We start from the raw sequence: 144,179 nt of genomic DNA, 5'->3' as shown, positions 1-144,179 counted from the left end.
AACTGGCTGCTCTTGCAGAGGACCTGGATTCAATTCCCAACACCCACATGGTGGCTCACAATCATATGTATCTTGAATTCCAAGGAATTTGACATGGTCTTCTTGCCTCTGCAGGCAGCAGGCCTTCACAGGATGCACAAAGATCTATGCAAGCCAAACACTTATACACATAAAAGATAAATAAATCTAAAACAAAAATTTTAAATATAGAAATTGAAAGCTTAGAATAAAAAACAGTATTGAAAGAAAAAGAAAATAATATCATATAAATCAATGACAGAATACTTTAAAAAGAAAAGGGGCAACTGTTTAACACGTTTTTTGAAATATTTGAATTTTGTTTATAAAGCAGGAAGTCTCTTTGTATTTGTGAATTTTATAACATGAAAGTTCCTGGTGACATTTAGGGGGAAAAAAATCTTAAGCTTCTTGTTGGAGGAAAATAATGAGTTACCAAACAACACTAGGAAACACATGTTAAATAAGTAGACATTTCTTTACAGAAATTCCACTTAAAAATAAGCAGAGAGGAAGAAACCACAAAGAGAACATCCGGTTCAATACAAAAGGAAGGAGCTATGTGGAGTGTTGCATTCTAGAGGGTTTAGACAGCAGCATGTCCTCAGTAGTGTTGCAAAGGACTGAGGAGAGAATGGAGCTTATGATAAAGACAAAGTGGGCATAGCTGAGGGAAACCCCAGAAAGGAGCACAAGATGAAGTGGTGAGCATTTCTACGTGTGCAAGCAGAGAAGGGCTGTTTACCATAATTGAAATGCAGGTAGGTTTGCCTGGTAGGATCCTGCCCTCACTCTGGCACATGCTCAGCTTGGGTTCTTGCCTCTTATGTCATCAGTGGACTGCGTACCCGCCTTAAAAACACAGACGTGGACTCCCCACCGTCTCTGTGTTCTCTCTCTGCTCTCTGCTCTGCTCCCTCTCCCCTCTTCCTTCCCGGACCAGGCCTGGCTTCCCCTCTCTCCCCTCCCCCCTCTCCCCCCCCCCCCCCCCCCCCCCCCCCAGTCTTTCCCTCCTAATAAATCTCTAAAAGTACCACTGGGTTATGTCATGACTGTGACCTTTCTACTATGTAGTAACCAGCGCCCCAGCGCCGATTAATACCATTGCCTTTGAGTGGAAAACAAAAAACAAAAACAAAAAAAACCTTCTCACATAATATTTGTATGATAGCTGGAGTCAAAATTGAATTTTGCTGCATTGAATGTCTCCTTCCATACGATAATAACACACATAAATAATAAAGAATACAAGTAACAAATAACCTACTGGATATAATATAAGCTTCAGGGAGAAAGACATATTCAAGCAAATACTATATTCTTTGTGGCATTTTTAATTACCTTTTTTTAGAATTCCATACAATGGACTTTGATTGTATTCACACCACCTCCGCCTACTCCTCTTAGATGCAACCCCACTCCCACCCTCCAACCCAAACAAATTTGTGTCCTCTTCTATTTTCAAATTCAGGTCCATGTTGCACTGCCCATATTTTGGGTGTGTGGCTTTCCCCTAGGGCATAGTAGACCCACCAGGGGCCACACCCTTAAAAATTGTCTCTTTCTCTGCTGTTTGCTCCTCAGTTGAGGATGGAACTTTGTTCCCATTTCCCCTCTCTGGCTTGAGCTTCAACATGTTGTCAAAGCTGCTGCAAGTTCATATTGGCAGCTGCCTTTTCATGTGCAGAAAATGCTGTTTTCTTGTAGTCACCTATTGTCTCTGACTCTTCCAGGCCGTCTGGCCTCTCTAAATGAAACATCTGTGTCACACCTGCTTCTCCAAAGATTCAGGGATCAATGCTATATTTTATGAAGAATTTAATAGAAATTTGAATTAAATGCTTAAAGGGACATGAAAATTGAAATCATAAACATAAGTGAGGGATCAAAAGACAGTCCATCAGATACAGAATAACAGAATAACACTATCACCATGTTATAAACAGCAAACAGATTAAAATGAAAGAAAGGTTTATCTATTATAGCTGAAAGCTGAAACTTGAATTTCTTACATGGAAATACATTGTGGTCATAATCTTATGTATTAGTTACATTTTCTCATTTTTGGACCAAAACATCTGACAAAGGCATTTTAAGAAATGAAAGGATTCTATGAGCAAGGGGCATCAAGATCATGGTGTGGAAACCTACAGAGACAACCAAACCAGTGGGAACTCATGAACTTTAGATCAACAGCTCTGGAGCCTTCATGGGACTGGACTAGGCCTTCTGCATAGCGAGACAGTTGTGTAACTTGATCTGCTTAATGGGCTCCTGGGCAGTAGGATCAGAATCCATCCTTGGTGCATGAGCAGTCCTTTTGGAGCCCACTTCTATGATGGGACAACTGGCACAGCCTTGAGGCAAGGGGAGGGACTTGGACATGCCTCTACTAAATGTATCTCCCCATGGGAGGCCTTACCTTCTTGTAGGAGGGAATGGAGGGGTGGTTTGGGAGGAGAAGGGTAGAGGGGCATGAGGAGGGAAGAGGGGCATCTTTGGTATGTAAAATGAATTTAAAAATTTAAAATATAAAATAAAAAATTTTTCTTAGTAAAAAAAAAAATCCAAAACCATATAAAAATAAAAAGAAATGAAGGTTCATTTTGGTGCATGGTTGAAATTCTGTCATGTGGAGGAGGCATGGTGGTAGGATGCTGGAGTAGCTGGTTCAGGAAGTAGAGAGGGGTGAATCCAGAAAGAAATCACTTTCTCCATTTTTCATTGTGATTCAGCCTAACACACGGTCTAACTGATGGCACTGCCCACATTTAGGATATGTCTTTCCATCTTAGTTAAATCTTTCTGGAATACTCAGAGGCATGTCTCCTAGGTGACTGTAAATCTAGTCAGCAATGGAGATTAACCATCACATAGCCCCATTGTATTAATAAGCATAGTATTACGATAAATGGCATGAAAGATTGCATTATTATATATAATCCAGCCATTGAAAAGCAAGTGCATCTAGATTAATTATCAAATAGGTGTCATTTCAAAACTGTTCACGGGTAGTAGAAGACAAAACAAAAATCTTTGAAGATGAAGGCTGAGGAAAGGGCTCAGTGGGTGAAGCACGTACCATACAGCATGAGGAATTGAGACTGGATTTCCAAAGCGGCCATAGAAGCTGGATACAAAAACACCTGTCTGTAATCCCAGCTCTCCTACAGAGAGATGGGAGACAGAGACAGAGACAGGAGAATCACTAGAATTTCAAAGATGGGTTGGCCTAGAATTCGCAGAGGTAAACAATAGACCAGGTTTTAAACAAGGGGGTAGGCAAGGATTGGCACCTGAGGTTGTTCTCTGACCTCCACATGTGTACAGTGAAATAGTGAAATGTGTCATATGTCCACAGTCACAAATATCAACACCTAGGACACACACAAGGATTTAAAAAAAAAGGGGGGGAATAAAAATAAAAAAGCTCATGGTGTTTAAAAAACAATAAACAACAATTAAACACCTAGGTTCAACTAAATTAAGGCCTCCAAATATCAGAACACATACAGATCAAATTTCACAGGTAAATAATCTAGTTAATGCATGAGAGTAAAAAAAAAAAAAGTTTGAGACAGCTAGGCAAAAAGCAAGCCATTACCCAGGAAAAATAATTGGGTCACTGACATTTTCAGAGCAATTCGTGAGCCAGAGAAAAATGCACCAGAAAGTGTAAAGTGCTGATGGGAAGAAAATGTGAGCAAGAATGTTATACTAGCCAAGTTTTTTTCCCACTTAAACTTTAAAAAAGAGACATATTTTTAAAAGTGAGGAAATAAAGCATTCATGTCAATAAAACACTCATTAACTAAACTGAGTAAGGGAATTTGAAGTAGAAAAAAACAAGAGTCAAAGATGAATGACAGATGGTCTGTCTATGAAGATCCAGTAAAGAGTCTGTGCTTGTACTTCCTGTGTTCAGGAAGAAGACACGGGATCTTTTTCTAGTTTCTTCTCTGTTGCTGCGACAAAACTCTCTGACCAAAAGCAACTTAAGAGAGGAAAGGGCTTATCATCTTATATGGCACAGTCCTTCATTGAGAAGAGTCAGGACATGAACTTGAGGACTTTGAAGCAAAAACCACAGAAGGACTCTGCTTGCTTGCTTGGTTCACAGGCTCAAACTTAGCAAGATTTCTTATATATCCCAAGACCACCTGCTCAGGGAATGGTGTCACCCACGGTAGGCTGGGCTCTCCTGTATCCATTAATAATCAAGATAATCCCTCACAGATGTGCCCACAGGTCAATCAGATCCATCATTGCCTTAATTGAGAATCCATTCTCAGGTGACTCTGAACTGTCAAGATGACAGTTAAAGTTAACTAGGACAGACATGTAGCATTTGACAATTAAAAAGATTTATGAACTGCAATCCCTTTTAAAGTATAACAATGAGACACAGTCAATAAATGCATCAAAACTTGAGGTAATCAACTTGGGAAGAAAGAAATCAGCAAAAGCTGGCTTAAAAGACTGGATGTACTTAAAAAGAAAATAGCTAAGTATCTGTCTTGGTTAGGTTCACACAGTAATACACAAAGGGTGTAAACTTCAATAAACATGAATGATAGTTCCAAAGTGGGTCCCAAGTGAGAAGAGCAGGTAGACTATGAGAAAATTCTTTCTGTCATTACACCATGTTGAGGACTTCTGTAAATGTACAATGTGAAGCTAAATGAGGATAGCCAACCCATATCATATAAGTAGTCATGTATAGTTTTATAATATTATAGGAATGTTTTAATAAGTTTTTCATCTTCAAAGTGTAATGTACACGAGTATTTGAACATATACAAATATATTATATGTTTGTAGGTATATGCATAGAGGTGATATAAATGCAAAGGGCGGGGGGAGTTACTGGGGACAGACATGGTATCAGTGATGGAAGGAGGGGATTTGGTAGGGTCAGGGGCCATGAATAGGAACAAGCAATGTTATAATGAAATCCATTATTTTCTGATCTAACTAAAATGAACATTAATTGACAAAAAATATATACATGCAAATTCACTTGTATAATGTGTATTCAGATTTCATCAATCATAGTCATAGAGAGCATCACATTAAAGCAGAGAGTCTGGGTTAGGGTTACAGCTCAGCGGCTGAGGCACTTTCCGGGCAAGGCTGAAGATCAGAGGTGAGATCCCTGCAATCACATAAATGCCAGGTAGACTACGCCTGGGAAAAGACTCATCTCTACTGTTCAAATTCTTCGTATCTCATTAAGTTCTACATGCACACTACACCTATATTTTCTACTAAAAATAGATACCTAGAACTTCACTTACCTAATGTTAAAATTTTCTCTTCCAAAGGGGAAGAATATTGATGAAAAAAATTTTTGTTTATTCTTGTATGTATTAATTAGACTTTTAAATATGCATACAGTTAACATTCTTTATATATCTCTTTGATAGAAGCTTATTATTTTAAATATAAAATTTAATTTCAAACCTCTTTTGATTAAATAATATCAAACCAAATATCTATTAATCTAAAGAAAATTTTATAATAAAATAAGGCAAATCTAATATTTGTAAAATCAAGATGCACATGAATAGACACAGAACACATTTTCTGATGTAGGATTTAGAATCTATTCTAATTTATGTGTCCTGATTGCAGAAACAGAACAATCATTCTTGTTAATTCTGAATCAGTCAGGATAGGTGCTCTTCCTTCCTTTTTTCCAAACCCCCTGGCCTTCCTGCTTCTGCCTCACTCTTGGCTGTTATGTATCAGGCTGGTCCCATTGCAGGAAGATAGTGACCACCAGTACCATCTTAAGACATCCTGATTTCCACGTTACTTGTCAACCTCTTCTTATACTTCCATCATTTTCCTGTCATTATATGGTTGGATGGTACTCAGTAACTGATACATTATAGGCATGTAGTCTCAAATTAAGCCACACTTCCAGCCTCTTCCATTAGTTTGCACCTGTGGTTTTTTATTAATTTTTGTTTGTTTATTTGTTTTGCATTGTTTTAATGAGATAGGGTCTTGCTATGCTGACATTAACAGACTTGTTTTATTCTAGTAATTTTATATTATAAACAAAAATTATAAATAATACGTCATATAGAGAAGGATGTTTTCTTTATGGAAAATGAATAACTAACACCATCTAGTTTCTTCAACTATCCCTACCAATGTATTTTTATAAGCCTATCTACTTTATCTACATGATAAATTCTAGATGTGAAATTTCATGAAAGTTTGGTTACTTTCTCACTATACATTGACGATGAATCACTTTTATTTGTAATTTATGCTTTTTAAATTTTTTTCTAAAGAGAATATATGACATAATTTTAGGAAAATAACGACTTGATTTTTCATACATAATTAAAGAACATGTGCTTTACTTCTGCTTAGGTTCTTTATTTTAGAAGGGTACAAGGTAGGTACTCTTTTAGAGTAAGTTTTCTTGTTTTATTTTCTCTTTTTGTTGTTGTTGTTGTTGATCTTATTTTTTCATTCATTTATTTATACTACAAAGTTTACTTTAATGTGGCAAGATACAATATAGTTATTTACATAATAGTGATGTAAGTTGTGACAAGTGCTGAAAGCTGAGATCAGGCCCTCTGAATAGGTGAGACAGTTGATTGGCTTGATCTGTTTGGGAGGCATCTAGGCAGTGGGACCAGGTCCTGTGCTCATTGCTTGAGTTGGCTGTTTGAAACCTGGGACTTATGCAGGGACGCTTGGCTCAATCTGGGAGGAGGGGACTGGACCTGCCTGGACTGAGTTTATTTTCTCTTTATAAATTGAGAATCTTTGCCAGAATTCCCACTCTGATGAAATGGTGCCAATACTGCATTGAAAATGACTCTATTTCAGGCAATTTTCTAACCTCATCACTGCTTTGTTGACTGTCTTTTTCTTTTGACAACATCACAACGCCTATCATTCACTTGCTCCTTCAGTTGTGAGAGCTGACTTGTGACTCCACATATGACACTTCATAGCACACTTGCAGGTATCTGTGTGTCCCTTCTGTCTCCTTCTACTACAAGGCATCTGTGATGGTTTATCAAACCACAGTAAAGGTCTTTGAAACTCCACCCTTAATGGAACCCATTGCATCTATAACTCTTTTAGTCTGTCTTGGCAACCACAACTTGTAGCCAACATTAAAGACTTGACCTTTAAAAGATTTGGAAAGGATCAAAATGACAACATAATAAATAATAAATAAATACAGGACTGGAGAGATTTTTCCATGATCAAGAGCATTTGGTGCCCTTCCAGAGGACTTGAGTTTGGTTCCCAGAATCTAAGAAAGGCAGCTTATAACTGCCTGTTAACTCCAGCTCAAATAAATAAATAAATAAATAAATAAAAAATAAATAAAAATATAAAATCTTTAAAGAGGTAAGCTAATAAATAAAATAAACATGCAAATCATTTGAAAGAAAGATAGAATGAAAGAGAGAGGAGGAGACTTAAAGAATTTCAACATTCACTGGATCCTTGGAGTGAAAAATGCCCAGTGAAAAATGCCTTGAATTGATTACCTTTGGTTATTTTTAGTGTTGATGACACTTAGGGAAAAATAGTTATACATACCTTCTAAAAAGGGTATTAAGTCATATATTCCTTTATGATTTTTTATGTTATAATTTAATGTGCATGAGTGCTTTGCTTACTTATTTGTATGTGAACCACATCGATGTTTGGTTTCCTTGAAGTTAAAAAGAGAATGCCAGATCTCATTAACGAGACTTGACTGCAGCTGAAATGTGTTCAGTAAACAACACTGAATGTCAATGACTGCTGAAAAGTGATATTTTGTCTTCACAGTGTGAGAGTTCAAAGTCAGGCACAGAACGTATCCTCTTGACTCTATGACTCTTACATACTTCTAGCATCCAGGAAGACAGCAGTAACTTTTTGGATGAAAGTGGCACTTGTGCACTTCCTGTTACAAAATTGTGTCATTTGCTCCCTTAATCTTGCTCTCAGCTCTGACACTATCTTATACAAAAGTTCTTTGTGGTATATACACCAGGCAGGCCTTTCTTTTCTTTTCTTTTTTATTAATTGTGTTCTTTGACAATTTAATATATTATGCCATGTATTCAATGTAATCGAACATTTCCTTCATTCCTTTCCTACCAGTCTCTACTAGATTCATGACTTTCGGCTTGGTTCTGTGACCTATTTAGGGACCACATGTGTGATGAGAATAAGACTATCCTTTAGAGCTTGATGAGGTCACTAGTGGGTACATAATAAAGGCAAAGGCTCCCCTATCATTGAGTCCATCAGTAGTAAGTAGTTCATCCATGATGAACCTTCTCCATCCATGCCTAGCTGTTGACTGCAACATTCCTGTGCAGACCCAGGTCAGGCATCCTCACCTGCTGTGAGTTGTGCTTAGGAAAGCTACATCTTGCCCCAAAGATGACATTTCACAGTCATTCTCTCTATTCTCAGTCTCTTTTTCTGCCCACACTGGGCAATGTTCCCTACATCTTACAGGTAGTTCTTCAAATATCCTTTTTGGGGCTGAGCACACATCTGTCACTTATTCTTAGCACTTTGAACAGCAATGAGTTTGTATTTTCTTTGCATTCACTACCATTCCCCAGAAAGAAAAGCTTCTTTGATTAAGGCTGAAAGCAATATTACATAGGCCTTTCTTGATCCTCTTGATAGAATGTTTTCCCTACTCCTGAACAGATGTATCAGCACTCAAGTCTCTGGAAACCGTGCTTGTGGTCTGATATGTAGAAAGACCCTCTACAGATGTAATTAAGTATTACAGCGATCACACAAGAAGACTGAAATCAACTGCTAAGTGTCTTTTATGAGGCAGAAGATGGGGTATGGGAGACAGAAAGAGCAAGAATAAATGGAGATAAAGTGATGCTGTGTATCTAGGAGACATCAGCTGCTAAAAGAGGCGAATTCAACAGCCTTACAAGAAGACACAGCCCTGCTGACCGGATTTGGGAATTCTGGCTTCCAGAACCATGTCAGAGAGCAAGTTCAAGGTAGTTCTCTGTAGCCATGCTGGAACACAGACACAGTTGTCCTGCCTGAAGCCGTACTATCTTCTCTCCTGCTTAGTATTTTTGCCCTCTGTTTATCAAGGCAGTCCACATCCTTTTGTTTGCACATTATTTCTGCTCAGAAGCTTCAGGTGGGCAAGAGAGTGACTTCTGTTCTTCCTATCTTTACAACTGCTTTGTTTTCTCCTACTGGACACCATGGCTGCTGACCAAGCACTTCATCACTGGGCTAAAATCCCTAGACGTTTCTAAAATTTTATGCTAGCATACAAAGTGATGTTTCAGTATACATGTTTGTCATTACATTGTGTTCTTACTCATCCTCCTCTCTACCCCCTCCATGATCCCTACCTCATCCAAATAGTCCTTCTTTCTGCTTTCATGTAACATGTATATTACACTCTTCTTCTGAGGCAGTATCTCACTATGTGGCTCAGGTAGGTTTTGAACTTAGATATTCCAGCCTTCACCCTCCAAATGCTTGGATTATGGGTATATGTGACCATATCCAGCAAAACATTAGTTCTTTGATAGTGTCTTGTACACTCATTTAATCATTTGAATGCAGGATGGACAAAAGTAGGAAGAGGGAATCCTATTGGATACAAAAGGAAAGAAGAAAGAAAAGAAGGAAGGAAAGAGAGAGAGAAAGAGAAATGAAGAAAGAAAAAAGGAATACAAGAGAAAAATAAAAAATAAAGAGCAAGGTAAAGGTGCTCATACTCCTGTAAATAACCTTAAGAAAAATCACATAGGACACACCCACACATGTGTGCACACATATACACACAGGAACACAAGTATGCATGCACACATGAACAAAAACACACATGTAAACAGGAGTACTAATTGAGAAAGGGAAAGGGATTAATGAAAATGGGAGGGGACACGAGAGGGTATCAAAGGGGGAGGGTATAACCAAAATACATGGAATATAGGTAAAAAATGTACTCATGAAACTCATTATTATGCAAAATGGCTACGTGGTAATAAAAACATCAAGTAAGCAAATAAATGGAGCCCAAAGAGCTAGTTCAGTTGACAAAGTACTGGACGGCCTAGTGTGAGGACTTCAGTTTGATGCCCAGAACTCATGTAAAACTTGAGTGTGATGTCCTTTTTTACAATCCCAGCATCCACCAGTCAGAGGCAAGTGGGTCCCTGAGGCTAGACTAGCCCACACGGCGGGTTCCAAGCCAATGACAGACCCTGGCTCAAAAAGCTATACAGATGCACCAGAGGACTGGCACCAGAAGTTAACCTCTAGCCTCCATACTCATTTGCAGACAAGTATACACATACACACTCACAAATACATGCACACACATGCACACACACACACAGACACACACCACACACAAGTGGGTGCCAAATAAAATGAATAAATGGATAGAAAGTTAAAGCTATCATTTAGTCTTTACATATAAACTGGTGGAAAGCTGCAAGAAATGGGAAGCATTTCGTCTTGCCCTTACCCACTGTATCACATGTTGACTTGGCTGGGAAGCAGGCAGGAACCTCAGTACTGTAACCATTCCCTAGGTGAAGAAGGACAGTCACCCTCCAAGATCAAACCCAATGATCAGCCCACACTCCTGCTCTCCTTGTTTTCCTCCCAGATTTCCAAATCACGAAGCAAAGACAGTACAGCAACATCTGGTTGCTCAGTGGCTCTTCATTATCTTTGTCACTTCCATTGCCACGGTGACAGCATCAACACTCAGGAGCAAGGCTCCAGTGGACTCTTTCCTAGCAGGGCCAGCTGTGAATAATCTACACCAGAGACATCATTTCTCAAACTCAGCTCCTCTGCAATATAGAAGGACCAGTTGTTGCTCAGATGATCCCCTGGAGATACAATGTGTTACAGATTGTCCAGTGCTCCTAATGCTCAACATCCTGGACTCAAAATTTTGCACTCCAGAGAGTACCTTAGCTCAGTTCTGGCTATAGGTTTTAAGTGACTTAAGGCCAAAAGTTTTTATTACCTTTCTAAATCTAAAAGGTTTCTTTATGACTGATAGGATTCTAATGGAGATGAATATGATTATTTAAAAATTTAAAATTTACAAGTCATTAAACCCAGGATACATTCCTAATACCCTTGATGATTTTTTAATTTTTTATTCATTTTACATACCAACCACAGATCCCCCTCTCATTCCTCCTCCCAGTCCCCCCTGCCTTCCCCTCCCCTACCTACCCCTCCTTCCCTCCTCCAACAGGGTAAGTTCTCTCATGGGGGGTACAGCTAAGCCTGGTACATTCAATTGAGGCAGAACCAAGCCCTTCGACTGCATCAAGGGTGAGCAAGGTGTCTGACTGTAGATAATGGGATCCAGAAAGCCAGCTCATGCACCAGGGATAGATCCTGATCACACCGCCAGGAGCCCCTCAAACAAAGCCAGCTACATAAATGTCTCCCATATGTAGAGGGTCTAGTTCGGTCCCATGCAGATTCCACACCTGATTTTTTCTTTTAGTAATTAATCTTAAAAATTTAGTCATGACACATTGAGACTATTTATAGTTGCCCTAAACTATACAAGCTTCCTGTTTTTTCTTTCTACTGGCTGAGTTTTCCTTTATTATTCTTTCTTTGTTACCAGCTTTATCCTACATATTATATTTTAAGTTAAAACTGTTTTAAAATTACAAAATATCTAATTTGTTATAGAAATATCTAATAATTGTGTATTTTGTAACAAAGATTGGCAAAGGCCTGGTGATTTCAATTTCCTCTATTAAACGTTAAAGGAAAACTTTGTAAAGAAAAAGTGTGTGAGAAAGCTGTTTATACTGTGCAGCTGACTAGATAACACGCATAGCATGTACTTACTGTTTAGGTGATATATATGGAAATAAAAGAAAAATTTCCAGAAATTTGTGTCCCCTCCTTGCTATGTGTGGAAAAGGATTAAGACCTACCAAAACTCTAGGCTAAAGAGATTGATCAGTGTTTAAGAGTGCTTGCTGCCCTTCCAGCAGAGCAGAGTTCAGTTCCTGACACTCACACAGGGTAGCTTACAACCAGATATAACTTCACTTACAGGGAATCCAGTGCCCTCTTCTGACCTCTACAAGACTGCATATACATCACACACACACACACACACACACACACACACACACACACACACACAGATGCATACACAAACACACATACACACACAGGCAAACACTACTAAAAATGAAGTCTTTTTTAAAAAAATGAGCAAAAACTGTTCATATCTTTTCACTGCATAAATAAATCTACTCTTATATGACCTATAGATGAAACAGATACCACTGGTGTATACCCTGAGGTTGATTTAGTATATGTCTAATACATACATCTCTGGATTCACAAATTGTATTTGCTTTACCAAGATATTCTCCACTTCTTAATTCAGTATACACACAGCCACAGAGTAACTGAATCATAGTGGCTTAAAAATTTCCAAATGTTTTGGTTTTGTTCTTATTTTAATTTTTAAAAATTTCCCCAAATCTTATGTTGATGGACCAAGCTACAGTCTCACATAATTATATGCAAGATTTGTGCCAAATTATAGCACCTGGAGTTTTATTGATTGCCTATATTCACAATTGGCTCAATCAAAGGGATGCAGCGGGTGAAAAATGACAAAAGGAGGGGTAAACAATCAAACAGCCAGGAGCCATCATTAGCCCATCTTCCCGTTGACTGAAGATCTTACTGTAGTTAACGAGGATGCAGATTAATGATATACAAACAGCTCATCCTTTGTCATTTTTCCAGCGAGGCTTAGAGGGGAAAGGAGCCAACCTAATTATACAAACTGATGGAAACACAGAAGGGTTTGGCCAATTATTCTAAGCAACTTTAAAACACCTCAGATGTCTTCAGCTCTGATAAAATGGAAGCTGGAACAAAATAGTACATCATAAAACCACAGTGAGCAGCCCCAGTTTTAATGAGGACTTAAAACATCTAGTGTCTTTGATAAACCCAACATATAAGGCACAGAACAGAAAACGGGTCTGCTGTTGGTATGCAGACCGAGTAGTCTAATATGAGTTCTCCAAGCACTTCAAGGTCCTTAGAGCTGCAGTGCTTTGTGTACAGTCACGAACTCCCTTAACAGTCCTGCTCTAAACTCACCTGCTCCCTTCGTCCTAATATTGAAAGTTTCCTTCCTGATCATCTACTTTCTTTGCTAGTAAAATCTTTTTGTTTTTCTTCTTGTTTCTAAGTTAAACTTTTTGTTAGTTTCACACATGCCTGCGGATGACTCTAACTGCTTACCCACTCCTATCCCGTTGTACCTCCCTCCTTCTCTTAAACACATTCATGTTCATGTCTGTGCCTTTAATGATGTGTTTAAACAGAGGTGTCTGTATGCCCATGGTAAAACCTTTTCTTTCATATGCATAGTAAATGCTTTTAGGAAATATTCTGAAGAGTTATTTTTAAACCCTACATTTCTGGCTAAGGATAACTCTCGGTGGTGGAGTCCTTATTTGGTTTGCCCAAACTGAGTTTGATCTCCATCACCAAAAGGGAAAAAAATAGCAAGAAAAAACAAGAAGCAAAATCTGCCATACTAAAGCTAATCTTATTTTTTTTATTTTAGGCTTTTTAAACTTCTCTCTCTCTCTTCTCTCTCTCTCTCTCTCTCTCTCTCTCTCTCTCTCTCTCTCTCTCTCTCTCGTGCCATATGAGTGAATAACAGTACTTGTGGGGACCAAATGAGGGCGTCAAATCTCATGTAGCTGGAGTTACAGGTGATTGTATGTAGCTGGAGTTTTCCTGCCTTGCCCACAGTCAGGACAAATCTCTGTCACCCGCCAATCCCACAGCCGCTCAGACCCAACCAAGTAAACACGGAGACTTATATTGCATACAAACTGTATGGCCGTGGCAGGCCTCTTGCTAACTGTTCCCTTATCTTAAATTAACCCATTTCCACAAATCTACACCCTGCCACGTGGCTGGTGGCTCACCGGCATCTTCACATACTGCTGGTCATGGCGGCGGCTGGCGGTGTCTCTGCCTCCCCAGCCTTCTGCCTTCCTGTTCTTTTATTTCTCCTCTCTGTTAGTCCCGCCTATACATCCTGCCTAGCCACGACCAATCAGGTTTTATTTATTGACCAATCAGAGCAACTTGACATACAGACCATCCCCCAGCACAGCCAAGTGCAGACCATCTCAGACACCTGCACTCAGGCCCATGGTCCTAATCATCCTCTATGCGGACCTGCTGGGTAAAGCCACGAGGAACCCAAGAAGGGCTCCCACAGGACATACAGAACATCCCACAGCAATTGTACCTGCCCAATTTGGTTCTTAGAGAAGCAGCAGGAGCCACTCTTAATGGCTGAGCCGTTTCTGCAGTCCCTGCATCTGTCTTCTTGTGACAGTATGTTCATGTTACTGTTCATGCTTTTCAGAAACTACTTTAATCATCTCTCTGTATATTTATCCTCCTTATGAGGCCTTATTTTCTTCATTGCTGATGTAAACTTTAAATCATTATGTACATTTCAGAACATATGCAGTACTAGAGCAGTAACTGTGTACTACAAAAACAAAGGAAGGAAGGAACAAATGATTGAAGGAAGGAACAAATTTAGATCTCCAGTGCTTCCTAGCTCAAACCTTAAGCCACATTGTAAGTCTTTTTTATCCAACAGTATTGCTCAGTTTAAAGTAATAGAGCCACTATGCCACACACATGAGAATAATGCAGAGGAAACCAGCTTGATTCCTGTATCTGCCACCATTAAAATAGGAATCCATGCCCCAAGAATCCAGGAAAAACTTACAGAAGAAAGAAATCATGTCCTATATAAAATACAGTGGATTTGTCCTGAGCTATGTTCCAGACAACTCCAGAATAATTAAAATGTTTCTTCCATGTGTTGCCTTCAAAGCAAAACAAATCACAGGAACATTTGCATTGCTAATGGGTCACCAACAGGATAAATTACCTGTAAATGAAGTAGTAGACAAAAGTTTAACATCTGTAAGAGTTCTAAGATGGCTCTGTAGGTAAAGTGCCTGCCATGCAAGCATGAGACCTCAATTGAGATCTCTAATACTCACATAAAGCCAGAAGTGGTAGTGTATGTCACAGTGTAGTCACAGTGACCCTGTAAGGTGTAGAGGAGACAGGAGAATCTGTAGAATCTTGTGGGCCAGTCATATTTGGTTTACTAAGTGGTGAACAGGAGATGCCATCTCAAACAAAATATAGATGAGGAAAGGCACCTGAGAATTTCCTCTGACCTCTGCATGTGTGCCGTGCCATGTTCATGTTCATACCTACACATACAACTATAAAAGGGCATGAGTGCACACACAAACACACACTCAATCTTATAAAAATTCTTCATTGTGGAAAAAATTTAGTTCTGGAAAAGTTACAAAGTTAGTAAGGGAAAACCATCCTACACCCATATCTACATCTTATTTGGTTACCATTTTATAATCTCAGAGATAATTTAACTTTATTGTGATATTTTTAGCTGCATTTGAGTACTTTTCATTCTGTTTTGATTTGCCTGAAAGCATATTTTAATACTATGATTTTGGTCATTAGGTTTTGTTTGTAAGATTTTAATATCTTATGATGCATAGTCAATTTATTATTATTTAATATTTTTGGCTTGGCTGTTCTCTACAGCATGTGTATTCTTCCAAATAGAATTCAAAATTATGTGATATTGAAAGAGTGTAGTTTTTCTAGTTAAATAGTTAGAGCTTGTATTTAGAGCTTGGTAGAATATTCTCCCTTTTCCTTTCACAGATTTAAAGGAAGGTTTCTTTCTTTCTTTCTTTCTTTCTTTCTTTCTTTGATGGAGTCTAGATATTTTACCTATTATTTTGAACATTTTCATACATGTGGATATTGTATTTCAATCATATTCATTTCCAATTACCCTTCCTACTTCTCTTCCAGCTCCCATGGATTCCTTCTCTATTACCAATGGCATACATTTTACATAATTATGAGAAATTTCACTTGGTAGGAAATACTAAGAAAATAAATGATAAATGTTCAATGGGAGACAAAGTAAGCATCTGCTTTTTCTGCAGACAAAAGAAAATGTAACAGGCCCTGATATCACTGAAATATAATGTGGTTGCTAATCTCAGTGGATTACTAGGCATTAGCAGATACCCCTGCCATTGCTCCTCCCACGAGCGTTTATATTGTTGCTTTACATCTAGAATATACACCCTCAAACAGTCCCAGGGTCTCCTCCCCGCCTTGCCAACACCAGACTAGAGAAGTGAGTTCTCTGAGGCTGAGGTAGCAATCAATTACCTCCAAGGAAACCTAAGAAAGAAGAAAGAAAGAAAGAAAGAAAGAAAGAAAGAGAGAGAGAGAGAGAGAGAGAGAGAGAGAGAGAGAGAGAGAAAGAAAGAAAGAAAGAAAGAAAGAAAGAAAGAAAGAAAGAAAGAAAGAAAAGAAAGAAAGAAAGAAAGAAAGGAAAGAAGGAAAAAGGTGGTTTTCTCAGGAAGCTGCTTGTCTCCTGTTCCACTTAGAGCAGTCACAAGGGTCTGGTTCAATGTTTGTTCCATGATGAAAAGATTTCACATTTGAAGAGCTTAAAAACAATCTATGTGTAATCGTTAATATGTTATAGTATGTAGTTATTATAATGTTATAATATGTAGTAGTTAGTATTCAATCACCATAGCTGGTCAAAGGGCTGATAATAAATAGTTGTGGGTACTCAACTATAGATGGGTGTTCTATGTTAACCTTCTCCTAGGCAAGTCCCAGGGGACATAGAAGAATGGGCAGAAAAATAGCCAGAGGATGGGAAGGAAAGTCATGAAGTACTGCCTTCTGAGCATGATATGGCTGAAAAATACATGTAGCCTTTTCTCTGGAGATGTGACTGATATAGTGAATATGGCAGATGCCCATGCCCTGTGATGGCCTCACAGTCATGGTTTTTGGATACTAGTCAATAGAGTAAATAGTAAAATAATATTAATAAAAAAGATATTGTCAGGAGAGAGACCTGTTGGTGGATCTCACAGGGAGTTTTAGGAAAATAATAAGTCGGTAAGATCAAAATCATTGCATACAAGTAAGAATTTGTCAAAGGTTAAATACAATACTATTTTTTAAAATCTCTACTGTAGCAGATAGCCTATTTTCTTACTGTTTCTTTGACTGCATGCTTTGTTGGGATTTAACCAACTGGTGAGGGAATGAGATCAGTGGCTCACAAAGACGCAGGCCTAACTCTACAATGTAAATATGACAAGGGGAAGTAGATACATAGATAAGCAGTGCTTTTTCTGCTTAGGTAGTGTCAAACTTAATACGAACTATAAAATAAGCTCTATCCTTTTCCATAGAAGCTTATTGATTAACTGGGGAATTAAATGTGTAAGAGGTTATGGGTTTGAATTAGTAAGAGAAGGAGTAGCCACTGGGCCATAGTTATGCAACTGTATTTCTATTAAATAATTTTGTTAAGGTCATTTCATTAAGAGCCTGAATATTGTTAATTCTAAATAGATGTTACATTTTAATCAAACTACCTGCTTCCCACTACTTACTAAGAAATTTATATTCTGACGATGTTTCGAGGGCCGTTAGGACCCAACTAAGCTCTCAAATGTAATAAGCACTAGGAAATTATCCTGAATAATTCTTGTTAATTATGCCAGACCAAACACTGTAGATTGGAAAACGTAACTTCCACTAAAACATGTTTGCCTTACAGAGATTTCCAAATTGCTTGCAGTCTTCCCTTTTTATCATAAGACCACTGATCCCCAGGGATGATCACAAGCACAAGTCACAGCTGCATTCGAAGATGTCCGATTTCCATCAGCATTCTCAGCACCAGCACAGCAGCAGTAGCCAAGACAGCGATGCATTCTTCCCAATTTCCTCAATAGTCACAACAGAACCTACTTCAAACCCACCAACAACCATTGTCTGATACATCTACCCAAGGTCAGACAAAGAAAGAATGTTGTTGGGTTACATCTGAATTTTGCACATAGCTTCTGCCCAATACAAAACTCTTACTATAGTAGTATTTACATGTTCTTTGTTCTTCTGTCCCTAACTCACAAGTTCATCCGCTGGTCCATTGTTCTGCAAGAACACAAGGGATAGTTACTGTGTCAGACACAGTCCTACATTTGCCCTCACTTTTTGTTTTCACTTACAGGCTTTCTCTGTAACCCTCATTGGCCTTGAACTCCTGACAATCCCCCTGTTTCTGCCTCCCAAACGCTAGGATTAAAGGTGTGAGCCACCACACCCTGTTTGCCCTTTCTTTCAGATTATCTCTAGCAATTTGCCTTTTGTGGTTTCTTCTCTATGGTACAATGGGGACTAAGAATTCTGATTAGTCATCAACCTGACTTGATAGTTCACTATTATTTTCTTATCAAATTCTTTCATCCATCCCATATCTGCAACCCGTTTTCTAACATAATGATGTTTTTACACAGGTATACTCCTTGAACACACAGATTTGAATCTGGGAAATATTTTTTAAAAGATTTATGTTTAGTATTTTTGAATTATGTATGTGTGCCTGTTTGTGTGTGGGGACGTATACATTAGTTCCCATCAGATTCTCCTTAGCTGAAGATATAAGAGTTTGTGGGTCACACAAGGTGAGTTCTCAAACCTATGCGTGGGTCCTCTGTTAGAGTAACAAACATCCATAACAGCAGAGCCACCTCTCCAGTTCCAGATATTGATTTTAGCACTCTGTATTTTAGTACATAAATACAGAGTCTTGCATGAAAGCATAGAGATACTACTATGTTACATGTCTTATTCTACTACTTACTTTTTTCTCTTTTTCTTCATTTTCTTTTCTTCCTTTCTTTTTTCTTCTTTCCTCATAATCAATTTTTTATTTGTTTCTGAAAACTGTCTTACCAAGGACATGCACATTGCAAAGCTGACTTCAAATGTATAGGACAAACACACACTTGACTACCACTCCTGCAAAAGTATACAACATTGCTTGGTTAGTACATACAAAACAGAGTTAATCCATTGAATTTTCCTGTCTAGAATGTGCCAGACTGTTTACAAATTGACCACATTCATTAACAATCTGACCAACAGTACAAAGAACATTTCTTTGTCTCTGTTCCTTCCCTTGTGGTATCCATATGTTTTTATCCTAATCTAAATTTGAAGTAGTGTCTCGGGTTAATGAGTTTGTAGTTCTCTGATTACAAATGAGCCTTTTGAATTTATTTTAGCCCATTTTGCATTTTCTTGAAGACAAATTATTCATAGTCTTTGAGACTCAATACTTTTAGACGTTTTGTGTTCTCACTGGTGATTTCTTCATTCCTCTTTCTGATATACACCTAGGCTGTGGGCAGCTTGATTAATTTCTTGGTGAGACTTAAAGAATTCGAAAAGTCTGCCCTGGCTCACAACTCTGGCAGCATGGAACTGTGGAGGGCACATAGAATCACAGACTTCACATGAATCTTCCTGCCTTTAAACACACATTTGTTGCCATTTTCAATGGTATCTATTTCTTCCAAATGATGACATTTTCAAGGCTAATCCTGCCTAAGGAAACTATGCTGCTCAGTAACTTTCCCCACTGCAAGCTGCTTTCAGTTTTCTCTAGTTACCATGTCACCACCCCTACGTGTCTATTTTTTAGTTTTTAAATGCTGTCATTAGTTTATCTTCTCTCTTCTTGCCTCTAAAAGCATATGCCTTTGGAATGTCTGCATGCATTTAGTAAGTGCAAGAGTTAAACACATATGAGCAAGCAAGCAACTTTATTGAGAATTCTAATCCTATTTAGCAGTTTTTAAAAATCTGTGTTGCTTGCCAGAACATTCTTACCAGCTTATCATCTGTTGATAGGTTTATTAACACCATGATATTCCTCAGAAACCAACTCCAGAGCAAAATCTCTCTTTTAAAAAATGCAAAGTATCATGAGCTAATCCTTCCCCCACCAAGTTTAGACATATCTTCATATATTAAGCCCTTCTTAAAGAATTCTAATAGACATAAATAATATAATGAAGAGAAATAGCTTATGTAACTCTGGAAAAATATATAGAATGTACACAGACACTTAGATACAAAAGAGAGTACTACAGAAACTAGGAGATATTGAAGTTATTTATTCTTCCCCATATCAATCAAAGGAATAAGTTAATTAGATAATCATAAATATTTTTCAGGTATAAAAAAGGTTTAAATATTTTTGTCATTAACGTGTAATATTTGGATTATATAGATGTGCCAGCTGTTAACATACTCTCTTACAGAGGATATAAATTAATTTCCCAACATTCATGTTGGGCTGCTCAAAACAGCTTGGTACTCTACCTTCAGGGGATATAATGCCTTCTTTAGGCCTATACAAACATACATTTATTCTCTCTCTCTCTCTCTCTCTCTCTCTCTCTCTCTCTCTCTCTCTCTCTTTGTGTATGTATGTGTCCCTCTGTCTCCCCCTCTCTCTCTTTTTTCTCATACACATACACACACTCATATAGAAACAATTAAAAATAAAGTAAATCTTTTTGAAAACATAAAATATATGGTGTGTCATTTGAATGTAATTACCTCCATAAGCTCACAGGGAGTGGCACGATTAGGAGGTGTGGCTTTGTTGGAGTAGGTGTGACATTGTTGGAGGAAGTATGTCACTGTGGAGGCAAGCTTTGAGGTCTCATATATATTCAAGCCATGCACAGTGTCAGATCAAGATGTAGTACTCTCAGCTTCTTCTCCAGCACCATGTCTGTCTGCATGCCACCATGTCCCACCATGATGATAATGGACTAAACCTCTAAAACTGTAGCTATCCCAATTAATTGTTTTGTTTCATGAGAGTTGTTGTGGTCATGGTGGTTCTTCACAGTGATAAAAACCCTAACTATAACATATGAATATAAAAATATTTATAAAAATGAAATCATCTACAAATGCTTTCTAATTCTTCAACACACATGTACTTCATGCTACTTTTCCTTATTGAATCAGAACTTTGCCAGTACTGACATGCCTGATAAAACATCTGGTTTTACTTTATAAAAAGTTCTAAAATTCAAGATACAATTAACACCCAAGTATAATTTCAGTAATAAAATGCAGAAGTAGGTCCTGGGGCCAAATATTATTCAATGCACCCTAGTTCACTCATGACAAGGACTTGGATCCAAATGGGTGCTACTAAAAATAACTGAATCATATAGAGCCAGCCTCCTTCAAGACAAGAGAGAGTAAGGAAATGAACCTTCCTAGTAACCTACTTCCCCAAGCCCTACCATTTCCTCCTTTATGTCAATCCATCAGCATTTGATCAGTTGAAGATGATACCCTGGCTTAGATAATGTCCACTATTCATTTCCCATTTTGCCCTATGGAATCCCAATCACTCACTAGAATCCAGTTATAACCCTATCCTTGAGATAGCCTGACATAAAAGCCAATTACTACCACTGTATGAAGGTAACTACTGCCAAATTTATAGTTCTGCAGAAAGCCCTGTCATTTTGATGTATTTGGAATTTCTGTCACTACAGCAGATTGATATCATGAGAAATCATAACCCAAGCGAATACCAGAATATCAATTAAAATGTTAAATCCCTATTTCCAGTCTCAAAGTTGCTGTTGTTGCTTGCTATCTGAAAACTGCTTTGGGTAAATTTGCTCTCTTCTAGTCTCCTTTCCAAAATTAACTGTTTGTTTGTATCATGATGGATATTCATGTCTCTAAAATAGACATAAAGTATCAATGGTGTCATTTATTACTAAGTGTTAAAGATATTTCTCATTAACTGAGTCTTCTGTAGAAGAATATTGAGAAATAGCTTTCAGATTTTTTAAGAAGGGATCCAATATTTGAGTTAAGACAAAGGCTAAAAAGACATGTATATTACTGAATTAAGACATGAAGAATATAATGCTTTGAGCTTAAAAATATGCTAAGGCTTTTCTTTTCTGAGGTTCCACTGTCCACCTCTACTTCCAAAATAAAAAATAAACAATGGCTATTTTGATCACACTCTGTGAGCTGCTAATGCAAATAATACAGTACAGATCTTTCTCTGGTTATAAGGGTGGCATTTTTGAAAGCCTTTCTAATTTTTGCACTTAGATATGGGATTAAATAGTGCTAATAATATTTTAATTAGGATTTTTGTCCTTGTGTAGATGAGAAAGTTCAAGAGAGTAGCACATCTGGTTGTCCACTCTTGGAAGACTACAAATTGCATTATGAGAGCTGAGTTCTGAAACACATAACCAACTCTGATGGCCTGGCCACTGACCACAGGAGGTCAGGGTAACAGTTGGCCATAAGGCGCCATTCTCACCGGATCTTCCCTACAGCTGATAAACAGATGAGGATGTACCAGGCAGAAGGAAGGGCTCTAACAAAGTTTGACCACTGGAGCCTTGCAGGGCAGATAACAGCATCAAGTTTCTCCAGTGATGTGCCAACATTATCTGTATGGAAAATGGTGACATGGATATAAATAAGTGCATCCCAACAACAAAATCATGTTCTCAAAAGTACAGCAAAAAGTTTTCCAGAAGAAGGGACTAGCAGATTGCCAAGCAACCAGTTTTCACCCACTTGTCACAGAGCAGAACTTTCTTAAGAGCACCTGATTCTGATGCACCATTTTTATTTTTTTTCCTCTTAAACAGAAGCCAGGAAAGTTAAATAAAATGATATCTTAGTATTGTATTAATGAATCCACATATTTAGTCAATCAAAATAATAAAGATGTATGAAGCACAAGTCATCAAACACTGAAGTGAACAGTGCAAATAAGACTAAAATAAACAACTTGTCCTAAAGTAACACAATTTTCTTGGAGATATTTTATGGAATATGCAAGACAATAGACTATAAAAATAATTAAAATATAATACAGTAGAAAAGTTGAAATTTCAATCTCAAATGTTAAATTTAGGGCGATCTGCAAAGGGATAATATGAAAATGGAACATGAAGGAAAATGCTTAATGGGCAGTAGATGAATTAGCATTTATTTTTTCATAGAAATCTATGGACTAAATGTACAAACCCAGTCGAGGCATTGATAAGCCCATTTCACTTACTTTTGAATAGAGTAAAAGTAGACACATTCACTTTAAGCTATGTAAATAGTTTTTGAAACTATATACAATAATGAATATCAGTATATTCTGTTATATTCCATTCATTCTATCATTATTCTGTATCCTATCTTACTAGATAAGATACTTTTTATTTGGTTGTATTCTGTTCATCACAGAATCATTTACATGATTTAACGAGTTAAAATTTACACTGCATTTGATCTTATTGTCCACACATTCACTTGAAAACATACAGCTCTCCTGTCACAGGGTCATTCAAACAATTCCAAAGATAAGAATCTAAGGAATGCCAAAATCCTGCATACAGAACTCTTATTAGTCAAGATTCAGTAAGGTAACATTTGCTAGGTGTGGTAGGGACATGTTCAACTAGAGAGGATGTTTGGGCTTCCACAATAATCCAATATAAACACATCATTGCAAGTTATATCATTGTGATGGTTGGCTTTAATTGACACAACCTGAAATCACCTGGAAAGAGAATCTCCATGCAGAATTATCTAGATCAGACTGTCTTTTAAGCATGTCTATGGAGGATTCTCTTCATTAATATGTAAAGACCCAGCCTAAAAGTTGGTGGCACTACTCCCTGAGTTTGGGTCCTGAATTACGTAAAAGTGGAGAAAACAATGAAACAAGTATGCATATATGCATTTGCTTCCCCCTGCTGTTGACTGTGGATGTGGCGTGATTAGCTGCTTCAAATATCTGCTGCTGTATGTCCCAAAATGATGGGCTATACCTGAAAGAAATCTTTTACCCCCAAAGCTGCTATTATGTCTAGATATTTTCTCACAGCAACAAAAATGAAGGCAGGAAAAGCATGGCATGGAAGAAGTCATCTAAATGTCATTTAGTTATCACTAGAAGAGCTTCCTTTCTACCATGTCATCTCCTCATCACTGAACATCCTTGTCCCCTGTAGCACAGCAGTATCTGTGGATGACTGATTGGAACATGGAATCTGACATGTGTCAATTGACAAAATGAGTTCAACTTCTTGTCTTCTTGTCATAACTATAACTCAGCTATGCAATTAATATGCCTTTTTGATGTTTAAAAATTGTCCTAATTTTTTTAACAAAATGCATCCTTCTCCACTCTAACTAATCACCTATTTTATTTTCTAACCTCAGAAAAGAGACCTGTAATACATGCACTTATACAAACAAACAGGAAAGCTAGGATCTGTACTGCTTCTTCTCTTCCTCTTATCCCTCTTTCCCAGGTCATCACCTGCTTCTCTAATTTACTTTATAATGTATCAACTCTTCAGTCATCTACTTCTTCCATTTTTTCTCAACATCATTCTGATTCCAGCTATTGTTACTTCCTGCCTGAAGTTCTTTAAGCATCAAACTTGTCTACTCACCTCCAGCTCCCCTCTGCTCTCTCCTATTCCAGATGTATTGGTATTATAAAATCTAACCTGACTGTGATTATTTGGTGCTTCAAATCCTTTCCATTATTGTTTTAAACTAAACACTCTTTAATGTGCGCTGTATGGTTGTTTTGAAGCATGGCCACTGCGTCCTCCCTTTGAATTTGGATGGGCTGTAACAAACAGACAATAGCAGAAATGACACTGTGGCTTTCAAGGATAGTTTGCATAAGGCTACCCATCTTTCTTCTTGGTGATACACTTACTCCTCGGTGTTAGGCTGCCATGTAAGAAGTTGGATAACCATGAAGCTGATATTCCAGACCCCCCCCTCCAGGTAGATGTTTTGCTTGGTATCTCTAGTTAAGGTATCGTTTTGCCTTCCAAGTTCAGTCACTTGTCATTAGAATAATGAAATAGTCTCTTTGAAGTAGGCCTTTCAGGATCATTTATCTATTTCTTCTATCCATGTGGTTCATTACGGCTGAAGTTGTAGAAATGGTGCATGGGTAGAGGGCCATCATCACTGTTCCATTTCAGAATTCCTTGTATACAATATCTACAACCAAAATATTTTTTTTCTGAATTAGGTTACTAAGTGATGGTATAATTTTACTCAGAAAAAAATAATAGAAATAAACCAAAAATCCTGTCAAGGTACAGCCACTATCCACCTCCACATTGTTATGAGCATGCTGCAATCACTACTCGTTCATGTAAATTAGCTAATATTTCTCAACATCCAATCTCATGTCAAAAAAATCATCACAAAAATTCTCCTAGTCTCATTAACTATTCATGTTCTCAAATGATTGTGTGTGTATGTGTGTGTGTGTGTGTGTGTGTGTGTGTGTGTGTGTGTGTGTATGCATATGTAGCATGTGTATGTGTGTGGAGACCAAAGGTCAACCTCAGATCTCAGATGTCTTTTCTCAGGGCCTGCTCATGTTTGTTGTTATCTTTCGTAGACAGTTTCTATTATTGATCTGATACTTGCTGGTCAAGCTAGGTTGGCTAGACAGTAAGCTCCAAGGACCAGCTTTTATTTACCTCCCTAGTTGTAAGATACATGTGTGCCACCACTACTAGGTTTTATGTGGATGGGTGCTGAGGCTCTAACTCAAGTCCTCTTGTTGTCATAGCAACACCAGGCTTCAGAGACTCATCATCTCCCTGATCCTCCCAAATGATTGTCTTCAATATGCCACAAATCTCCTCTCAGCAGTTGCAAAGGCTACAATTTTATATTTGTCTGTATAATTTTGGTATTAATGACTATTTTAACACTCAATATTTGATTCAAGGATGGAAAGCTTACATCCACTTACCTCAAGTATCAAATATTCACAGTTCAAAATTGTAGCCACTGCTACTATTACAGACCCAGACTTATATCAGATGATCTATAATATTTCATGAGTGGGTTCTGATTTATTATTATTATTATTATTATTATTATTATTATTATTATTATTATTATTTGATACTAGGGATCAAGCTCAGAGCCTTGCATCTCTAGCAGGTGTGTTGAACAATACATTAGGTGAGGAAAAAGTAATAATACTAAGTATACTGGATTGTAACAGCTAGTCCAAATTACTAATTGTTTTATCCTGGCAAGATTCCAGAGCCATAGTTGGTCTGTTTATCTTTCAGTGCTCAATAAGAGGTTTTGCCACTGGACAGGGAACATTCTTATGCAAATATGTGCAATACTCAAATTTCATTTGCTACAATGGATTTCAGAGACTCCTTAAAAAATTGTGGCAAGGGAAGTATACAGTAGATCTCCAAGGGAATTATGTGTTTACTAGTTCTAGAAGAGAAATTTGAAAAGAAATCGTTGGTTGGAATAGGCAGGTATACAACTGCAGGGGAGAATAGCAAAAACTACCCACAATTTTACATATGCAAGTGGTCACTTACATTTAACAGATTTATTCTGCCAATCTCTGTGGGAAGAAAACCATCCCAAGATGGGAGAATAAGTGAACATTTGTCATTGTCCTTTTACTTCTTCTCTTTTCTAGGACAATAAATTCTTCCAGATATAAGGGGATCTAAAGTAAAACTTATATTCATCAAATAGTTCTTATGTCAATGAAAGCTTTCATGAGAGCACTCCCAAGGGATTAACCCTATCCAGATAAATACAAAGACTGAGAAAAGATGGGCAGTCTAAAGATGAAGAAAATAACAACATTTATTTTCAAAAAGTTCTGTTATTTTAATTCTGCTACAAATGAAGGGGTAAAAGAAAGAGAGAATATTTATGCACCTAGAAGTAGATTCATGGAGATTCCTCCAGGATTAGGGTGTCTCTGTATTCCCTTTATTCCCTTGTAATGATATAACACAGTAAGAAAGAATTTGTGGAGGGGAACCAGACATGAAATTAACTACAGCATTCAGCAGGAATGTAAAGTGAACAAGAATCAAATAGAAATTTGGCATTTTCACAATGCCAAGTACATTACATTCTTATATAAATATAAGGCATCCTCGTTTCTTGAACCAAGCTGTATTAGAGGAGCCAAGCTCTGCTATTTGATTGTTGTTTAATGGAAATTAGTGTCCTCATTCATATATGTCAAATTAAAAATCAGATATTATTTGAAAGGTGATTCAAATTGAAATGTATTAAAAAAACAAAAATCAATAACAAATCAGGCAAATAATAGTCAATTTACTGAAGAAAACAATAGATGAAACTTCCTTGTAAGCACCAGCTTGAAATCTAAACATCCAGCAGAAGTGTAAAGAAACCAAAAAAAAAAAAAAAGAAAAGAAAAGAAAAATGCATACACACATCTCTATTACAGTATTAAAAATATAAAGTGGAAATAACAGAGACACATCTGTCAGTGTCCCATAAATCTCCATTAACTTCAAGGCAATGAGAAGAGTTGTGATGTGTACTGTGGCCTCTTTGTCTTAATGAAAGTCAGAGACTAGAAGAAACACAATGGGAATTATAAGAATCCCTCATAGATGTGAACTCTGGTCCACACTCATGGCTCTCTAGAAACATAGCTGTAAACATTTACCTGCCTCTCACTGGGTTGCTATGGGTGATCGAGGCATAGTCACCCCCTAACTCCACCCATATCTCTTTCTGAAATATATGAATAGGAAAAGAAGAAACTGGCTAGCAATAAAGAATCTTAGTGATTAAATAGAGTCTTGGTAGCTGAGTTACAGCAACACTAAGTTTGAAGAAGAGCACTTACATTTATTCTTTTAGTTTCATTACTAAGAATACTAAAGTTTAAGAAGAGAAGAAATAAAGGAGGTGCCACCTTGAGTCACTAAGGCTAAATTAGAGAAAAGTCTATGAGATGCTTTTTCCAAGAAACTAGAAACTGGTGAGAGATGTGCACACAGCTAGCTGTCTTACAGCTTTAATCCTAAGAAGGTCAGAATCTCACAGACATCAACAGTAAGTGAGAATATTTTTTCTGGTCATTTTTATGTCTGAGAAAGAGGCTTTTGGTTGTTGGTTTTCTATTCTCTCTCTCTCTCTCTCTCTCTCTCTCTCTCTCTCTCTCTCTCTCTGAGGATGAGCAAACAGGAAAAGTCAGCATGCACAAGAGCTATTACATGGTAAAGCAAAAGTAATTCTAAAGATTTAGAGATGGGGCTGTTGTAAATATGATGGTAGAGTGTCTAGATACTTGTATACAGTGTCTGAAGAAGGTAAGGACCCAGGCCTCAGTGATAAAAGAGTTAAAGAGAAAAATCTAGAAATAAAACAGAGGCAGAAAAAACAATAAGAAGGCTAGTAATGGCTTCTTTATTTATTGACCATTTATATTTATTTTCTATATATTGATAAACCAAAATAAGTCTAATAATTTTCTATAAGGAATGTTTTAATGGTTAATAATATCTATCCATTGTTTTCTTTATTCTAACACAAGTAATAAATGCAAATGTAAAGTGATACTATACCAGACAGCTGTTCCATAAAGCACACCACTGCAAACCTCACAGGAGTTCTTTAGAAGAAGCATAGATATGATGTATGTGGTAGAAGATGGTGTATGATGTATGATGGTGAGTGAGATGGCAGTTGTCCTCTGACCTCTACATGCATGCTAGATCACACATGTGCACACAAGTTAAATATATGTAATCAAGGTTTTTTTTGATATTGTAACTTAATTGCAACCTTTCTCCCTTTCCTTTCCTTCCTCTAAACTCTCTCCTGTACCCTTCCCTGTTCTCCAAATTCATGGTCTCTTTTTTCAATAATTGTTATTGCATGCATATATGTATTTCTATATACATATTCCTACATATAACCAGTTGAGTCCATACATTATTGTTTGTATTTATATTTTCAGAGCTGACTCTTTGGCACTGGACGACAACCAATTAGTGTGGTGTTCACTGGGGAAGATGACTTCTCCAATTCCCATTTTTTTTGCCTGTAGTTCTTTGTGAAGAGCTGAGACCTAATGGGCTCTTCCTCATCCACTATGACATATTCATTGGCATATACCTTGATCATCTCACATTGAATGGACATATTGGTGAGATTTTACAAATATAGCTTCTGATGTTGCTAGAAGACACAACCTCACAGAAAATTCTCTGACTATTACATTCTTTGCATCTACTCTTCCTCAGTGTTCCCTAAGAATTCAGTGCATGAGTATTGTGTAGATGTGCTGTGGATGATAGATTGATAAATAAAGTGCTGATTGGCCAGTAGCCAGGCAGGAAGTATAGGTGGGGCAAGGAGAGAGGAGAATTCTGGGAAGTGGGAGGTGGAGGCAGAGAAACGCTGCACCCAATGAGAAGCAGATGTTAAGATACTTGTAAGCACCGGGCAGTGGTGGCACACACCTTTAACCCCAGCACTTGGGAGGCAGAGGCAGGGAGATCTCTGTGAGTTCAAGGCCAGCCTGGGAGAGTGAATTCTAGGACAGGCTCCAAAGCTACACAGAGAAACCCTGTCTTGAAAAACAAACAAACAAACAAAAAAAGGTACTGGTAAGCCACGAGCCAGGTAACAACTTATAGATTAATAAAAGTGGGTTAATTTAAAATGTAAGAACAGTTAGCAAGAAGTCTGCCATGGCCATACAGTTTATAAGTAATATAATTCTTTGTGTGTTTACATGGTTGGGTCTGAGCGGCTATGGGACTGGCAGGTGAGAGAGATTTGTCCTGACTGGGGGCCAGGCAGGACCAGGAAAACTCTAGCTACAGTAGGTGTATTCCTGGGACTGGGCTCCAGAACACTGCATTTTGATTGGTTGTGGTTTCTGTAGTGGTCTCTGTCTGTTGTAAAGACAAGTTTTCTTGATGAGGGTGAAAACTATACTTATATGTGGATGTACAGTTAAATGTCTATATATAGTTACTAGAAGATTATATGGGTTTAGTAAATTAGTGGTTATAGATAATCATTCAATAACTATGATTTCACTAGCAGTGAATAGTTAGATATTTATAGTTTAAGTTATGATATCTTTCTTGTCCAAGTAGAGAGCTGTTGGTTAGTGCCAAGTTATGTGTGCTGCTGTTGTGCCCATGTAGTCAGAAGTTTTCTCCAGTCCAGCCCAGCCCCATGGTCCCATAGCTGCTTATAGAATAATCATTCAGAGGCTTAATATTATTTACAAACTGTATGGCCTGTGGCTGGCTCTTTGTTAGCTAGCTCTTTCATATTAAATTAACCCATTTCTATTAATCTATAAGTCACCACATGGCCACGGTGGTACTGGTCTCCTGGCATCTTGCTGTTCCTTTGGCAGCCTGGCATCTCTGCCAAATTAACCTTTTTCTTTCCTGTCTCTCTCCTTGGATTTCACACCTGGCTTTGAGCTGCCTTGCCATAGGCCAAAGCAGCTTATGTATTAACCAATGGGAACAACATATTCACAATGTACAGAAAGACATCCCCCATCACTTCCCCTTTTCTATCTAATAAAAAAGGAAGTTTTTAGCTTTAATATAGTAAAGTTATATATATATATGTATATATATACATATATATATATATAAAAAACAGTTATCAAGGAAGAAAGATAGGTACAACATCTAGTCTATTTGTATTTGACAAAATTAAAGAAAATATTTCATCATCTAACCTATATTTGTGAGTCTAAAGTTTTATATCTAATTTATCTTTTTAATAACCAAGGAAAATTATAATCACAACTATCTATATTACACCCATAAACTTATTGTGCCATACTGATCATTGATATGTTTCATAGACATTATTGTAGACATTATTTGGTGGCATTGTTGGTTGCTTCCATCCTTTGCAAGCTCTCTTGGTGCATTCTGGCAACATAAGAGCTAATCGTCAGAGAGGGGAAATTCAGGTCAGTTACAGCTCAGGGGTCTCTGTTCCCTGTGTCTGAAGTACACTGTATCTTCAGCAATAAAGACTTACCTTCCACTTCTGGGGGATAACAAATATCAACAGCAATACTTGGAAGTCTTTTAGATACCTCTAACTAGCAACTCAAAAGAGGATTTCACATGCCTGGCACTGTGGTATTTGTTAGGTGGTCTTTGGCTTTTAGAGGGAGCACTGTTAGCCCAGATAAGAAAAGTTCATGAAAACTGTATATGTACAGTTATAGACTGCTTTAGAGGATTATAGATTTTGTGTGATTTGTTTGTTTGTTTTAGGTAAATAGTAGTATGATTTCTTGTGTTTTTTTTCCCCAATCATCTGTATTGTTATTTTACCTTGCTCCCTCCTTCTCTTGTACTTACCTACCTCCTTGCCGCTTATGTAAGGAGCCCTCATTTTACTATCTCCCCTAGGAGGTGAGATTGCAGCCTACCCTTCCCTTTTACCCTCTGTCTACCTTCTTCTGTATTTACCCCCTTCCTCCTCCCTAAGGAGTAACTCTCTTTCCATTTTCCTGATCTGACCAGTGAAATTTTTATTTTTTAGAATAAGATAGAGAATATTAAAATTTGTTGTAAGTGTTTAGTGGGCTAACACAAGCATTTTTTGAAGGATGGGAAGATTTAAACAGTAGCAGCTATTGCACTGGTGTAACATTTTCTGCACAGGTTTTATCTTACTTCAATGCTCATCTGTAGTTTTTTTATTGGTAGTTTTTGAAACACGCATGAGCTTGTGGTATCAACCTGGCCTCACACTCCCTATGTTGCCAAGTATGTCCTTGAACTCCAGAGTCCCTGCCTCCTATACCTATGAGCTGGGATTGTAGATGTGCACATGCCTGCAGTTTTCCTGTTTTCACGTTAGCACTTTGTTGTGATTGTTTTCTTGATTCAGTATCAGTTCTTCCGGCTGAGATTTCCTAACCCAACAGGACATGTACATTTTTTATTAAGACAACATGTACATTGCTGATTCAGTTCATTCAAGAAATTTTTATTGGCAGACTACTATCATGTAGGGAAGATGTCAGAAAGATATGGAAATTGAAGGAATAGACAAGTCTGTCTTCATAGAACTGAACAAAATCTGTCCTCAAATAAAGAGCAACAAACAAAATATAAATTAGTTACAAGTTGTAATAGTGATGTGCTATGGAGAAAAATGAAGTAAGAAAATTTATAATTATTGAAAACTGCAGAATTCATATTGTATAGGGAACACCTCATTGACATGATCATGATAAGAACTCACAAAAATGATGTAATAAATAAATAATATTGAAGATAATGGATTTGCACATTACCTTGAGTTCATCAGTATATACATGAATCAATTAAACATCACATTGTTCCTCATAAATGTGTAAACTGTATGCCAATCCAAAGGAAACATTAATTAGTTTAATTAAATCTAAACAAATTATTAAAATAAGGAAAGTGAAAAAAATGAGTCCATGTGGATACCTTGGATGAAGCACTTTTAAGTGAATCTAATCTCCTGAGCTCGTGATGCTCTGAGCTATTTGGCTAAATCACTGGTGAAGGATAGGAAAGAGGAAGAGTGATGTGTCCTCACTGAGAGAAGTAGAGCAGGTGGCACAGGCTCCTGTCAGGCTGTGTCCTTCACTTGCTAGTCAGGTAGAACCGGTGGGAGGGAGTTTAGCAGAAAGGTAACAGGAGTAGACTTATCTCAGCAGTACTCCCCAGCTCCTAGAGAAGACTAGATTTGGAAAAGACAACAACATAAAATGAAGACCAGTTATAGACAGCTATACTCATTCAGGTGGAGAATATAATGGATTAGAGAAGAGCTAATTAATGGGCTAAAGTAGTTGGAAGGAGCCTGGAACTGGCTAGGTGCTAGTCTAAAAGCTGTGCTCAGAAAGATCCCAGCTCTCAGTCTTTAATGTTCGAGATGGGTAAGATGAACAGTAACCACAACCAACAAAGAGTTCCAGAACAAAACTATGCATTTCATCATAGTGTAAATAATGCTATCGAGAAAACTAAAGTTGAAAAAGGGGTCCTGGGTTGAGAAGTCATCAGGCAAGTGCAGAAAATCTGTGAAAGGAAAGTAGATTTGACTATTGGATATAAGGCAGAGCGGGGAGAATGACATATTAGGTATTGATTGATAGATGTGTGGATGGATGTTGGCTACAGCCCAAGCTTTGGGAATCCCCATCATTCGTTTTTTGGGATCCAGAGGCAATGGAGAACTGTCTCTTTCTACTGTGGGAAAATTAAAGTCTCAGTGCTTTCAATTATACTGACCCAGGTTTCTCTGACAAGTTTGGTTTCATGGTTGCTTGGGATAATCTGCCTCTAAATTACAGATATTTTGACTGATGTCAGAAAATTAATCATGTCTGGAATTTTCCTACTCCATATTTTAACAATTCCCTCATCATTTTTATTGCTAGTACTGTTTCAATGAATAAATAATGATGTATTTATGGGGTAAAACATGATAGTTTGATTTATGCATGAAACATGGAATAGCTGAATCAAGATAATGAATGTACCTATCATCTCAGTTACTATTTGTTGTTGAAACCTATGAAATTTACTTGTTCTAAAATACAGAATATACTGACCATGATTATCCTGCTATTCAGTTGATCTTAAAACCATATTTTTCCTGCATAACTGAAATGTTATATCTTTCATCCAACAATTTCACATCTCCATCCACTAGCTCCTGGTAGTTTCCATTCAAATTTTATTTGTTTGTTTGTTTGTTTTAGTGCAGCGTGTATGTGTATATAAGTTTATACATGGGGTAAAGACATTGAAGTCAAGGAAAATTTAAAAGATCTCTTTCTATATTGGTCTCAGGGATTCAACTCAGGTCCCTGGGCATGGGAGCATGTGCTTTTTTATCCACTTTTAAATTTTATGAGTACAAATTTCTAGATGTTTACATAAGTGAGATCAAATAGCTTTTGTCAGTTTGTACTTAATTTACTTCACTTAGAATAATGCCCTCCAGACTTATCCATGTCATTGAAAGTGACACAATTTCCTTCAGTTTTAGGCTGAGTAGAATTCAAGCACTATGTTGTGTCTAAATATTCATCTGCTGGTGATCACTTTGGTTGATTCTACCTCTTCACTGATGTGACTGATGCCACAAGAAGCACAAACCCTTGGAGACCCCTTCAGTACCTTGACTCTAGTTCTCCAGCTGTTAAATGAGATTAGGACTATGGCATCATGTGATAGTTAAATTGTAAATCTTTTGAGGCCTCTCCATGCTGCTTTCTTTGATGAAAATTCTAACTTGAGTACTTATATATAGTGAGTATGATGGCTTGACTGAGAATGTGTCCCATAGACTCATATATTTTCATGTTTGGTCCCATTTGATGAATTGCTTGGAAGGATTAGAAGGGACTGTATTATTGGAGTAGATGTGTACTTGTTGGCGAAGGTATGTCAGTGTGGGGTGGGTTTTGAGGTTTCAAACCCTCTCTGCCTGCTGCCTATGGAGAAGGACATAGCTCTCAGCTACTGCATCAGCGCCATGCCATAATGCAAACTGCCATGCTTCCCACCATGATAAAAATGAACTCTCTGAAATTTTAGCCAAGTCCTCAATTAAGTGCTTCATTTTGTGAGATGCTTTGGCCATGGTATACCTTCACAGCAACAGAGCAGTGACTAAGAAAGTGAGCAAGGGCTTTTTTCACTCCAGATTTATACATATACTGGTTATCTTTAATCATTTATATGGTAATCATGGGATATGAGCTGACATCCCATTGAGATCATTTTCGAGCAACTAGTAATGTTAAACATTTTGTTCAGACTATCTTTGATATTCTTTTTCTTCCTTCTCTTCCTCTTTCTATTTTTGAGTAATGTCTATTGCAGTCCAATGTCCACTGTTTTCATCTTAACAACTGTTTTCTTATTACTGAGTTTATTGTGATTCTTTTATATATTTGGAAACTAACCACTTACCAAAAATGTGGTTTGCAAGTATCTTCTATTCTCTACCCTGTCATCCATTGTATTTTATCTACTACATTTATCTATCTGTCTGTGTGTCTGTCTAATCTATTTATTTGTATATGTGAAGGGATATGTATATACCAGAGCCCAATGAAGATGTATAATGAAAAGTAGCAAGCTGAGCAGGATAAATTACAAAATGTAAATTGTGTGGAGAAAAGGAGCCCTGGGAAGTGGAATAGACCTAAGTGCTGTGTTCAAGGAGATTTAAACAGATTAATGAATGGAATAAAGAGAGTGGTGACCTCAGGGCAAGATCCCAACCAGCTAAGTTTCCAACTTGTGAAAAGGAACTATAGAAAAGCTTACTGGTGTTGTGGTGCTTTCATTTAATCCTAGTATTCAGAAGGCAGAGGCTGATAGGTCCCTGAATTTGAGGCCAGCCTGATCTACAGAGCAAATTTCAGGACAGGCAAGCTTAGGCAGTGAAAGACAAGAAGCTGGTGAAGATATAATAGAATGATGAGACTATGTTCCAGTGTCAAGAAACAGCAGAACTTGGTAGTTTTGGCCAAGTAGTACTGGCTTTAGAATTAATGATAAAAGTAACAGGTTATGGAATTTGTTTCTGTGCCTGAGTAAAGCTGCTGAGGCCAGTCATGTGTCAGGGGTGTCCCCGAATGGAGGCACAGAGAGGCCGTTTTGTGAAGCTCTAAAATTGAAGCCTGGATTGCCTTGGTGACACCAAGATGTTAAAGATGCCAGAGTTGTGGGATACTTGTAGAGGAGAGCTGCTAACAGGGAGTGGAAATAGTCCAAGAGAAGGAAGTGTGTTGCAGTCAACAGAGCTGAATGGATTTGGAAATCTGAAAAGCTCTTTGACATCAGACATGAAGATGCAATGTTTGGATTTTGACCAACTGGTTTTCAGTCTTGCTTTTGTCCAGTTTTTCCTCACTATGCTCCCCCTCTCTACATTTTGGAGGAGTAATGAGTAATGTATAGCCTGTGCCATTGTATGATGGAAGTATGTGATCTGTATCTTGATTTTGATTTTATAAGCGATTACAGTTAAGTGATTACATGAATCTCAGAGGAGACTTTAAACTTTGGACTTTTAAATGTTATTGAGACTGTGATAGACTATGAGGACTTTTGAAGTTGGACTAAATGCATTTTACGTTATGATATTGTTAAAAACTTATAGGGTTCAGGGAGTGGAATGTGGTAGTTTGAATGTAATTGGCCCCCATATGGAGTGGCACTATTAGGAGATGTGGCTTTGTTGCAGTATGTATGGCCTTGTTGGAGGAAATGTATCATTGTGGGGGTGGGCTTTGAGATCTCTTTTGCTTAAGCTTTGTGCAGTATCACAATCCATTTTCCCTTTTGCCTGTAAGATATAGGACTCTCAGCTACTTCTCCAGCACCATGTTTTCCTGTAGACCACCATGCTATGATGATAATGGACTAAACCTCTGAACTGTAAGCCAGCCCCAATTAAATATTTGCCTTTATAAGAGTTGCCATGGTCATGGTGTCTCTTCATAGCAGCAGAAACCTAAACTAAGACAGTGTTGAGAATGACTTACAGAACTTACATGAACTTACTTCTCTCGTTTCAACATGTAGTTCCTGGAAATCAAACTCAGATCATCAGACTTGGCATTAAGCAGCCCTGGCTGAAGCACCATTCTGTCAGTTCACATTCACTTTGTTAAACTATTTTCTCTGACACATTATTTTCCTTTTATTGTGCATATTACTAGAGTCATTTGTTACATAATAGACTTAGCCTTGTGTTTTCTTATTTGCAAGGATAGATTATGACCTACCTAAGGAGCAAATCTCATTCCATTATTTACCTTCACAGAATCTAAGAGAATGGAAAAGTTATGAATAGATTGGCACTTTTCTTAATAAGATCATAATAATAGATCACATATCCCAAAATTGTATCCATCATGTCTCCACATTCTAGTCCAGCAATTTCTCCCACCCATGCACTTTGTTATGGGCTAGCTGTACCTAATAGAAAAACTATGGATGTTTTACACAGAAGAAACGTAAGTATTTGATGAAATATGTCTTTACACATAGAGATAACAGTCCCATAATACAGTATTTAGTACTTTATATTAGCCTGTGCTTCCAATTAATGTGATATCAGGTCCATAGCAAATCTGATTGATATCTATCAAAAGTGATACTCCAAATTGATGATCTTTTTTGCCACTTGGGGAGAGAAATTGAACTTGGAGATTCTATTCTGAGGTTCTGCTCTCTCTAGCTAGTTATTTTTTTTTTTACTGTGATAGAAAATTGATTTATTTAGTACTATTTCCATTCCATATCACCAGGAGGGTTGATTTCAACTTTTCTTTTACCTACATCAGACTAGTTGGTACTCAAGATTGTACTACCAGACTCCATAAATGATTTGTTCATGGCCCATTTCACTTCACTGGAACCATCTGAGTAGATCTGCTGAAATAACTTGTTTAAAGCTGCATCATCCTCCAGCTTCTCATTCTTCTCTTCCTCTTTGATCTCACAAACCAGCTTATTCCAGTTCCTGGTATAATGAGATGACGGTGGATGCATGTTCTTCACATCGGCTGTGAACTGTTTTGGTGTTGTCTCATCTCCTTGCCCTTGTCTAGCTTTTCCCATCTCACAGCCTCTGGCTTTTTCATTTTGAATTCAATCTTTGTTGAAAGAACTTTAAACGTGCTCTGCTCTGGTACTACAGGGTGAAGCAACCTCAGCCTCAAATTTTAATCTTCGCCAGAAGAGAGTTTCACCAAAGCAGACAATACTTTTTTCTGAAAATTCCACATTTACATCATTCTTCTGAATATTCTTGATCATAAGTGTAATGGTTACTTGAGATTCCATTTGATTCCAGTTAGACTTGATTTTTGACTGAATTCTCTGAGATGCAGACACTTCAGATTCTGATCTATTTATTCTGAGTCTCCTGGCACTTTTTAATCCAGATTGCAAAGTTTGCATCTGCACTATCTAATTTCTGTCCTTCTGCAAAAGTGTCTAAAAGCAGAAGCATAGTCTTTTTCATGGAATTCACACATCCCTTTCCTCAGGAAAGCAGTAGGATTATTTGGATTGAGTTCAAGAGACTTCTTTACATCAGCAATAACATCATGATATTTCCCAAGAAGAATGTGACAATAAACTCTCTGACAGTAATACTGTGCATCATCTGGATTCTGTTCCAAAGCCTTAGTCAGCTCCTCTAATGCCACCTGGGGGTCTTCGTCTATCAGAGCATCTGAGAAGTTCTGGAAAAACCACTGAGATGTTGTAGGTCCTGCTGCAGCTGCCACAATCCCTAAGAACCACTAAAGGCATTTTGCTGAACTTTGAGACAGTGCATCCTATCACCCTCCTGCTTGAATGAAGAATCACTTCCTACTAGAAGACAAGGCAGGAACTAAATACAATGACACCTAACGTTGAACAAGATTTAGTGTGCTCCCAGCTTGTGGCCGCCTTGCCTTTACTTCATTTTTAGTATATAAACAGTTCTAGAAAACAAATGTGGAATAAAACTTTCCCTATCTCTGTCCTACTGTCTCTGAATTACTCTCCCTGACACCAAGCATTGAGAGCAATGGGTTTTTAATGAGTTTTATCTACAGCATGGGCTTGTTGTTGTTTAGAACTTGAAGCATCTCAATAAGCAGGCAGCAGAATATAGACTCCTACATGGGATGCTTTAATCAAAATCACAGCATAGCAAAACATAATGCAACATTTAAATGTCAAGCTCTAAACTGAAATAAGTTTTGACATTAAAATCATGCAGATGTATATTTTCTATTACAACAGAGGGGCAAGGAGCAGCTGTTTCCTTCTATTTTGCTATAATTAAGAAGGACTCAAGTTCATAGTGGGAGAAGAAAAAAAAGACATAGTATTTGGATGGCAAACTGTATGCCAGATGCAATTCAAGCACATGGATTGTACATAAATTCCCCAAGATTTGTGAGTTGTTTGAGAGTCCAGGAAGATAGATATGATTTTTTTTCCACAGACTGGAAAACACATCTTAATCCTTAAGAGGAGTGTGATATTCTCTACTTTGTTACATGAGAAACTAACTTCTTGATCACCCAGGCGATCCACATAGTCCCCTCTATACCTAGAAATTTTTGCTTTATCATTGTGTACTGTGTAAGACACAGCTGTCGTTTCATTAATGAGTCAGTCAATCTTTTTTTTTTTTTTTTTTAAATTTTACTTTTGTAGCTGCATAGAGAGTAAGTAACTCCTCCTCTGGCTAAATCTCTGCCGTCCCACATCTATTTTTGTTTTCCTTGGAGGAAATTTTGGTAGTTGTGCCGAAGGACCAGAGACTTTTTAAACTATTGAATCAGAATAGAAAACAACCAAGTGAAATTTCTAATCCTTGTTTATAATACAGGGCACATTGCCTGATTAGATCAGAATCTTGACATAACATACTTTGCTGTTTATAGTCTTCAGTAGTAAGAGATTGTGTTTGGTTTTAGGAAGCCAACTCTTTCAACATCAGCGAGAAGCTTTATTCACATGACTTATGGTTAGCAGAGGAAATAAAACTAGGCTTTTAAGAATTCCCATGGGTGCACAGGACTCTTGAATAGTCAAGTTCTATAGTTGCACTCATCATGGTGGCCCACATCTTTGAAGAGGCAGAGGCAAAAAGACAATGAGTATGAAGGTAACATATGAAGTAAATTCTACTTCAACATGGACTACCCAATGACAACCTGTCTAAAAACAGACAAACAACAAATAAAAGTTAGCAAATACATGGTTCTAAAAGAGTAGCCAAAGACTTAAAGCCCCCAAATCTACAGACTCTATGAAAGGGACATTGTCATTCCCACAACTGCATTATGTGGTATGGTTAACTTTAAAAGGGGCTGATAATCTAGGCAGTTAACTTTTAAAGAGGGAATATAATCCAGATGGTTAACTTTTAAAGTAAGTATATTATCCAGGATGCCTAATTTAACCTTGGGTGTTTGAAAAATTAACTTTCTCCCAATCTTTGAAAGAAAGATAGGAGAGAAGAATCAAAGGCATTTAAGTATGGGAAGGACTCATTGAGCCATCCATGAGTTGAAGATGGACAGAACCTCATGAGGAGCAGAGTAATACAGGAGATTCTGGAAAATGAGACTCGCTAGGCACAATCCCAGCCAGGAATTGAGGACCTCAGACCTACAGTCACACTGAAGTGGATTCTGTCAACAACTTAAATAAGATTGGAAGCAAATTCTTGCAGTGTCTGCAGACATAAAACTAGTCATCCAACACCTTCATTAAATATGTGTGCCACTTAAACAGAGACCCTGGCTGAACCTGCCAGATGTCTGACCAACAGTATTGCAATTAATTAATTAACTGGCATTTTTTTCAAGCCACCCAGTTTGTGCTAATTTGTGAGGCATCAATAGAAAGCTCTTGCAAATTCTTTTCCTCCAACTCTTTTGATAACTACACTAGTGTCATGCAAATTCCTGACCTTGAAACTCAAAGAACTCCTACCAGTTGCTCTCTCTTATAATACTGCTCATTTTTAGCATGGTCTGTCAGTTTGTAATAATTTGAATTATTGTTGTTGTTGTCTGAGTAAACTGTACAATCTACAGAGGCATGCTCTCTTTTGTTATTATTTTCTATTTCCCCAAGTCTAGAAGGTTACTTCATTAACCAAATTGAGGGAATAAACCCTGATCAGTAACAAAAATCTACCTTAATTAACCATCAAAATATTTTCATATATACTGGAATAAATAGTCTACTGCCCTAAATGGTAAAGTACATATTTTAGCTATTCATTAATTAATTTTTTTTCTTCTCTCTTTTTCTTTTCTCTTCTTTTCTTTTCTACCTTCTTCCTTTCTTTTTCTTTCTGAGACAAGATCTCATTGTGCAGTTCTTTCTAGCCTGAAACTTGCTACATTTCCTGTGTAAACCAGACTGTCCTTGAACTCACAGAACTCCCCTTCCTCTGCCTCTCTAATGCTGGGAGTAAAGGTAAACCTAATATTTCCCAGCCCTATTTAAACTTCCTAATCTATCATCATCATCGTCATCATCATCATCATCTTTTCTTGAATTCCTTAGGTTAATTAATCTTACCACTATCTAATATTTACTTATGTTTGTGTATAAAGATTCATTTTTCTTCTTGCCATTCTATTTGAGTACATGGAGCACACATGAAGCACATATTGTAAATCAAGGACATCCAAAAAAAAATTTGTCTCAGGAATAGACCAATATGCATCATTTAGCTTTGCACTTAGAAAGAAATAATTACATGACTAATTGACCTCAAAACATATAAATTTACATACACTTAGGTTTCTATAGAGGTGAAAAAGTTCTAGTTGAACAAGTGTCTTGTAGACTGTAAAAACACAGAACTTTACCAAGTTATCTTATTAATTTAACAAATGGTGGGACTGAGAAGATACAGATCAAAGATTGACTGTCAAAGCCTTGTACATACCCAATGATCAGGAATCATACAGAGTCAAAAAAAAATCCAGGAGAATATTTCCATGTAATGTCTCAGAAGTAGAAATTTGGAGTTTCTAGTTTTGCTTTCCATATGCCATGTGCACTTTGGGACAATGACACTCCTCAATGGATAATCAATACATCACAAGCTAGGGGACAATCTGAGCCACATGATGAACATTACTGAAATAAACTTATTATTGTGGCACTTAGAACACTTCTTTGGAAATGTTCCCAAAAACCTCAAATCATATTAAAAATAACACAGCAAGCCAGGCAAGAAGTAGTAATTAAACAGAGTGGCAAACCCAACTCTGAACATTTTCAACATTATGTAGAAGTGTATCCTTATGTAGTCACATTCTCCTTTCCTCATTCAACTTCCCAGTTCCTGGGCCTCAATGTTTACACTTGAGATTCTACTCCATCTTCATACAGTAGCTCACTTTTCTCCACGAAGTCTTTGCCAAAACTTGAGCCATGATAAAAGTTTTTTTTTTTTTTTTTTCTTAGCCCTGTCATTTTCTTCCTTTACTGATTGCTCCACCTATTGGGAATATTACATTCCCTCTTCTAATATTTCGGAGAGAAATCTATGTTGCCATTGGAAAAATCCCCATCTAATGTCCACTTAATCGTGTATCAATGGTAGAACTATAAAACAACACTTTGTTTCAGTGTGTGTTTCTCCATCTACAAGATTCATGATTCATGACCAGTTTGTTAAAGTTGCCTTAATTACCAGAAATATGTTGTGTCTGAGTTCTGGATACTAGAAGTTCAAAATCAAGTTGTGAACCAGGTGACTCCCTTGCAAGAACTGTGAAGCAAAATCTGATGTACTCCTCCATTCTAACTTCTGATGGTTTGTAGAACTCTTTGAGAGCAATGACCTGTGGTAGTAGGATTGTTTTTTTTTTTTTTTTTTTTTTTTTTTTTAGTTTTCTTTTTATTTTTTGAGAACCACATCCAGGAATATAATGTGCTTTGATAAAGTTCACCCCCATTCTCCTCCCCAGGTCCTCCCCATATCTCTCTCCACTTTCCCCCCAATTTCATGTCCTCCTTTTTTAATCAAAGTCTACTTGGTTCTAAACATATAATCATGGGTGTAGGGGCACCTACTGGAGCATGGTATCCTCTCAGAGGACATATCTCTGAAGAAAATAGACTTTCCCACCTCCAGTAGCCACCAACTGTCAATAATTCATCAGCTAGGAGTGAGACTTCATGACTCCCTCCTCCACTCATGCTGGGACTGTTTTATTCTGTTCTTGACCACGTATAGTGGTCAAGGCCACTATGAGCTTATGTATGTGAGTGCAGTGCCATGTTTGGATAATATGTTTTGCTTCAATCATGCACTAGCTGTCTTCTTACAGTCTTGCCAACCCCTCTTCCATGATGACCCCTGACCCTTGGAAGGAGGAGTGTGTTATAGCTGCCTCATTTAGTCTTGAGCATTCCACAGTCTCTTATGTTTTACAAGTTGAACAGTTGTTAAGTCTCTGGGTTAATCAACATCTCCTGCAAAAAGTCACTTCTCTGGTGAGAGTTTAAAGATATACTTATCTTAGTGCATAAAGTGGGAACTTAGGAACATTTATTGCCATGTCCATTCATGTATAATTAACATGTTTTTTTTTTAACTTACTTTCTTCTCCCTAGGGATGAGTTTTTCTTTATGTAAGGACTTGACTTTTAGTTAGGAAACTATTTCTTTTAGTTATTTTCTGGTTGCTGCTACCATGATACAGAGAAGAACATCTTAAAGAAGAAAAGAATTATTGCCACTCATCATTTCAGAAGGTCATCATGGTAGGGCAGACATGGTGAAGTACTTCATTTTGAATTCAAGAATATGTGGTAGGGACTGTTCATATCATGACAGATCAGGACAAGGACAGCAAAGCTAGATCCACGAGCAGGATTCAAAGTCCAACTGTTATGATCTCCTTCTGTCAAAGAGCTTCTTCCGCTTGTAAATGTTCCTCAGTCTCCTGATATAATAGCTGAAGAGAGGCATTCAAAACCATGAGCCTATGGGAAATATTTCAGATTCAATCAACAATGCACCCTTCTCCAAGAAAACTGTCTCGTGACACCTTAACTCTTAATCAATCTTCTATGACGTTATGACCAAATAAAATAATATTTCAATACTCTGTGGGTTATAATTTCAGCAAATAGATTTGGGGTGGAGATATAATACAACCTACAGTATCTACTTCACAGGGCTGTTGTGAGGAGAGTAAAGTACCACATGCAATGTTCTTAGCTCAGCTTGGTAATCAGTGTATAGTAAATATGAAATAAATTAGCTGTCATTAAAAGACATGCAACAATTCATTACAAATGTTATTCACATATACTTATGTTTATGTTTATTGTTGGCATTCTCTCTCTTTCTCTGTATTTGTATCAATGTCTCTCTTTTATTTTGCTTACACATACACACACACAATTTCATTATTCTTCAACTATAAAAGGATCCATAGTAGTTGGATTTTAATAATAAAAACAAAATCTTGGACATTCATAAGCCTTAGAAGTGCAACATGAATGCCCCCAAATTTTTGTTTGTTTGTTTTTACCGATAGACAAAGTTAGATTTCTCTAAGTGATATTATGCTGGGTCTGTGTGAGGAGGCAAAGGTATACCTGTCATACCAGTTTCTCTTTTATTTCATATTGAAAAAAATCTGTGACAAGGAAATCACTGGCACAGACTAAGGCTTACAAGTGACAGAACTTGGTTACTTTGTTTTTCCTGTAGCATCCTTACTCTCTCAACCTCAGAAGGATATTTTGAAAGCTAAACTCACTGTTCCAAGAACCTAGCAGATTTATAAAAGGGATCATTTGCTAGACAACAGCCCTGGTCAATCACACAGTGGTATTCTGCACAGAGAAATCAAGCATCAGCCACATCAAAAGTTCCCCCAAACTTTCCACTTAGCAAGGACTTGTTCATCATAGTCTCAGAAGAAATTGCTTTTGGTAGAGAATTCACTGTAGGCTGTCAAAACGAATGTGAGACTCTGGTTTGAAAGTCATGGTTAATACACATCTTGCTGCTATAGTGACAGCCAGAGCAAGAGCAGGCAGAGATGTCCATTATAAAAGGATCCCCACTGGATGGATTTTAATAATAATAAGAAAATCTTGGACTTTCATGAGCAGTCAAAGTGCTGCCAAAGCATCCCAAATAAATGAAAATAACGATAAAAATGGAAAAGGATGATAAATACTTAAATATAAGTCAACTATATAATTATGTGCTTTGTTCCCCATCACCTCCCCCCCCGTGTGTGTGTGTGTGTGTGTGTGTGTGTGTGTGTGTGTGTGTGTGATGCAAGAGTTGCATTCTTGTAAGTAAATGGGTGGCTTGTGCCCATGGCCACAGATGCAGAGGCAAGAACAGGCCATTAGGTGTCTTCTTCTATTACTCTACATCATATTGCTTGCAATAGGGTCTCTCACTGAACCAGAAGTTTACTGTTCTAGCTAAAATGGCCCATGAGTGAGGTCTCAGGGTCTGCCTGCCACTAATCCTCAAAACTGTGGCACAGGCACTCCTATCGATGCCTCGCTTCTTATGTGTGTGCTGCTAATGTGAACCTGGGTCTTCATATTTGCAGAGGAAGCCCTCATACACTGAGTCATTATGCCATCCCATCTTTTGTTACTCTACTAGAGATCTTATTCCCACATAAGTGCACGAAGACTGTAACGTATTTAGCAAATTATGTTTTATAGTACTAGATCACAGGAAGTCAAAAATCATGGTAAGTTTAAAATACTTGCTTTGGTACATCAAAGAAGCAGGTTACAGCAAGGCCAATAGGCTTCAGATCTTATTGTATAGCATTCTTAGCCATAAATACATCCCAAAAGTTTTTATCTGTGTGTCAGAATGTTAAGTGTGACACAGAGTTGAGCAAATCACGGCTCTTCAAGAGGCTGAAAATAGCTCAAAAGAAATTGTAATTAGGCTTTTGGATCTTTTGGATTATCAACATTCCAAACTATCCATCCTTACCGAGCCAGTCAGCCTGTTCAGACAGCTTATTTCTAGGAATGTGTGCTTACATTGTGATTTTTACAGTGTCAAGCACTTATCACGTGATGAATAGTTTGGAAAGGGGTGTTCACTTGGGGGTTTCGTGGTCTTATTAAAAAAATAATTTAGAAGTACACTGAGATGAAATCCCAAAGAAATCGTATTAGAATTTAGAGGAAAAACAAGGTAGGTGAGATATAAACCTCAACGGCTGACAGAAGGAAGAAAGAAAACAAGAGAAAGACTGCACCATTTGCCACATGACAACAAGAGAGGGGCTTCAGAGAAACCCCAGGAAAGCCGTGAGTGCCAGAAAAGGTCTGCTTAGGCTTTGGTTAGAATCCCAGATAAGGGAGAAAGAAAAGTGAAAGGGTAGACCACAAGGCAAGGGCCACACGGTGTTTCCTGAGGGCAGCAGCAGCAGCAGGGAGCTGCACTAAGAGGTCTCTAGGAAGGGCAAGTGCACTGTCTCATTAGGGAAATAATAATGTTCCATCTCTTTTAGATAGCTTGAAATGCCAGGTCTCCACTCCAACCCAGAGGAACCTGTTTTTATGGTAGTTCATAGATTGGCTAAACTGATGTTAACATTATAATCTGACCATGTTCATAGGAGGAGAAATCCAAAGTTTCAGTAGCCTGAGTATGTAGTAGTAGGGGTACCACATAAAAGCCAATGCATTAAAAGGGAGTTCTCAGAATTAAAAATAATGCTTACTCAAAACTCCTGGCCACAGTCAAGCATTGGCCATGTGAAAGGATAATCCCATCTCTTGAAAGACAGGACAGTGAAGAGTTCAAGACCAGATTGGGCTATGTAATTAGAACCTGCCTCAAAACAGAAACAAAATCCATTGGCTATATGTACATAAACATGAGTCTGATTACCAGTAAATGTACTGAAAGCACAAGTTTTGAATAAATAATTTTTTTTCATTTTTCTTTATTAAGAAATTTTCTACTAACTCCACATACTATCCACAGATCCTCCCTCCTCCCTCCTCCCACCCCCAATCCTCTTTCCCAAGCCAATCTGCATCCCCACATCCGCCAAATCAAGGTCTCCCATGGGGAGTCAGCAGAGCCCAGAACACTGAGTCTAGACAGGTCCAAGCCCCTTTCCACTGCACCAAGGCTGTGCAAGGCATCACACCACAGGCACCGGGTTCCAGAAGCCTGCCCATAGACCAGGGACAGATCCCGATCCCCCTGCCTGGGTGCCCCCCAAACAGATCAAACCAAACAACCGTCTTCCATATCCAGAGGGCTTAGTCCAGTCCCATGGGGGCTCCACAGCCACCAGTCCACAGTTCATGGGATTCCACTAGTGTGGCCGGTCATCTCTTCACGTCCTCCCATCATGATCTCGACGTCTCTCACTTGCAGTATCTCTCCTCTCTCTCATCAGTTGGATTCCTGGAGCTCAGCCTGGTGCCTGGCTGTGGATCTCTGTATCTGCCTCCATCACTCACTGGACAAAGGCTCTATGATGACAGCTAGGTTATTTGCTAGGCTGGTCACCAGAGTAGACTGGTCCAGGCACCCTCTGGACCACTGCCAGCAGACCAAGGTAGGGTCAACCTTGTGGATTCCTGAGAGCCTTCCCAGCACCGTGCTTCCTATTCCCATGATGTCCTCATTTATCATGGTATCTTCCTCCCTGCCCTCCCACTCTGTCCCTGTTCCAGCTTGACCCTCCCATTTTTCTATGTTCTCATCCCCAACTCCTCGCCCTCTGCCACCCCCCCACACACACCCCCACACACATACCCAGTCCACTCATGTAGATCTCATCCACTTCTCCTTCACAGGGTCATCCATGTGTTCCTCCTAGGTTCTTTACCTGTTAGCTAGCCTCTCTGGGGTTGTGGGTTGCAGTCTGGCCATCCCTTCCTTTCCATTTAATATCCACTTATGAATGAGTACATACTATATTTGTCCTTCTTGAATAAATAGTTTAAAAAGACTTATTTTATTTAGAAGTATACAGATATGTCTCTGTATATGTATGCACACATATATGCAGGTGCCTGCAGAGGCTTGAAAGGGCATCAGATCTCCTTGAGCTGAAGATACAGGTAGTTTTGAGCTGTGGGAGATGTGTGTAGGGAACTGAACTTAGTCCTGTGTAAGTGTAGCAAATGTTCTTAGCTGCTGAGCCACCTGCCCAATTTCAATAAGTACTAATTTTAAAGGGCTCGTGAAGCCATGTTTATAATAGCCTTTTGCTGTCAAATACAAAACAGTCCCAGGCTTGAAAATGTATATCAACAGTGATATATCCCCTGAGGCTACACACTCCCCAGAGCTCTCTGTCTCTCTATGGCCTTTGCCAGGACTGAGGGAGAAAAGAGAGAGGTGTGTTCTTCAGATGGAAGAGCTCAGAGATGAGGAGGGAATGGGAGGCCAAAGCAAGTGTTCCCTACTGGGCTAATCATGAAGTATGATTTATAGCTAAGTGAAGAGGTCCCTCACTTGCTTTCTCCCAATCAGGGTCGAGTAATTGCTCTGACACACTGGTGATTGATTCATCTTTCTCATTTTTTTCCTTCTATTTTCCAAAGGCTAATTGCTCCAAGCAGTTTTTATTGCTGTTATTTATTTTCATTTAAAACATTTTCCCTCTGTTATTACATATCCCCAAGTGGAGGAAGAGTACAGAGATGTTCTTAATATCCAATTGGAGAGGCCACCAAAGCCACACTGAGACTGATGAAGATGGTTGCATATTACCTATACTCTGGATTGCAATAGGCAGACACTACCTGTGTGCCAGAGGAAGGGGTAATAAGATTATTTTATATACACAAAGGGGACTTGTTAAGACATGGGCAACTAAGGACTATCACAGCAAGAGTATCTACTACCAAATATCCTGTTTCACTTTTCTTCTTGAAACAATTTTAAATTTTGCTTTTTTTTCTGACTGTGTTCACAGATGCCAGCATGCCATTTCCCATCTTTTTTTTTTTTTTTCTAGAGGTTGCATGTCAAGAGATGTTGGTATGTAAAAGGAAAGAAAAAATTTTAAAGAAAAAAAAAAAGAGGTGCTGGGTGGGACTTCCGGGGATTCTCCTTAAGACAGCTGATACAGCCATGAAACCTGCTTTGCTGCCTGTTGTCTATTCCTCTCCTCCTGGGATATAAGCATTGTAACTGGAGTCCTTCAGCCCTCTTGCGGTTCTGCAAATGGAAGCAATGCCCTAAAGAAAAGTTGACAAGAAGAGGAAGATTCTAATGCTCTTGATATTCCTGTCATGTTAATTAAATTTTGGAAAAATTTCATCCTGACCACAGGTTTCGTGATGTAGACAGATTTAGCTCTTCTCTGGAACAACAGAATAAAGAATACAGGTGGCTTGTGGAATGTCTGCTTTATTCTTTTCAAAATGCTCCTGGCTTCTGAAATGTAGTCTCTGAACTCGATCTGTATTCTCTCCCCAACTGCTAGCAAACTGTCATTAAGAGATCAGTGTTTCCTCTTCCTGTTAATTGATGTTTTTCTTCTCTCTCTCTCTCTCTCTCTCTCTCTCTCTCTCTCTCTCTCTCTCTCTCTCTCTCTCTCTGTAGATGTTGGTACATATGTGTACATGTCTTTGGAAGGCAGGAGCCAACCTTAGATAGCTTGCCTTAGGAGCCATTTGCCTTGTTTTATGAGATAGGGCCCCTCATTTTTTATTTGGATCATGCCAGAAAATTCCTGGGACTCATTTCTTTGCATCTTCCCAGCTCTAGAATTCCTAGTGTGCACTACCATGCCCAGATTTTCCTATGAGCCTTAGGATCAAGTTTAGTTCCCCATGCTTGTGCAGAAAGCACTGTACTGTCTTTTTCACCATCTGTGGTGATAATTTATCTGTGTCCCCCAATAAAATGTATGTGGGGATCAGAGAATAAAGGTCAGCCACTGTTAGTTAGGACAGAAGTCATGCAATGTTAGCACACACCCTTAATCCAATCCATCTGTATCTCTGTGAGTTCAAAGTCACACCAGGGAACAGAGCCTAGCGTGGTGACACACGCCTTTAATCGCAGCACCAACCATAGAGACCTAGAGGTCTGTACAGACAGGCAGTGACAAGGAAGTGAGGTATCTGGGCTAAGAGCAAATGAGATGGCAGAACAGCAAGGAAATAAAAGCATGGGTAGACAGAAAGTAGCTCACTTTGGAAGCTGTGGTGTGGTGAGGTAAGGTTAGCTGTTGGCTATTCCTATTTCCCTGATCTTTAAGACTTTCACTGCTGTATTTGGCTCTGTGTTTTTTATTTAATCAGACTACTTAGACATTCATCTACAACCATCTGTGGATTTTCTTCCATAATCTTCAGTGACTTTGTGTGCCCTCAGGCCCATCTCTGTGCTTTCCCTATACTTGTTTGAAATGATAAAATACACAAGTATGTCTTTTCCTAGCCAAGCCACTTTGATCATGTCATTTTCTGAGCTGTATGATGCAACTGAGTAAAGAAACTGGCACAGAGAAAAGTCCACTAGATTCTACAGACTAAAAGCTAGAGGGGATTGATCAGAGTTAAACTTTTCTCATCTTAATGTCTTCAGGGAGGATAGGGAGAATACATTGGATTGAATTTTTATGAATATAGCTATGAATGCTATCATTTAAAAAGTAAAAACTAAGTTTAAATAATGACATATAATTCCATTAAATCTGTAGAAGTAAAATTTATAATATGAAAAGAGGAATTTGATCCTATAGAGAAGGACATATAAATAAATATGAAATATTATAAAAAGTGGGAGATGCCAGGTTTGTAATTATAGTTCTGAGGAGACAGACTCAGGGGGATTGCAGGTTGGAGGCAAGCCTGGGGTACAGTGCAAATACTTGTCTTAAAGAACCAAAGACAATTAAATGAAAGGCTTATTTTGCTTAGCGTTATCTCCATTTTCTTCCATTTCCTTGCAAATGACATGATTTTCTTCATCTTTGTATTTGAGTAGAACTGCATTTTGAACATATGCTACATTTTCATTACCCAGTCTTCTAGTGATAGGCATGTTGGCTCATGTTGTAAGTTGGCTGTTGTGCCACTTTAAACACAGGTAGTGTGGATGGATGTCACTGTGGAATGTAGACTAAGAATCCTTCACCTGCATACCCAGGAGCTGTATAGCTGAATCATACAGAAATACTGGCTGTACTTTTTCGAAGTCTGTGTTCAAATTCACTTAATTGCTGGAGTAGTTTACTCTCTGTTAATAGAACATTAGTGTGGCATCTTCTTGTCAGCCTCACAAACATTTGCTATTCTCTCTCTCCTTTCTTTCTTTCTTTCTTTCTTTCCTTTCTTTCTTTCTTTCTTTCTTTCTTTCTTTCTTTCTTTCTTTCTTTCTTCTTTCTCTCTCTCTCTCTCTCTCTCTCTCTCTCTCTCTCTCTCTCTCTCTCTCTCTCTCCCTCCCTCCTTCCTCCTTCCCTCCCTCCCTTTCTTTCTTTCTTTCTTTTTTTTTTTATTTTTTGAGACAGGGTTTCTCTGTGTAGCTTTGTGCCTTTCCTGGAACTCACTTGGTAGCCCAGGCTGGCCTCAAACTCACAGAGATCCCCCTGGCTCTGCCTCCCAAGTGCTGGGATTAAAGGCATGCGCCACCACCACCTGGCACTTTCTTTCTTTCTTTCTTTTTCCTTAGTGACAGCCATTCTGGAAAATGTATAAAAATTTACAAAAAGGTAAAATTTTAATGTAGTTTGACTTACAGTTTCTTGGTGGCTTGACAGATGTTGATTTTTGTTCATTTTCCTAGTTACTGACTGGATAATTGGTTGACTGGTATTTATTGCTTTGTGTTCTTTGTAAACTCAGGATATTAATCCCATGCCTAGTGAATAGCTCCAGAGGCTTACCTCCTGTCTGTATGCTGTCCCTTCACCCTGGTGATTAGCTACTTTGTTGTTTAGAAGCCTTTTAAATTGATGAAGTCTCATTTGTCACTTTTCATCCTAGATCTCTAGGTAGATAAATCCATTCCTACTTTCCAGAGGTGTGCCTTGGTTGTGTACACTGATCCAGTAATATCTTCCAGGGCCTTGATTAATATAGCTTATAACATCCTAGAACATCGTGCCTGACAGGAAGTGTGTCATGAATTATTCTTCTTTGAATTTTCATATTCATTTGCAAGTCAGATTCCTAAGCTCTTCTTGATTGTTAACTTGACTACATCTGGAATAAACTAAAACCCAAGCGTCAGGTTGTTCCTATAAAGTATTTTTCTTAACTAAATAATTTGAAGTGGAAAGAGCAAACATTAATCCTGATTTTTTTTTTGAGGTGGGAAGATCCACCATAATCAGGAACACACCTTCTGCTGGCAGTCTATATAAAGGACGTGGAAGAAGAAAGCTTCCTTGTTTTGTTTGCTTCTTGCTCTCACTCTTGATGGCAAGTCCATTCCTTCAGTGGCATTGCAGTCCACTTTTTTGGATTCTGGCAAATACTGAAGATAAGCTGAGACATCCAGCTTCATGAATTGAACAACTACAAGATTCTTGGACTTCCTTTTGTTAAACATGACTACTGTGGCATAGACCCACTGATAAGTACAGTATTAATAACCTTTTACATTTTTTTTTTTTTTTGTTGTTTTTTTTGTTTTTTCGAGACAGGGTTTCTCTGTGTAGCTTTGCGCCTTTCCTGGAGCTCACTTGGTAGCCCAGGCTGGCCTCGAACTCACAGAGATCCGCCTGGCTCTGCCTCCCAAGTGCTGGGATTAAAGGCGTGCGCCACCAACGCCCGGCCCCTTTTACATTTTTAAATGTATCCAGGCAGTCATATTTGTGAAACACAGGTGATGATTCCCAACTACCACAAAACTCAACATTGGATTTCACTTTTAACTTTTGCATTCTCAAGTGACTATTTATTGCAACTAAATTATAGATAGATAAGGCAGAATCTCAAAGATTCCAGTTACACATTATTTATAATGGCTTTGCCCCAAGTTCTGCATCTTGTTCACCTGCTATGATCCAGCTGTCACATTCCCTGTGGAGATTGCAAGCTTTGATGGCTAAAGCATGGGTTTTTTTCCTGGGTGGCTGCTGCTGCAGAGTCCCATTATGACTGCTTTGGACCAAAGGCACGAAGTGGAACCAAATGAAATCAGCTTGTGAGTCTCAGGTTTGGGTAAACCAAGCAAAACAGATGCACTCAGAGAAGATTTAGGCCCATCTGATACAGACTGAAAAAATATGCACCAAAGGGAAATGAAACAACACAAAATACCTTTGTAGGGAACTCTAAGGTCTTAGATGCTAATATTAATTGATCTGTAATCTAATTCTGTGAAAATACAAAGTGGAATTTGATCTTGATTTTAGTGACTTGTGAAATATTGAGAACAAGTAGAAAAAAGATATACTTAATTTTTGCCAGTGTTTTATAAAGATGATCAATATAATATGTGCATGTGTGTACATATGTGTCTATGTGTCCATATGGGGCAGCTCACAACAATCTGCAGCTCCAGCTCTAATAGACCCAATACCCTTTTCTGGCCTCTGAAAGCACTTCCATGCACATGTACATACAATACACACACACACTCACACAAACGTCAAATAAATATAAAACAAAAAATAACAGAAGACTAGTTAGTCACTTTCTTTTTAAAATAACTTGTAGGGATTAGTACAATAAGAGGGAGAAAAGTCACCAGAAATCAGAAACCTCAGAAAAACCAACTGCCTCCCTCAATTAGACAATTTAATTTATTTTAATGAAATAAAAGTAAATGAAAAACACATAAGCATCCAGACAAATGTAAAGGCCAGGACTTTGGGAAGTACATTGCTCAGAATTGAGTGGACACCACAGAAACAGAATAGTGCCTTCCTGCCAAAGAGGACCATTCACACAAGCAGTGTCATACTCTGTGTCCACAGTTCCTCTCCTGTAAAAGGCGAAAGCACAGATGCTGTTATAGGGATGAAACACCCGTGGCTGGTGTGCAAGTGAACCATAATTGGACCACAAATCATAAAAGCATTTTGTCACCTTATTCTTCAGGGTAATTTTACTGAATTCGTGAAAATCATTAGCCTTTAAATATTTTAATTTCATTTTTTTTTCTATTTTTTTATATTACTCTCTGAGTTCCAATGTTTTTTGTTCAGCCCAGACTAATTGTACATGATGAGATTTTCCTATGTAAATAAGGTCTTTTGATTAAGTGGGAATGATGACGGCTCTTTCTAAATATGTTAGTATTTTTGCACTGCCATGGCAAAATATCTGAAGTAACAACATAATAAGAATGGGAACCTTCATTTTGTCTCACAGTTTCATAGGGGTCACTTTGTGAGTAGCTGGCCCCAAAGCTTTGGGCCTAAGGCAATCATGGTAGCTGGAGTATGTAAAGAAGAAGTCTCGTTATCTCATGATGGACGGAGCAGAAGATATCAGAGACTCCTGTTACAGCAATATACTTCTTCTAATTATGCCCAAACTCTTTTCTTTTATTGAAATAGATTCTTTTCTCACATAATATATTCTGATTATGGTTTCTCCTCCCTCTACTCCTCCCACCTACACTCCCATCTGGATGAACTCCCTTTCTGTCTCTAATTAGAAAATAAACAGAGTTCTACAGGATTATAATATAATATAATATAGTTAATAAAAGACAAAATAAAAACTAACACATCAAAATTAGATAAAATAAACAGAATGAAAAGAACCCAGAGAAGACATAAGAATCCAGGACTCACACATTCACACACTTAGAAATCCCATGAATCTCTGAATCAGATTGAGGGTCTATATATTTATTCCCATCTACTGCAGGAAGAAGCTTCTCTGATGATGGCTGAGCAAGGCACTCATCTATGAGTATAACAAAATGCCATCAGGAGTCATTTTATTGCTACTTTTTTATAATGGTAATAATTGGTTAGACCTTAGGTCCCTGGGCTAACTATCTCGTGTTCTTGGCACAAGCATGTTGGATATGGGTTCTAACTTGTATGGTGGGCCTTAAATCAAATCAGATATTGTGTCACAATTGCCCTAACATATCTTGCAGGCAGGACACAAAAACACAACCTTTTAAGTTTTCAGGGTTCTTAAAACATCATCACCAGTTGAAGGTTCGAGTGTTCAACACCTGAACCTTTAGGGGATATTTTATAATCAAGCGACAACATTGGAAATCCCAGAATCCCCAAACAATGCCAATAACCCATTGTCCAATTTTCTATATTTTTTTTCTTGTTTCTATAATAGACTTGGTTCTGTCCTATATACTCTCTGGAACAAAGGCAGCCCAAATGTGGGACACATCCATGGATCCTTGACAGTGACAATGTATTCATACAAATGAGCTTCATTCTCACAGAACAGAGTAAGGCGTCATGTCTTGAAAGCTACAGAAGGGACTTGTTCCATCCAAAGCTATCTCTTGTAATGTTCCATTCTTCCTGTCAGGCAAATGAGTGATGATATCACCCTGTACACTGCATAAGACGTGTTGATAGGGTTGGATTCCTTCTTATCTATGTAGCTGCCAAGCCTACCATCCCTGTGAAAAATGATTTCTTCATAGCAGAGGATCTAAGATCAGCATTGATACCAAGTTAGGAGCTCCACATCCTTCATAACTTCACACTTTCTTGTACTTATATTGGTCCTGTTCTTGGTTTGTTTTTCAGCTCTTAGTATCTTGAATCTTTCCTTTCTGGAGGACAGGTGGATTTTTTTTAAAGATAGGTTCTCATTTTGCCCATGTTGTCTTCAAACTACCAATATAGCCCAGAACAACTTTGAACATATAATATTCCTATCCCTACCTCCCAAATTCTGAAATTATAGATACGTGACACTACATCTGGCATTTGAATGTTATTAAAATTTGAACAAAAGCTGTGCATTTCCATTTACACTACTACCAAAATTCAAATGTTCGGTGTTACTATATTTTATTTTTTAGCATGCGGTGGTACCAGAGTCACACTATTGGAGAATTTTTATTGTTCTTGAAAAGCAATTTCCCAAGACCTTATGAATTACTATCCTATACTTATTCTATACCGTTAGAGATGTTCATTTTATCCCAATTATTACCCATGTATTCTCTATAATGGATCAGCTGGTATGCTGTACAGATAGGCAGTCTCACAGGACTGCTCATTTTTGCTAGGAGTATTTCCCCATTTGAGTCACAGGTCTTTAGGGATAAAATCCATGCTCATGGATAGGCAGGACCAACATAGTAAAAATGGCAATTTTACCAAAAGCAATCTACAGATTCAATGCAATCCCCATCAAAATACCAACACAATTCTTCACAGACCTAGAAAGAATAATACTCAGCTTCATATGGAAAAACAAAAAGCCCAGGAGAGCCAAAAGAATCCTGTACAATAAAACAACCTCTGGAGGCATCACAATCCCTGACTTCAAGCTCTACTATAGAGCTACAGTAATAAAAAACAGCTTGGTATTGGCATAAAAACCAACATGTGGACCAATGGAATCGAATTGAAGACCCTGACATTAACCCACACACCTATGAACATATAATTTTTGACAAAGAAGCCAAAAGTGTACAATGGAAAAAGGAAAGCATCTTCAACAAATGGTGCTGGCATAACTGGATATCAATGTGTAGAAGGCTGCAAATAGATCCATATCTGTCATCCTGCACAAAACTTAAGTCCAAGTGGATCAAGGACCTCAACATAAATCCAGCTACTCTGAACGGGCTAGAAGAGAAAGTAGGAAGTAGTCTTGAACGCATTGGCATAGGAGATCACTTCCTAAATATAACACCAGTAGTGCAGACACTGAGACAAACAATCAATCAATGGGACCTCTTGAAACTGAGAAGCTTTTGTAAAGCAAAGGATACGGTCAACAAGGCAAAGCAACAGCCTACAGAATGGGAAAAGGTCTTCACCAACCCCACATCTGACAGAGGACTGATTGTGGTGGTAATCTAATTGTACTGAAATGTGATTTTGATTGTATGTTAATAAATAAAGTTGTCCGGGGGTCAGAGCTATTAGAGCCATAGACATAGTGTGGCGGTGGTGGCACACGCCTTTAATCCCATAGATCTCTATGTGTTCAGGGATACAGCCAGCATTGGAGACATATGCCTTTAAGACCTAGGGGGCTGTACATTCAGACAGTGATAAGGCAGGCACGTGTTTGTGTTTACAACCAATGAGAAGGCAGAATGAATGGAAAATCAACTTACAGACAGGAAGTAGCTGGGACAGCAGGAGGAAGGGTGAGATTTTAACTCTGAGCTCTGACCTCTCGGCTTTCTCTTTTACATTGTTTCTGTGTTTCTTATTTAATAAGATGGTTGATTACATCAATAACTGATAGCCAGAATATATAAGGAACTCAAGAAATTAGACATCAAAACGACCAACAGTCCATTTAAGAATGGGTTATAGAACTAAATAGAGAATTCTCAACAGAGGAAACTCAAATGGCTGAAAGACATTTAAGGAATTGCTCAACATCCCCAATCATCAGGGAAATGCAAATCAAAACAACTCTGAGATACCACCTTATGCCTGTCAGAATGGCTAAGATCAAAAACACTGAAGACACTTTATGCTGGAGAGGATGTGAAGCTAGGGGAACTCTCCTCCACTGCTGGTGGGAATGCAAGCTTGTACAACCACTTTGGGAATCAATATGGCGCTTTCTTAGAAAATTGGGAATCAATCTCCCCCAAGATCCAGCTATACCACTCTTGGGCATATACCCAAGAAATGCTCAATCATACCACAAGAGCACTTGCTCAGCTATGTTCATATCAGCATTGTTTGTAATAGCCAAAACCTGGAAACAACTTAGATGCCCTTCAACTGAAGACTGGATAAATAAATTGTGGCATATATACATAATGGAATACTACTCAGCAGAGAAAAACAATGACATCATGAGGTTTGCAGGCAAATGGATGGATCTAGAAAAAATCATCCTGAGTGAGGTAACCCAGACTCAGAAAGACAAATATGGTATGTACTCACTCATAGGAGGATACTAGATGTGGTACAAGGATGACTGGACTGGTACTTACATCACCAGGGAGGCTACCTGGAAAACAGGACCTTAAGAAGGACACGGGGATCGCCCAAAGATGGAGAAATGGCTGAGATCTACATGAACAACCTGGACATGAGTGGGAGTAATGAAGGGCAATGGTCGAGGGAAAGAGAGCCTATGGGAGCAGGAAATCCCAGCTGGATCAAGAACAGAGAGTGAGAACAAGGAATAGGAGACCATGGTAAATGAAGACCACATGAGAAAAGGAAGAAACAAAGTGCTAGAGAGGCCCACAGAAATCCACAAAGATACCCTGATAATAGACTGCTGGCAATGGTCGAGAGACAGCCAGAACTGACCTACTCTGGTGATGGGATGGCCAAACACCCTAATAGTCATGCCAGAAACCCCATCTGAGGACTGAGGTATCTGGATGCAGAGATCCACGGCTAGGCCCCAGGTGGAGCTCTGGGAGTCTAATTAGCGAGAAAGAAGAGGCTTTATATGAGTGAGAATTGTTGAAACCAAGGTTGGATAAAGCACAGGGACAAATAGCCAAATGAATGGAAACACATGAACTATGAACCAAAGGCTGAGGGGCCCCCAACTGGATCAGGCCCTCTGAATAGGTGAGACAGTTGATTGGCTTGATCTGTTTGGGAGGCATCTAGGCAGTGGTACCAGGTCCTGTGCTCATTTCATGAGTTTGCTGTTTGAAACCTGGGGCTTATGCAGGGACACTTGGCTAGGTCTGGGAGGAGGGGACTGGACCTGCCTGGCTGAGTCTACCAGGTCGATCTCAGTCTTCGGGGTAGGCTTTGCTGTGGAGGAGGTGGGAATGGGATTTGGGCTGGGGAGAAAGGGAGGGGGGCAGGAGGAGGTAGAAGAAGGGAATCCGTGGCTGATATGTAGAACTGAAGGTATTGTAAAATAAAATAAAAGGAAAAGAAGAAGATAAAAATAAATAAATAAAATAAAATTTAAAAAATAGAGATGGTGGATCAAAATTATTATTTCTCCATTTCCATTTAATAAAAATGAATACATTTTTTTCCAAAAAAATCCATGTTGGTTGGATTTAGTCACATTATCCTGTTCACGACTGTACATAATAGAAAAGTCAATTGTCAGATGTGTTATGCACTCAACAGTCTCAGTTCTTACTTTAGGACTTGGCTAATGCATTGTTATGTCTGAACGCAGAAAAATATGTATGGGATTATTTTATCAAAGTGTGGGCAAGTTTTATCAAAGAGCAACTAAATAGAAGAACCAGTGCATGTCCTTCAGTCTAAAGACATGTTTTCTGTAAAAGACTCTATTGGAGAAATTATTTTGGCCACTCCACGTAGTTAAAAGGATATTTATTTAATGGCCTAACTCACAAATTAAGTGAAAGGTAGGTCGCAGGGTCTGGGGAAGGTGTATCGCAATCCAGCGGTGTTCTTCGGAGCTCTGCACAGTCCACCTCCACCGTTCAGCGTCCCAGCACAGAGAGAGCACACAGAGAGAGTGCTGGCCCATCCAGCTCTCAGGTCTCCAGGCGCCTCCACTGGCCCTGCCTCATAGGCATGACAGTTGCCAGAGTCTCAATGGGGGCTGGAACTTCCAGATCCAAGCTGGAATGGCTACCCACTACATCTCCCCCTTTTTGTCTAAATAAGAAGGTTGTAAACTAATACAAGACTATATACAAAGGAATGGTTATCAAATATTGTCTAGAAATAATGAGGGATAATGACCTAGATAAGATGTAACTACAACCAATGCAAACAATATCAAGCAAGAAACACATACTAAAATCCAGAGAATTATAGAGCATAGGTAAATGGCATGTTATAAAGATCATTTAAAGGTGTCCTATCCTAAAGAACCTGAATCTAATATTTAATATGTTCTAAGATATTATATATACTAAGTTGTAACTATAACTGCTAGTCTTCAATCCCATCAAAGACCTGAGAAGGAACATAATGGTACCTGAGAAATGGTAGATGGATGCAAGCAACTTTCGGGAATCTTGCAAGAGTAGACCAAGACAGCTGGCAGCCTGGACAGTCACCTAATGTTTCTCAGCATTGTTGGTGCATTCAAATTAGCTACAGGCCTAGAGTATCTGACAGACCATTTTCAGAAGCAGGATTTCTGAAAGACCATCTTACCCTGTCTTGGCAGAGTACAGTGGTCGCTTTCCTTGTGTCCCGCTTGTCCAGAAAGGACAGCATTGCATTTGTACTGTCAGCCATCAAGGCAAGGGCAGTTCTTTGCCCAGTAGGCCATTTTGTGTCAAAAAGACAAACTTCCAAATGGAAATGTCTTAGAAGCCCAACATTTTCTCGAGATCAATTGGTGCAGCCAGGAGCAATTGTGTCTCACGTCAACAGAATTCTAAGATATTTAAATATCATATTCTCTAGGTCTATGAGGTGTTTGAAGATTACCTGTCCATCTGACCTATGTATCTGTAAATCTGGATAACCTAACTAACGTAACTATAGAGATGACAGGCATAGGCGACTATAAATCTATAAGTCTTATCTACCGAAATAACCTAAGGACTAAGGCTTCACATAAACAAGCTAAACAGTCTATAAGCAAATGTATGGTGAAGAATGATGACTTTAAAATTGTGACAATACACAAGATATTTATAACAAAGGTAGGAATATATAGTGCCATATGCAATATGACAATAATCTTAAATATATATCAATATACTGAATATCCTAAACAGAAGTAGAACATATATAAAATATGACAGATATAAATTTACATTTGTATCAACATAAAAATGTTTCAAATAAGAGTAGAAATATATGTACATTATAACAAATATAGTTTTGTATTTGTATCAATATACAAATTATCTTAAACAGGAGTATAAAAATAGTTTACATTTGTATCAACATATAAGAATCTATAACAGTACAAATTACAGTGCAAATTATCTAAGGTTGCTATTTTACTAAATTTGTTTACTAGTATATATAATGATTTACCATCATATCTTATACCTATCCATTCCATTTCTTCTCCCCCCCTTTTTTTTTACAATACTGAGTCTAATATTTTCTTCCACCCCCAACCCTATAACCGTCATTCATAACCCTGAGAATTATGAAACCTAAGGGAGAAGGGGTGTCATGTGGGCAAGTTTTATCAAAGAGCAACTGAATAGAAGAACCAGTGCATGTCCTTCAGTCTAAAGATGTGTTTTCTGTAAAGGACTCCATCATTAGACTACTCTGACCTCAAAGAACAGGAAGTAGTACATCAGCACTGGCATTACAGACCTCATGCAGGTTTATCTGTGAAACACCATGTAGAAAGGATGAAACAATAAGCTGGAGCTTTGACAATATGAAGCACTTGCTAGCTGCATATTCAACCAAGAACATGCATCTAAACTTCTTTTCAAAAGAAAATTAAACACAAGTGTAAAACAAAATAATCCAATCAGAAAATAGGCAAATTTGAGAACAGACAATTCACTAAAAAAGACAAGCAGATGGCAGAGAAGCACATGAAAAAATGCTAAGTGTGATCATTAACCATTAGAGAAATGCAAATTGAAACCACCGGGATATGTCATTATACACCTCTCAAAATGGCTAAAATTAAAAAAAAAAATAGCAGTAACCTCAAAATGTTGAGGCAATAGAACAGGGTCACACAGACATTGCTGGTAATGATCCAGAAGGGGACAGCCACTCTGAAAAATAATTTGGTAGCAATAAACAGCAATGAGAGATTAGCACCTGCGACAACTTGAATGATTCTGGAGGTAATTATAAAGAGAAAAATAAAGGGAACCCAGAACAAGATATGCATTGTACATAAAATATGTAAGATGACATCATATATTGTATTTTTTTTCTTTCTTTTTTTTGAGACATTTCTCTGTGTAAAAGCCATGGCTATCCTAGAACTCACTTTGTAGACAAGGCTGGCTTTGAGCACATAGAGATCCACCTACTTCTGCCTCCTAAGTGCTGGGATTAAAGGCATGCACCAACCATGCCCAGCAATATATGACATTTATACACAGTATTTTGAAACAAGTATGGAAATAGCATAGTGGTGGAAGCTAGGATTGTTTAGACACACCCTGATGGCAGATGGAAGGGTCTGTGTACAAAAATAAAAAGTTCATCCCAAGGATCTCAGAAGTGAGACAGTCAGCATCCTGTTCATGAGCTTATATCAGGACTTTTCAAGCTGTTACTGGTGAGGAAGCAGAGTATGGGCTATACAGCTCTTGGTGGACCTTCTTAATCACTTCAGGAAAATAAATAATTATCTCAAAGTAAAAATTTTGTAAAGTATCGTTTTACTCCGTGCTTTCAAATTGTCACCATGCTACATCTTAGAAATTGGTCTATGTGGCTTTTCATTTTGGCACTTTTCGGTCAAGTAAGGTTCAAGATAGTAAGTTAGGAATTTTGAAACAAGAGGAAGTTGAAGCTCTCAAATGAAATTCAATTTCAGGTTGCAATTTCAGCTGTGCTTATGGTCTGAAAATTAATGGAGGCTGTTAAATTAAACAATTATTTATGTCTTGTAGCTTATTATTAACAAACTCTGTTTCTTTCCCATTCCTTATTGTGGGCAATGGTGTTATATTTAAGTGCATTGGCTAACGTTCCTTTTGACTTAGCAGATATAAGGTTATTAAAGTAGTTATGAAGAATTATGATGTCTTCATTTGACCTGATCTTTGGTGTCTTTGATTTTCTAAAGGGATAGTTACACTGGCTGACACTCACTGCAGTAGAGAAAGAGAGAAGAAACATTAGCCTTCCAAGAGGTCATACAGGTAAAGGAACAAATAATCTTGTGTACTGGGAACTATAGCTAAGATTAATGCCTAAGGATGTATTGACAGCTGTGATGTGGTAGAAAGAGTTTAGTTCTACCAATGAGAGCACAGGGTCAACTAAGTCTCATATTTCAGGAAGGAATGCTCATACACTCAAATGCCAGCACAGTTGCTGAGGCAATCTTAAATAACCCAGCCTGTAGCAAGAGTTGAGTGACTGTCCAAGCAGGCAGCTGTCTCTGTCATTCTAGATTTTTTTGGAAGGTGCTTGCAATGCACTTCCTATTTACTTAGGTAATATTATATCCTTCTGGGGTCTTTGACAAAGTTGACGACTAGATAGTTATAATTTTTCTTGGTTATAATAAAAGATAAATTATGTATGAAACTTTAGACTCACAAATATATAATAGATAGAGTATTTTCTTTAATTTTGCCAAATATAAATAGACTAGATATTGTAACTGTAATTCTTGCTTGATAACTGTTCTATTATATGTAATTTTACTATGTTAAAGTTAAAGCCTTCCTTTTTGATTAGACAGGGAAGAGGAAGTGCTGTGGGATGTCTTTCTGTATACTATGAATATGTGTTGCTCTGATTAGTTGATAAATAAAGCTGTATTGGCTTATGGCAAGGTTGCTTAGAGGCAGGTAGGAAATTCAAACAGATATACAGGAAGAAGAAAGCAGAGGCAGAGAAGAGACATGAGGTGCTGCCAGGAGAAGCAAGATGTGAAAGTACTGGTAAGCCACAGTCACGTGGCAACTTGTAGATTAATAGAAATGGGTTAAGTTATAAGAACTAGATAGCAAGAAGCCTGAGCCATTAGACCATACAGTTTGTAAGCAATATAAGCCTCTGTGTGTTTATTTGTCCAGTGGCTGTGGGGTGGGTAGGACACAGGAAAACTTCTGACTACAGTGCTTGCCCCAATTATTAGAAAAAAAGCATCTAGTACTGAAGAGATGGCTCAGAGGAATTATAGTACTTTTGCTTAACCAGGAGATTTGTGTTTAATTCCCAGTACCCACACTGAATAGCTTAAAACTACCTATAATTCCAGCTTCAGAAGATTGAGCATCATATTCTGGTCTCCACAGAGATCCACACCCACATGACATGCATGCACACACACACACACACACACAAATAATAATTGCAGAACATTTTTTTTTTTTTTTGTTTTTTGAGACAGGGTTTCTCTGTGTAGCTTTGCGCCTTTCCTGGAGCTCACTTAGTAGCCCAGGCTGGCCTCGAACTCACAGAGATCCACCTGGCTCTACCTCCTGAGTGCTAGGATTAAAGGCATGCGCCACCACCGCACAAGGTGCAAATCATTTTTTAAAAGATGTATCATGTAATCATGAAACTGCCATAGTTAAAAAGTGGGGAATTTTCATACAATCAGCCAAAGACAAAAAGGAAAGCACGTTAGCTCCTTTCTCTCTACTTTTCAGTGGCTGTTAAGGTTTGGTTTTTGCAACCTTCTTTTCTCTCTCATCTGCAAACATTGAAAGACCCTGATTTTCAGACTTCTGTTTTCTGAATGCTCATTTCCAGAAGATTTCAGAGTCCCAAATTTAAATATCATCTATATATACACTTGGAGAGATTCCAAGGTAACATTTTTAAGATTGCATTTCTCAACAGCTGATTCAAAGCTTCACCAGACACCCAGAATATCTGTGTTAACCTGTGCAAAATCAACACCTGATTTTCATGTTTTGGTTAGATGGGCTAGTACATTACTTCTCTCTCTCTCTCTCTCTCTCTCTCTCTCTCTCTCTCTCTCTCTCTCTCTCTCTCTCTCTCCATGGAAATATAGTTGAAGAGTAAAATGACATTGTCACTTTTCCCTCAAATAATCATTGTTCTAAGACAAAATTAGGGGCATCAGGATGTCATCAGAAATAATTCACACAACCTCCAGGTCATCTTCTTAAGGATGAAGCTATTTACCCTAAATAGTTCCATGTTTTAAAATTTGTATGTATTGGTTGTACTTATAAACCAGAGGGCAATCCTCTGAAAAACTGATTGGCAATGGGATTGAGTGAAATCCAGATCTGAAAATAGTTCCTAGTGCAAGGCTAAGCCAATAGCTGTTGACAGTTCCTCCTTGGGATGTTTTCTAGGGATTAAAACATGATTCTGTCACGTTGCAGAAGCTGTCTTCTCTGTATCGTTATTAGAACATGGCAGACTTTCTCAGTTTCAACCATTCCTTAAAGCTGCTTCCATGACATTCTTCCTCATCTTGACCCTTGTCACATCCCATCTGTGGCTTTCAGAATGTTCTGCTGGGTCCCCCTTCAAGATAAAAACAAAATAAATCGAGCACAGACTTCCTTCTTCTAAAGTTTATGGTTCAATCCTGAAAATCTGGTCATTCTTTTTTTCTTTCCTTTTTACCTCATAAAGGCACACATCAAGCCATTGCTCCAGAGACTGTTCTACATATAGAGTGAGATTATCTTAACCCCTGAATATCTGAAGAACTATTGTTTTCTCCATAAGTGAACCACCCAGAAGGCTGTCACTTCACAACACTGCCTTCAGAAATTCTATTGCTCACTGGAATTTTTCCAAATCATTACCATCCCACAGACCCATTCTAAACAATTGTAAGTAGAAATTCATTTTCTTTTGAGATTATGCTGTAGAATGTGGTATCTGAGTGATCTTTCATTATCATAGCATCTGAGTATTTACTCTTAGTTTTTTAAAGAATTACTTAGAAATGATCATGCACAGGTTTTATATTCTCAAGTTTCTTGCTATAATGGAGTATTCTCAGAAACTGTGTGGAGTTTATGTGCTTAACTGCCCCAGGTATGCCTGCTCAGGAATCACCTGACCTTGTAAGGTCAACCATGTATCTCTCCCACTACACTTCAGGAATCCAACTCCATTCTTAGGATTTGGACAGGAGTGATTGCTTCCCATAGTGAACATATCCAGACTGATGATAGAGTAGAAAACTGTTCTTTTTTTTTTTTTTTTTTTTTTTTTTTTTTTTTTTTTTTTTGGACTGTAATAGTCCCTGTCCTGTAAGGAGTCTAGGATTTAAGAAAATCTTCCTTTATGAACAGCAAGAAGGGGTTCAACATGAAAGCTTTCTGTGGCAACATAGGCCTATATAACAGTAAAAACATGTGAGCATTCCTTGTTTGAACCATTCATCATCAGCACAAGTCAAGATTTGCCATGTTGATTTCTTAAGCTATGATGATTTCACTAGTTATACAGAAGTTGACATCTTTCTGTTTGTGCTAGCATCATAGAGCTAAGGGCCTCTCATCAAACTATAGAGTGAATGAACAACATGAATCCTCATTTACCTGTAGTTAGCCATCAAAAATTACACCTGACAATTCAGTGTTAGCTTTTCTTTTTCCTTGTGGAAAATAATAATGATTCTAAGCTATCCTGTGACCTGCATTCAAATCACAAAGGAAGATTCTTGCCACTATCCATTCATGTTTGACTTATTGGGTAAAAAAAGCACAACACTATCACTATTGCACTTAATCAATTAAATTGATCATGATTGCTTCTGCAATGGCTACACCATAATTGTAAAGCCAAGCCGGGTGGTGGTGGAGCATGCCTTTAATCCCAGCACTCGGGAGGCAATCACACTGAAGATATCCTTAATGCTTCTAGTAAAAAAGTACTAAGTAAGCACTAATTGTAAGTTTAAATCTAACAAAACATATTTAAAGTTATCAGATGCTTAGTAGCTCCTAATTTCACCCTCTCTCAATATCTTACAGCAATGTTAATAGTATCAAAAACACATAATTAGGAGCTAAAGAAATTGAAAAGTGTTTAAAAATAGGTGCTCTCGCAGAGGAAGCAAGTTTAGTTCTCAGCACCCATGTCAAGCTCAGAACCAACTGTAAGGTCTACTTTAGGGAATCACATACCATCTTTTGGCCTCTGCAGGCACCTGTAGTCATCTGTACACACTGCCATATAGACACACAAAACACATACACTTAATTTAAAGATATTTTTAAAATTTTAAAAAAATAAGAAGAAAGACAAAATTATTACCAACAGATGAAACAAAATCAAGGGATGATGTAGTGTAATCATGTGGTAATGCAAGAAATATGTAAGACAAATGAAACTGGTGTGTGAAAAGAAATGAACTTTTCAACCAAGAACTGACTAAATTGTATCACACAGAAACCATGTTGAAAGCATTAGGTATTTTCTTTTTTTTTTCAGTGATTGATGTGTTCTGAACATTTCATAGGTTTGTACACATGCCTGAGCATGTGAGCTCCTCCTTCCATTTGAAACCACTTGAATGAATCTTTGTTACTTGAAAACCCAAATGAAGAAAAAATATACTTTCTCTTTCTTTTTAGCTCTTGCCTACAGATGTGAATATATTTTAGCTCCATAATTTCAAATATGTTAATGTTATGAAATTAAATTATGCCCAGCATTCACAATGGTGAGGCTTAAGGCACTATCTAAAGGCATGCCTTATTGACTTACCTAGGGCCTTCCCATTCAGAGGAGAGAAACTGCTCACACTCAACACAATCTGCATAAGAGAACTGAGTTCACTCAGATTTCCTAGCCATAACTTTGCAACCATCAGACAGCCTTTATTTTCTTCCAGATATGCTCTGAGGGTTGTATTTTCTGGGTAGATGGCTTTGATAGCCTCTTACCTGCTCCTAAAGCATTCTACACATTCAATCAACTGCCCTGTGTTTGCACTACAATGACCACAATGGAACTAGCAAGATCAATAGCCAACAATTGGGAGAGCATAATATTCACCAAGCAATGCCCTGAGTGCTTTACCCATACTCGCTCAGTTTTCACCATTTCCTGTTGAAGTTTACAGGTGAGAAAGCTCAGGTTTCCAGCCCTGAAGATAGTACTTGACATTTATTGACTGATTTCATTAACAAAACAATAGTTTAAGCTATTGGAAGCCCCATTTGAAAGAGGAGAACATAATGCTCGTGGCTGTGTGTCTATTGTAGTAGCATTTATTAAGACACCAATGGTTTGTCTTATATCCTTGAATTTGTCACAGAGCCAACTCAAAGGTAAAGACTGTGACATTCTTTTATGAATATTAAATTGTGTGCTTGTAAGTACATGCTTCCCTAGGTTGGTCCTATGACTTTTCTTTTCAATGAAAGTGTGTTCCTATAAACAAACACAAGTGTGCTTCCTCTTAAAAAGTCACTAGCGATTGCATGTGTGTAGACAAATTTCTAAACAGTCTTACTAAATAAAAAACAAGGAGCCAAATATAGGGGAGAAAGCCTTAGAGAGATCAGGGATATAGGGAAAGTCACTGTTAACCTTAACTCACCAATTGGGCAGCTTCCAAATTCGAGATACTTCCTGTCTACCCATGCCTTTATTGCCTTGCTGTTTTGCCCTCTCATTGGCTCTCTTAGCCCAGCCTCCTCACTTCATCTTCCTACACAGCTCTCTTACTTTCTGTCTGTCTGTACAGACCTCCAGGTTTCTATGTTTGTACTGAAATTAAAGGCATGTGTCACCACACTTGGCTCTGTTCCCTAGTGTGTCTTTGACCACACAGAAATCCTGCTTGCTAAGTGATAGGATTAAGGATTTGAGCTACCACTGCCTAACTTCTTTGTTTACTTAAAATAGCTTGCTATTTCCTCTGATCTCCAGGCAAAACTTTATTTATTAAAGCACAAATAAAATATCACACTTCAGCACAAATAAAATATCATCACACATGTGTGCAGGCACACTGCCACCTTCTTTGCATATTCTTCCCAAAGGGTCATGGTTCTAGGACCAAAGCCTCAGTTGGCTGCTGCTTGCCCTTGCAGTCACTGGGGCAGGAATTCCATCCCTCTGGAGTTCAATGTTTTAACATGTGTTTCTCTGAAGCCCATAAAATGTTACAAAACAATAGGTCCTGAAAGGGCTTGTACAATTATCCACGTGCAGCTGAACATTATGATGTCTAAAGCAGAACAGAAACAGAAAAAAATCACATGCTGATGTCCATTCTGAACTTGCTTGTGAGGAGCCAGGGACAACTCAAATTGGACAGTGTACCTTATCAAGGATCGTTCTCCACAGAAGCAATGAGGAAATGCAAAGCAATCATTGTCAGTATCCTCCTGCTACTCCTCCTATGCCTTGAAGAGCAGATCCTCTGATCAACCTTTCCCTTGAGGAATATGGACCTGCATTCCCCAGGGATTACCAAATGAGAATTGTGAAAGTATCAAGAGAGTGCCCAGAATTTCCTTTTGCGCCCTGACATCTTGTCATAGCTACATAATATTAGTGCAGGGAAAGTTAAAATGACTATGTACTATCACATCAGGGCACACAGTGAAAATTGATATGAAGGATTTGCCAACCTATGACTAACTACACAGTGGTAATGAAGGAAAGTCCTATTCCTCCACAACACAATCATGGGTGATAAACCACAGAGGCACTTGGGCTTGCAGGGTTATTAAATTTTCACCCCGTGTGCCAGGCAGCATTAATCCCACTGCCTGGGTAGCAGAAAACACGTCATCAAGTTGTACGAACGTCGCTGAATTTTCCAGAAGTGCTTTTCCTCTCGTCCCAGTTGAACATCTAAATCTTTTCTCTACATGATAAACAAAAATGAATGGATAAAAAAAAGACTGTAAATTTTATTCCAGCCACCGAGAGCATTATAATCTTATGAATGGAGCTAGTTCTCTTGTGTCCCAAGAGCCTGTAGGGACTGATTTATAAATGAACTAGTAATGCATTGATCTCTGCTCATTACTTTTTCAATAAATCTCTTTCGGTGAGTTATCTGCATGCTATGCCCAGAAAGTCACCTATCCCTGTCTAGAGTCTGGCTGCTTCTACAGTACAGCAGCCAACATCCTGAAATAATGTATGACTATAGACCTTTCTGTCCTTGAAATAAATAATCCCCAAATCTTTTCATGCATTTGCTCATTATTTCTAGTCCGGCAAGAAGATAATTTAGTTGACATCAGAAATTAGTGGTGTTAAATATATATTTTTTTGTGTGTTTAGTTTAATGTATTTTAAGACACATTTTTGGTGTAAAGAATTAACCGGCATTTTATAGCCAGATTATTTCATTTCTGAAATGAATTATGAAAGATGTGTTCGACAAATTTAAAATTAAAAACACCATCATTGTACAATTACACAAATGTGAAACGAAAAGGGGTAAAATCCGGTACAATGACAGAGCTTGTGGCACGGCTGAAGTGGGAGAACTGTCATTTTGAGGCTTCACAGCTGAGCCACACAGCTATACTTTGTCTCAAAACAAAATCAGTGAGTAGATGTTGATACTGGTTTTGGATGTGGTTTCTAGGGAGGTATGTTTTCATGTCCGTGTTTGTTCTGCAGGGCCCTCTCCTTCTCCCTCGCCTGCTGACTCAACTTGTTCAAGGCCACTACTATTCAACACATCACACAGACTGGTATGGATATATTAGGACTACCTCCCAACTAACTGGCGCAGAACATCCCAGCTGAACAGGTGTTAAAGTTGCAGTTGGCCACCACATCCAGAATTCTGCAATCCTCTAGCCCCTCTCCTTCAAATTGTTACTTTTTTTACACAAACAAAAAGTCTGAAAAATGTTACATTGTAGCACCCTCTCTAGTTGTGGCACCTCCTCCCTCTCTCCAATCAGTTTATGCCCCCACTGCGCTCTCTCAGTCAATACAGGAAGTTGGTAAGCAGATCTTGGTGTCTTTGTCTTCTCTGTTTCCCACTCCCTCACCCCCCCCACACCCATAGCTACAGGATAAGATTAGGGTCCTACCTACTACCTGTCTGAGGGCTTGCTTCTTGGCAGGTAAGATGAGCTAGGACAGGACACTAGATGCAAATCAGGTCCAGATCCAAGGAAGGCATAGGAGTCAGAACTCCCCTTGGGTCTGAAGGCTCCCTCCCTTCAGGGCCCCATCATGGCTGCCTGTGGCTGTGATAGTCTCTCTTTTGATGTTCTCTCCCTTCAAAGACCCAAAGTGGCTGCCTGTGGCTATGAGCTTAGAAGTCTCCTAGGAAAGTATTTCTAAAGGGAAATTTTGTGTCAGCTCCTTTCTACAAATCGACAGTAATTTCTAATTGTTTTACACATTCTACACAGTCTTTTCGGAGGTTACTATAATAAGTGTTTATCTAAATGTACAAACATTTTAATATAAAAATCCAAACTCTGAGAAATCAACCCAAACAAATAAAAAATACATCTTGTAAATGGAAAAATAGGAAAGTGTTTCTCAAACCCTTGTTATTGCCAACAACAAAAAACATCTTAAATAATAAAAAAGAAATATTTGACCCAGAGATCATAAATTCATGATTCACCATAATACAATGCAACCTTTAACAAACAAGTGATAGGTGTTTATGTTCTCATTAACAGCAAGAAAACAAGCACATTAATGGAAAATATTTCTTGCGAATACATTAATGAGAGCTTTAATCTATTATTTGGTGTCTTTGTATTTTCTAAGTTAAGAACAATAAATATACTCTACTTCTAAAATTAATTTTAAAAGTTTGTACCAAAATCTAATAATTTAAAATGGTATAGTTCAGTGTAATGAATTTATTTCAAAATGTTTCACATGCACAAGCATCCACTGCCTACAATTTTAAATTGAAATATTCTATTTAAATAATTCCTTCTAGCTAAAAATTCCACTTACAAAATTTGTTCACCAACTTGAAAATTTTTGATTCCTTTTAGTTTGTTTTATTGTTTAGTATTGTTTAGGCATTGTAGAAACATCTTTTGTCAATGATATTTTGTTAGCCTGGTTGTACTGTCAGAAAAAAAATAGAATTTTATTTTCATTTTAATAGAAATGTCATATAAAATTCATGGTCTGTTCATCCCATTATTAAGGCTCACAAGACTCAAATTAACCAAGGCTCACATTTCTCAGATATCCACCCTTTTTCTAGTATATAACTAGAAAGTATATGCCAGCAGGTATTAAATTCTACCCCTTAAGCATCCCAGAGAGCTCTGTAAATGTGCGAAGATTCCCTATATGTATATTTTAAATGCAAATTTCTGTGACAATTTTATGAACAGCTGTAGAGTTCAAAAAAAGTGCATTTCTTAATTCATCCTATCTATATGCAAAGTCACGGAAAATATCAGATGCGATATGCTATAGCTTGCTTCCGCGGAGTATAACCATCTGTATTTATGGCACACAGTACCCCTCTTTCACAAGCACTTCCTAAACCTGAAGAGAAAAGATAGTTGCCCTGCCAGTACCAAAGAACCATCTTCTGGATGAAATAGAGACATCGTCTCAAACATGAAGCAGCAAGCTGCTTCAAGGAGAAGGAGATTATGGCTGATCAACTGCAGAAAATTATAAGAGACAGAAATGAACTTAAACTTCACTTCGGGCCTCAAACAGCAGTTGAATTGGGTGTCAGACTGGAAATCAGCTATATGCATGTTTCAGAACCAAAGGGAGCATTCAAGTAACCCTGAGCTAGTCATTCACATCTGTGAGGTCCTAACAAAATCAAGAGTGGAACCCAACAATACCCTAATATGCTATTCAGTTTTGTCCTTCTCGGCAGGAAATAAAATCTTTGAACTCCTAAGCTAGCCTTAGCTAGGGAATGGTGGATGCATTTTGATGACAAGCAATCAAAGGAAAAGGGAGGAATAATGGCAGGGTGGAGGTGCTCTTTCCTGTGGTAAGTCAGCGAAAAAAGTGATATGGAGAAAGTACATCAACAAAAGACGTTATTAGAAAGAAAATGTGTCATCTACACACATCTTTGTCCTTTTCCTATAAAACTGACTTTCAATTTAATAACTACAAAAATAATACATATTTTCCCAAAGTACTTGTGAAAAGTGCCCAAGGTTGATGTTGGTAAATTTTTTCTGTAATAGGACCTCATAAAAAGAAATGTGCTGCCAGGGACAGCTGTCCATGGTGGACCTCAAATGATGCTATCAAATTTACCATGCCTAAAAGATTCACTTTTATCAGAATTAAGCTTGTAGAATTTTCATGGAAGAAAATAAAGCAAAATAAACTCATGCCAAAAATAAGCAAATGAGGTTGTTAGTATAATACAGAGGCAGACATCTCCAATCTAGCTAATACCTCAATACCATTAGTTTCAGTAATTGTTTTTGTGGAAAATCTAACTATTGCATCTGTAACAAGTTAGGAAAAATAATAAATATTCATGTTCCAGAAAGTTAAGAGTTGATGTTTGATAATATATATATATACAAATTAAAATAAAAAAAGGCAATTTACAAGGACTAGCAAGCAGTGAGTTACCCAACTTCTCAAATCTTGGAATCAGATTAAACATCATCACTCTCATTTTCCATTACACATTGATATTCACAAAATGTTTATTGAATTCACAAAGAAAAAGGAAATAAACCCCTTAAAAGGGTATGCTATCACTAAAACATATAAAACATTTAGGATGTGAAAGGAAAAATTCAAATTGTCCATATTTTTAAGAGATATCATGCTTAATATAAAAAACCCTAAGACTTTACAAAAAGAATCAGACACCTTATAGTCAGTCTTACCAATGCTACAGAATACAAAACCAATGTATAAAAACAACAGTATTTTTTTGCATGCACACACACACACACACACACACACACACACACGCATGCATATGCACACACACCTTATAAACACATGAAAGAATTAAGGAACACAATCTTGTTTACAAAGCCTCCAACCAACAATAAACACATCATAGCACCCTGAGAATACAATTAACCAATGATGTAAAAGATCTCTACAATGAAAATTATAAAGTACTTATGAAAGTACACTGTAAGATAGGAATACCCCTTCCTTACTCTGATGGTTCAGCAGCATTAATATTGTGAAAATGACAATGTTATCAAATACAATTTACAAATTCAGTGCAAAAATTCAATTATATTTATTATAGAAATGGAAAAAAAGATTTTAAAATTCATATAAAAGCACAGAAGACCTTAAATATATGAAGTAATAACTGAGTAAAATGAGCAATACTAGAGTTATCACAACAACCAATTTCAAATGATGTAACAGTGCCATAGAGACAAATAAAAGCAAAATACTGGCACAAGATAAACACATGACCAATAGGTTAGAATAGATGACCCAGCAATAAAACCATATAGTTATGGCCATGTGTTCCTAATAGCTTATTGCCCAAAAAGTACTTAAGAAATGAAGAATTTGTTGGACTGGTACTATACAGGCTGATGTGTTGCTCATTCAATAAGCATTTTACCAAGAACAGTGTTGTCAGAGCCAGCTGGACAGTAAGAACCTGAAAAAATGCCAGCAAACCTGCCATGCCTCACTGAGAAGATTCAACATCTGGTTAAGAGAAGACCACCTGTCTTATATGTCATGCTCACAAAACTGGAAATCCACATGTCCAAACTGTAGCTGGATCTCTGTCATTGATGCAAAAATAAACTAAAAAATTTAATGATCTAATGGAAGAATTTTGAAAGTACTATAAGGAAAAGGGGCTGAAAATTTTCAAGATGTAGGCATAGTCAGCCAGACATGTCAGTAATTGCCTTAACTGTAGCATTCATGAAATGAGAACAGGAAGACTGCTAAGTTAAGGAGCAACAAGGCAAAACAGAAAGACTGTCTCAAAAACAATGCATAGTTAAATGGGGTTTGACTAGAAACTCTAATAGTTCAGGTAATAAATTCTAGGATTGACCAATGAGATAAAATCAAATTAATGACACAAAAGTAGAACTGGGCATGTTAGGAAGGAAAACAAGAGCAAGAAGAGGAAAGTGGTAAGAGAGGGCAGGCAGCATGAGTGAATAAGATCACGGCTTAGTGTGCATTTATGAGAGCGTCAGGGCAGAACTCTAGTTTGTGTTAGTAGCAGCAATTAATACAACCAAGAAAAATGTGAATACTGGCAATGGTGTTCCATGGTAGAATACTTTCCCAGCATGTGTTTAGTTAAACCCCAAGAAATAGAAAAAACAACAACAACAAATTAACAAAAAGAAAAGCAACTTAGATGACCTAATATCAAAACTGACGTTTACTGCAACCTTTTGGTATATTTGATATTTGACATATGTTATGTATTACATTTCACTTTAAATTTTTAACATGTTCTATGCTACCCCGTAAAATTTTCTGTTACATACATTTTGGCATACCAATGCTTCACTGCTAAATGTACATTTTTTTAGTATTTATTTATTAATTGTATCTGTGTGTGCATGTGTGAGTATAGGAACATGCAGAGACCTAAAAGGTGTGCTGGATTTACCTGGAGCTAGAGTTGTAGGCCATTGTGAACCTCCTGATGTGGATGCTGGGATATGAATTCTGATTCTCTGCAAGAACAGCAAGAAATCTCAAGCACTAAACTATTTCTCCAAAAAATTAGATGTCTTTAATACATAATTTCTCTTGCTCAACTAATGTCTTACTTCTCAATAGCCATTAATATGTTCTCATAGGTAAAAGTCTGTCTTATATGAGGCAACAAAGACTGCAATTCTTAACCCTCTCATTAACTAGTCATAAATTCTCAGACAGAAGCATACAAAAGTTTTACAATGATTAGAAATAAAACAAGAGTCAGACTAGGAAAAATAGGAAGATAATGAAGGAGTCATTTGAACATAATAAGAAGGAAAATTGAAAACTTGACTTCTCATAAGGAGGATAGGTCAAGTGCCTTTTAAGCCTTAGAATCTTCATCTTTACTTAGAAAAGATAAGCGAACCATCTACCATTGGCAGTTTCATTCTCTGGCTTGAATCCTGCAAACAGACAAAACGAGCTGAGAAGTATCAGTCAACATTGCTCCATGTGTCTTGCCTATGGGTATAATATGACCAGTTGTTTTAAGCACCTTGTGCCTTAACTTCCCCAAAGTATAGACTGGGCCCCTGAACTCTGAGTCAAAATATACTCTTTCTCCATTAAGTTGATTTTGTCAGTGCTTTTTGTTACAGCAACAGCAAGAAACAAAGTCAGAAAATGGTACCAGGAGTGGAGATGATGTTATCTTCCCACTTCAATTAATGCAATCAAGATAATTCCTACAAGTATTTTAAGAAGACCATCTCCCAGGTAATTTTAGATTCCGTCAACCTGACCATTAACATTCAGCATCACAGAGGATTATTTTGGTTCATGGTTTTAGAATTCTCAGTCCTTAGTCCTTGGCTCTGTTAATTCTGGGTCTGGGAGAATTCAGAACATCAAAGCAGAGATGGAAAGAGCATGAGGCACAAGCTGTCACATAAATTTCAGACAGAAAGCAGGAGGGCCAAACAAACTGTACCCCTAAAACCCACACACCTAGTATCCACGTCCTCCAAATATACCCTAAAGCTGCCAGAAACTCGTAAAAGCATATTACTACCTGGAAACAATGGAATTGTGAAGGAAAGATTTATATTCAAACAATAACAAGCAATCAGCCAATCTTCTTTCTATTTGTGAACATGTGTAAAGAAGTAATTAATTATGAGATGGCTTAGGATTGAGAAACAAGAGCATTCAATGTCACTCAATAGTGAAATCTTGTTAAATCTACCAGATGCTATTCTTAGCTGGTATATTTTTTCTTTCACTTCATGCAAAGTTAACATTTAACACATCTCAGTCTTCCTCCTCAAAAGTTTTGATGTGTGAGTAAAAATCATAATCCCTTTAAATAAAGAGTATAGATAGCATCCTCAATCATTACCTCAGCTTAGAGACTTCTTCTTACACAGAAATTAAGGAAATGAATGTAGAATAACCTGAGATCCAAAGTATTTGAAATACGTGGAAACTATATAACTTCAATCACTTGGAGAGTGAACATCCCCACAGTTCTCTGCAGTGAGGCTGTGCAGCGAGATGTTGGCAAGCAGTTTTGTAGAAGAAAAAATGATGAATAGTGGAACTAGAGTTTTCCTGCCTTGCCCACAGTTAGGACAAATCTCTGTCACCCGCCAATTCCACAGCCGCTCAGACCCAACCAAGTAAACACAGAGACTTATATTGCTTACAAACTGTATGGCTGTGGCAGGCTTCTTGCTAACTGTTCTTATAGCTTAAATTAATCCATTTCCATAAATCTATACCTTGCCATGTGGCTCATGGCTTACTGGCGTCTTCACATGCTGCTTGTCATGGTGGGGCTGGCAGTGTCTCTCCCTGCCTTCCTGTTCCAATTCTCTTCTCTATTAGTCCCGCCTATAGTTCCTGCCTGGCCACTGGCCAATCAGTGTTTTATTTATTGACCAATCAGAGCAATTTAACATACAGACCACCCCACAGCAGAATAGTTTATTGCAATTTTCAGTTTACATAAATGGTCTCAAGAACTAAACTCTGCTATCATAGCATGAAAATAGATGAATAAAATAAATAATGAATAGATAAGGTTGCCTACCAATAAAAAATTTATATGACAAAATAAGAATTGGGTTAGATTTGGACTAAAATTTATAATTTCTCATTTTGCTTAGAATACATTTTTTTATAAAATTATTACTTATATACATAAATGTTACATATATGTGCTTGTATGCATAGATGCACATGAATATAACACTTTTATTCCTAATGGCTCCAATATGGAAATATCTGAAATATCCTCTGTCAACAGATAGGTATATAATAGCATACCAGGAAATATAATACTATCTATTGCAAAATATAAATAGTGCTCAAACTATAGAAGTGGGGATGGAGAACTTAAATGCATACTAGCAAGCAAACAAAAAAAGCAATGTATATTCTTTCAGTTATTTGATATTCAGGTAAAAGACAAACTAGAGACAGCAAAGAGATCAGTTCCAATGAGTACCTCTACAGAACACTATCACACCTAAATGGAGAATTGTGAAAGAAAAGATGGAAAGATTGTGAGAGCCAGAGGATCAAGGAGTTTGCTATAAGATTGTGTCTCCTAGTAGTTGCTTACCTTTGCCCACAAGTTCTCACCAATGTAAATGCTTAAATATGGGCTGAACAAGGCCAAAAACAATAGACATGCCAAAGTGGACTGGGGAAGAATCATGAGGAGAGTGGGAGAAATATTCCTGGGAAGAACGCATCATTGGTTATCCAATACTAAATGGTCAGACCTGAAAACATACATACAAGTAAATTACATTATAGAGATTGAGCAAGGTATACTTAGGAATCTGTATGTATATACACATATACATACACATGCCCACACATACATGTGCATATTTGTATGTACAACAGAATGAAAAAAGTTAATGAAAATGAGGCCATGAATTTCAAAGAGAGCAAGGAGAAGTATATGGGAAAAATTGGAGGGAGGAGAGGTAAGAGTAATATATAATTATACTATAATATCAAGGATAAAATAAAATAAAAAGATCAGAGGATGCAGTTGTTAGGAAAGAACAAATTTGAATATGCAAATGTAGGACTGGTAGGCTAATCCAGCTATTCTGCAACTGTAATGGTGGCTAAACATCATCACTGGTACTGAAGCCCATAGACCTACAACTTCAAGAATGAACTCTCATGTGAATTATGACCTGATCAGATAGATTCAGTTGTATAAACAGTCCACATTGGTGGAGGATGTGGATCACAGAAGAAGGTTTATAAAATTAAAGCTCATGAAGAAACACAAAGAACAAAAAGCAAATCAAGAAAATGAAACATGGGTTTAGTCTTGGACTTGGTATTAATTCCAGTGATAATGTGTAACAATGACCGAGGGATCTGACTCCAATCTGGAAATCCTAAAATCCCTGTCACCTGAATTCTGGGAAACACGGCTACCCTTTGTCCCTTGAGTACCATCTGAACCTTGGTGTTTTTCAATTGCTTTTCACTCATGCTGCATTTTTTTTTTTTCCTATCCAAACATTCTGTTGACTGCTGAGTTTTTATTTCCAGAATCATTATGGGTTTATTTCCTTTCTCTACAAACACAGTATGAAATGCTGGTTAATATCTGTCTAGATTTAACTTCCACACTGCCCCTGATTATTAAACAACTTCAAGAAAACTATTGTTATTTTCACCATCTTTGTTTTTGTCACCTGCAAAATGGGTGTAAAATCTTTCTTCTAAGGATATTAGGCATATTTATTTTAATCAGTACTTGATAAATACTTCATATATTTCTTGGGAAACAGTAAACACACTAGACAAATGTAAATAAACATGATTATACAGAGTTATTTAATTTATACATACTTTATTTATTTATTTATTTTTTACAAAAGAGATTAATTTTTTAAAACAAAGTCAGTTACAGCTCTGGGTAGTACTGAGCTTTCTGTGAGTTGAGAATAACCTTGAACTTTTGGGTTTTCAGCCCCTGCCTCCCAAGCGTTAGAATTAGAGAAGCATACTGTCATGCTTCCAGTTTCACACATTTCTGGGATTGAACTCAGGACTTGGTGCATGCTAAGGAAGTGCTTCCACAAGTGATCTACAACAGCAGATCTGCACAACTGCAGCCAATGAAAATGAAATATTTAAATTTGTATATGCTCATTGTCTATCCTGATGAAGACACTGTCATGTGAACATGTAATCTACTTGGCCAGGCTACTTTACCTTCTACATCTTCCTGTTAGTATTGTGGTTATAATCTACGTAATATCTTATATACTTTCTTTTTATATACGCTCACTATCTCTCTCTTTATATGTATATGTATGTATGAATATATATGTATATATACATATATATATATATTGTCCTTATAAAATAGTAAAATAGATGGGCTCCAACAACATGTAAGGCCTGTCTTTCTGAGTCTGATTACTTAATAAGATAATCTCCGGTTATATATTTGAAGAAAGGATCTTGTATACTAATGTCAAAATTATTGTTAGACATACATATTGGAGCGATGTATAATGGTTTATGCCTAGAATCCCAGCACTAGGAGACTGAAGTACAAAGATGTCAAGTCTGATGTCAGCCTGTACTACATAACATGGCATTGAATTCATAAACAAGTATCTCCCAGCAAGTATTGAGAAAACCCTTATTTTGAATTTAAACATGCAACATGAGTGTTTCCTGCTGCCTCTCTCTGACATTACTTCCCAGAAGTCAGAATGAATACTTAGTCTTTTTTCAGGCTTTTAATCTAAGGGTGGTTTAGGAAATTCATTTCACAAGGAAATTCCATGAGGATTTTTATAAACCGCTCCTTCTGTTGGTCAACAATTTATTCATTTCTCTGTCCTGATTAGGAAGCTTAAACATGAGCTTCAGAGATAGCTCCAAACCAAAAGGTTTCACTTTACTTCTTTACTAGGTACCTTAAGTTGGTTAAAATCTTGCACTTGCTTAAAAATGTTTAGCTCTGTTTGTGGATCAAGCAACTACTGCATATTGTGAGATTCTACAGCTCAGAACTTTATACTGGTTGCTTATTATGTGAAATATTAATAAAGGTAACAAATTTATTCTTCCTACAGAACATGTTTAAATATAATTAGACCACAGAAGAATAAACCCTTGCATGTTCTTGTTATATTTCACAAATACATATCTAAATATTAAATATTTTTATCATTCCAATACACTCAGAATATTCTCAGTATAATGAGATGTCAATGTTTGAGTAATATAAATTTTTAACTATATAATTTTAAAGAAAATGTATGAGTTTCGTTTAATTTTTTTTAATTCAGCAAAACTTTAGAAAACACGATCCTTCTTCAAAGACAACTAGGAAGTAGTGATAAAGAGGAGAAAATGTCGAAATTCCTCTCAGTAGTCAGAAGAAAAGGCTTATTTGGCATACAATTCCAAATTAGAGTCCATCACTGAGAAATATCAAGGAAGGAAATCAAACTGAATCACAGTACATTGATCGTCAACAGCAAAGGGAAACAAATGAATCCTTGGTGCTTGCTTGTTTCTAAGTTTACCTGACCTGCATAGTTCAAGGCCCCGGCATGGAATTGTGCCTCCCACAATGGGATGGACCTTCCCTACTCAAACAGTCTGCCACAGACATGTCTAGAGGCCAACCCGATGCAGCTTATTCTGGGTTATGTTAAATTTATATTTATTTATTATTATTTTTAGATGACTGTTGTATCCTAATGAGGGAGAGAAAGAAAGAGTATGAATTTGAGTGGATGGGAAAATGGGGAGGATTTCGGAGGCATTTGGGGGGGAAAATAATCAGAATAAATTTTATTAAGAAAAATCTGTTTTCAAAAAAATACATAAAATGAATGGCATAGACACTAAGGTAAAAAACATTATCATAATGTTAAGAAAACCAAATGCATTTGCATTTGACTAAAGTCAAACAGGAAAAAGGAATTGAACAAAGTGGACAGGCACTTTTAGCCTTTGCCCGGGGTTCTTACAGCACGCATCCCTTCCACTCCAAGCAGCAACAGCAGCAGCTGCCATTCAACACAGTACAAAATGAGCCTGATTTCCAGGTGGCCTCCAGCACTGGAATAGCATTCAATTACTATTTAAATGTTCCAGGAAGTGTAACATTTCTCAAAGAAGAATCCTATACAATTGAAATTCTGCCGACACAACTAAGAAAGGAAGATTCAAAGCTGATATCTGCCAAGTACCACAACCATCTAGCACTCCAAGGTTCGCTAAATGAGCCAACTAATGATAACAAAGCTAATTTTATCACATCACCATGGGAAAGGAAGATTTTCTATACGCTCTTGCTATTAACAGCTAGGATATTCAGAAACTATTTCCCATTAAGAGATAAGCACAATGAGAAAGGTAGGTTTTAATATACAACACGGAATGTGGACATAAAACCAGATATAACAGAATTCCAGTATAATAGAATTTGCCACAGTCAACTTTATAGGTAAGGTTACAACTCAATTTCATATCCCCGTTCTGCTGGCTCATAAAAACTTTCTGGAAAGTTCTTCACCATTAAAACTTTTCATATTCTGTTGCCAAGTAAATATGAATGATAAATATAAAATGCTTTTTATTTTAATAATTTTTCTTCCTATTTCTCCAAGGACAGTTCCTCATACACACAGAAACATACAGGGAACATTGGGAGATTTAAGATACGTGGACCTCTTACTAAGTTCCCAGTTCTTGTTCTGAACCCTTCACCTTGCACAGAGTTTGAAACTAGGGCACTTTAAAAATTGACAATATGTTTCTGCAAAGAAAAACCTGAGTTTTAAAATCCATCTAAGATATCTGAAGCATACGTATCTTGACTAGAGCCAAGCTGGATTTGATGATACTGAATTGTAAGCCAGCTCAGACCATAGTGCATACTCTACTAAAATGGTACAAAATCATAAACTTGTAAAAGAATTACCTCCTTTTTGAAAAAGTGTGTGTGTGTGTGTGTGTGTGTGTGTGTGTGTGTGTATGTATGTGTGTGATTTCTACATACAATAATGTTTTGGTGTCTTGAAAATATTGGGACTAGCCATCTGAAAGACAATAAAGGATCCAGTCTAGGTCATGACTGACCGACATTATCCAAAGCAGGTTCCATCCTCCTCCACTAAGAAGTTTACCTCAGGAGGAGACATTGTTCAATTATCCTCCTGAATCCTACATCAATCAACACAAATCATGAACTAGACAACTCCAGAAGATCCCTATGGCCCAAAGTCCCCAGATACTCAAACGGCCACTCTCAAACTTTTTATATTTCATGTTTTGCCTTTTCCAAAGAAGCGTCCACAGAGGCCATGTATTAATCCATCTGCTTAATTTTGTCTTACATCTCCTGCCCATCTTGTCATTCTTCTGTGTGACCTTGAGTGGCTTGCTGTGCCTCCTGCTCTAGGACCTGTGAGACTAGGATCTTGTTCCTCTAAACCTCCCCTGTGTCCTCTCATAGCTAATACATAGACAACGACATAAACAAACACAAATCCCTTCTTTCCCATGTGTCTCCTCTTGCTTCATCAGCAGAAATGCATAACTAGGCTTGACCAATAAACCAGTTTTAGCATATGTAGAAATACTATTTTTCCCATTTTCTTTGGGTAATAAAACTTCCTTCAAATTCCTTTGATAATCCAGAAAGATACTCAGCTCTGTCTTTGTCATCACTATCACTTTCTCTTCTATAAACTGCTGTCATACCTAAAGATCTTTCTTTATCTTCCTTGATATAAAAATCCAGCTTTCCAGCAACCAAAGTACATCTACCCAAGGGTGGCAGAGAACTCACTGGTATAGTAACTTGAGTAGTAGAATAGCGAGAACATCACTTGCTTTCAGTGGACAGTGACTTTATTGACCTTCCAAACTCCGGTCATCAACTAGAGAAAATTATACTGTCAAAAATGCCCATAGTACATCCTTGGAGAATAACATTGCATGGACTCTTTTCTTTAAGCAATAGTCATCGAGGATGTCAGGTCTGCCCAGTCCTAGATGCTTCATAGAACTGGAACTGGGCCGGCATACCGTACAATACAACACAGAAAGGGCTATAGGGTTCTGGGTTCTAAACAGAGCTCAAGGGAAGGCGCCTCCCGCCATACTCCAGGTGAATGCTCCACCCAAAAGGGGTTGCTTGTGACTAACCATTCTGTTTCTAAAGCAGTTTGGTCATTTGGAGAAAAAGTGAAGTGAGTCATATAGACACATTCATTCTTAGTCTCCACTGATTGGACTGAAGGAACACAGTGGATGCAATGGATTGTGGAGGGATGTTTGAAAGATAGTGTGGGCATGTAGCAGTCAGGAAAAAAAACCAATATGATATCACAGAACAAACTATTGGGGTAGTAAAAAAAAATCTACATGTCTAAACCTCCACTATGATCTTAATATGATTGGGACTTGCAACTTCTTCCAGAACTTAGCACTTCAAATGGATACAGCATAAGCAAAAGCATTGAAGAAAGACCAAAGACTATGGTGGAACTCATCATGCAAGAAAAATAGCATATAAGATGAATCCATATTTATCCACTGTCTGAGGATGTAATACTTGGCATTGTGAGTAAATGTATTTTTTTACTTTCACTTAGAACAAAGAGCTGTCTGTCCACAGATCTGATATTTTTCACCACCATGCTAAGTAGGACTTGGGGTTTCAAAGCTGGAATTAAATGCTAGATTTATGAGGCAGTTTAAAGAGACAGGATTCAGAACTTCAACAGATGTGACTCTGTCTATTAGTGCACAGTGAGGGGCAGCCTCTCTCCTGTGGGAAACTGGGGGCTCTACCAGGAAAACCTGGTTGTGACCCTTTAGAGGGAGGGGCTTAAAAGGAGAAAATTGTTTCAGAATTATGGGACTCTGTGTGGATATGCAGTTTCTCCTCCTTAAGTTGTTTTCCTAAGGGAGTCAGCTGTCTTGGGAGACAGACTGTCTTAACAGACATTACTTTCTGTGCTGATCAATAGTGGCTGAGGAGTCATCTGTAGTCTCATAGGAATCCTGTTTTATAACCAAGGCACTCCGCCATTAACCATCGATGTTCTTGGGCTCTTTGCTAAGCACTCTGATTCCTTTACTGTGGCATCCACTGAATAAGTAGAGGGACAGCAGCAGAAAGAGGCCAGCCACCATTTGAAAATCAAACAAAGATATCTAGGTCCCAGTGAGCACATCTCTGATGGGACTAGTTTCCTGTTCCCTCATGAGTCTTTAAATGCTAATCCTTCTCTGTGATGGACTCACGTTAATTTTCCCCTAAATTGCTCTATCACCCATTCTACCATCATACCTTATAAGCCCTTGAGCATCTATCTAAGGAAACAGCAGACCACTGTTCTCCATTTGAAGTTCCTTTTCCTTCCACTCAGGGTGGAATACAGATGTCCTCTTGACTGGAATTATGATGTACTCCTGCTTTTGATATCCCAATACTCTGTACCTGAGGGTAGACTATTGCACATCCCCATTTATGTCAGTTTGAGCTTGCAAGGGAAACAACTTTAAGCTGGGCTCCTTTTCTCTTCCTCTGTAAGTGATCATGAATGCTTAGGAAGGGTAATAGTCTGTCAAAAGTGGGTCCATGTAGTTACATTCAAATTCTTCAGTCCCTAATCATTCATAAGAGCTATGCAAAAGCTTTGAATTCAGTACCACATTGCTACTTAGAGATTCAAACCTTGCATTTTTTTTTGTTTTCTCAGCCCCGTAAGAAGAATTGATATGATATTCTTATCACCTGGAAACAAAAACTCAAAAGCCCCCTCTTTGCCTTGAATGTAATACTGAAACTTTCCAGTCCTCTCTTTAAATTTGAGCCATGTACTGCAGTTAGAAGAAATCAGCTCACACTACTGTCTTTTAATCTCATTTCATTCATCCCAGAATGTATGGTGATTAAGAGTGGAGACTATGAAACCATTGTTATGATGTTTTTAATTCTGGCTGTGTCACTCGCTAGATGTGGGCAATGAGCAAACTAGTAACAATTTCCAGTTCAATCTATTTACATTTTAAGAAGATGAAGGACATAATTCACACTTGTTATACAAACTCCACAACTGCTCTTAGGACAGAACCTAGCACAGAGCAAACACAATGCAACTTAAACATTACATTTTCCTATAAAATATCAAGCCAGCAATGAGCCACATTTCATGGAAGTGCTTACCTAGACATCTGAGATACCCCCTGGCTATAACTCATGCGGTTGTTTAATCCTTGTAGATTACTGGTTAAGGATTTACTATAAAGTACCCCCCTTCATACACAGGCTCATGTACATGAACCTAGATGATGATTCTGTTTTAGGAGGTTGTGGAAACTTGTGGACAAAGAGCTTTCCTGGAAGGTGTAGGGCTGTGATGGCTAGTCGATTATTCATTGTCTTAATATGCCAAGGCACAAGGTATCTCAGCCACATGCTCCCACCACAACAAACTCTAACATGGTGATTACGAACCAAACTAAATTATTCCTCCTCTAAACTGCTTCTCATCAGGTGTCTTGTCACAGCAACAAGAAGAGAGCTAACACAGAAGCTGTATATCTCCATCTCTAGGCATCCATCCTGAATGAAGTCCAATAGTCTCTCATGGAACCGCCTCAAGACTTAAGTTTAGGATCAGAGAACTGGCTCCCAAATTAATCTCTCCAAACACTAACACCATCTTCAGAATTGTTGGCATCTTTAGCAATCCCCCTATCTGGTATAGTGACGATTTTGCTTTTAAGTCTGTTTTATTTTCAGTGTTCTCTGAGCATCTACTAAGTGCCAGGTTCCTCTGTTCCAGAACTATAGTAACGGTTTATTAAACTCCATGTTCGCTAAAACTTTTATTATATTGATTTATTTATTGTGTCTGTGGTTCTGAGTGTATGCATGACCTGATGATAAGATGATGTGTGTATATGGAGATCAGAAGAGAACTTTCAGGAATTAGTTCTTTTTTTTAACCACATGGGCTGTGGGAAGGAACCACAAGCTGTCAGTCTTGGTTGCAAGTGCCTGAGATCTAATCCATCCTCATGAACCCAAATCCATGTTCTTAAGTAACATAGAGTATTTGAAAATGTGAAGAGTGATCAAAGAGAGAGGAAAGGAAAGCTATCTTACATATTTCCACCCAAAACCCATCTGTAAAAGTGACACGAGCAAAGATTCAAAAAAGAAGCAGGAATAGTCATGAGTTTTCCTGTGGGGAAAGTGTTCCATGCAGAAAGAACAGCAAGTTGAAACATAGGACAGATTGTGTTTGGACTATTCAGCAAGAGAAAGGAGGTTATGACAACCTGAATACAAAAAAAAAACCTTAAGAGTGTGTGTGTGTGTGTGTGTGTGTGTGTGTGTGTGTGTGTGTGTGTGTGTGTGTGTGTGTGTGTGTGTGTGTGTATCTGGGTCTGTGTGTATGGGAGGGGGAGACGGAGAAAGAACACAAGTGAGTATAGGTGTTTACAGGTGACAGAAGAAGGCACTGAATGTCCTGGAGCTAGAGTTACATGTTATGACCCATCCAATTACGATGCTGCAAATGAAACTTCAATCCTGTGCATGAGCAGCATGCATTCTTACCTACTTGTCATTTTCCAGCTTCTAAAGTTTTTAATTGGTCTCTTTGGCTTTGTATAAAAAATGGACACAAAGGGCTGCCCAGTAGATGTGGAAAAAGTCAGAGATACATTGTGATTCTACAGTCAACAAGTGTTGTGGTTTCAACTAGCCTGGTACTCACTAAAGTAGATCCCAAGAACTGAGTAAGTGGAAGAAGGAGGATGCTGTCTGCTGAAATGAGAACATGTTTGGAGCAAGAAGTTTACAGGAGAGGTAAGTTTGCAAAAGTATACATTTTGGAGATATCATATCGACTGTATCTACTGTTACACAGTTGAATAGATGTGAAAACACTAAACAGAAGGTAGAAACTTGCCATACAGGAAGAAAAAAGTGTTATTTCTGGTGTGTTTTCCTTTTTAGAAACTGTTGTTTCAACTGTTTTCAACAGTTATTAGAAAAAGTTGCCACCTAAAGCCTTTAGAAGATTCAAAGAACAGTGTCAAGTCAAAGTCAAGGAAAGTGATTTTCACATAGAAATTATGTAAGGATTGTAACTGCTCTGTTTGATTCTTTTTTTTTTTTTTTTTTTTTCGAACAGTTTCTGCGTAGCTTTGCCTTCCTGAGCTCACTTGTAGCCAGCTGCCTCAACTCACAGAGATCGCTGGCTCTGCTCCGAGTGCTGATTAAGCGTGCGCCCCACCCCCCTCTGTTTGATTCTTGAAGTAGCCCCACATTGTCTAATTTTATTGATAAATTACATGGGAATGTTTGGGTTCTTCTAAAAATAAAGTTTATGCTAGAGATATATGCACAGATACATACACACACTATACACACACATACACACAAACACACTATGCACACAGAAACCACACACATAAAAATGCAGATATGTACCTATTAAACACATACACACACTATACACAAACACATACAACAAAGACATATATATACACATGCAGTTCACACACACATACACACACACACACACACACACACACACACACAGATACACCTGCCCACATTCTCATTTTCAACAGTCACTTTCAAATAGTCCTTGTATATGTGACTGCTTTTCATTATGTCACTATATACAGGCCTCCTCCTAAGAAGACAGTTTTAATTTTATAAAGAATATGTCTTAGCAGAGGGTTAGATGACATCTCTCTAACAAAGTCAGTGGTATAATTAAAATGTATGAAGCAGAGAGATGTCAATTGACTCCCAGTGTTTCCCCAAATAGCAGCCTTGACTATGACTGCAGCATTGTGCTGCTTTCTGTCTAACAGTTTTCTTTGCTCTGCATGCACTGTGCAGGGGGCTGGCTGTACCCTAGAAGCTGCAGGACAATGACATGTAGCACAAAGCCTCAGTGCCAAATTTCACAGTTTCTTTAAGTCGAGGAGGCACGGGAACATCAATGCTGCAAATGCACATAAGAAAATAACCTGCACTGTCCTTTGAATGAATCTTTAGGAGGTGCAATGACAAGGTCTTTCTTTTTTAAGATTAATTTTTATTTATTTGTGTCTATGTGTGCATATGTGTGTATATGTACAGGTGCCTGCAGAGACCAGAAGAGAATATCAGATCCCATGAAAATAGAGTTACATGGAGTTGTGAGCCATCTGACATAGTATTTGGAACTGAACTCAAGTGCCCTGGAAGAGTAGTGTACACTCCTAACCACCAAGCCAACTCTCCATCCGCTGCTGATGGGATCTTTTAAATAAGCTATATACTCATATTGTAAAGACAAGTTTCTTTAGAAATCACCATTGAATAGAGTATTGCCTAGACTGTGCTGTGTCATGGAGAGTTGTCAGTTCTTAGTAGGGGAATACACAGTTGAATGCCAGCAAGTGATACTGAGGATGGTCATGCAAGATCATGAAAGCAGAAGTTGAAGCTGGTTTGTAAAGAAAAGCTTATATAAGTTATGAGGAAAAAATATGGCCATGTAAGAATGTGACCTTAGATGGAGAATAGCTAACACCAATTATACAGAAACCCAGAGCATTATTCATAACAGTAGAAACATTGAGAGCATTGAGAACATCTTAAATATGCATAGACTAACTATATAGTTAGTCATAAAATAAGCATACATAGCTATGAAAACCTATGATTTAGAACTATATATAGTAAAGAATGAATCTCATGACAATTATGGCCAAGAAAAGAAATCAGACATGGGAGCGCTCATACTCATTCCATATACAAAAACAACAACAAAGAAAAAACTTATCAGAAACATATACAGTGTCTGGATTTTAGATGACTGTTTTCCATCAGGAAGCTACATTGCCCCTTAGTTTATTAAGGCTGAAACTCTGAAATGGATTCTAATGTCTTTTTTTTTCACCTTGGCAATATTTTCCAACTATTCCTATGAGCATTTTTCAGTGAAGTTGTGTATTTTTGCTTTGTTTACTATTATTTGTGTGTGTTACCCTACAATTAAAAAAACGATTTGAAAGGTAAAGCAAAGGTCAACTGAGAGAAATAGAAGGTAAAGTTGTACATAATGGAAGTTCAGTAGTAGACTTGTTTGTGATCAACTTTGTAAAGCATTAGCTGCAGAGACAGCAAGAGAAATCTTTCCAGTAGGTTGCATTAATATAAAACCAGAGAGGGGGCTAACTAGCTTACAAATGCAGAAACCACTCAGTGACTGCGGAATGGAATTCTTCTCTAAGAAAGATTTTGCTACTGATAAACAACTACATTATAAAACATAAAACTTGAAGCCGGTATTAGGTATAATGTGGCAGAAGCAGAAAAAGAGAGCTGGGTTGGTCTAAATAGGCAAATATCAACAATGGAATTGGGGGAAATTAGAAGCTGGCAAGTGGGAAAATTCAAGATAGATTGAAAGGTATGCCTGAACTCCCTATCAGTAAAGTTGACTGCATGATTTGGGCCACGGGTCTAATTTTTTTTAGAATTTCATAATGAGCACTCTATTTACTTCTTTTCTTCCTCCATTCTTCCTCCTTCCCACTCCCTCTTCCAACCCCTCTTGTGTTCTTCTTTCATGCCTTCTCAAATTTATGACCCATTCTATAATTATTATTATTATGTGCACACGTATACAGGCACACACACACACACACACACACACACACACACACACGTGCACACACAACATACTAAACCCATTTATGGTATTCTTTTGTACACATCTTTATACCTGACCACTTGGAGTAGAGTGACTAATCAGAAGAAAAAAGTAACCATCACTAGAGCTATAGAGGGTCAATACTGAAAAACCTCAAGCAAGAAATTAAGACTGCAGGAAGCAACTAAATGCCACTTAAGCATTTTCCCAACAGCAAATAAGCTCTGCTCAATGTTCATCATAGTTGAGGCAGAATTGGGACATTTATTTAAGACGTGTAAGGCAAAATATGTTGCAAGATTTACGGACATGTGATGTCATGAACATCTGCATAACACTCTGACAAGATGACTTATTTTCACCATTACCTCTATCCATTAATGGAGTTATTAGTAGTGTTGTTTTATGAACAAAGACACTGGCTCTTAAAGTATCTAACATTCAACTTTGTCTATGTTGTGAGTATGTTACAGAACAAGAATTGATAATAATCCCATGTTCTCCTTATACCCTGTTTCAAAATAGAGGTCAAGAGTCTCTTAAAACTAATTCCATATTATTGAGCTTAGTATCCTTTCATTTGTGAATATTTTATCTTATAATTAGATTCCTATAGGTTCCAAATTATTTTCCATCTGATCTAGCATTATAAAAAACATCTTAGTGTATTTCTGTGGGCCTCTTTAGCTCTTTGTTTCTTCCTTTTCTCATGTGGTCTTCATTTACCATGGTCTCCTATTCCTTGTTCTCCCTCTCTTTTCTTGATCCAGCTAGGATCTCCCACTCTCTTTCCCTCGACCGTCGCCCTTCATTGCTCCCACTCATGTCCAGGCTGTTCATGTAGATCTCACCCATTTCTCTGTGTCTTTCTTGGGGTCCCGTTTTCCAGGTAGCCTCACTGGTGATGTGAGTAGCAGTCCAGTCATCCTTGTTCCACATCTAGCATCTGTTTGGGAGGCATCTAGGCAGTGGTACCAGGTCCTGGGCTCGTTGCATGAGTTAGCTGTTTGAAACCTGGGACTTATGCAGGGACGCTTGGCTCAGTCTGGGAGGAGGGGACTGGACCTGCCTGGACTGAGTCTATCAGGTCGATCCCAGTCCTTGGGGGAGACCTTGATCTGGAGGAGGTGGGAATGGGGGGTGGGCTGGGGGTAAGGGGAGGGGGGCAGGAAGGGAGAGAACAAGGGAATCTGTGGCTATTATGTAGAACTGAATAGTATTGTAAAATAAATAAAAATAAAAAAAGAACATCTTAGATATGATATCTAGAAAACTCAAAAGATAATTTAGAAACAAAGAGAATCCATTCCTATTTTCATAATTCTGAGAATGTTGAAAATAAATAGAATGACTCAGACTGAGTCTAAGTGTCTATATTTTAGTTCTAGGAAACCAGAAACTAGAAGTGGAATGTGAAATGCATGTACTCAGTGTATCAACTCTTTTCATTAAATGTAAATTGTTTGTAACTAAATTCCTTTAGAGTGGTAACAGATTCAAGGAACACCTGTGCAGTAAGGAATTCAAGTTTTCTTTATTCTCTCTCTCTCTCTCTCTCTCTCTCTCTCTCTCTCTCTCTCTCTCTCTCTCTCCTATTCTATTCTTTTCTTTTTGGAGTAATACATACTTAGATAGAAGGCTGGTCCAAAGTCTATCTCAGCTACTCACTCACTGCACAAAGATAAATGTTACTTTTAAATGGAGTTGCAAAAAAAAAAAAAAACCCTTGTAATGTAGTATAAACATGCTGTGTAGCATCTCATGTGGTATCTACACATGAGAAGGGTTAAATAACTAGTATTTATAGTTGACCTAGATATATAATAAGTGCTTAAGGTCCCAGCAATTGGAGGCTGAGGTTGAAGGATCCAAAGTTCAAGGATAGACATGGTTACATAGAGAGTTGGATGCCAAATGGACTACATGGGACTCTGTCTCAAAATAAGAAAAATATGCATTTAATCAAACAAAAATAAAATATGCTGTGAGAAAACTCTGGCCAACTATCTTCTTTTTTAAATAAAGCAAGTCCATTTGTTATATCTTGTCTGTAAATATTTTCATGTAGAATTGAGCAGAGATCATATGTCCTACAGGCCACAAATAATTCCTAGTTGCCTTCATACAGGGAATAAAAAAGATTATATTTAGAACATAGGGAAGAGTCCTTGGATGCTAAACTGAGAGTATAAGCCACTGATACTAGAATTTTACTGTTGAAGGGAGACTGCCATAAAAAACTATACATTTATATTGCCATTATTTAAAATATTAAATTTTGAAATAAAAATTATTTCATATTGCTTGAGTTTTTGCAAAAATTTCATTTTCTGACTTTAAAAATTATTGTGAGAACCCAAACAGTCATTACAATTACTTAAAAGATCACCAAATGGCTTGTACATGTACTGTAATTACACAGGATTATTACAAGCAAAGCCATGAAATTTGTAGTTGGATCCTATGATCATATCAGAAAAATTGTTTTATATAGGTAAACATCATCAACCACTTTTATTTGAAGGAAATTGAATATGAAACTTTGTAAGTCTTGCCAATTTTATCAGTGTTTTATAGCAACAGTAAAATTAACAATAAACATTAAATTATTATTGCTTGCCAATATCATGGTGACATAAGTATGCTGGTGGGTTTTTGTCAGTCAGACACAATACTAAACATACCTGGGAATAGGAAACTTCATTTGAGAAAATACCCCCACAACATTGGCCTCTAGGCAAGTCGGTGAGGCATTTTCTTTACTAATGCCCACATTTAGGGTTGATCTCCCAACCTAAGTTAACCTAATCTAGAAAGTACCTAGAGGACATGCACAGTGATTTCTTTAATGGTGATTATAAGTCACATCATGCTCACAATCAAAATTAAACATCACACTAGCTGTGGTATAGATACCCAACAGAGTACTTTTCATTCAAGAGGAAGAAGAAGGATATGTTGGTTGCAAGAAAATAGATACAAAAGGAGAAAACCATGTCAAATAAATTGTCATATCCAGAATGACAAATACACATTTTTTTCTTGTCTGTATTTCTATATTTTATACAGATACACAAAATTATGTCTTCTATATGTGGCGTGAATGTAGAAACAAAGTTGTCTGGGGGTGGGAAATGAGGACTAACCTGTATTACATGCTCTTATGATCAAGTACTTATTGAGCCAAGGAGATGGTCAACACATCATGGTACTTGCCTCTGAGTAAGACATTCCATTCCCAGGACCTACATGATATAAGAGAAGAACTCCCTCATGTTATCCTGTGACCTCCAAAAATGTACCATAATATGGTTTCCCACATACTTACACATACATACATGAAATAAATAACATGTTTAAAGTACTTATATGTAACACAGTGCTCTCTTTGATGAACATAGATGAACAATTTCAAAAATTAAAAAGAAAATAGCAAGCCAAAAAACTGTGTTCAATAACTTTAGCCAACAGGGAAGCACAAAAATGAAACTGCATTAAGATTCCATCTCAGCCCCATGAGAACTGCAAACATCAAGAAAAACATTAGCAAATGCTGGTGAGGATGTGAGGTTAAAAAACAAAACACAGAATCCTTATACACTGATGGTAGAAATGTGAAATAGAGTAGCTATAACCAAATCAGTATGGAGGTTCCTCGAAATAATTGAAAATAGAATTATGACCTTATTCAGGTCTACCACCCCTGAGTATTTACTAAAGGTAAAAGAATACAGTAGAGATATCAGCATGCCCATGTTTATGTGGTATTGCTCACAGTAACCTAGTTATGGGATCAGTTTAGATGCCCATAAACAGATACATTAACTAAAGTATATGACTTATATACATGTGTATTATTTATTTATATAGAATAATAAAGGCATTCTGTTTACAAGAAAATGGATGGAAATGAATATTATCAAGTTAAGTGAAATAAGCCATGATCAGGTGAATTTTTTTTTTCACATCTGCAGACAAAAATGTAGACATGAAAGTAGAAAGCAGATAATTAGGAAATAGCAAGGGGCAGATGGAAAGGAAGGAGGCACATGCAAAATTGTTATGCTTTACATTTTTATTTACTCATTTTAACTTCATATATAAATCTAGGTATTTTCATCATATTAACTCTCCACTCCTTTCCTAGAAGTTTTTCCAGATCACCCTCATATTCCCTCCCAACTTCACATCCTTTTACCTTTAAAATTCATAAAATCTGATTAGGGCCTTCTATGTATGTTAATGTAGGTGAGCCATCCACTAAAGCAGAGTCAACCATTCTACCAGGGGACACACCCCTGAACAAGAGTGACTCTGCCTTCCTTGGCAACTCTCAACCGTCAATAAATAACTCCTCTGTTAGAGGTGGGAGTTCATGATCTCCTTCCCAATCCATGCTGCAATGTTGATTGCAATGTGAAATTCATCTGTCATGTACAGAAGACAACAAAATCCATTCTTTTATACAATTCATATGAACTATAAAGAGCATCCTAAGAAAACAAAAGTAACACACTAATTACTGTTCCTCCTAATGACAACAAGCAAGCCGAGAAGATTCTATGTATGAAAAAAGAAAGACAAGAAGACTCACTGTTTCTTCAGAGTAGTGACCAGAAAGAAAAGAGCAGATAATGGAACCAAAATTCACACAAACAACAAGGAGTTGTAGAATTAGAAAAAAAGCCATAAATCTATAGTTTGCTTTATCAATAGGTACAGCAAGAAGCTAAATGAAAGTAAAATAAAAGATTGTCAGAAATCATTTTAGTAGGAATGTGATTGATACAACCAATCTTAACTTGGAAGGGGAATATATTATTTTTCATGTCCACATTCTAAAGAGAATTTCCTGAGGGCTTAGAAGAATGGAATGGAAGATGGAAAATCTATAATTGAGAATAACTCATATCCCACATGTGTGAGAGGAATGAAAGGGAGTTGTATGAGACATCATTGCAGCTTTCCCACTCTGACAAATCTTCAAGCTCCTTTCTGAGAAGCTGACAAGAAAGACAAGGAGTTTCCACAGACTGTGAAATAAAAAGAAAAAAATGCTCAGTCAATATTGGTGGACTATGGAAAGCAAAGGCAAAGTCAGTGTGGGGACCTGTCCCAAGAGCATGACTGGGACTCTCAGTAAACTCTTCTGTGCTGGGCAAACACTTGATTGTCCATCTCTAGAGGGAGAACTGAGTGACCATTACAGCCAGTACTCTCTGTCTTAGCAAAGAGATCACATACGCAAGTCATATGTTCCTCAGCTGAGAGCATTGAACCTGGAAAGCCACTTCCTTGTTTCCTAAAACTCAGACCCAAATTCTTTCTGTTTCTGGATAGATGAGCGTTTGCGGTCTAGTGTGACCTTTTTTTCTGGCCACTGTTATCTGAACAGGGAAGGAAGAGGGAGGTCGACAGCAGGAGTCAGTGATTAAGAAAGAAGAGTTCTTTAGTAGGACCCCTTTCAGGAACTATTGAGAATGTTTCAGCTTGCTTCCTCCAGCCTTGGAAAGAAAAGGACCCATGTGCACATATTAGTTCACACACACACACACACACACTCACTCACTCACTCACTCACTCCCACCTATTCACAGAATAATATGTATTAAGTCACTGGACTCCAAAGCATAATTTTTCAATTATTATTCCCTGTGTGTCAAAAGAAAGAGTAAATGATTTCTTGCTTCATAAGCAAGCAATCTCAGATATCCAGCTGAGTTTGAAAAGGAGCAAACAACAAAGATTCCATTTCCCTGAAAAGCCAAAGGCTTCTTTATAACATGTCAGTGCAAATGGTACTTAGTAGCTTACTTTCTGAGAGCCAGCAGAGGGGAATTCACATCATTTTATTCTATAAGAGATAGAACTCATTGCCCATCAAAGAATATGAAAAGCATTATTATACAAAAATTATGAGCATTCAGAAATGTAATGTATGCTAATTCAATAGATTACACCAGATAAATAGTAACAGGATTCATTCTGCTACCTTCTCTCAGGAATAATTGACTGTCTTATTCCATGCTGTATAAAGGCTTGTTTGTGTTTTCCGTGGGCTGCTTTGACTTGACAGCCTTAGTGCTCCATGAACTCAGTCAGCAGATGAACAAAGGACCTTTGCTTGCTTCTCCAAAGCTTATAATTGTATGAGGAATAATACAGTCTTAGGAAACATGAAGAACAATTTTGCAGCCACAATATATGTAAAATAGGATAATCAGAACACATGATGTCATCAGTATATGATTTAAAATATAGATTTTTTTTTAAAATGACCATAGCTAATAAGATGAAATACTGCAAAAATGCTCAATAAATCAATGACTTGTCACAAAATAATTGGGGAAGAAACTGAATAGTTCATAATTTGGTTACAATTTTAAAAGCCTTACAACTGAATTGATTTAAAGAAAATTCATGGTTTTGCCTGAAAAGCTAATCCACTGCATCTGTCATGTTGGTAAACATTAATTACTTACTCCTCCATACCACAGTAAATTCCACGTTATTTTACTCCCAGCTCTTTTGATAGCAACACTGTATTTGGGTACCATTTACTTTTAAATTGTCTTCATGAATGGTTATTTCCTCTGGAAAGCTTGTTTCTTTTTTTTCTTCTCTGTTGCTGTGATAAATGTAAATCAAGACCTATCAGGCAAAAGTAAATCAAGAAATAAGTGGTTTATTTTGGCTTATCATTCCAGTGAAGACAAGGAATAGCACCAGTCAAACAAAGCATGGAAACAAGAGCAGGCCAATCACTACACAGGAAGTAGATAGAGAACAGGAAGTGGGGCCACGATATAAAACTTCAAATGTGTCCCCAGTGACATATTTCCTCCAGCAAGGCTCTACCTCCTAAAGCATCCATAACCATTTCAAGTTGTATCAGTCACCAACTGGGGACCAAGTGTTCAAATACATGAGCCTATGGGGGACATTCCTCATCAAAACCATCACACCTTGACTCCTTTATTGAAGCTCATTCTAGGTTATTCATTATTAGAATTTGAGAGACATAATGAGAATTCGTGGGAAAGCAATTGTGCGCTGGATAGGCACTGAGATCTTTAGTATCCATGCAATAAAGAAATAAGCACTGAGGATCTTACTGAGACTGAAATAAAAATAAAATAAATGATGGAATGACAATGGAGAAGAGATTTCCTCAGCAGGTGCTTTGTGAATATAGAGATACATTGTAATTTTTTTTAACTGCCTATTTTCTGAAACAATTGGAAACCTTCCCCAGGAATGACATTAAGACAAATAATTTATAACACAAATCATTAAACCATAAGCAACTTTATTAAATAGCTTCCCATTGGTGGCCCAATCAAAAACAGCTGGCTTAACTGCTGGATAGCAATAGAAAATAAAATAAAATTTTCTTTGTAATCAAAACAACTTCTTTCATATTTGTAACAAGTTTTTTATATTATTATTTAAAGCAACCCAAGGAAAACAAATCAGCCTAATTAATGCTGACAATTTTGCTCTGACAAAAATCCAAACAGGTGTCTGCTTCACAAAGGCTCCAAATGCTGTGTAGACATAGAGCTAGCATATCCTGTGTGATTATCATGTGCTATGTATGATTCTCAAAGTTTTACTTCTGTTACCTCATTCAGTCTTCACAAAAATCCTGAACATATGGAGGATCAGATATATAATTTTAGATAAATGTGGACCAAGAATACATGAGGTCCTCACTCAGAAAGAAATCAAGAATAGCTCTTCTTTTGTCAGACACACACACACACACACACACACACACACACACACACACACACACGTCATTTAAAAATATTTTCTTTCTGCCGGGCGTTGGTGGTGCACGCCTTTAATCCCAGCACTCGGGAGGCAGAGCCAGGCGGATCTCTGTGAGTTCGAGGCCAGCCTGGGCTACCAAGTGAGTTCCAGGAAAGGCACAAAGCTACACAGAGAAACCCTGTCTCGAAAAAACCAAAAAAAAAAAAAAATTTCTTTCTATTTACATACCAACCCCTGTTCCCCCTCCCTCTTCTTCTCCTGCTCCCCCCACTTACCCCCATCCTGCCCCCACCCCCTCCTCATAGAGAGTAAGGCCTCCCTTGGGTAGTCAACACAGGTTGTTATACCATGGTGGGGCCAGATCTAGCCTCTCCCTCCTGCATAAAGGCAGAATAAGGCATTGCTCCATAGGGAATGGGGTCTAAAAAGCTAGTTTGTGTACCCTGGGTAAGTCCTGGTCCCATTGCCAGGGGACCCACAAACACTTTAAGCCATGCAACTTTCACCTGCATTCAGAGGGCCTAGTTCAGTACCATACAGGCTCTCCAGCTGTCAGTCCAGAGTCCATGAGCTCCCATTAGCTTGGGTCAGCTATTTTTGTGATTTTTTTTCCATCATGATTCTGATGCACTCCCCCACGCACCGCCCCAGCTCTTATAACTATCCTTCCTTCCTTCAACTGAACTCCAGGATCTTAGCCAAGTGCTTGTGGTGTCTGCATCTACTTCCATCGGTCACTGGATGGATGTGGGTTCTATGATGACAGTTAGGGTAGACACCAATCTGAGTGCAGGGAAGGAAAGTTCAAGAACCCTCTTCACCATCGCTATGAATCTTAGCTAAGGACAATCTTGTGAGTTCCTGCAGTTTTCTCTAGCTGCAGATTTGTCCCCATACCCTCAATGGTACAGTCTGTCAAGATATCTCTTTCATTGCTCTCCGTCCCTGTCTCTCCCCCATGTTCCCACCTCCCATCCCCTCCCCTCTATTCCCTTCCTCTCAGTTTGCCCAGGAGATCTTAATCCTTTCCCTTTCCTGGGGTGATCCATGTGTGTCCCTCTTAGTGTCCTCCTCTTTAACTAGCTTCTCTGGGGTTGTAGATTGTAGCCTGGTTATCCTTTGCTTTGCTTCTAACATTCACTTATGAGTGAGTCCATACTGTGTTTGTCTTTCTGGGTCTGGGTTATATCACTCAGGATGATTTTTTTCTAGTTCCATCTATTTGCCTATAAATTTCATGATGACATTGCTTTTTACCACTGCATAATACTCCATTGTGTAAATGCACGACATTTTCTTTATCCATTCTTCAGTTGAAGGGCATCTAGGTTGTTTCCAGGTTCTAGCTATTACAAGTAATGCTGCTATGAACATGGTTGAGCCAATGTCCTTGTGGTGTGGTTGAGCAACTTTTGGGTATATGCCCAGAAGTGGTATTGCCGGGTCTTGAGGTAGGTGGATTCCCAATTTTCTGAGATACCACCACACTGATTTCCAGAGTGTCTGTACAAGATTGCATTCCCACCAGCAGTTGAGAAGTATTCCCCTTTCTCCACATCTTCTCCAACATAAGCTGTCATCTGTATTTTTTATGTTAGTCACCGACAGGTGTAAGATGATATCTCACAGAAGTTTTGATTTGCATTTCCCCGATGGCTAAGGATGTTAAACATTTCCTTAAATGTCTTTCAACCATTTGAGATTCTTCTGTTGAGAATTTTCTGTTAAGCTCTGTAGCCTATTTTTTTTTATTGAATTATTTGATATTTTGCTGTCTAGTTTCTTGAGTTCTTTATATATTTTGGAGATCAGCTGTCTATCTGATGTGGGAATTGGTAAAGATCTTTTCCCATTCTGTAGGCTGCCTTTTGTCTTATTGACAGTGTCCTTATTTGTTACTCTCAGTGTCTGTGCTACTGGTGTGATATTCAGGAAATGGTCTCCTGTACCAATACATTTAAGGCTATTTCCCTCTTTCTCTTCTATGAGATTCATTGTAAATGGATTTATGTTGAGATCTTTGATCCATATGGACTTGAGTTTTGTGCATGGTGATAGATATGGATCTATTTGCATTCTTCTACATGTAGATATCCAGTTAAGTCAGCATCATTTGTTGAAGATACTTTCTTTTTTCCATTGTGTAATTTTGGCTTCTTTGCCAAAAATCAGGTGCTCCTGGGTGTGTGAATTAATTTCAGGGTCTTCAATTCAACTCCATTGATCAATGTGTCTGTTTTTATGCCAATACCAAGCTATTTTTATTATTATAGATCTATAGTAGAGCTTGAAGTCAGAGATGGTGACACCACTGGAAGTTCCTTTATTGTATAAGATTGTTTCATCTATCCTAAGTTTTTTTGTTTTTCCAAATGAAGTTGAGTTTTGTTCTTTCAAGATCTGTGGAAAATTGCATTGGGATTTTGATGGGGGTTGAATTTAATCTGTAGATTGCTTTTGGTAAAATAGCCATTTTTACTATGTTGATCCTACCTGTCCACAAACATGGGAGACCTTTCTATTTTCTGTTATCGTCTTCAATTTCTTTCTTTAAAGATATAAAGCTCTTGTCATACAGGTCCTTCACTTGTTTGGTTAGAGTTACCCCAAGGTATTTTATATTATTTGTGACTATTGTAAAGGGTGATGGTTCTCTGATTTCCTTCTCAACCTATTTATTATTTGTATATAGAAGGGCTACTGATTTTTTTAGTTAATCTTGTATCCTGCCACATTACTGAAGGTGTTTATCAGCTGTAGGAGTTCCTTGGTGAAACTTTTGGGGTCACTTATGTAGACTATCATATCATCTGCAATAGCAAAAGTTTGACTTCTTCCTTTCTAATTTGTATCCCCTTGATCTCCTTTTGTTATGTTATTGCTCCAGCTGGAACTTGGAATACTATATTGAATAGGTATGGAGAAAGTGGACAGCCTTGACTTGTTCCTGATTTTAGTGGAATCACTTTGAGTTTTTTGCCGTTTAATGTTTAATTTGATTTTGGCTATTGGCTTGCACTAAATAACCTTTATTATGTTTAGGTATGGTCTTTGTATTCCTGATCTCTCTAAAACCTTTATCGTAAAGGGGTGATGAATTTTGCCAAAGGCTTTTTCAGCATCTAATGAGATGTTCATGTAGTTTTTTTTTTCTTTCACTCTGTTTATATGGTGGATTACATTGACAGATTTTCATATGTTGAACCATCCCTGCATCTCTGGGATAAAGCCTACCTGATCATAGTGGATGATATTTTTTTTATGTATTCTTGGATTCGATTTGCTGGTATTTTATTGAGAATTTTTGCATCAATGTTAATGAGAGAAATTGGTCTGTAATTCTCTTTCTTAGTTGCATCTTTATGTGATTTGGGTATCAGGGTAATAACTGTAGTCTCATAAAAAGAGTTTGACAATGTTCCTTCTGTTTCTATTGTTCAGAACAATTTCAGGAGACACGCCTCTTTTAACTGAACATGGTGTGTTTCATTTGCTATTTAGTATTTTATTTCCGCATACATTAGGTACCTCATTTCACTGATGAGATAGTAGTGGTAAAGGATAGAAAGCATATATGTGATCTTGGTAGCTGTTTCAGGGAGAGGCATATGATACACTCAAAGCCAATGAAACACAGTGAGATGCCACTGAGAATCCTACAAAAAAGACTTATTTTTTTTTTCTTGAACTTAGATGTAGGGAGGTCTGAGCTCCAAAGATGTTGCCACCATTACTTTTCTATGTGAATCAGAGCTGAAGGGCAGGGAATAGAAGGAAGAGCCAAACTGGATCTGTGACTTACTGTGAATTTCTGGTCATGATATACCTTTTTGGGAGTCTCTCAGTTCCATTAACACATAAATTCCATCCATGTTGGCAGCTACAGCTGGATTTGCAGTTCAGTATATAACTAAAATTTCTGCTTTTATCTACCATTGAATAATCATTCTGCTACACTCTCATAATGTGTTGCTTTCATTGTTAATAAAAGCTGATTGGCTAATGGCTAGACCAGATTTGGGGCACAGAGAGAATGCTGGGAAGAAGGGCCGAATCAGAGGAGATGCCATGAGTTCCAGAGCGAACACGATTGGGAGTACATACATGAGGTAAACAAGCCTCAGGGCAGCACATAGATGAATAGAAATGGGTTAATTTTAGTTATAAGAGCTGGCTAAAAACAAACCTAAGCTATTGGATGAGCATTTATAGTTAATATTAAATCTCTGTGTGGTTATTTGTAGACTGCCTTATGGGACAGAGCTGGTCAGTGGTCTAGACAGAAAACTCTGCCTACATTTTTCCTTATGTCCCAAAGAGATGCCACAGAACTTATAACTCAGGTACCTTGCATAGGTACGGAATTTGGCAGATGTGAGTAAGCTGAAGATCATCATGTCAGGACATTAACCTGGATTACCCATGTGAAGACAATCTAATGAAAAGGAGGTAAGAGCATCAGAATCAGAAAATAAGATATTCTTGTAAGACAAAGGTTTGCTTTGTTGAGAGTCATCAGACAAGAATATGTGGATCAAGCTACAAATGTTAGAAATCACCATGGCATAAATCTGCCTGATTAGCTGAACACAATAAAAAAAATCCATTTCATAACTCATTCCTAAAATTATTGTTGCATTTATTTGCTTGGAGGGTATGTGTGTATATGTATGTGTAGGGTATGCCACAGCACGTATATAGAGGTCAGCAACAGCTGAGAGGAATCAGTTATTTCTTTCCACTCTGTGAAACCCAAGGATTGAACTCGGATCATCAGCCTTGGTTGCAATGGCTTTTATACTTATCAATCTCCATACCCTTAAAAAATGTACATTATTTATTTGTGTGTGTGTGTGTGTGTGTGTGTGTGTGTGTGTGTGTGTGTGTGATAGGGTGGTGCACATGCCACAGTGTGAACATAGTGTTCAGAGAACAACTTACAGGTGTCGTTTGCTCCTTCTACCATGTGAGTCCTGGGGAAACAAAGTCACATCCTTAGTCTTGGCAGCAAATGCTTTTACCTGCTGAGCTATCTCATCAACACCCATTTCACACTGCAGACCTTGGAACTGTAAGATTAATTTATCCCTTTAAGTCTTTAAATATATATTAACTTAGCAGCAATTTGATAGCTCTTATAGAATGAATCTTGACACATGCTTATACCAGGATACAGAACTGACCCTAATTTATATAAGTATAAATGAGAATCAGAAAGATTTTTATTAGCCACAAAAAGAGAGACTTGCTTCCTATTTCCTATGCATGTCTAAGAAAATAAACTTGCAGGAAGTTATCTTTTTACCAGTTCATTATTTGATCATAATTTTTACCCAATACTCCAGCTTTTGTCTGCTCTAGAGAATTTATTGACTGCATTACTTTTAGAACAAGTTCCAGTGTCTAGTGAGGAAGTAACTGTTGGGGATTCTAAAGTTTTAGAAACAGACTCATTAGAACAAGGATTCTCTATCTTTCTTCCACTCACCACACCCCTTAGGGAAAAGTACACCCACATCAGACAGAGTGAATTGTAAGTGCACGAGGCTGATCTTTGCTGGCTTCTGTTGCCACGCTCATTATTAACAGTAACTACCATATGATGCTCTTCTATTCAACACAAGAGCAGAGAGGTGCATAGTCCCAGCTCAGTTAACATAGACATAGAAAAAAATAATATGCTCAGTGTACATGTGCCTGGATTCTTACCTCTCATGTTCACCACTATGGGATATATCTGGGGGACTGTTGGTGGACTCCCTGATGGGAATATTTTTTATGGAGGATGCTACAAATTATTTTAAAAAAAAATGGCACCTCCAGGGAAGAGCTCCCTCCACGTTACCAGAGGAAAGAGTAATTCTGATGCTAACGTAGAATGTATTGCTCAGAGTTGGACTCTGGCTGAGCCCCCATGGGCTCAGATCTGGCTCTGAAGAGGAAGAAGCTATGATTTCAAAAAGAGTGAAAAAGCAAGAAGTTTCTTCAGAGGCCACAGACATGCAAATATCCTAATTTAACGTGGATACTAGGGTCAGCCCTGAGCACTTAGAATCTATCAGAAAGCCTTGTAAGACTCAGCTGTGATATATTGATGGCTGGTATGTCTCAGCTCCAGCAGGAATGGAACCTGCTTCCAGGAGAAGAGGGGACAGCTCATAGTGGATGCAATCCTGGAGTGTCCAGAACACAAAGCTTCTTCAGAGACAAGAGCTGAAACAATACAGTGAAGGGAAGGAAGACAGGTTTGTTCCTAGAGACAACAAAGAAAACAATGGACCACTCAGGCCATCGTTGGTAAGGAAACAGATCTCACTGCAGCTCCTGTGTTTGAAGTTTTGCTTCCAAAGGCAACATAGCCATATCCCATCCAAATAAAACATGATCACTGATGTTTATGTTTTTTTGGCCTCTAATTACTTTCCCCATGTTCAGAAAAGCAGCATAAGGTCTTATTCAGTCTCTTCCTCTCATATGTTTATATATAGGCAGAAACACATGTATGCATACAACACACACAACACACAATTTAGAATCCCAGACTTCTGTAATTTATATTTGCTTACCATTGTAAGCAGAACTGGTATAGATGCTAACAAAGGAAAAAAAAATTGCTTTGTTTGTTCCAGAAGTAGTAAATGTACAAATGCTGTTAATATCAAGACAAAAGACTGTATCAAATTCTGTAAGAGATACCTCATGTACTTTAGGGCAGAAGGAGAAAGCAGTGATGTATTGGAGGTGTGCTCTTGAAAACTAGTTTCTGGCATAGGAAAATGGGATGGGGGCTTAGTTAATGATCTTCCATGTGTAATATAAATTTATTATTTTAGTAGTAATGAGTTAATACCCTTGAGTTGGTCACAGTAACAGAAGTACAACGTGAAATCCCTAAGTCAATATGTATGGAAGCAATGAGATATCTTATCTGACCATGGGAAAAAGAGGGAGAAAAGAAAGACCTCACAGTGGTTATTCTCATTGATTAATCTTTGTATTTCATTTTTATGTGTGTGTGTGTGTGTGTGTGTGTGTGTGTGTGTGTGTGTGTATGAGCACAGACACTTACAGGGACCAGAAGCCTGCAACAGGTCCCCTGGAGCTGGAGTTACAGGTAGGATTTGCTGACTAATATGGGCCCTAGGAATCAAACTCTAGTCCTCTGCAAGAGCAGCAAGTGCTTTTATCTGCTGCACATCTCTCCAACCCTCCCCTTAGTTTCTTGATAAAATTTTATTTACCTACATTAAGGATATTTAAAGGTGATTTTTTTATTACAACAATGGAGGAAAGGAAGGGCACTAATCTTGTCTTATCCTCATTTGACTATTCACATCATTCTTCTGACTATATGCCCATGGTGCCCTTTAAAGGATTCACCTTTGAAAAGTTGAGTATTGTAAATAATTCCATTCCCTAGAGGTGTAAGATACAAGAAGTGTCTTTCTCCAGGGGCCAGGGAGCTAACCCTCTGAAATGTAATCACCAAGAGAGTAAGAGAGAAATAGGTATTACATGGTACATAGTATACAGGTATGCAAAGGTCATAACCAACCCCATTGTTTTCTATGCTTTTTTAAAGATAGGTTAAAAGGACAAGATGGCTAGCAACACATCTCTGTGGAGAGAAAAGGTCTGACTTCATAATAGCCAATCAGCAAACACTAATGACCTAGTCCCTTTGGCCCACCAATTTGCCAAGTGCCCTCTGAATTCTCCCATTTACTCACCACTGCTTTAAAATCTGTGCCTTTTTGTTTGATTGCGGTTGAGTTTAACCTCTTTTCCTGCTATCCAGTAGTCTTTATCTCTTTACAAAAAAAAAATTCTTAAAGTTTTCCTTCGCTCTTTAATTGATGGAGTTTTTCTTTCATAAGAATAAGCTCTGAGCCGGGCGGTGGTGGCACACGCCTTTAACCCCAGCACTCGGGAGGCAGAGCCAGGAGGATCTTTGTGAGTTCGAGGCCAGTCTGGGCTACCAAGTGAGTTCCAGGAAAGGCGCAAAGCTACACAGAGAAACCCTGTCTCAAAAAACCAAAAAAAAGAAAAAAAAAAAGAAAAGGATAAGCTCTGTAGTCATGATTTAGGAGTCCAATTTATGCATTCTATTATTATTTTGAATGTAACCTCAGATGTAACCAATCCATGCTCAATTAATTAATAACTAGCATGAGTTTATCCCTGTGTCCTTTAATAATAAGAAAACTTCAACCTTCTCATGCTAAGAAATAGTATTCATCTGGGAAATATTTAAGTCAACCAGAGAGGGACTTTAAGCAGAAAAGGCTCTTTCTTGTTTCATTTTTGGGGTGTCTGTCTGGTCACCAGCCTTTCCACTCATTTCTTCCTCCAGCCTTCTTCAATATTCTTTAATAAATATTCTCTAATATTGAACTCCTCTTTTATTCTAACTTAATCATGGTAAAACTCAAGTATTCCATATCAAAACCTAAATACATTTATAATAACGTATATACTTTGTAGAACTGGGCTATCCCATAATTTTTTTTCAATAGGTGGTAAAGTCTGAAACTAGAGAAATGATAACCTACCTGTGAGGGCTAGTGCTGATTACGGGCTTGACAAGATCTAGAGTCTCCTAGGAGATGAGCTTCTGGTACAGGGAAGTTTCTTGGTTGTTCAAGTTGGGAAGACTGCTCCACTGTGGCTAGGATCAGTCCCTGGATGGGATCCTGGAGGGTATAAAACTGGAGAATGGGTTCTGGCCAGCAGGATGCATTCATTTATCAGTCTGTGTTTCCTGACTATGCATTCCATGTAAAGATTTGCATTAAGCACTTGCTTCCTTGGCTTCCCCACCTGGTCTAACTATGTCTTGGACTGTGAGCTAAAGGGAAATTTTCTTCCTTAAATTGCTCTAGGAAGAATATTGTATCACAACAAGAGGAAAAGAAACCAATACACTATATTGCTAAATGGGTCAAGGGATTGGAAATATTTGAGTATGGCTGCTAAAAGACAGGTCTAGGAAATACTGTATACTCAGTCATGTGCTTCCTTGACCCACTGAAGGGCAATGCTCTGAAACATTGTTAAAGATGTCAGCCAGGCCCTGAAAGCATTTTCTTAGAGTACCCAGGTCTTTTGAATTTATTTTTCTTATTTTTCTATGACAAGGAAATGAGAATAGTTCTCAGCATGGCATTTTGTTGATTAAATCGGGCTTCCACAGCCATGCAAGTCAAAAATATTTCCCCCCTCAGAGCACCTTTAATCGCCTATCATTCATGTTTAAGGAGAGAAATAAAAGAGAGAGAGAGAAATAAAACTACATTGTGTAAAAGGAAGATAAAACCCCATTGTGTTCAAGTGTCTCAAGCATAAAGCCTTCAGAACTCTGCTGTCATCTAACAGCTTGGCTTTATAGGCAGAAACCTTCCCTGTTTGCAAAGCAATTAACTCTTTCAGACCTCTAAGGGGAGGACAGTCCTGTTTATCACTCATCTTGTGGGTTCTGCTGGAGGTTTTTCAAGCTATAATGCAGCCAATTACCCCTCTTTGGAGTTGTTTTCTATCTTTAGGAAGGTTTTTGATGTTTTATCACAACACTTTATTCAAAGAAAAAGTGAAAATGCACTGTAAATATTTGGGTGTTTCATACTGATAGCATCTCTCTGGTTGCAGCAAATGGCTTGGCAAGCTTCCCTACACAATAACCATACACCACAACAATACCAATGGCAACTGAGCAAGAATTTTCCACTTCAGTAATGAACTCCATCTATTGCTGGGACTCTAAAAGACTAAATATAAATAAAACAATCCCTTTAGACTATTAAGTGTGTTCTTATTACAAGCTAATGCCACATAAGCCAACAGATAGGTGGAAAAACATATTTTGCTATATTAATTAGCACATAGGATTCGGTGTTATAGAGGCCCCAGAAATCACAACTGGCTTCATTATTTTGTCCTTGTGTGACTTTGGCCAATGTGCTCTCCAAGCCTGTTTTATTGCCCATAAAACAAGCTTATGGAAACTTACCTCAGATGACTCTTTGGAAACCTGGAAGAAAAACTCTCAATAAATCTTAAATATTATAGATGTGGTATATACATATTATTGGCAAAATTTTTGATGATCATGATCCAGTAAAGCTGGTCTAAGGTGGTCATTGGAGAAACACAGGATGGAAAACAGAGGCATGGCATCATCTGACCAGCTAAAATATGAGACTTCTCAGGAAAGCAATTTGAATTTGGCTTTATAAAGTTAGTAGACCTCTTGCTGGTTCTTGCTGATATTAGCCTTATATTTAATATAAAGGTGAAAATCAGGAAGTCAATTCTGATAATACTGAACATACATGTCTGATCTTTAGAACAAACTATATTCAAATGAAGAGGGTGGGAAATGTCATCACTTAGGATTTTGGGCACTGGAGGAAGAATTAGATAAAATATTCTAAAAGAAAATAATTATTTTAAATCTATCATTTTCAATTAATATGAAATGTTGTCTCCCAGCAAAATATGAGTGCACGGTGTTGGAGAACTGAATGGGTTATAATGGATAATAATGAAGGTTAATGATCAGAGCTAGACTTCGTAGGTACACATGCCAGTGTGGAAGCTAAGTCTACAAAGACCTTAGGTTTCTATTGCTCACCAATAATACAGAAGATAGTGTCTTGTGTCTTACAGATCAAGAATCTCCAGTCACCTAGCCACTATATGTCAATTAAACTTGGCTCTGAAGAAATCTTAAGGAGGTGAGTGAGAAGCAGGAGGTCTGACAGCACACCTCAGGTCAAGTCTCCACTCCACACCTTACTGTCAGCATGACATTGAAAAGCTCTCCTGTGTTCTCTAAGTCAGTTTCCTCAGCTGCGCAACACACACACACACACACACACACACACACACACACACACAGAGAGAGAGAGAGAGAGAGAGAGAGAGAGAGAGAGAGAGAGAGAGAGAGAGAGAGAGAGAGAGAGAGATGAAAAGAGAACCATCATTCCCAAGTGGCTATTTTGAGTGGGTATGATTCTTTTTTTTTTTTTTTTTTTTTACTTTTTTCATTTTATTTTATTTTATTTTACAATACAATTCAGTTCTACATATCAGCCATGGATTCCCTTGTTCTCCCCATTCCTGCCCCTCTCCCCTCCCCACTAGCCCACCCTCCATTCCCACCTCCTCAAGGGCAAAGCCTCCCCAGAGTACTGAGATCAACCTGGTAGACTCAGTGCAGGCAGGTTTAGTCCCCTCCTCCCAGGTCGAGCCAAGTGACCCTGCATAAGCCCCAGGTTTCAAACAGCCAACTCATGCAATGAGCCCAGGACCTGGTCCCACTGCCTGGATGCCTCCCAAACAGATCAAGCCAATCAACTGCCTCACCCATTCAGAGGGCCTGATCCAGTTGGGGGCCCCTCAACCATGTGCTTGCTTCGGCAGCACATATACTAAAATTGGAAGGATACAGAGATTAGCATGGCCCCTGCGCAAGGATGACACGCAAATTCATGAAGGGTATGATTCTTTTTAAGAACACTCAGAATAGTATGGGACATACAGTAAAAGACCTTTCAAAATTTGTTTCTTTCATGTTTCTTTTTTCTCTCTCTTCCTTGGCCCTTTAATTAGCTCCATAACACATGGTTTACCAGTAAAACACAGCAACCTCCACAACCTCCACAACCTCCACTTGCTTTTGCACCTATTACATACCCTCTTCCAAAACTCTATAACATACTTTCTTCCAAAAACCCCAGTGGATTTCAGATAAGTTCTGGACATTACCCATGACAGCATTCCTACTTGACTTTCTTTCTGCCATGTCCAGACTTCTCTTTACAACTGTGACATTACAGTAAGTGATAAACCATGGTGATTTTGTATTTGAAAAGAAGTCCAATCCAAGTGTCTAGCATAATATGTATATTATATAATTGGGCACATTTTATGGTGATGGCAATTCAGTAAGCCCATATGAACTTATCATTAGAGAAACACAAGATTGGAAAATATGGCAGGCCACCATCTTATTAACAAAATAGTTGATGCCCTCTAACCTCATTTTCACTGTGAACACATTTTATAAAACAAGTCAGCTTGCCCAACATAGTCTTGTGGTGATATTTTATTTGTTTTGAAATGTGATATTTTATTTGTATGTTAATAAATAAAGTTTGCCTGGAGATCAGAGATCATAGCAAGCCATAAACAGAAGTCAGGCAGTTGGTACTTTAATCCCAGTACCAACTGTAGAAAACTGGAGGTCTGTATAGACAGGCAGTGATGAGGAAGTGATGTGACTAGGCTTAGAGCCAAAGAGAAGGCAGAACAGGAAGGCAATAAAAGTGCAGGTTAGACAGGAAAAAAAAAAAAAAAAACCTCTCTCTTGGGAAGCTATGGTGAGGTGGTAAGCTAAGGTTAGTTGTGGCTATTTACTATTTCTCTGATCTCTTTGGCTATTACCCCTGTATTTGGCTCTGTGTTTCTTATTTAATAAGACTATTTAGAAATTCGTCTACACAGTCTTAGTATATGCATTTGTTAATCTCGTAGGCTTGTCAGGGGCTGAGAACTTAGAAACACTCAAGACTTTGGGTCCCGGCTAAAAAGATTGACAGCTGATGTGTGTAGATGAATTTCTAAATCGTCTTATTAAATAAAAAACACGGAACCAAATATAGGGGTGAAAATCTTAGAGAGATCAGAGATATAGGGAAAGCCATCAGCCAACCTTACTTCACCAACTCTGCAGCTTCCAAATGTGAGCTACTTCCTGTCTTACCTAAGCCTTTATTGCCTTGCTGTTCTGCCTTCTCATTGGCTCTCTTAGCCCAGCTACCTCACTTCCTTGTCACTGTCTGTCTGTACAGACCTCCAGGTCTCTATAGTTGGTACTGGGATTAAAGGCATGTGTCACCATGCTTGGCTCTGTTCCCTAGTATGGCCTTGAACACAGAGACCCTGCCTGATAAGTGATCAGATTAAGGGCGTGTGCTGCCTGGCTTCTTGTTTACTTAAAATGGTTGGCCTTTCCCCCTGATCTCCAGGCATGCTTTATTAAAGCACAAAAATATATCACCATAAGTGTGTGTGTGTGTGTGTGTGTGTGTGTGTGTGTGTGTGTGCATATTTATGACATGTGAGAGGTATAACACAGCCTCAGAACAAATCCAACACATTTCTGTGTAAGTTCAAGTTACCTGCCTCACAGAGCTGTGGGATCTGCTTGACCAACTGGATACTTGTCCAAAAGTAATGATCTCAGAGACTGGATCTGACTAAAAGGCAGCCACACCACAGTCTAATTTAAAAAATAATCTATGCTGTATAATAATAATTTAAAAACAGATTATTTGGGCCAATCAGACTTCCTTTTAAATTTGAACCATTAATGCTAGAATCCATCAGTGCTAGGAGGTAAAGTGGAAGCTGCTGTGAAGGAGAGGTTGGATCATGGCAAGCTGCGCTAATTGCACATTAATTGCCATAAGTGTTTGATTGATGAAAGGACTCACAGGACTCAGAGTTTATTACTAGCAAAGAATATAGTTCAGCAACAGCAAGGGCAGAAGCTCCAGGAAGCTCAGATGGCTGGATTATCCCCTATCTACTTGGGTTGCACAAGAAACTATCTTTAGTTCTTGGGCTATCACTGTTGTGCTTGTAAAGCACTTCAGACCAGGAAACTCGAAGTCAACTCCTAATGGAGGCCTCTGAGAAGGAGCTATCTGATCACCTTACCACCGAAATACTCCTGACTCAAGCCATAAATCGAATTATTATTCTTGAACAATGCTGACAGGCTGGCTCTTCCAGATTATGGATGCATGGTCACATAACATTATATATTTTAGTTAAAACATTCCATACTGTTGGTCAAGGATCAGTAGCTCTGGAGAGAGATGATAAATCAGATCATCTGAGGTTAAACCTTACCATGCCCAGATATAAACTATACTTGAACAGAAACTCTGGGTGATCTAGAAACCTGCTAAGTGGAAAGAGGTACAGATATTGAAACTAAGGTCTAAGAGGAATAATTTAAAACACTGGGACTGGGGAAGACACCATGTTTAGGGCTTTATCTTTAGTAATTAGTTGGATCTAATTTCAATTTACTTAATTAAAACACAAGGAACCCAGGAATGTTAGCACATAGCTATAATATCAGCACTAGAGATGAAGACAAAGACGGTTGCTACAGGTTAAAGCTTGTCTGGTCTTCATATTGAAAATTCCCCCCCCCTTTTTTTAAATTCAAATCTGTTGAGCAGATTTGTTGAGCAATTTCCTGTTGTTAGAATGTGCATGAATGTAGGGTTATCCCTTGGAATATGGGCCATCTACCAGGATCTGTATCCCTGAAGTGAAATGATGTACCCTGCCCTAGTAGCAATTATCAATAGCTCCTTAGCTTGAATTGGGACTTTGGGAGCCCCTTCCTATCTGGGATGGAATTTTAGTTGGCTGGATCTTGTTCATTTCTTGTAGTCATAGCTGCTGTGAGTGGTGAGGGGTGTAAAAGGATTTGGAGGGGAGGGAGTAAAGGTGGATGATTTCATCAAAACATTATATATGTGCATGGCATTTTCAAATAAAACTTATAATATTTGTATATAAAAACTTTTTTTGAAAAATGGAAGAGGGGCTGAAGAGATGATTCAGTGGTTAATAATAGCAACTTTTTTTGCAGTAGACCCCGGCTTAGTTCCCAGAACCCGCATGAAGTGGCTCACAATTGCCTGTGACTCAAATTCTAGAAGATCCAAAGACCTCTTCTGCTCTCCCAGGTACTGCAGGCGCTTAAACTCATGCAGGCATATACATATATGCATATATAAAAATAAACAAATACATATTTCAAAAAATAAAGTAAAATACAGTAAATGGAGTTACCAACTGCTCCACAAAACATAGAGATCTAGGCATAGATATTTAGGACAATTACATATCTCTATTCTCAGATTGTTTTTATAATGCTTATTTTTAATATTAATGTTTTTGTACAAGTTCTTGTGTATTCCTGGATGGCTCAAATTAGCTTTGTATTCAAGGATGACTTTGAATTTCTGATTCTCATACCTACTGACTATCTTCTCAAATGCATGTGCCACCCTTCCTGCTTTTATGAGATGTTGGAGGTGAAACATACACGCTAGGCAAGTACGTTATCAAATAAGCTATACCTCAACTTTAAGTATTACTTTTTAAGATTTTATTTTTATTTTTAATTATATGTATATGTGTGTGAGTATGGATTCAAAAACAACAACAAAAGGCATCCTTGGAATTGGAGTTATATGTAGTTGTGAGCCACCCTACATGAGTAATTGGGTCTTCTGCAAGAGCAACATGTATTCTTGACTTCTGAGCAATCTCTCCAGCCCCTCTAAATATTATTTTAACTGTTAAATCATAACAGTAGGTAGACATTTACAAAATCAATAGGACAAGATATTCTGAAAAGGAGTAATGGGAGCCAAATCCTTCACATTCCTTTAGTTTTGAAAAACCTATTAGAAATAAAAGACAGACTTCAAAACTATAGCTTACTGTAGTAGACAGAAGCAGGGAGGGGAGAACACAAGTATCTCTCAACAGTAGTTTTAAGAGAAAATCCTAAAATGCTGGACTGTGTTTGCCTGTGTCCTTTATCAATCTCAACAGTCAAGCAAATTAACATTTCTTACTTGATAAACTCTAGTTGTAAACAGGGGAAGTATGTGTACTGTTGCAAAATATTTTCACTTTTACTTTTCAGGTAGTTTTTCACTTAAGCAAGAAAATCAATTAAGGTTTCTCTGGAAAGAAAAAAAATATATAATTAATATGACAGAAAACATTTGTGATCCATTTAAATGTCAGTGGAAGGATGTTTCCCCACACTGGAGTTCCTTTATTCTTCTTTTCTGCAGTAACTTTCCCCTCCTACCCTCAAGATCCCTCAAATACATCCACTTTTAATAATCTTCCCTGGTAGAAGGGCAAAGACCATATAACCTTGTCCAGGGTAATTTACACTCTAAACCAAACTCTAAGTAATGAGATTGGCACACGCTCCTGTGGCACCTAGGGCTCTTTGAGTTTTGAGAGAGATGGTATCTGCTCACAGAGATCAGCCTGTTCCTCTGCACTTTTGTATTACATAGGAAGCCAGTTGTGAAATGCACTCATTGAACTCAGGAATTAATCAGCTTCCTCTCGCATTAGTCTCCCATTTGTCTCATGCTTCCAAGACTCCTGATGGCACAATTAGGGAGCTGAACTCTGTAATAAAAGTGTCGACTACAGTCACTTCTCTCAAGTAAGAGGTACAGATCACTAGGGGAAAGTTAGGAGAGTCCTGCAGAGAATGTCTGGCAGGCCCTCCTAAGAGTCACTTTTCATGGACCATTGTGAGGAGCACTAATTGGCTTTCCTGGTGTGTGCTGCCTTGGACTGTAAAAGAACATAACATGGTATGTAAAAAATGTATTTTTTCCAAATGAATGTAAATGTCAAAAAAAAAAAATCCACAAAAGCAAGTGGTTAAGAGCAGAGCCCTAATGCTAAATCCCATTTGTCTTATATTTGTAATAAAAAAGGATACAGAATGCTGAGTGGTAAATAGATAGAATCCAAGATATATTTCTTCATGTCTGCAGTTCATAACTTTTAAAGGAATGTTGGCATATTGTATTTAACATTTAAATTTAATTTAAATATTAAATAAGATCTATAATATGGCAAAAACTGTGAAGACAAATGGCTAAATGCAACCAATAATGTCCATGCTGCAGTGTAGCATGAATCTTCAAAGTTCTTATTAATAAAATCAAACCTGAGGCGAGTTATTGGGGTCAATGCTGGTAGATCAGAGAGACAGAACAAGCCACAGCAATCTCACCTTGCCAATTCCTCAGCTGTCCTGTTTCCTCAGACTGGAAGCTTCTGTGTCCTCATCCCAATGGCTCTCAGCTGAACTGCTGCTTAAAAGCCTGAATGCTTAACCAGCCAAATGCTTAACCAGCCAATTGCTTCTAGTTTCTGGTCCTCACACCTTATATACCCTTTCTGCTTTCTACCATCACTCCCTAGGATTAAAGGCTCACTTTCTGGGATTAAAGGCGAAAGTCACCATGCCTAGATGTTTCCAATGTGGCCTTGAACTCACAGAGATCCCAGATGGATGTCTGCCTCTGGAATGCTAGGATTAAAGGCGTGTGCTATCACTGCCTAACTAGTGACTTTTCTGTTCTCTGACCCCAGACAAGTTTATTAAGGTACACAATATTTTTGGGAACACAATACTACGACACTGCAGTCTGAAATGTGATGCTACTTTAAATAGCTCTGTCCTGTTAATTATTAGTTCCTTGCCTTTAAGCAGACTCCCACTAAGTATTAGGGCATGAGAGATGCAGATGAAGTCTTTGTGAATATATGACACAAGCAGGCTGTATTCCAATTTACAGTATTGTTTTCTCTCTAATACCTGGTAAGCCTGATTTGTCTTTCCACATTTGGATCTGTGGTCTTCTAAAACCTCACCAAAGAGCCTGCTAAGCTTCTCAGCTTTCCATAGAATTGCTTATCTAAATTGTCTCTAACTTAATCCATAAATGAACTCCAAAGTCATCCAAGATAGTATCTACCAACAGTCCCATTTCTTAGCAACAATTCTCTGCATCACTCAACTTCCTGCCGGTATGATAAATTGCCTGAAAAAATCAAACTGTAAGAAGGAACCATGGCTACTTGTTGTTGATCCCATGGCCACTTGTTTTTGTTTCTTGGGCTTGTGGTGATTCCTGTCATGACAGGGGCATGTGGTGGAGAGAGCTCCTCACAGCTCATGGTGACTGAGAGTAAGACAGTTAAACAGAGTTCAGCATTTCATTAGAATTAGCTCTTAGAGCTTCCACAAGTTCTTAGTAGTGGTGTGGGCATGTGACTAAGCCTTTAACATGTGGCCTTTTTGTAATAATTAAGGTTCAATCAATAAAATTAGCTAACTCTCTAAGAGATTAGAAGAACAGCATATCATCTTGAAAAAAACATGCTCGTTTCTCTGTGTCATTGATTGTGCTAAACAGTGATGTGTCTGATATTGAGTTTGCCTCTCTGCACCATTTTGTTTCCAGTCTTTCAGATCCATCATGTTTATGTCTGGTGTATATGACAATATAGATATGAATGACATAAAAAAATGAACTGCCTACCAATGTTTATAGTACTTTTTCAAGACCTACCTAACACAAATCTCAACACTATCCCAAAAAGTCATATGGTCTTTTCAGCATGTGTGAGTGTGTATGGAATGCATGTGTGTGTTAAGTATATGTGTGTACTATATATACTCCTGTGTGTGTGTATACAGGTTTCTAAAACTTGTACAGAGGCCAGAAGAAGTCACGGGGTATCCTCCTCTACCAGTCTCTTCTTTGTTCCTTCGGAGTTAGAGTCTTTCACTAAGTCCCATTTCATCTAAGTTGATAGTCATTAAGCCTCGTGGAGTCATCTATGCCTGCCCTGCTCAGTACTAGGGTTACAGCCATAGGTGGGATACTTTTCAGCACAAAAGTATAAAGAAAAAAAAAAAACTTCTGTTAATGAACATCACTAAGTGGATAAAATATACATATTTAAGCAGATGTGATGTTCATTTGAACCAAAACTATTAGCATTCTGCCTGAACAGTCTCAACAAGCAAGCTTTTTGAGATCTCTCGGTTATTAACTGATATACAACAAAACCCTTCGTTATTAGCTCTCCTCAACTCTGAAGTTAGACACTTTATATTGTGATTTATAATTTTAAATGGGCTGAGCAATCACACCTCCCCAGGAGAGTTAAAATCAAATCCATCACAGACAATTAAGATAAACAATCAATGCTTTGGAGAAAAATTCAGTTCCTCGAAGTAGGCCAAAACAGCTTAGGGACAAAGAGTCAAATTGAACTTGTTCACTTCTACTTCTCACTAGGTGGACAAACCAACCTAAATTACCATTGTCACAAAGTATTTTATCATAAAAACACAGAGAATAAGCAATCTGTGAAAACGATTGCTGGGGAAGTCCTGGACTACCTTTTAATCAAAAGCTTTGAAAATAAAGTCTGGGTTGTACGTGTTAGCTCCTTGTGATGTCAAAGTGAAACTACTGTTCCCTAAAGACAACCACTCACTCTCCTGCATGGAAAGAAAATAGAGAAAAGTTCCATTTGTCAAGGCATTATTTGTAAAGGTGGAGGTGATGTTCAAACTGAGATCTTAATGGCATTTCTAACAGGCTCAGAGCAAATGCTCATGAGATTAAGAGAAATTGTCAGAAATAGTTCTTTGACTCAGAATAGTTCTCACTGTTATTCCAGACCTCTTATTGAGTCTCTCTCTCTCTCTCTCTCTCTCTCTCTCTCTCTCTCTCTCTCTCTCTCTCTCTCTCACACACACACACACACACACACACACACACACACACACACACACGGGCGGGGGAGAGAGATTCATTCCCAAAACATAGGTCAATTTCCTTTTATCATTCCCCCTTGAATCTACATTTTGGTCTGTATTTAGGACACAGCAACCTCTGTACTTTAATGACTATATATGAACCAAACATTTGGCACTCTGAGAATGGAAAGCCTTGTGGGCAAACTATACTTCCTTGGTTCATGCACAAGGTATTTGAAAGCAAGGACTCCTCTTCTAATTTTTGAATTCCAACATTACCCAGTAGACTATTTCTGACAATATGAAAGTCTTTACCTAAACCTATAGTAATAGCCTTCTACTTATTCTTATTTTTATTTGTAGTCATTGCACTTTTAGTTTTCAGACAACATAATGGGTTTTATGACATTTTATGTATATATAAGGTTATACTTTGTTCCTATATGCCTCTCATTACCAACCTTACCCTCCTTCTCTATTGCACTTTTCTTTAGTTCTCCTTCAGCTTGCAAGTCATCCACATAGTTAAGACTAAATTCCCTATATATGAGAAACCATTCAATAGTCCTCTCCCTTTCTACACCCATTACCTTCTTCTGCTTCTCATTGTCATCTGCTTAGACCATTTCCATTCCCCCAATTTCTCTTCTGTTTTCATGCCTTATGTTATATGTGTTTTAAACCTATGCTTACTCACCCTATTCTTATTTAACCTTGAATTCACCAGTTGACTATAATGTGCTAGACCCTAAACACAATCCAATCCTATATCTAATCTCAGGTATTAGAGCGTTGAGGTTATAACTTGAAGAATAACTGTACAAAAATACATTTCACCATGCTCTGGTGCACACACCTTTAATCTCAGCACTTGGAAGGCAGAGCCAGGCAGATCTTTATAAGTTCGAGGCCAGCCTGGTCTACAGAGCGAGATTCAGGAAAGGTGCAAAGCTACACAGAGAAACCCTGTCTAAAAAAAAAAAAAATACATTTCTCTAGCTCACAGCTGAAAGTTCCCCATTGGCCATCATTCCAATTAGAACTATGAAGAGATCATTTTGGCTATATGAAAACATGAGGATGACAGAATGATATTATCCATATGATAAAGGCAGAGAACATTCATGTAGAAAATCAATGAACAAGAGGAACTTTGAGACCCAGCTTACTCTTTTGCAAAGCTCACTCTTGAAGGAAATAACTGACTTCTCTCAGAATTATGTTAACTTTTCCAATGGTGGAATTAACAATAATTTAATTGTCTTCTAATTAGTTCTCCCTCAAAAAGTCTTTCAGCATTGCTACACATTGAACCACCCACAACTTCAGCACTTTAGCCATTGAAAGTACACTGACACCATACCCAATCCATAGTAGCTCATTGACTCAGACAAAAGTTTCCTTCTATAATAGAAAAAAGATTGGAGAAGATAATTCCAGAACATTAAATTTAGACCTCAGTAAGGCTTACCAATTAAAATGAAGAAGCCTAAGAGTTTGAAAGAATTCAGGTCAGTGGATAAAGCAGTCACACGAGCATGAGAATTGCATTCAAGATCTTACTCAGAGCTCACAGACATGGTAGCTCATGCCTGAAGGTAATCACAGTGCCTCTGGTTCACAGTGGGAAGCAGATACAGGAGAATCCTTGGAGGCTCTCAAGCCATCCAGCCTGGAATAAACACCAAAAAGGAGAACTGTCTCAAATAAGCAGGAAGGCAAGACTAACATTCAAGGTTGTCCTCTGACTTCTACAAGGGTGACATCCACATTCACAGTCCCATATATAAACACACAGGAGGGAGAGAGGAAAAGAGAAAAGGAGTACACAAACCCTTTCTCAGACAACTGTAAAGATCTTAACATCATTGGAGTATAAAGGGAAAGGAGGAAGTGGAAATGGCATACTATCCTTGAGGTCTCAATGTGGGATGTTGGAAGCAGGATGAGCACATGAGTTCAAGGGCAACTTGAATAACTATTTTAGTCTCTGTTACTTCTCTGTTGCTGTAATAAAGTGCCACGACCAAAGCAACAAATAGAAGAAAGACTTTGTTTGGGCTTATGGTTCCAGAAGGTTGAGAAGCTGTTTATAGCAGAGAGGCATAGAAGCAAGCAGCCAGTATGGCAAGGGGGACAGTAATTAAGAACTCACATCCTGAGTTGCAAGTATGAAGCACAGAGAGCAAACTGTAAGTAGGCAAAACTTAAACTCTCAAAACCTGTCCCCAGTTACATATTTCCTCCAGCAAAAACACATGTCCCCCACATCCCAAAACCGTGCCATCAACTGGAGATGGCCTGTGTAAGTACTCAAGACTATGGAGGTCACTCCTCATCCAAAACAGAGAGGCTAAGTCTCTAAAGAACAAAACATAGTGCTGGTGGACTTGTTACAATTTAACTGTGAAATCAACAGATGAACAGGTGAGGTAAATTTGGATCAGGACCTTCTTTTGTGCAACATTGGGCTAAGACAAGTAATTTGCCCAGGTACACACCCACAGCAACTTCTAGAAGTGGCATTAACCCACTGTTCTCTAACTCCTCTACTATCCATATCTGTGCATGGCAAAATAACACACTGGAGAAAATGCAGATTTATATTCCTGGATTCAAATTATACCAACATGCCAAGCCCAGACTGACCGTTGGACAGTCCTTGGTTTTGGGTAGTGTGGATTGAGAAATAAAAGATATGAAAAACAGAGACATATATGTTAAAAAAAAAAAAAGACAGAGACACAGAATAGCATTGGGAGGGCTCTGAGTCAATACCACAGTTGCCTTGGGTTTATTCCTCCTGGGCTTTATACATACCAGCAAGTGAAGAGACAAAAGACTTCCCTCTCTCAAGGACACCATGGTTCAAAAGCCATGCCTTAAGGCAAATCATCCTATTATTATACCTTGAAGTATAAGACACCTGGTAACCAGACCTTAGCCAGAATATCCTCTTATGCAGTCTTGTGGGGGCAAAACAGGCTCAGACTCTCTGACCTTGAGTCAAAATGAAATAAGTCTGCACTATGGAGTCTCTGTGGACCCCCACAACAACACTATAAACCATCCCAATTTATTAATTTATTGTCAAGAAGAAAGAAAAGATAAAAATAACTACTAAAAACAATAAATATGATATATGTATAGCAGAACACTGGGCCCTTTGGAGAATAGTCACTCAGTGTGTGATGCTATTTAGAGAAATTTATCCAAGCTTTTCCTGGTAGTACATGAATTTACTATCATGAAACTAGCTCTAGGTCAACCCAAGTTGACTGAGTCTTACTGCCATGGTCCCCATAGCTGTGCAATATTTTATTTGCTATTAAACACATGACATTGATAGGACATTTCTATAACACAAAGCATTTGAGTTTTAGCCAGACAGTGGCTAGAGCCTGTTCTTTTAGTCTGTGGGTCAGTGAGGAAAGATGAACTAGTACCTTCAGTTTGAATCACAAATAACTCAACAACATGCTAGATGAGGACTGTTTATTGGGTTGATGGACATCTGTGTATCAGGGATCTAGGTTGTACTACAATAGCTGCTCATATTAATATTGTGAAAGAGAAAATGTTTGACAAAGACCAAGTGGCAGTAAGCAAGGAACTGTAACCACTTGTTTAATTGCAAAATCAAAGCTTTCCAAATACTGGATTATGTGACATGTTAATAGATGCAGATGGAAGCTCCTTCTCTGCCAATGATATACAACAGAAACAGAGTGAGAATTATTGATGGTCAATTATAAAGGGCTATACTTCATTGAACCATGGTCTCCTATTCCTTGTTCTCCCTGTAGCTTGAGTTTTTCTGCCTTGCCCACAGTCAGGACAAATCTCTGTCACCCGCCAGTCCCACAGCCGCTCAGACCCAACCAAATAAACACAGAGACTTATATTGCTTACAAACTGTATGGCCGTGGCAGGCTTCTTGTTAACTATTCTTATATCTTTTTTTTTTTTTTTTTTTTTTTTTTTTTTTTTTTTTTTTTTTGGTTTTTCGAGACAGGGTTTCTCTGTGTAGCTTTGCGCCTTTCCTGGAACTCGTAGCCCAGCTGGCCTCGAACTCACAAAGATCCGCCTGCCTCTGCCTCCGAGTGCTGGGATTAAAGGCGTGCGCCACCACGCCCCTATTCTTATTCTTAAGTAACGCATTTCTACAAATCTATACCTCGCACGTGCTGGTAGCTTATCGCGTCTTCACACGCTGCTGTCATGGCGGCGCTGCAGCCAGTCCTTCTGCCTCTATCTTTTATTTCTCTCTGTTAGTCCGCTATCTTCTGCCTAGCCCAGCCGATCAGGTTTTATTTTGACCAATCAGAGCAACTTACATACACCATCCCCCAGCACACCAAGTGCAGCCATCTCAAACCCTCACTCAGCCATGTCCTAATCATCCTCTATACGACCTGCGGTAACGCCACAAGAACCCAAGAACTCCCACAGACATACATTAACATCCCACAGCATCTCCCTCTCTTTTCTTGATCCAGCTAGGATCTCCCGCTCTCTTTCCCTCAACCGTTGCCCTTTATTGCTCCCACTCATGTCCAGGCTGTTCATGTAGATCTCATCCATTTCTCCGTGTCTTTCTTGGGGTCCCATATAACTTTTTTTTTGTTTGTTTGTTCTTTTTTTGTTTTTGTTTTTTTGGTTTTTTCGAGACAGGGTTTCTCTGTGTAGCTTTGCGCCTTTCCTGGAACTCACTTGGTAGCCCAGGCTGGCCTCCGAACTCACAGAGGAGGGTTTATATGAGTGAGAATTGTTGAAGCCAAGGTTGGATAAAGCACAGGGACAAATAACCAAATGAATGGAAGCACATGAACTATGAACCAAAGGCTGAGGGGCCCCCAACTGGATCAGGCCCTCTGAATAGGTGAGACAGTCATTTGGCTTGATCTGTTTGGGAGGCAGCTGGGTGGTGGTGCCGGGTCCTGGGCTTGTTGCATGAGTTGGCTGTTTGAATCCTGGGACTTATGCAGGGACACTTGGCTCGGTCTGGGAGTGGGGGAATGGACCTGCCTGGACTGAGTCTATCAGGTCGATCCTGGTCCTCGGGGGAGACCTTGATCTGGAGGAGGTGGGAATGGGGGATGGGCTGGGGGGAGGGGGAGGGGGCGGGGGAGGAGAGCAGGGGAATCTGTGGCTATTATGTGGAACTGAATGGCGTTGTAAAATAAAAAAAAAAAGAAGTAAGGTTTTAAAACTCAAAACACTCAATTGCCACTCCTACTTCTTGTGAGAATAAATCTGCCTCCTCGTTGTAGATAAAGGTTTGTTTAGAAGTGTTAGAGTTGTGATAGAATCAGAAAGACCAGAGGCATAAAACACTGTGATAATTAATAGACACATTCATATAATCTATTTTTACTAGGGTTTTAAGGTTCCTTCATGACGGACAGATGATACAAAAGGGAAATCAGATTCTTCTTTTGGGGTGCTTAGGCTCATTCATAGAAAAATTTAAGAATGAAATTGAACAGAATCTCAAGAACAATTTTATTGGAATTTAAAGAAGAAAAATCCTTGGGTCAGGTAAATTGTAAATCTCAGAAGGAAAAAAGAAGGCCAATAAAAAAAGCCATGCCATTTGAGCTGGCATGGAGGTCAGACACATGAGTGACAGGTTGCCACATGGTGGGGAGTGGAGCTTCAGAGAAAGAGTAAGGAAGCGTGAAATTCTAGAGAAGCCTGATCTGTTAGAGAAAGTGTGCTTAGAAGAGAGACAAGTAGAAGAAAAGAATGTGTATTTCTCTGAATAATTTAGAAAAGCAGACAGACTCATGAAGTCTCATGGCTGTGCCCAGGCAAGCTACTGCACTAGGGACAGGGATTCTAGGAAAAGAAGCACAGGATCTTGTTAAAATGCCTAATTATTCTGACAGTCTCTTCAGTGTGGCTCAAATTGAGACTGCCTTCCTAGGAGAAACCTTTTGGTCAGGTCATTGGCCCACCCACCTTGAGAAATTCTATTCTCTGTACCAGTTTTTACTTAAGTCGCCTTTTTGCCACTCTAACATTCTGTTCTCTCTCTAAATAAGAGTGGATTGCCTGTTGTCGTGAGGCTACCAGGGGCCATAAAATTTTCTGTGTTGTGCAATTGTCTTAACTATTATTCAACACTGATTTGTGCATACTAAGACTCCTACCTAAGAGGAAAGTTCCTTATACTGGTAACAGAAGCTAGTCAACAAATAACTCAAAATGTGAATCAGTATCATCAGCTGGACAGGGTCGAGAATCACTGGGCAGTCAAGTCTCTGGGCCTACCTGTGAGAGTAAATAATTGATGTGAGAAGATCCATTCTGACTGTGGGTGGTACTATACCATGGGCTAGGGTCCTACAATTCTGCCTTCAAAAGGGATCTGAGCATCAGCACACATCTGCTTCCAGGCCCTGGGCCTGATGGGACCACTTGTGTCAAGCTGCTGCTGCCATTAGTTCCATACCATGAGAGACTCTGCCCACAAACTATGAGCCAACATAAGCACTCCCCCATTAAGTAGCTTTTTGTCAGGTATTTGGTCATAGCAATGGAAAAAAACCAACATACACCCTCAGCAGGCCATTTTTCTGTTGAATGGAATGTCAGGATGCTAGCTGAACACTAGTTCAGTCTTTTAAAAACTTAAATTATTGCACCAGGTTGAGGAAATGATAGAAATTGTCTTCAGCGGGATTCTTCAATATCATAAATATTTCTCTTGACCACAGGAGGACTTCTGAGGATTCAAAGATGCACAGACAACAATGTGCATACACTCACAGAAACACAAGCAGAGGCAGTTACATCATAACAATGGGAAGACCTCCCAACAACTCTAGAGCAGCCACAGAACTTCCTTCATAAGCATAATCTCAACCCAGCTGAGTGTTAGAGAGCAATAAATGCCCATTGAGAAAAAAAGGTGCTTCTAGCTAAGAGAATAGAATCTCTATCTTGAGTAGAGAAATAGCATCTAATTTGGCCGTGTCAATTGTCTGGCTAAAGGGACAATTCACAAGAAGATGAGCTCTTCTTTTTTTTTTTTTTTTTTTTTTTTTTTTTTCGAGACAGGGTTTCTCTGCGTAGCTTTGCGCCTTTCCTGGAGCTCACTTGGTAGCCCAGGCTGGCCTCGAAGTCACAGAGATCCGCCTGGCTCTGCCTCCCGAGTGCTGGGATTAAAGGCGTGCGCCACCACCGCCTGGTGTGCTCTTCTTATGCTAAAGAGAAGGGCAAAATAACCAGTCCTATAAAAATGATACTGCATTTTCCTTCCCAGAATTCCTCTGTCTAGTGTGGTAGCTTCCTGGCCTACAACCGTGGGGCTTCATAAGTTCCTCTGAGGGTCTGAATAATTCAGAAAATCATATTTTTTTTTCCTTTTCTATCTCTTATGTGTGTCTACCCTATACTTTGCACTTCTCTAACAATTTGGGGCCCTGAATCTTCCTCTAAAGCTCCTCTCCCCACCAGTTGGCTACTTGTCAGTCATGGGTCTGACCTCCATGCCAGCTTAAACTGCATGGATTTTTTTCATCTCTCTTCCATTCTTCTCTCGGTAGCTACTGAGATTTATAGCTTGCTTGACTTGGGGATTTTTCTTTTAAATTCTAATAAAATTTTCCTTGAGCTTGCATTTTGTCCAAACCTAGATTCTTTCATAAATGACAGCCCCAAAAGGGGACCTTGATTTCCCCTGTATCACCAAGACTGGAATTTCCCATAATACTTCCTCAGCCTTTGCTTACTGCCATCCTTGTATCTCATCTGTGTTACAAATTCAATCCAGAAATTTCCTCTCTGAAAGTGAGTTAAAGGTCTAAATCCCTCAGGGACTACCTCTGTGTAACAAAGCCATTACTGGTTTATGGATGAAGCCACCAGAGCACTGACTTGGTAGATACTACCCTCTTTTGTGGTTCCATCCTTCATCCTGAAGCTCAGCCAACCCACACTTCCAAAACTTCTCCCTTCAAAGAAATTGCACTTTTATTTTGACAAATCACTTTGATTTGCAGTCTTTGATGTTCTTCAAGGTGAATAAAGGCTAATACCTTGCATTCCTTGTGAACACAAATGGAAGGGTGAGTGGAGCTCTACCTGCAATGGCATCTCAAACACAAGCAGCTAAGAAGGGGTGCGTTTGAGTCTCTTTCCCCATCCTTTTGAAAAGCTAGGTACTCCTGCCAGCCAATGGAGCCTGCTGTGGCTTAGTGTCTCTGTTGTAAACTCAATCATAACCCCCCATTTCTCTTATATTATTATAGCTACATTATTATATTAGTCTCCTTTGTGTTACAAATCTTTCAACTGATTCTCCCCAGTGGATTTGAATCCTAAACTGACATTTGATACTGAGATGTTAGCCTGAACTTTCTCCCCAGGTTACCGGATCAGAAGACAGTCTAGACTCAAAAACTTCAAAGCCATGACCGTCTAAAAGCTTCCCAACCTTAAGTAAAGGAATGTCTTTCAACACAGTTTCTGAAAGATTTGTGCTGCCAAGTTTTCCCTTTCTGAGTAAAAATAACTGTGCAGTAAGCAGTATCCAAACAGCCTGTCTGAATAGGAAGAGAAACCAGTGAAAACTGGAGGCAAGAAGCAAGACTTTCAGAGGAAACCCTAGCAGCCATTCCCTGCAAAAGGGGAAAAGGACTTTCATGGTGAGTCAGTCACACACACACACACACACACACACACACACACACACACACTCAAGAAGATGAAAGGAATAGCCCCTTGGCATATGACATCGAGAGGAATAAAATGCCATTCACAGGAGTCCTGGTGCTTATTAAAGTAAATATTGTCTCTGTTCAGTTTTAAAATGAAAACTTATCAAGAGTTTGAATTTTTAATTTAATTTAATGACATAGTATTTATATTCATATACCATACAATACCTTTATGATAAACTATTTGACCAATTTTGAGTCAAGTTCCCAACTATTTATTACGTGAAGGTAGATTTCTTAAGCAATTAGGCATGGGAACGTTCTCATTAAAAATTAAATCAGCATGCACATCAGCATAACTGAAGAAGCACCTTCATTCTTTGAAACCCATTAACAGCTAGAAGAATACCTGATTTGACCATTTTGTCAAATTCTCATCAACTTATCAGTACAACTACTGTGAAAATGCATCAGAAATAGCCTTCCCTGCAAGGCTACTGAATGAAGCTTTGAGTGTAAGTAGTGGTGCTGGGTGGGCCATTATTTTGTTCTGAATGGAAGAAACAAACAGAAACAGCATCTGATGTAGCCTAGGAATAAAGGGACTCCTGGAGGGCTAGTGGAATTGGGGTACTGCTGTAGAAGAGAGTTTAGAATGTCCATTGAGAATTTGAAACAATAATTAGGAAATAAAAAGATAAATAAAAAGTTGGGGTCTGGGGAGATGGTTCAGTAGATAAAGTTGTTTCCTATGAAAGCCTGGGGACCTGAGTTTGGGTACTCATCACCCACATAAAATCTAGACATGAGAGTGTGCACCTGTCACCCCAGTTTTGGTGAGGCTGAGAAAGAGATCACATGGACTCACTAGCCTGCCATCTAGCGAAACAGTGAGCTTCAGGTTCAGTAAAAAGTCCCTATGTCAAAAAAATAAGATGGAGAGCAGTAGGGAAAGAAGACAGCCAACACCAACCTCTGGTCTCCACATGCACATACATATACACACACTCACACAAGCACACACACAGAGACACACATGCACTCACATATACTTACACATGCACATACACTCAAATGTACTCATGAACACACATATGCATGTACACACACTTGTATGCACATATGAGAGCGGTCTGAACTCTCCATCAGAATACCAAGGAGCAAGTTCTTGAGGCTAACCAATATGGAACAATCATTGAGGGCACTGATAACTCCAGAACTGACATCCTGAGTTTAGGAACTTACTGTCTGACTATAAAAAATAAGTAAATAAATAACTTAACCCCTGCCTCTGGCTGTAGAATTCATGGTAGATCACAATAAAGAACTCAAGCATGCCCAGAAAACTTACTTGTCAAAACACTTTTCTACAGCACTGCTTCTTGATACATGGGTATTCACATGTGCATGCATGTGTATGTGCTGTGTGTATGTGTGCCTGTATCTCTGTTTGTATTCTGTTCTTGTGCAGAGGCAGAATTTATATTTCTCTTTCTGTATACAATACTCAGCCTGTATGATACCAGATGCCTAGATGCTCAATATTTATTCCTAAGTGCAAGTCTATATCAGCACCTCTTCTCAAATCTCATTGCCAACTTGATAAACCTAAGTATTTAAATTATAAAGATGTAAGAGGACATTGGACATCAATCATGTTACTTCCACATAATATTTTTTTCCCTGATTTGATGTTTTTTTTTCTTTCTTGATGTAAACAAGAAAGAGGTTGTCAAGTGCAGAGGTCAGTAGAGAGTGTCACTTTCTTGAGGACACATCCTGCTTGTTTTTCCTTTTATTTATCTTCTAGGCCTTGCATTTAAGTCATGGGCCACATGCTCAGTGCAGGAATGGGAGCTGCTTATAGGCAGATATTATTTGTCCTATTAGCCAGCTCCCAAACCACACAGAGATTTCTTATTAATTACAAAAGCTCAGCCAATAGAGCAGGCATCTTTCTAACTAGCTCTTATAACTTAAGATAACCAAATTTCTATTAATTTACTTTCTGCCTCATGCTTTATTATCTTTGCTCTGTACTGCTGTTTTCTCTGAGTTCTGGTGTCTCCTCACAACTCTGTCCTTCTTTGTCCTTTTTATTCCCAGCATCCACTGTGGCTGGAAAATCATGCCTAGTTATTGGCCATTCAGTTTTTTTTTTTTTAAACCAAAAAGGAAGCACCTTGACAAAGACACATCTTCACAGTGTACAAAAAGAATATTCCACATTTCCCACCTTTTGTCTAATAAGAAAAGTTTTATCTCTAACATAGTAAAACTGCACATAAAAAGAACACTTATGAGGTAAGAATTACATTCACAATGTCCAGTCTATTTTTATTTTTAACTTCAGAGAAAATACTCCATTATTTATCCTATCTCAATGAGTGCAAAGTTATGTACCTAATCTACCTTCTATCATAACTAAGGAAAACTATTAGTATAACTGTTTAGTCTTAAACTCTATCAAAGATGCCAGAAGGATCTAATATTACCTGAGTGAACAAGAGGTGCAGAGCAAACAACTTCCAGAACTATAGAAATGACAGAAACAGCTGGCTAGCTACACAGTGACCCAAGGTTCCTCTGTGAAATTGGGGCATCCATCTTCAACCTACAGGCCTAGTATATCTGACAGACTTTTCTGTGAGGCAGAAATTTTGAAGGACTGTACCATCTTGTCTTGGTGAAGTTCAGCAGTCACTTTCTTTTGTGTTCTGCTTGTCTAATTTGACAGCATACTGTCAGCAGTTGAGGCAAGGGCCGTTTCTTCCCCAGCTGCTAACTTTTGCCACAAACAAATCACACTCCATATGGAGATTCTTCTATGCCCATCATTGTTTTTTGAAGTAGATTGATGCTGCCAGGAGCAAGTGTGTCTCACTTTCATAAAAAGCCTTATGATATTTTAACATTTTTAAATGCCATATTCTGTAGGTCTTTGAAGTGCTCAAAATCACCAATCTATCTAAAATATATCTGTGTGACCTTGAAAACATACCTAACATGAATGTAAGTTTTATTGTTATAAATGACTAACTACTAACCTGTATTTTTAAATATTCTAAAGAGCTTTCAAAGATTAAAACTTCACATAAACTTTTATAAAATTAGTTGCATAGGCACAATACCTTAAATAAGAGTAGAAACATATATAAAGTATAACAAGAGTAACCTTAAATTTGTATCAATAAACAAAAATCTACATCAATGTAAAATATTGGATAGTAGTGGTTGTTCACAAGTAGACTCAATAATCCACCCTTTTATTCCATTATTTCTCTACTATATCCCCCCTTTTTCCCTTTAGAAAGAGATCCTGAAATGTAATCTCCTTTGTTTAGCTTTTATCCCTGACCATGACCAATAATAATCTATAACCAACCCCTCTATATGATAATAAAAGTCCTTAAACTGCCAATGACCAAAACTCACCCACCCCATCTCTTGGGACATTGTGTTCTTTAGACTGCTTCCTGTTGTCTAGAAGCACTGGCATCTTTAAATGACCCTAAAAAAATTTAGGATAATAGTCAAGTCCTGCATAGAATAGTGAAGGCTTGGGGCTGTTCTGGATACAGAGCTCTGAGGAAACTGTAACAGAGGAATTCTGAGATTAAGGATCATCTGGGCCATCCATTTTCATTGAATGAAATTGTCTGGTGCCCTTGTTCTGAAACATATAAACCTTCAAAGGTAACATACATATCTGCATTAACAAAAATATGGACTCTGCACTATACATAAGCCAGCGAAAGGGTTTTTTTATTTTATTTTATTTTATTTTATGTTCGAGCACGTAAAATATATATTACCTGTCTTGCAGACCTTTTAAAGTTTATTTCTTTGTCTGTAGCCAGGATTTTCAAGGAGTGCATGATCATACCTGATCCTCTTCAACCTTGAACAAATCCAAAGCCTTTTCTTTCTTGTGAAAACGAAAGTGTAACTTTTTCTCCATTGTAAAATATTTGTTTGACTTTCATTTCAAAGTTAAGACATTTATAAAATATATAGGTTGGTATAAGTTAGCTATTTTTATAATCCAGTGTCTCTCGGAAACTATTGTGTGCCTATCAGCAATCAAATAATTAAAGTCTATATAACACCATACAGGATTCAGACTCCTTGTGTATTTCCCATCTATACACTTTTTTCTTTCTTAAGCCTATGAACATTTTTAAACATACTGTAACCTATTTAGGGTTTTTTTTCTTCTGAACCTGCTTTACTGTGTACCTGTAACCTTTTTTTGTCTGCATGAGCAAAACTTTTTACCTCCTCCCAGCTTAGCTCATGGTGTGCTTGTAGGGCTCATGCTGGCAGGGCTGACACTGAAGGTGCTTACACTGGCAGCTCAAGCCAACAGGCAGTAGCAGGAAGACACCTCGCTGTACCGTAGCCTGCATGAGAGACTGCAGGATTAATAGAGAACATTTGGCTCCATTTGTGTGTGTGTGTGTGTGTGTGTGTGTGTGTGTGTGTGTGTGTGTGTGTGTGTGTGTGTGCTTTTCAGTTCTTATGTGCCTGGATGTTGGAAGTCATTTGTAGTAATTTTTTCTCTGTCCTTCCTGCCAGCTCCCAAAAAGACCACACAGAGACTTACTAGTTATGAAAGATCAGCCAATAGCTTAGGTGTCTTCCTAACTAGCTATTAAAACTTAAGCTAACCAATTATTATTAATTCACTTTCTCCCTGATGCTTTATTACCTTTATTCTGTACTGCCCAGGCTGCTTCCTGTGAGTCCTGGTGTCTCCTCTGCCCTTCTTATTCCCAGCATCCTCTGTACCTAGAAAATCCTGCCTAGTCGTTGGCCATTCAGCTTTTTATCAACCCAATAAGAAGGTACCTTGGCAAAGACATATCTTCACAGTGTACAGAAATATTATTACACAACTGTTAAGTATCTGTGGGTATTCCATTCAGTGATGTCTAATGCTGCTCTTGGAGAAACCTTCATTCTTACTGAATCCCTCTTCTTCTCTCCTCAATCTTCCTTCTTCTCTTCCTCCTATTTTACTCTCCCTTTATCTCTCCTCACCACTCCTCTCCTATTCTTCTCTCCCATTCTCTCTAGATTTTCCCCTCTCTTCTGCTCTCTTCCTCTCCTTTCCTCTCCTTTCCCCTCCTCTAACCTCCTCTCCTCTTCTACACTCTCCTTTCATCATTCTTCTCTTTGGCAGCCAGCTGTGCTCTTCTCTTGCACCCAATTCTCATCCATTTCCTCTCCACCCCTCTCCTCTCCCCTAGCCTTCCCTCCCATCTATTCTTCTGTCTTCCATGGCCATCCATTTTCCCTTTCCCACACCCTCCCTTGTCTTCTATCCTCTCTCATCAGCTTTCCACTTTCAATGTTTTGCCTCTGTGCAGTGGTTGTGAACTCAATCTGCCAAAGTATGTCTTTGTGTATCTGTGTGATTTGTGTGGGTGTGTGTACATGTTTGAGTATTGTGTAGGTCCATATTCACATGTGTGGGTGCTTAGAGAGTTTAACATCAATTTTTTTCAAAAACTGTCTTTTTTTTTTTTCAAATAGTGTATCTCGCTGACCGAGAAATCTCCAAATAATCTAGGCTATTACGTAAACAGTCCCTATGGATCTTCCTGGCTCTGTCTCCTCAACACTGGGATTGAAAAGCCTTACTACCATACCCGTTGTTGTTCTTGTTGCCAGTTTCAATTAAGTGTCTATGTTCACCTATCATTTTATCTGTGTTTATAACTGCATATGATTTAAGGGAGACTTTCAAAAGGCATTGAAGTGTTAAATAAGAATCTTGAAGGTATGAAACCCTTAAGTCTCTGCTTTGAAGGGAAATCTTAGTTTGGCCACATTAAGATTCTCAGTTTCAAAAAGGGGAAAAGAATTACAGAACCTTGTCTGACCTTAGTCACAGATGAAGGTACTCCTCAGATATTAAACAATATTTATCAGCTCCAGAAATTTTTATAATTAAAACAATTCCTTCTAATGGCAATATAACAATACTGCAATATTTCTTAGTTATTTACTTGGTAGAAATGAAGTAGGGAAGTCCTGTGACCAGGGATATAACCATGATTCAGGAGCCATGAACATTAATATACCTTGCCATATGATGGAGATCAAATATTCAAATTTATGGGATTTTTTTCCCCTGACACAGGGTTTCTCTGTGTAGCTTTGTGCCTTTTCTGGAACTCTCTTTGGAGACCAGGCTGGCCTTGAACTCACAGAGATCTGCCTGGCTCTGCCTCCTGAGTGCTGGGATTAAAGGTGTGCACCACCACCGCCTGGCCAAATTTATATTTTTCTGAACAGGCCAAAGCTAGATTACTGAATAATAAGATAATCTCTTTTATCAAGAGCATACTGTGGGTCACATGTTTTACAGGCTCTGTGTGGCTGACTATGATACACTGTGAGGTAGATAAATAATATGATTATATAATATGATTATAGTTAAGTCTAGGACTAGCCCAAGTGTTCCATGGTTAGCTGGATTCAGAGATGTCCTTTCAGTATAAACCAGTAGTTCTCAACCTCTGGGTCATGACCCCTTTGGGAGTCAAATGACCTTTTCTTAGGGGTTATCTAAGACCATTGGAAAACACAGATATTTACATTTTGATTCATAAAAGTAGCAAAATTGCAGTTATAAAGTAGCAATGAAAAGATTATTGTGCACTCATAAATACACAAACTCCTGGATTTCTCCTTTCCCCCATTTGCTTTGCTTTGCTCTCCCCACCCAGTCCATGATTTGCACCTGTTCAGAGTGGGTCTTTTCATTCAGTTCATCCACTCTGAAACTATCCTCATAGACATATCCCAAAAGTGTATCTTCCTAGTCTCTGAGGTGATGTTGAATCAAGTCTGCCAGGAAAAGTGAGACATCACCACTAAGAACCACTTCCACACCAGAATGTACACTGAAGCAGAAATCAGAAGAACTGGACTCAGGTCACCCTTCAAACCACATGATTTGTCAAACTTGAGTTTTTTCATCTGTAAATCATTGACATCGTGCTTTACCTGACTCCTAGGATTGTTATAAGAGCAAAAGTTACAAATATACAATGGATAATGTCTATTAAAGCATCAGCAGAGAATTTTGATCAAGCTGCGCATGCAGTACTACCTATAGCAGCTATATACCTGAACAGTATATAAGCATCAGATGGGAACAATAAAATCTGTTGATTGTTGATGTGGACCCAGCGTCTTGTGTATTTGTCTGCCATTACCTGCCTTTCCAGGTTTCTATGATGACCTCACCTGTGCTGGTTGAGGCACACAAGTTATGCTTGAGAATGGAAATGTAGCACGGTAGAACAGAAGCAGAAGAAAACTAGTTTTTTGACCAGAGCACCATACCAGACCTGGATTGATTATTTCTAAAACCTTTGAACTTCAGAGAGAAAAACAATAAACATCTGTCTTTATTATGAGACCCGCTGCTTCTGTCTCTCGCACTGGTTCTGAGAAATCCGACCTTTGGCTCTGGTTAGTACTGGAACTGTCTATTGCTTCTGTCTCTTTCGAGGGAAATATGAAAGGAAACCCAAGAGGAAATGGCTTAAACACTCAGAAAAGTCATTGGCTTGCAGAACTGCAAAGTTCTCAGGTAACCCAGGCTCCAGGCAAAATTCAATCAACATTTCAAACATTGGAGCCAGGGATCAAGTTTCTCTCCCATGCTGCCTTCCATCATTTCAACTTCACTTTCAATTTCCATATTTTGATTTCCCTGCAGCTCCAACAAATTCTTTGTGAACAGTTGTGTGTAGCTGACACTGTGTACAAGCTCACAATTCCTTCTATATATTTCTCATAGATCACCTCCTACAGTGGGACCCAAGAAAGCTCTCTCATTCTACTGTTCTCTCTCTCTATGTCTCTCTGCTTCTCTCTGTGTGTGTTTCTGTCTATCTCTGTGTCTCTTCCTCTCTCCTCCTCTCTGTCTCTGTCTCTGTCTCCCTCTGTCTCTGTCTCTCTCTCTCTCTATGTTTCTGTCTATCTCTGTGTCTCTTCCTCTCTCCTCCTCTCTGTCTCTGTCTCTCTTTCTCTCTCTGTGTGCACCCATTTATGTCCCCCTTTCCCTGTCTCTCTTCTCATGAAAGAAACAACCCCAAGGAAATATATCTTCCGTGTCATTTGCTGGCTTATAAAACTGTCCATGAGCCAGTAACTGTGGACATGGGATGGGGTGAGAGATGCTGGTTAGCTTCTGTCAGTCAGGCCCTGTCTAGACACTCAATAGTGGGTCATTCTACATACACCACATAGGTTAGGACAGATGAAGTACTTCCTTAAAGTCATAGGTGGTTTTACTTATTTCCCAGTCAGGAATATCTAACCTTCACCCACTTGTGAAGCTTTTGTGAGGAGTAAATACAATTTAGGGGAAAAGGCTTTGAAAATAGAAATTACAATCCAGCTATGATGCTATAATTGGCTCAAGAATGCTTTGTTCTCTCCTTTTCCCCCTTCCTGCCTTCCTGTCTCCCTCCTCCCTCTTTTGCTCAGTTTTGTCCAGTTTCAGTGTCTGTGGCACACATTAAGGTAACAGTGACAAACAGTTCTCTAGATGCCCCCAACTCTTTTTGTTGTTGTTTTTACAAGCAAGACCATATGATGTAGTTTAATTACTTCAATTATAGCTGAAAATATCCCTTTGTCTTTCTCTGATCTTGCTTTCATAACTATAATTGTGGCATGGTCTTTACTGCCCTCTACAGTGGAGGAGGTCCCTCACAAAGTCTGGATTTGAGCTTAGAATATCCCCAGGGATGGAGTGACATCTGTTTGTTTGGTTTGAGGGTTTTGAGGTTTTTTTACCCTGACATCTCAGCCAACATTGTTCTGCTAGGATGTAATTGTAGCTATAGCATAACTGGAATTGAAACTACTCTAGTGGAAAAGTATTCACAAACGTTGAAATCTCTTGGCAGTTATGGCTTCTGAGAGAGGGAAAATCAGTTTTGTCTTCAAGGACATGGCCTCTCATATATTGGCAAGCTTCAGTGGCTGGCCATATATCCGTGTATATATGGGTAGCATTAGCCAGATTCAGTGAGTTATAAAGACAAATAATTAAAGAGAAGGAAATGAAGGGGGAAAGGTAAATGGAGGGCATGTCTGAGTCTGGGAGATAAGGGACAGGAGGGTGTATATACATTGTAAACATGCATGAAATTCTCAAACAATAGACTGAGAGAAATTAAAAGTACTTCTTCCAACATGTGTGAGTCAGCCAAAACTTGAGGATCAACCCCTCATATGCTCAGATCTGTGCCCCAGTGTGGCTGCCACAATACATCGCTCCCTTCAATCTTGCTCCCTATGCTCTCTCCTTGGAGGTCATTAGAGCCACTCTAAGATTGTCCCTGTGTCAGGGTTGTTCTGTGGACCAGAGGTTTGCCTTGGTGCTCCTTTCAGTGGTAGCAACACAGCCAATCATGCAGGACCTGGGTGTTAGTTCTCAGAGGCTATGAAAAAAATACAGTGACTCAAAGTAACTTATGGCAGAAGGAGTTTATTTTGGCTCATGGTTCCAGAGGAATGAGAGCTCATCCCAGCAGGGAGGCATGACAACAAGAAGTAAGAATGGTGGCCAGAGCAGGAAACTGAGAGATCACATCTTCAACCACAAGCACAGGTAGAAAGCAAACTGGAAGTAAGGTGAGGCTACGAAAATCTCAAGTCTGCTGCAAGTGATCTCCTTCCTCCAGCAAGGCAATACCTCCTACGCAATGTTACCAGCTGGAAATCAAGTTTGCAAAGAACAGGCTGTTTGGGGCATCTCCATTTCAAATCACCACATCTCATGTGCCAGAGCCTCCAGCAGCTCCCCACTGCTCCTCCAGGCTCTGTTTGTGTGCTATGTTCTCCAGTCACAACCTGGAGCTGTGAGGCCTAACAGTGTCTTCTGTCATATGGTTCACTAACATGTCTTTCATTTGCACTGGCAATAATTTGTTTAATACCTGTGTCCCCAATTTTGTCTTTCCCCCTATATTTGCATCTCTTTTTTTAACCATTGAGTTCTTAAAGCACACCACCATATCTAAAACTAAATAAATATGTATTTATCGATCAATCAACAACTGACAGTCCGTAGAGTTTATTCCTAAAAATGAAAAATGATATAATTGCACATAGGAAAATATGTTATCCTAAATACTTACATACTAATGGATAGAAAATCAAATACCCATTATAATAGGATCAGTCTAGGAAAAACGTCTGAGGGTTAAGTGACAGTGACAGCATCATCAGCTGCTGTTTACTCTTCATGTCTATGATCATCTTCATCATTAAGATATGAACATACAACAGAATGTTTGATTTTGCAAAGGTTTCATTCCTGATCTTTTTTTCTATTACAAGGGATTTAGGATTATATCTTCTGATACCACTTATCGGCATTTTATAAGATAATAGATAGCTCCCTGGATTTCAAAAGCTTAGGGCTCATCTTCTTTCAGTGAAATCCTAAACTATCTATAATATAGCAAACTAAATCCAGCTTGAAAAATAAGGATGAGGGTCTTGTTCCTTCTGTGTCTACCCTCTCTGGAGGCATGCAGCAAAGTGTCAAGGGCAAGAGGTCAGGAACAAATGGCTCGGAACAGATCATAAACAGAGTCTGGCCTGGGAACAAAACTTGAAGTTATCATCAATTCTAGCTCAAAAATAAAATGCGTTCCTTGTCCAAGTTCTCCCTCTAAAATGAGGAAGAGGTGGGAACAACTAGGATGGGAACTAAGCTGTGATGGATGGATGTTCCCCTAAGAAACCATCAAGGGACAATTCGAATAAGATGGTTGACTTTGTGCCTGATCATTCAGGAGTCTCTTGTGACACTTTAAATCTACGTTAGAAGAGGAGCATTTTAAGTTGATTTACTGAGATGGCTGAAACTTAATTAGTTATCAAATAATTACCTAATAGACCCATTTTGAGATATAAGGTTAAGCCCAAGCTCTAGGCGCAATGCCATTAATTATAAATTTTATAAGCCATAAAAGGTAATCACAGCCTTATGCAGCAACTAGGTTGCAGATGTAATATTTGGATGCTGCACTCTCACCAAGAAGACATTGAAAGCAGGTTAATTGGGTGGCAATTAGTAAGAAGAGTGTTAATTACCATACTAGTCTTATATTATGCAAATGGAATTGCATCTCAATTAACAGTTAAGAAACCAAACAATTCAAAATGTATGGGCTTATAGTAGCAACACATTTCAAAGTGATATTCTCTTAGATGAGAGTCAAATGTGTACTCTCATAAATGAGAGATTTTGATCTTGTTCCCACTCAGTAAGGTTGTCATGTTTTTCTCACGTCTGTGCATGAATTTAGAAAAACAGCCCAATATGTTGGGCTTGCTATCAGCTGCATCAATAACTTACAACAGTATGCATAGGGATTGTATATGAAATAAAGATTACAGTTCATGTAATGCAGTTTTCTCAACTAATACAGACTAAGGAAGTCTAAAACATTTTCCTGATTTGAGCAGCTAACCAGGACCAACCTTGGGTCAAGTTTTTAAGGCTCTGTTATGCAGGGACACTTTCTCCCTCATGACTGTCAACAGTAAGGCATGACTTCAGCACACGAAGAGGAGTCTGTTGGAGACTGCTGCTATATGGAATTTAGAAAGTTATTTATCTAAACTTAAGGTTCCTGAGTTATAAAATAAGGATAAAGACTATCTACCTTCTCCATATATTGGAAGTACTTACTGAAGTGTAGTAAGGCTGATTTGATGGCTATTAAATACTACCAAAGTGAATAATAGATAATAGCTATGGTTATCAGCACAGATTTTATAAGAAAATTGATTTAGCAGAGTTTGAAGAATTTGGAGATAGAATCTCCTCCCTTCCTTAGAAGTCACATTACTTCAAATCCTCGATTTAAGAATTATTTAAAATATAATGTGATGGGGAAGTGGGGGAAGGCACTGGCTATGAGGCCTGACAACTTCACTTGGATTCCCAGGATCTACATGGAGGAAGGAGAGAACTGACTCCCACAGGTTATCCTCTGCCATTCATATGCACCTTGGCATGCATGCCCACATATATATGCACACACATTCCCATGAAATAAATACTATTTTAAAATGAAATAAAAGTGTATTTATTTACTTACTTATTTGTTGATTTGCCTTAAAGACAGGGTCTCATGTAGTCCAGGCTGGCTTCAAACTTTCTGTGTAGTGAAGATTGACCTGGAGTGCTAGATTGCTAGATTAGCGGTGTATAACACAATACCCAATTTGCTACTGGAGATAGATAGAACCCAGAACTTCATATGTGCTAAGCAAGCCTCTACCACCTGAGTTACATCTCCTGCCTTCAGCATTTTTATTGTTGGTTAAATGCAAATGATTTGGAAACAATAACACTTTACTATACCTTCAACTAATATTGAAATAGGAATTGCATTCTAATAGTAACTACAATTGGTAGAACAATGACTTCAGATTTGTTATATTGATTGTACAAAAGACAATGGAAAAACAGTGCAAGGCACAAAGATGTTAGAATGGACCCAGGCAACATCACTGTATTCATCATTTTGACAAGGATGTCTTGCTGTGAAATCTAGGTCAAAGTCTCACCTCTAGAGGCATAACCATTGACAAAAGAATTATTGGGTTTGGTAGCTTTGTTTTCAAGCTGTGCAAATATACCCAAAGATAAATAGTGATTCTGAGTTATTTTGACCACTCTAAACTACTTAGCTGAAAACCATACAATGCTGTGGCTAGGAACTGAGTCCGTCATGCTTCTGTTGGTAGCAGGAGTTATCAGTGTAAATGCAGTTTCCTCTGTTGGCAGAGGTCTGATGTATGATAAAAAACTGCCTGACAGTGACAGAGGAAATGAGAACTTGAGCTTTGCCCTGTTTTCTAGGAACAGAAAGGAGATTAACCATAGGCTAATCTTGTAAAAATCAGTACTGACAGGATCTTATCAATATGTCAGAGTCCAGGCAGGGAAAGTGGCACTAGGTGTGACTATGGACAGCAACACATTTTGATAAGCATATCTAGACAGCTGTTACTTTTTGGCATTTACATAATCAAATCAGGCTGAAATTTTAAAATGGTGTTAAGAGGATCCCCAAAGTTGCTTCAAATCCTATCTCCTCTCTTTCTCTCCTTCCTTCCTTCCTTCCTTCTTTCCTTCCTTCCTTCCTTCCTTCCTTCCTTCCTTCCTTCCTTCCTTCCTTCCTTCCTTCCTTCTTTCCTTTCTCCCTCCATCCCTCCCCCTCTCTCTCTCTTGCAGATTTCTTTTACTACACATGGGGCTTATCAAAGACTGTCAGCAAAATCAATGATGAAAATTACTCAGGATTGGCTTTTCATTTATTTATTTATTTATTTATTATTTTATAATTAATTTAATTTTACATATCAGCCACGGATTCCCCTGTCCTCCCTCCTCCCACCTCCCAGCCTTCCCCCAAATCCAACCCCTATTCCCACATCCTCCAAGTCAAGGTCTCCCCTGGGGATTCAGCTCAGCCTGGTAGGTTCAGTTGAGGCAGGTCTAGTCCCCTCCTCCCTACACCCAGGCTGTGCAAAATGTCTCAGCAAAGGCCCTAGGTTCCAAAAAGCCAGCTCATGCACTAAAGATGGGTCCTGGTCTCACTGCCTGGGAGCCTCCTAAATAGTTCAAGTTAATCAACTGTCTCACTTATCCAGAGGGCCTGATCCAGTTCCATGGGGGCTCTTAAGCTAGTGGTTCATAGTTCATGTGTTTCCACTAGTTTGACTATTTGTCCCTGTGCTTTTTCCAATCATGATCTCAATATCTCTTGCTCATATAATCCCTCTTCTCTCATGCCAATTGGACTCCTGGAGCTCACCTGGGGCTTGGCCATGGATCTCTGCATCTGCTTCCATAAGTCACTGGATGAGAGTTCTATCATAACAGTTGGGGTGTTTGGCCATCCGATCACCAGAGTAGGTCAGCTTAGGCTTTCTCTTGACCATTGCCAGTAGTCTATTGTGGAGGTATGTTTGTGGATTTTTCAGAACCTCTCTAGCACTCTGCTTCTTCCTATTCCCATGGGATCTTCATTTATCATGGTATCTCTTTGCTTGTTCTCCCTCTCTGTTCCTGATCCAGCTGGGACCTCCCACTCCCCTAAGCTCTCTTTCCCTGGACCCTTGCCCTCCATCACCCCCCATGTCCAGTTTGCTCATATAGATCTCATTCATTTTTCTGTCATTGGGCGATCGTGTGTCTTTCTTAGGGCAGGATTGGTTTTGACACAGACTTTAAAGTAGTCTTTATGAGCTCCACTTCCTGTACCTACACTAATGTGAAATCTCTTCATCTCTAGTACAGATCTGTGACCTACTAACCTTAATAGAAGGGGAAAAGAGTCATTTCTGTGGTTATTGGGTTTAGTTTGGTTTTGTTGATCTGTTGTTATGTTTTTACATGCACAGCTTTTATTCCAAGAGAAATGTGGTTGATTCTCGAACATCGTTTTTCTAAACAAAATTCTCTGTATGAAATGAATCAATCTTCATTACATTGTAGACTTGAAAATGTGGCTTTTATAATACTTTACTCAATATTGAATATTATTAATCCTTTATTATATACTGATACTATTATAAGCTCAGGTCTTAGAATAACCCTTTGATTTGAAGAGGTTTTTTTTCCCTATGAACTAATCCTATACCCTAAATATTGTGTTATAACTTAATTTTGCATTGGACGTGAAGGGAAGAAAATGTCTAGAGATTTGTCACATTGAGAAATGTAACAGAACAGCCTTGAAAAAATATTTGCACACATCTTCCATGTGGCAGTGCATAAAAGATAAACAGCAATGAATAGAAAGGTGCAATAAGGAAAATTGCTTTAAAAAAACAGGCACTTAATTGCATAAAATCAATCTCTCCTAGGAATTAAAAAATGTATACCAATCTCATGGGAGCATTTATCTTGTCCCAATTCATCTCATGTATGTATTCCACAAAAAAGAATCTCAAGTGGACAATTTAGTTTAAAGAAATCATAATAGGTAGTGCTTCCAGGGAGTAGAAGAAGCACTTAATCCTGTTAAGTGAACATGAATTTGATCACAAATATTAAAGCTTAACATCACTGGTGGTAAAACTCCAAGGTAATGAGCAGGCAAGAGCAGTAAAATTAGAAATAAAAACTAGAAATACAATATGAGAGAACAGAAATAGAAATAGTGTCAGACAGAAGGACTTCCTACTGTAGAATGTTAAGCAATGGTATTTACTATAAAAAGAAAATATGAAGTGTTGGAAGCACTGGATAGGGAAAAGACATTGTAAATAAGCTGGTTTAAGCAAACCAAAGTAGATTTTCTAAAAACAAAGTACATTAAACACATGCAGAGAGCAAGTAAATAGGCTTAAAGAACATTTCAGAAGGCAACCAAACAAGGACAAAAAACACAAGGGGCTAGTGACAGAGATAATAGAATGTCTGGCAAGTTACATAGGATCTGAGTAAGCAGATCTAGGGATAAACGCTGTAGTCAGCCTGAATTATGAAATAAAGAATTCAAAAAATTGGAAATAGACATTGGAAAATGAAGTTAATAAAACTTAAAACAATTAGCAAACTTGAAGAGAACAAAGGTAAAACTCAAAATTAAAAGCTTTTATTGTTTTTACTTTTACTTCCTTCCTTCCTTCCTTCCTCCCTCCCTCCTCCCTTCCTTCCTTCCTTCCTTCCTTCCTTCCTTCCTTCCTTCCTTCCTTCCTTCCCTTCTTTTCTTTCTTTCTCCTTGAGACATGGGCATGCTGTGTTGTTCAGTGTAATTCTTCCTGAGATCAAACACTCCATCATAGAGGGAGACTTGATAATGCATAGGATGTTCCAAGAGAAGGTGAAAATGTCTCATTCTCCATGGAAGCTCCAACTTTTTCAGGAAGTAAACAAATAGATGACTTCAGGAAGTCCCTAAAACTGCCAACATTCACTAGCTATATCCTTCTCCAAACATATATAAATTTTAAGACCTGCGGCGTAGGCTCCAATGCCAGTGAAAGAATGCAGGTGAAGAACAAACAAAACCTTCCTTCTTCAATTTTCCTTATGTAGGTTTTCAGCAGAAGGTATGGCCCAGATTAAAGGTGTATGTCTTACAGGTTCAAGCTCTGAATTAAAGGCGTGAGTCATCCCGCTTCAAGATCCAGATCAAAGGTACGTTGTATTCTTTCCTCGATATCTGGATCACAAATGTGCCCTCCATTTCTGGATTGCAGTTTATTCCAGATACAGTCAAGTTAATAACCAAGAATAGTCATCATACTCAGTATTGGTGAAATTATTAAGGCCACTCCATATAGTTAAAAGGGAGGTGTATTTTGTGGGGTAACTTACAAGTGAATGGATAGTTTACAGAGTCTGGGAAAGGTGTAGTGCAGTTCGGTAGTGTTCTCTGGAGAACTCTGCTTGGTCTACCTCCAGCATCCAGGGTCCAGGAACCAAGAGAGCCCATGCATCTGTATCTTGGGTCTTCGGGGTCCTCTCTTGGCCCCACCTTGTAGGCATGACAGTTACTGAAGCTTCAATGGGGGTTGGAACTTCGAGATCAAAGCTGGAATGGCAACCCACTACATACTCAGTGAAACTTAATATGTATATCCTATAATAACTAGTAATTCAGCCCATAGATAAATTCCTCAGAAAACACAATTTAGATCAACAGCCTATTCCTTAGGAAAAATATATTGTGTGTATCATGTGACATCCTCAAGAGTATCCATGGGAGCAGGGTCTATGTAATGGTAAAATTTTGTTGTCAACTTGATTGTATCTGGAATCAACAGAAGCACAAACTGCTGAGCACTCCTGTGAGCGATTTTCTTGATCAGATTAGTTGAAGCAGGAAGACCTGCCCTAATGTGAGAGGCATCTTTTGGTGGCAGCCCAGATAAAGTCTTCAAAGAAAGAAACTTTTGCTGTCTATCTGCTTGTCAATATTGCCAGCTTCTCTGGGCTTCAACTGTAGAATGAAAACAATTAGTCCTCCAAGAATATTCTAGGTCTTCAGTGCCATAGAGAGACTGCTGAGACATCTAGCCTTGTGGATTGAATGAACTTTTACTGTGTTTTCAGCCCCTTCAGAGTGAGACAGTTAAAATACCATGAGATAATTACAATGTTAACCAATAAGAAAGTAATAATCAACTTGTGCATTTGTTCATTGAGTTAGGATGTGCACCAACCTGAGTGTGAAATGTGTTTGTAAAGGAGTTTAAAACAGTATTAAACTAAAAGTGAATCTTAGAATAACACACACACACACACACACACACACACACACACACACACACACAAATGTTAAAACTAGCAAAATTTAAAATAAAATCAAATAATACATATCATTGGGAACATGTATATAGGTATTAAGATTCAGACAAAGCAGCAGGAAAATGGTAGCCCAAAATTCATTCTGTGGTTAAGTCTTGGAGATGAAGAGGAATGAGGACACAGGAAGCCATAAAATGCAAATAATGTCTTATCTCTTTATCTATAGTCACAGTGTATTGTTGAATTATACAAGCATTTTGACTGTATTTTAAAGTCCTAGGACTTTGTTTTAATTAGTTTTGAAAAAAATAATCTATGTGTTCTGTGCCAGCCTGCACAGAATTCCAGTGAACATTCTAGAAACATTTATACATTACTCAGTGCATTAGTCCGGTTGGACTTCCATGGAGTTCAACCCGGAGTTCAGGAGAACCAGAGGAAAATGTTAATACATACAAACCAACTCAAAGTAGTTCCCACTATTTATGGCTGATGTCATCTAAGACTGCCAGCAGCCACTTGGACCTGAACATAGCGATAAACCATATAAAATTATATTTATTCTTATATGCACATATCTGCGATTTAGTTCAGTCTATAAATTAGGAGTTCTAGAAAATTAAGAAGAACAATGACAAATTAGAAAAAAAATGTATAGCATTAAATTTCATGTAAGCTTTTTCTTCACATATATGTCTGTACTTGTGTCTATACAATGCATCTATATGTTATTATACTATATTCACATTTTTTTCTTTTAGAAGAGCCTTGTTTTATAGCCCTGACTAGCTGGGAATTTTCTATGTTGATCAGGCTGGCCTGGAACTCACAGAGATTTGCCTGCCTCTACTTCCCTATTGCTGGAGTTAACCTTGTGAGCCCCCATGCCCAGCTTTGTACTTATACTTCTTGCTGACTATGGGGAACTGAAATGGTAGAAAGTGAAGGCACAGAAGGAGGACTCCTGCATTTCCACTTAGTTTGACATTAGCCTGCAGCATTTGTTCTTAATTGTACCAAGCTGATCTACTGCATTTCCTTGTACCTCAGGCACATTTTCCTACATAAGAACGTCTATCTCTTATGACAAGTGTGTCCTCCTAACATCAAAGAAGCCCTGCTGTCTAAGCATTGGATAATAACACTCTTTTATTAAAGCCTTCAAAACAAGCAGGCTTTCTTCAACTCCAACTGTTGATGATAGTATTGTAATATTATGTGCTTCGAAACATAAGAAAGCAGAAGAAATTGTCACGGAGTGTCTATGGAATAGACTAGAACTGCATGATCACAAGATACACGAGAAGAGAAACCTTTCTGTAAGACTTTGGGGATATGAATGCATGTGTGTGTGTTTGAGTGAATGTGTGTGTGTGTGTGTGTGTGTAGTTGTATGTTTTGCAGGATGTTCATAGAGAAACTGGCAGTAGCTGTTGCCAGGTAGTAAGATTATAGATAATTATACCCTTCTATTAAATAAAATATGATTAACTGTTTGATTTTTATTTTCTTTTACTAGTAATGTCTTAAAGATATTAAAAATCGAATTATAATTTCTACAGTCTTATTCAAT

General features: G+C 38.2%; 1 non-coding gene and 1 pseudogene across 1 annotated transcript; one reads left to right on the top strand and one right to left on the bottom strand.

Annotated features, from left to right (window-relative positions):
• Positions 1-37,205: 37,205 nt before the first annotated feature.
• On the bottom strand, positions 37,206-120,843 carry LOC114694469 (annotated as a pseudogene).
• LOC114694477 lies at positions 108,612-108,715 on the top strand. The gene has a single exon (XR_003734712.1). It is a non-coding gene; the product is annotated as a U6 spliceosomal RNA (small nuclear RNA).
• Positions 120,844-144,179: the final 23,336 nt, after the last annotated feature.

The sequence above is a fragment of the Peromyscus leucopus genome, chromosome 3, assembly GCF_004664715.2.
Source record: "Peromyscus leucopus breed LL Stock chromosome 3, UCI_PerLeu_2.1, whole genome shotgun sequence".
Lineage (NCBI taxonomy): Eukaryota > Metazoa > Chordata > Mammalia > Rodentia > Cricetidae > Peromyscus > Peromyscus leucopus.
This window is presented reverse-complemented; position numbering and strand designations above follow the sequence as displayed.